The 143,088-nt window shown below is 43.9% G+C and overlaps 3 protein-coding genes and 2 non-coding genes across 23 annotated transcripts; 3 read left to right on the forward strand and 2 right to left on the reverse strand.

Moving 5' to 3' along the window:
• Positions 1 to 519: 519 nt before the first annotated feature.
• Mdm4 (MDM4 regulator of p53) lies at positions 520 to 38,761 on the reverse strand. Of its 18 annotated transcripts, XM_047520209.1 has the most exons (12): positions 38,646 to 38,719; positions 36,731 to 36,791; positions 25,110 to 25,222; positions 24,798 to 24,872; positions 22,479 to 22,612; positions 21,021 to 21,076; positions 16,301 to 16,368; positions 15,433 to 15,532; positions 13,514 to 13,671; positions 11,515 to 11,664; positions 9,573 to 9,653; positions 520 to 6,996 (listed from the first exon to the last, which is right to left on the reverse strand). In XM_047520209.1, exons 3-12 carry the CDS (start codon positions 25,185 to 25,187, stop codon positions 6,424 to 6,426), a joined length of 1,473 nt encoding a protein of 490 aa, XP_047376165.1. In that variant the 5' UTR covers positions 25,188 to 25,222; positions 36,731 to 36,791; positions 38,646 to 38,719; the 3' UTR covers positions 520 to 6,423. The 18 variants fall into 18 exon arrangements, 10 of the variants coding, with proteins under 10 accessions (XP_047376165.1, XP_047376162.1, XP_047376166.1 ...); XM_047520206.1 differs by lacking the exon at positions 36,731 to 36,791 and having other exon boundaries at positions 38,646 to 38,761; XM_047520210.1 differs by lacking the exon at positions 36,731 to 36,791 and having other exon boundaries at positions 38,651 to 38,707.
• Positions 38,762 to 44,234: 5,473 nt separating this feature from the next.
• Trnak-uuu (transfer RNA lysine (anticodon UUU)) lies at positions 44,235 to 44,307 on the forward strand. The gene has a single exon. It is a non-coding gene; the product is annotated as a tRNA-Lys (tRNA).
• A 337-nt stretch (positions 44,308 to 44,644) lies between these two features.
• Trnak-uuu (transfer RNA lysine (anticodon UUU)) lies at positions 44,645 to 44,717 on the reverse strand. The gene has a single exon. It is a non-coding gene; the product is annotated as a tRNA-Lys (tRNA).
• A 9,634-nt stretch (positions 44,718 to 54,351) lies between these two features.
• Positions 54,352 to 119,139, forward strand: Pik3c2b (phosphatidylinositol-4-phosphate 3-kinase catalytic subunit type 2 beta). 2 transcript variants are annotated; one of them, XM_047521115.1, is made up of 33 exons: positions 54,352 to 54,744; positions 76,112 to 77,131; positions 80,473 to 80,573; positions 81,148 to 81,302; positions 81,621 to 81,741; positions 84,939 to 85,050; positions 85,200 to 85,279; positions 85,663 to 85,726; positions 87,355 to 87,501; positions 88,143 to 88,176; positions 89,277 to 89,472; positions 90,579 to 90,701; positions 94,541 to 94,708; positions 95,280 to 95,391; positions 96,461 to 96,603; positions 97,789 to 97,977; positions 99,192 to 99,285; positions 99,425 to 99,519; positions 99,919 to 100,099; positions 100,865 to 100,972; positions 101,605 to 101,697; positions 102,940 to 103,069; positions 103,889 to 104,025; positions 107,764 to 107,933; positions 108,426 to 108,582; positions 108,920 to 109,029; positions 109,718 to 109,919; positions 110,315 to 110,439; positions 111,402 to 111,519; positions 113,638 to 113,719; positions 114,104 to 114,210; positions 116,459 to 116,587; positions 117,082 to 119,139. In XM_047521115.1, the coding sequence occupies exons 2-33, from the start codon at positions 76,199 to 76,201 to the stop codon at positions 117,268 to 117,270; spliced, it is 4,905 nt and encodes a 1,634-aa protein (XP_047377071.1). In that variant the 5' UTR covers positions 54,352 to 54,744; positions 76,112 to 76,198; the 3' UTR covers positions 117,271 to 119,139. The 2 variants fall into 2 exon arrangements, with proteins under 2 accessions (XP_047377071.1, XP_047377072.1); XM_047521116.1 differs by lacking the exon at positions 54,352 to 54,744 and adding an exon at positions 66,247 to 66,330.
• A 10,658-nt stretch (positions 119,140 to 129,797) lies between these two features.
• On the forward strand, positions 129,798 to 138,888 carry Ppp1r15b (protein phosphatase 1 regulatory subunit 15B). The gene is made up of 2 exons (XM_047521296.1): positions 129,798 to 132,259; positions 136,311 to 138,888. Exons 1-2 carry the CDS (start codon positions 130,346 to 130,348, stop codon positions 136,503 to 136,505), a joined length of 2,109 nt encoding a protein of 702 aa, XP_047377252.1. The 5' UTR covers positions 129,798 to 130,345; the 3' UTR covers positions 136,506 to 138,888.
• The last annotated feature ends 4,200 nt before the right edge of the window (positions 138,889 to 143,088 follow it).

Genomic DNA, 143,088 nt, shown 5'->3' on the forward strand with positions numbered 1-143,088 from the left:
AATTACTCTGCAAAATTTGAGTTTCCTTCAGTACTAGGAACCTGAAAATGAAATACACCAATTACTCTAACAGGTAACATTATGAAAAGTTACTACTGATTTTAAGTCCAATAATTTCCCCAAATCATACCTCTTATACAAAATTATTTATTTCTCCAATAATGACAACATAGGATGAAAATGAAAAATATTTTAATATACACACATACCAAAAAAAAAAAAAGTCAAAAACAATAAAATCAAAAAGCATTGAAAGCATTACATAGTGCAAACACCAAAAAGAGAGAGCTATTAACTTAGTGGTGCTTATAAAAACTAGGCAAGAACACATGAAAATGGCTCCCTCAGTCCTTTTTTAGCAAGCTGGTCACCACTCTGGGTTCCTTTAAATTGCCTTTTTCTCCTACTTTATGAAACCTCATTTGCTATTCCTACTATGACTACCTGATTAGAAGTATTTGGAAAGCTGCATGTTTCCTGTATACTGGCAGTGCACTTTATGCCACCTACTCAAGTTTATGTAGAAAGAATTTTTGCACATCAAGACCAAAGCAAGGCAGTTCTATCAGGATAGCATCTTCCATCCAAATTTACACGATTCTCTTAGGACACTAGGTGACAGAATTCTTCTAATCAAGTCTCATATCAAGGACAGGACAGAAGCCAGAAGTGTGGGTTTTTTGTAAGCAACACAGGCTGTGCTCGGCAGGCACGAAGGAGAACTCGTGCTCAGCTTCCAGGACATGAGGTGTTCTGAATATATACCCCAGAGCTTGGTCTAACAAGAATATAATGACTTCTCATACCTTCTTCAAGGCAATAGTAAGTTTTGAAGGTGCTCCCCCACACTTAATTCCCAGAACAAACCATGAGGTAGAAAGGGCGGGTGTGTGTGTGCTCATCTTACAAATAATAAAACTGAAGCTTAAAGAGGTTCAAAACTGAGACTCAAATCAGAGGGATAATCTCTCTAACCAAGAGGCAATGAGTAGTGCATAGCTATGAACTACAGAAAAGTCCTACTCAGAGGCTGATTATGACTCCTGTGCCAAGTGTTGAAGAAACCAAGAGACAATTCATTTCTTATTGGTCTTAAAAAAGGTGAAAGTGGGGGGAGGAACCAAAGGAAAAATTTTTGAAAAATAAGGCAAACTACAGGGGAAAGGAATAATCTTCCTGCATGAAGCAGGGACAATGCCCTAAGAATATGGGAGCCGACTGTCATTACATCACACTTTTTACAAAAGGAAACCTCAACTACCACTGTTACTTAATATTAGTTAAGAGCTCCAGCGTCATGGCTTCCCTCCCTCACTGCTAGAACTCATCATCTCCCTGTAATACAAGTATTGCTCAGCAATCTCATCTAAAGACACTGTAGTTATAACCATCCAAGAGCAATGTGAAGGCCCCTGGTATAAATGCAACATCCCCAAAATAGATAACTTTAAACTAAGAGGACAGAAGAGCAACAGAAAGGGTGGGAGGAAGTGGAATTGTCTATTAACAAAGTAGTTACTGTTTAAAAAACAAAAATGCCTTTGGATAAAAAATTAAATGTGTTGATAACTCTTAGGTGTTATAATGATAATGCCAATTTTCAATAAAGCACTTGCCAAATTACAGAACTGCTCTGAGAAAGGAATTGCCTTGATAACACTATTGGGCCCTCTTAAGGTACCCTTGACCTTCCTACCTGGAGAAATGGGGAGTTCTACCACCTGGGAGTTCTGAATCCAGAGGGCACTTAATGAGGGCATTTACATGAGTGACAACAACCTGCAAGTAAGGCAGCTTCATGGATTTCAGATAGGCTACCAAGAAATATAAACCACCTCTTCTTTCTGCAGATACACCTATTTCTGACGTTTTCAGTCACTCAAAAGGCTATTAGAGATTCAGCAAATCTAAAAGGTAGGGTTACTGTGATAACTTTAACAAAGCCACATTCACCAATAATAGCATTACATGGAATTGCACATTCATTACATCAAAAGAAGTCAAAATAAGCTATGTCATGTTCTCCCACAGGAGGGGAGAATTGGTGTTGTCTATAAAGGAATATAGCAATGACAATAAGGAGAGCTCTGCCATCACAAAGGACATCTCAAAGCAAGGAAAAACTGTCCCCAAATTGGGTCTAGGAAGCCACTTTCACAACTGTCTCAGATACTTGTTTCCAATTTAGCCTTAGAATTCTCCATATTTCCCCTCCTACACTAAACTGCAGCTCATCTACTCAAAAATCAGAAAATCCAGCAAAATAACCTCACCATTCCCTATGGCAGTGCAAAATTCCAAGCATTTGTAAACACTGTACATTGACTTTTGGCACAGGGAGAGTTTGCAGGTTCCTTTATATTTGAAGTGCAGATTTTAAATGCAGTTAGTTCTTTATCTACAGTCAAAGGCAGCATCAGTCTTGACAGGGTGTGTGTGTGTGTACATGTACCTATATACTCATGAATGGGAAGAACCATCAAAATGATTCTTTAGGATGTAAGTCAGAACAATTCAGGCACATAGCGGGCTAAATGGAAAACAAAAAATTCACAGTATCTAAAGCCACATACTTTCAGAAATTCACATAACTGTGGGAAGAAAATCCAAACAGGTGGTTAGCAAGTTTCCTCCTTTCTACAGTGAACCAAGAGGTATCAATACAATAGCTTTATAGAACCCAAGAATATTCACCCATTTCTCATTAATGACTTTTCAAAGGAGCCAACATTGCATTGACACACTCAAAAAACTGTTACAAATAATCTTGACCTTTAAAGATGAATTCATCCAAACCAAGTAACATTCTACAAAGCACTACATACATCTAAATATATACAAATTATAAACCCCAATATCATCACAAAAACATGGCAGTGACTCTAATTCTTAAACTATACAAGTCTGTAGTAGTTTAGAGGCTGGTCTGGCTGAACTCGGATCTACCGTTTCAGCCTATGACGTGATGTGATATCCCTAGATGGACTGTGGGGAAACGGAAATACCAGTTTAAAGGTTTGGCCTAAATTTTCAGTCTCATTAAGCACTAAAAAAAAACCATACCAACTACTGTTAAGAACAATGTAAGGGGAGTAAGTCAATAGTGAGAGATAGGAGACTTTCTACAATCTAGAAATTGTTTTTCTAATGATTATCATCTCTGTATTGAACCTTTTGTCCATGATAACATGATCATAAATATTAACTTAAATGACCACTAAAATAAAAAATCTGATGCTGGGCTAGGGTTGTGGCTCAGTGGTAGAGCACTCATTTCACATCTGTGAGGCACTGGGTTTGATCCTCAGGACCACATAAAAATAAAATAAAGGCATTGTGTCCATCTACAACTAAGAAAATTAAAAATAGAAAAAAAAAATCCGATGCTGTGATTTCATTACTATCTTATGGCATTATGCAGAAAATACAGAACTCCAATGACTTCTATCTTAAAAAATCCTTCCTAACATTTGAGATTAGTGACTATGTAATTTAATGTCCAAATGAAGACATATGAAAGTGAAAAGGGAGAGATGGAGACAAACCAGAAGTAGAATGCTGATAAAATAAGGGAAAACTGGTACTGTCTCCAGAAAAGCAGAGCCTATGTCCCCATAATCACAACTAAAAGACAAAGGGTCTATCTTAGAATTGGTTAACTCTGAAGATTTCACAAACTATGCCTTGCTTCAGAGGCAAAAAAAAAAAAAAAAAAAAAAAAAAAAGAACAAAATCATAAATAGATTAAGAAAATGGTTTAAAGTTTTCTGCAGGTAAATAGCAAGTTTGACTCAAACACAGACCCCTAGCACCACAAAACAAAAACATATCTTGGATCCTCTAAGCAATGTACTTAGTGTTGGGGGCGGGGGAAACAGTGAAGAAAAAGAAAGAAAATTGAGTAGCCACAAGGTTTGCCTTTGGTATGGATGTACCAAAATTAGCATCACAAATACATAAACAAAATGTTCAAGTCTTCCAAGTCTTATTAAAAAATGCAAGTTTGTGTAAGGGAAATACAGGGCACAACTGCAGATCTCAAATTCTGATTTATAACTTACAAAAAAGCATTTGACTGGCAAAAATCCAAGAGAACTGAGAGCTATGAAACTATTACAAAGTGAATATGGGGGGAGGAACAGAGAAGAAATTTTCTAAAATTTTAGAACACTATGTTCTAACAAAACATTTAATTCAAAGGAATAGCTTCGTTTCCTAGAGGGAAAATTCTCATACCCAAATGCCTAGAGAGAGCCAGACTTGGGCTTCATTTTCCAGGAAAAAGCAATACTGGAGAAAATGGTTCAGAGTCCCTGTTACCTTTACTCATTAGTGGGAGCAGTTTTCTGATTTGCTAAACCTGACATTTACCAGGTCTTTCTTTTGGGACAAAGTGTTAAAAGTCATTGTTCTCTCTAAAGTCTCATTTTGGCTGCAAATCAAAGTCTCTAAAACCATTTATTAGAAGATATATATTTTAAGATTACTGGTCCCAAATTTGACAAGAATCACCCTTTAAAATATTTAAGGAAAGTTAGTATTTTTAAAAGATCTACTATCATGAAACTTGGATTCTAAGTAACCCTCTACCACTAGCTTTATCATTTGGCTTCATGTGCAAAGTAAGAGAGACTGAATACACGAATGTATTATAGTCTTAAAATCAAATCATTTTAAGAAAACTTCCATTCCAGAAACTAATAATAATAAAGGTATCTTGTTCTGCCTACTTTCTGTTTGGTACCTACAAAAACAGGAAGGAAAAACCCTCCTCCTGGGGCAAGGCTTCTACAAGAGTACTCTGTGGAAAAACTGAATCAGCACCTCCAGGAATGTTTGTTCAAATAGCCCAGACCTCAGATATCAGTCTCCAGGGATTTGGGCAATTTTAATAGCAACCCAGGCGATTTTTTTGGCCAAGTTCATTTTCAAAATGATGTATTCATATCCCTATGGATATGTCAAGATTTTACCATGTATGATGATAAGGAAATTAATTTGAAGATCTTTAATTTCTGCATGTATTATCCTAAAATTGATGTGACCTAAGATGACTCAAGAGAATTATTCATTTTTCTTTAATTTCTTCCCTTTTAAAACTGCCATACTCCCTAATCCTTTCACTCATGCCAACCTTACTTTAGGTCTTTGCACTCAGGTATGAACAACTACAAAGGTACAAAGAGACCCAAAAAAAGAAGGGGAAGGAAAAAAAAGAACCAAACCTGGAGGGCTCCTAAGAGACAATGAATACTAGAAAGCAAAGCAAGGGGAGCTTTGGTTAAAAACTTCTGTGCCTTCTCTTTTTAAAATCTAATCACTGAGAAGGTTGTGCCAGAGATGTGTGTGTGTGTGTGTGTGTGTGTGTGTGTGTGTAACATTTTCTGACTAAAAGTTTCATCTGATTTGGCTAATCAATTTTAAAATGACAACAGGCTTTGCCAGTTTAAGTGATGGTACTTTTCTATAAATTTAATCAGCTAATCTACACTGCCCCAAAACTTTGATAAAAATATTTTTAAAGCATACATATAATATACAATATACTAGCTGGTATATCCTTTTTAAGCACTTAAATTTTAAAAATTGAGATGTCATATTAAAATTGTGCAAAAGGAAATCTTATCTAGGGTGAAAACAATGAAATGGTTGAAGGACTGTCTCAAAAGGAAATATTTTGCAGTTAGAGGAGTATCCTATAACATGCTTAGAGTGATTACTCAAAGGGTACATTTCATTATGTTAACTATATCTAGATTTTTTTTAAATGTGCAAAAATGTATATACTCTCTCAAAATTGTTTTAGGGCTATTAGCAAAACATTTGATAACCATTACACCTAGTTTAAGTCATGTGCAGTGGCACATGCCTGTAAACCCAACTACTTAGGAGACTGAGGCAGGAGGATCGTGAGTTGGAGCACAGCCTGGGCAACACAATGAGATCCTATCTCTTTTAGAACTAAAAGGGGGTCACTCAACACAGTGAGACCCTGTCTTTTATAAGATAATGTTTTCTCAGGGTTAGTCCTACTACTTTTCTAATAACTACCTTGGATTCTGACACCAGAATAACATTACATAACAGAAGGGCAGGGAATAAAATTAAAGAAAGGGTTAATCTTCAAATAATTTGCTAAGTGAATGAATGAATTAATGTTTATGTTTATGCTGGTGATTGTTCCCTCCCAGATCTTCATCTTTGGGGGGAGAATCATTTTCATGTTAATGAAGTTCCAAACTGATCATCTAGATCTAAAATACTCAGTCTTAAGTTCAGTACAAGTTTCAAAGCAAAACCAATCCAGAACACAGAAGTTTAGGCACATAAATGAACACATGGGCTATACTCAGTAGAGATGGTCAATACTGACATTTTGATGTGTGACCTGGTACCCCTAATATTTCTCTGCTATTGATTCAGCTATGCTATAAAAACCTTAATAACCAACTGAATCTCTTTCTTGCAAATAGGACATGAAGCCCCAGCCTTCTTCAATCTTCTGGCGCAGTGAAAACAAGTTGTAAGATGGCTTGTCCTTCCATGAATAATGTTTCCATCTCGTGGTCTTTTCTCACACAAGCTACATGGCTTCAAGATATTCTGGCAATCTTCCATATTTTCTACATCTGTTCTCTGCTCAGAAAGGTTATCTGATTGTTCTCCCATGCTTGAGATGGTCTCTTGGCTTTCAGAACTGTGAGCCAAATCCAAGAATTCCACTGAATTGCAGGGATTAAAAAGTTTAGAATTTCCTTCCTTTACAGACATATCTTTAGGTCTAACAACTGGAGCTGAAACAGTTCTTCGACAATCAGGTACATCAATTCCTTCATTTTCCTTCTTTTCAGGCACGGCAGTGATATCAGATGTAGAGAGAGAATGTGTTAATTTAGAACAATCTGAATACCAATCCTTCCTCAAGGCCCAGCAACGAAAACAGTACCTCTTGCTTGGAGAATTAAATTTCTTGCACTCAGTACACTGCCATTCATCCTACAAAGACAAATGCAGCCAATTAATACTCAATCAGTGGCAAGTATGACACCAAGAAAAAGGGAAGGCAGGCTGAATTCTCAACATCTCACTAATTTAGTGACAGAAAGTCAAAACACACCAGTGGTCCAGTCTAGAATTTGAATAAATTCTACAGCCATATGGATCAAAGTCTTTGGAAGTTTTTATACTGATGATACCCAAAACTGCCATTTTCAAGTTGAAATTTGATATAGCTACTTTAAGAAAGTTAAATTAGGGCTGGAATTGTGGTTCAGTGGTTGAGCACTTGCCTAGCACACGTGAGGCACTGGGTTCAATCCTTAGCACCATATAAAAAACAAATGAATAAAATATGGGTATTGAAAAAAACAAAGTTAAATTATCTGGGTGCCGTGGTCCACACCTGAAATCCCTGTGACTCAGGAGGCTGAGACAGAAGGATCATAAGTTCAAAGCCAGCCTGAGCAATTTAGCAAGACCCTGTTTCAAAATAAAAAATAAAAAGGGCTACTCAGAAGTACCGCACTCCTGGGTTCAATTCTTAGTACCACCAAAAAAAGGGAAGGGGGATAAATTAATTATTTTGGCTTTCCATCCAGTCTGGATAAAATTTACATTATTTGCTTTTCCTTGTCTTTTTTTAGGTCACTTTCCTGTGCACAACTCACTTCTTTATCCAATAAGAAGCTTAAAAAAAAAAAAAAAAAATCAGACAACAGTCTTTCTTTCCTACTAATTAACAAATATAGAACTTGACAAAGAGAAAGCTACAAGTAAAATGAGATTTGAAAACTTCTCAATTTTACTCATGTTCTCTCACTGCTCTCAGAATCACAGGTAGCTAATTGTATGCCTAAATCATACCCTCTGAAAAATGAAGGTTCTTGTCCTTGAATGTCAAGTAATTTTCCTCCTATACACACTAGGAGACACGAGAGCCCAATGAATTTTAAACGCCTTGCTTAATTCAAAGGTAGCTACCTGGAACAAGTCATGAGTAGTTAATGTAGATAATTGCCTGGCTTTGACAGGATCAATGATTTGACACTGGCAGACTTGATTTCTTTCAGGACAAAGGCCAAGCACTTCAAGTTGAGAAGTCATAACTCAATTGTCCAGAATGAGCAGCAGGAACACATCCATCTGTTAAACTGGGTTATTCTCCAGAGAGCCACAAAACACCCTCACCAGTTTAAGATCTTCCAATATCACCTGAAATGCTATCTAAATACTCAAAGGAATTTCATAAAGATTTGGAATTCATAATTGATGATATGCCACAGTTTAACTGGCATTACTTATTCTTCTTTAATAGTACATAAAATAATAGGGCTTAATAAATTCAATGGCATCCTTGATTTGATGAAATACAGTCTATTTGTTTAATAGGTTTTCTGAGCCCAGCAGTCAATGAAGTCTGATTAAGATGAAAACATTTATCTCTGCTATTTATATTATGGTCAAGAACACTTCCTAGGGCTGGGTAGGATATAGTTCAGTTGGTAGAATGCTTGCCTTGTAAGCACAAGGCCCTGGGTTCAATCCCCAGCATCGCAAAAAAAAAAAAAAAAAAAAAGAGCACTTACTAGACCAATATGTTATACTTTATCATTTAGTTATTCAGATAACTTCAAAGAACTACCATAATGATCAACAGCAGTGAAAAGGGAGTAGTGGGAGGATCGACACCAGGGACAACCTAAAGAAGTTTCTGTCTCCAAGCTGTAAAATGTAAAATCCTATACTTAATCATCCCTTATTTCCTTTCTCCCAAAGTGAGTTAGCTACAGGAGGCATTACAAGGAAAATGGGGAAATAACATAAAAAAGAGAAAAGAAATGTGTACATAAGGGGTTAGATTTGTAAATTGGTAACAAACCCATACCTATTATCTAAGAGATTAATACCAACCTTCTTTAATAACCCTCAATATTAATCTATGTGGAAACTAAACTCTTCCATTTATTTCTTTTAAGAAAACAATGACAAAAATTATTTTGTACTCTTCAAAGAAATTTAAATAGCCTACAGGTCTGTAAGTGAAATTACAGAAAGATGATAATTAGTGGGAAAAAGTAACACAGGAGTACTTTAATTAACTATATCTCCACCATGCCATGTCCAAAGAGTTTTGAAGGCAGAAACACAGAGGAATTTAGGTCATCCTTTCCGGACTAGGGAGAGATTTGATCCTTTTCCCTTCTCGAATTCAAATAAACCTCGAACAAGACATAAAGAGCCAGGTGCAGTGGCACACACCTCTAATTCCAAGGACTTAGGAAGCAAAGGCAGCAGAATTCCAAATTCAAGACTAGCCAGGGCAAGTGAGAGAGACCTGCCTCAAAATAAAAAGTTGGGGATGTAGCTCAGCAGTAAAGCACCCCTGGATTCAATCCCTGGTACCACAGAGGGGGGATAAAAAAGACGGTGAAAAATCCAGTATCTCTTAGCAACAAGGAAATGTGGCTAGAAAAAGGGCGGAAAAAAGGTGTTCTTCAACACATGTGTACTACTGGGATTACATCATCTAAAGATGTGGCCAGTGCAAAACAGCTTTTACTGGACATTCATACCTCAGAGGTAACTTCTATATCAGTATCATCACTTAAGGACTTAGAGTCCTCAAGGTCATCATTTTTCCCCACTTCAATCATCTGTGAAGGCAAAGACATCTCATTAATAAGGTTTACCTGTTATAGATGAGGCTATTACCTGAAAGCAAAAGACAAAATTGCTTCAATTTAAAACTCACACTCTGCCTCCATCACTAGCACTTAAAAAGGAGATAGCGTAAATATAAGATCAAAAACATGGTTCAGCACACACCCGCTGACATTTAGTAGCACAAATGATTGAAAAGGCCCCCAGAAGGGTTGCCAAATGTCTTCTACATTCAGAAGGGAGGTGTCCAAATTTACAACTACAGAAAATAAATAACACCAGAGTAGAAAAGTTGCAATTACCAAACATAGAAATTGATCTTGGGAATCTAGGTATATATAAAGAATGAAAAATGAAGCCATTAAAAATTTATTTTTCACATTTAAGAATAAAATTAAGCTGAGCATGGTGGCACATGCCTGTAATCCCAACAACAAGGGAGGCCGAGGCAGGAAGATCACAATTTCAAGCCAGCCTCAGCAACTTAGGAAGACCCCATCTCTCAGTAAATAGACAGACAGACAGATAGGAAGGAAGGACTGGGAATGTAGCTCAGTGATAAAGCAGCCCCAGTTCAATTCCCAGTACCAAAAGCAAACAAAACAAATGGTAAAAAAAGAGTAAAACCAGTTATGCGATATTCTGGTTGCCTTACCAAAAAACCTGCCCATAGACCAGGAGACAAAAGAAATGTGTGGGGAATATCTTCTAAATTTTAAAATGTGGAATTTAAAATTCTACACTTAAAACCCTAGCTTTGTGGTCCAATAAATAAAATAAAAATAATAAGGAAAACAACTATGAACCTCTATATAACAACTTTCTCACAAAAGTTCAAGTATTTTAAGCCCAATTCTCTATGTAAAAGTTTCCAAATGTCATTGTGTTTTCATGCTAGCCATGGAATTCCTTTTAATATTGTCTAGAACTAGTCTAGGAGAAACCCAAGCACTTATCTATAGCTAACAACCAAAGTCTGATGAAAATCCCGTAAATGAATGAGACAGAATTTAGGCCTGGGTTCTGCCCCACCTCCCCCATATTTAATGGATGTTTACTGAAAATCTTCCATGGGCTGGACACTAGATCTGCTGTCCAATTTCTTGTGAGACTTAATAAGCATGCTGCCAGTGTCACCTCATTTTGGTGTGTTCACACCACCTATATGCCCCTCTTTTCTCCTATGAAAATTTCTCTATCTCACCATTTAGTTATAAAATGTTCATGAAAGTTATGAATATTTCCAAGCTATTTCCAGTATTATTCTCCTATAGGAGAAAATGCTGAGATAATTTAGAAGTTTGTTTTGTTAGCAAAGCAGCATTTCTTTTTCTTTGTGCATTATAGTTATATAATATATAGTTATATAGTTATGTATTAGTTTGGCTCATTTTGATAAAACCATACATGGAATTTAATTTACTTCATTTTTGTTCCCAGTGGTGCCCCCTCTCCCCCCACAACTTTCCCTCTCTTCTCCCTCTCCCTATTCTTCCTCTACCCTACTGGTCTTCCTTTCATTCATTTATTTTTTTTATTGGTACTTTATAGATACACATAAAGGTAGGCAAAGCAGGATTTCTAGAAGAAAAAACTTCACAGTGATAAACTAGATTAGCAGTAGAGAAAAGGGTAGCTTATTGCTTCTAATGGAGTAGGAGCTTCACCATGAAACCTTATCTCAGACTTCAGGATTAACTTATTAGGAATCTTAGAATTGGATATGGGGACACATCAAAAACTAAAAAGGGGGGAACTGTGTGAGGAATTTGTTGTACAAAGAGATAAGAGACCTGAAGAGCTCATGCGATGAACACATAAAAACAATCAACATTAAATTTTTCCAGAACGTACCTTTTTGTCACTCACTTTCCCTACTTCTTCACTTGCTTGTTCAGTATCAGCAGCTTCAACTTTTATTCCAACACCTAACTGCTCTGATACTGACTCATTTAAAAACCACAAATCATCTGTAGTATCTGAAACAATGGCAGTACCTATATCCTAATAGAGAAAAACAAACATGAACTTCTATAATCAATACTTATCAGAAATGATGAACAGAAATGAACCAAAAACTTAATATCTTCACATTACATCTCCAGAGAACATCTTGCCTTTCCTCAACAGAAGTGTATGTCTTCAACACATATTTACTTGGCACCTACTGTGAATAAACAAATTGATGTGGCAAGGAATTCTCTATTTTAATAGGACATCAAGTATAATATTCAATGAATAGTACCGAAGAGCATAAGAGGTAAGGACCCAAAGTTACTTAACTAAATAGAATTCATTCTTGACATCTGTTTCCACAAGTGGCCCTCTGAGATTTGAGAAATCATTCCATTATTTCTGACATATTCTTTCCTTTAATGGACAATGACTGCTTCCTGAAGAAATACTAATGGTAACCCTAACCTATTATTTTGCCCCTGCTATATGTCCATTCATTTATTCAAAAACTACTCAATAAATGCCTATTACATGCCAGACACTATTCTGTGTACTAAGTGAAGGAACAGAATGTAAGCCCTGGCCTTACATTTCAGTGAGAACAAACAGACAATAAATAAATAAATATATACCAGAGTATAATATATTTTTACAAAGTAAAAAGTGCAATAGAGAATATAAACTAAGGTAAAGAATCAGAGAGGCTGAGGAGATTATTTTAATTAGGGGTGGATTTTACAGGGTCACTACTTAAAACTTCACAAATACAAAACAGAAAGTACATGTATCCTATTGGAAGTGTGCAACATGACAGCCTTGGTGGCCAGGGATAACTATAAGGAAATTCCATTTGTGGCAAGTCCTAAATCATGAGAAGGAAATGAAAGGATTTGGGGGAAGGCTGTCTCAGAAAGAGGAAAAAACAAATTTATGTTTGTTTTGTTTTCTCCTGAGGGAGAAAGGAATTTTGGGCTACAGGGTCAGAAAGAAGCCTGGTATATCTGGAATATACACAGTGAACAAGGAAGAATGACAGATGAGGCAGGCCGGACAGTTTAGTTACGGCTATGGAAAGGATCGTAGATTTTATTCTACTTGGTTCCTGAAGCCACTGAAGAATTATAAATGCAATAGTGATGTAACCTATCCTTTTAAAACATTTACTCTGAGTTAGGTGCAATGGTTCACACCTGTAATCCCAGTGACCTCGGAGGCTGAAACAGGGGGATCAGAAGTTCAAGGCCAGCCTCTGCAGCTTAGCAAGATCCTGTCTCAACATAAAATAAAAAGGACTGGGGATGTAGTTCAGTGGTAAAGTACTCCCTGGGTTTAATCACTGATACAGTCAATGACAAAAATTTATTCTTCAAAAAATTTTAACTCTCAAATGAACAAGAATAAAAACATTTGTGGTATGAGGTGGCTATAATATCTGCATGAAGAAGAAAGAGGGTTTGAACTAGGTTATGACAATGGGGTAGTAAAAAGTGGTTAGTGAGATTTTGGATATGTTTTGGGTAAAGAGCTAATACCATGAATGTGGTCTATGACAGAAAGAAATCAATATGTCCTGGGTATGGCAGGAATAATTGTGTAGATAGTTGAATTATGAAAAAGGGAAGGCTCAGGAAAGTTTGGTAAAACTAAGAAATCAAGAGTTCATGCTAAGTATCAGATCTAAAAGTAGAGATGTTAAGTAGGGAGTGCAATATGAAATTTGGGCATTTAGTGGAGAGGTCAGGGCTAGAGATATAAATGTGGGTATCATATACATACAGATGGTATTTAAAGTCAAAGGAATGAAAAAGAATTCTTAGAGAATGCAAAGTGTGGTAAAGAGTAACCAAAAATATTACTCTTTCAAAAAAAAAAGTTCCCTTTCAAACATGAAATTTACCTGATTTGTCTGTAAATCAGTTGAGCCATTACTTCTAGGTGTATAGTTGTTTCTCAAGTTTCCTAAAAACCACCAAGGCAGGCCAGCTACATCCCACTCCTCAAACCCAAGGTCCAACCTAGATGTCTCATCTTGGCTTAAATTTATTAAGTCTTCATCTATAGAAATTAAATAAAAAGAATAATAACTATGTAGACAACACTTAAGAACCCATAGTCTCCTCAGAATACTAACAAAATATCTTTATAAGATTGGTAAAGAGAATTTCCTATTCTTAATAAGAACCAGAAATTAATTATTTGTCTTAGTGGCAGAACCCAAATTGCTTTGTTTAAAGTTTTATTGGTAAGTAATGATAATAGAGGATCATTTATCAAGGAATCTAAATCTCAAAAACTATTTGAACAATGGTATCATTCTAAAAGGATTTCTAACTGATCACTTATTGGCATTTTAAAACATTCATACCACTGTAATAACTAAACAATGACTTGTTCTAGTCCATGGTGCCTGGTAATGGCCCAACCTACAGGACTGCAAATGGTTGACAGCACAGCAGCCTATCCCATGAGATCAAAGCAAAGTATACAGAACAAAATGGGCAATCACAGGGTAGTGAAAGCAGTCATACCAGAATCACATACTCCGAGACAATTCTCAATAATTCATATGGCTTGGTAGATAATAACAATTATAAATACTGAACTCTAGTCCAAATATACACATACATATGTCCTTTTTGGATTGGTGGGCTTTTATTAGAATTAAGCAATTAGAAATATCACAAATATTAAGGCCTATTTATTTCACATAAAAGATCTTGTGTTGTACCTGTGAACTACACTCAAGGTTAATTACTAATGTTAACTTTGCTGTTATGACATGAAATCCTTTCTTTCCCATCCTCCAGAATTTTGTTGTATTTCACTCTATGTCTGCTTTCTCACTCTTTTCTACCTCTACCCAATGCACTAGGCCTGCCGATGGCAATCATAGGTTCTTAAATGTGCTGAGCTCTGTAGTTGAAAGAATTTCTGCAAAAAATGGTCTCTGCCAGAACATAAGGTTACCTTTATATATTTACAAATTAAATCAACCCTGCTTACTATAGGCAAATCTGTGACCAAGGACACTTCAACTATCTTTCTATTTATTCACTGATTAAATGATTAGAAGTCAAATTCCTGAGATGAAGTCATATAAATTATCCTCATCTACTCAAGCTCTTTTATGTTAAGGAAATGGAAATCTTTCCATAAATAAAAAATTCTGTCCTTGGGTTTGGGTTTAGCTCCAGTGTAACAGGTAACAGCACTTGCCTTGCATGTGTGAAGCCCAGGGCTTGATTACTAATACCATTAAAAAAAAAAAAAAAAAAAACTTTAAAAATTTGCCCTATCTATAGGTCTCTCTGAAAATTCTAAACTATTGATTCCCAAACTTCCAAAACAAACTACATATGGTATCTTGAACTAATTGTTTTTATTTTATTGTTCTCTTATTTTACTCACTGTTATATATAGGGGGTACTAAGGTAGATGAATTCACGTATGCAGAAAATTCATCAGTAGCAAACCAATCAATATGCAACTATTTTCTAATCTTCTCCAAGGCATTCTAGCTAACAGACGGTATTACACTATCCCAGTAATCCTGGGTTGCTGCAAGAGCACTAGACCACCTTCAAAGTTAACAATGGTTGAAAAAAGATTTTCAGAAAAGAATTAGTAATACAACATATGCCCTCCTATTTCGTATGCATTGCTTTTTGAATTCTCTATATTAAAGCTTCTATAATGGTCCTACTTACAGCTAGTGCTTAATATATCCAGATGTCTTTTCTAAAAGAATAATTAACCCTCTGCCAAAGAAAAAGGGGGGGGGGGGGCAGGAGAAGTAAGTCCTAATCCAAAACTTACCTCCTCTAGAATTTCTGCGTTTATGCTCTGAGGTAGGCAGTGTGGGAATATTACCCTCTTCAGTTTTTTTTCTGGAACCAAAACTTTCCTCTGTACTTTGCTGAAAGAAGGGAAAGATGTCTATCAGTGTAGTAGAAATGACTAAAACCAGGGGATGTAGCAGTTCCATTCTGGCTCACCAGTGTGTGCAACACAATGGGTTATGCACAAGAACTCTAGAGTTCACAACAGTCATCAAGTAAAGCAACACAACTCTCTTCAACCCAGTATGAGCAGAGCTAGGAGAATCCCAAACCTGGAGTTAGGGGGCAATGACCTCTGCATAAAGATCAAAACTGTTTTTTTAAGAGTATTTATCTGTATACTATCTAAGAGTATATATGATCTGTATAAAGCCTCTAGCCTACCACAAAATTAGGCAATATTTCAGAAAGTATGTGAAACTCTCACCATTTACCAGTATGATTTTAAAACTTCCCCAGGTTTGAGGAAACTTTAGGAAATGGCCTAACATGAACTTAAATGCAACAAGCCTGTTAAAATTTTAATAAAGCAGCTTTCTCAAACACCTATATACATTATATACAATCTCTCTCGCAAACACACAGGCACACACAAACCCAAAGACAATGCAACTGGAAGAACTGAAGATCAGAAGTGCTACATCCCAAAGAAAAATTCAGAGACTGGAACTCTGTTATAGGCAGAACAGAGAAGGTTCACTCTGTCCCTGGTCTATGAACTCCCAAGGACCTTTCTTATTAAATTCTCACCACATTTGGGTAAAGGCCTTGGGAGTCCAAGATCCACAGGTACAGAGAAGGGGCCACTCTGTACAACAAAATAAGTCACCGTGTGGTGATTTTACCTTCAGTTGGTCTTGACTTGGAATATCCATACTGTGATCCTGTGCGAGAGCGAGAGTCTGAGCAGCATCTGGATAGCAAGTAAAACAAAAGGAAAACCTTCCCTGGTAATAACCATTCTTTCCACACAAAAAGGACCTCAGCAAACAACCCTACAGCAGGACAAGGCTCTCATTTTGAAAGAAAAAAAGGAAAAATCAGCACTGATAAAAATGACAAAGACCAGCCTGGCATGGTGCTACAGGCCTATAATCCCAGCTACTCACAAGGCTAAGGTCAGGCTGAGGCCAGAGAATTCCAAGTTTGAGGTCAGCCTGGGCAACTTACTAAGACCTCACTTCTAAAGAAAATGTATAAAATCACTAGACTATAGTTCAGTGGTAGAGTGCTGGCCTAGCATGCACAAGGCCCTGGATACTTGAAACTCACACCATTTACCAATAAGAAAAATAAAAATAACAAAGACCAAGATAGGCCACGTTCAAAATAATACCAAAATATAATCTGGGGAGAAGTGAATAATTACTAAAATGGCAAGTTTTCAATTTTTTATATGAAAAGTGGCCCTAATCAAGAAATAAGAGTATTTTTATCATTGCTTCCTTTACCACCAAATTTGCCTAACTTCAAACAGCATCAAAGAGTGGTTTTTAAAATTTAATTTGGCCTGGGGTTGTGGCTCAGTGGTAGAGCGCTTGCCTAGCATGCGTGAGGCACTGGATTCGATTCTCAGCACCACATATAAATAAAATAAAATGTTTATCAACATCTAAAAGAAATCTTTTTAAATTTAATTTGTTTTTTAAGAGTCAGAATATACAATCTGAAAATCTGAACTTCCTCCTACTTGCTTTTAAGGCAACAGCATCTCCAAGCAAACCTATAATTTTAAGTGTCAATGATGATTTTTTATTTAAATTTCTATCATCTGAATATAGATCTGATTTTTTCACAAATACTTATTTTCCCCAGTTACTACAAACATTTCCTAAGAAAGAAGAGAAAGCAGACAGAAGGTGTTCTCAAGGCTACTTAAAAAAAAAAAAGAAAAGAAAAAAAGAAAAAATTATCCTAGATGAGAGAAATTCTTAGATATCGCATTAGCCTAAGACAGAAATGTATTCCAAGAACTTACAATTTTTTCAAGCCGAATACAAGATAAAAAAACTTGGCTACAGAAAAGAGAATGTAGACCTGAATCATTCATTATATGAAGCTGTATCTAATGGAAATGCACCCAAATAAGTCAATAAAGTTCATCAGTCACTACCAGGTCCAGAGATAAGATATTTACAGAAAATATCATCCTCATCTAACAGACTGCCAGAGGAAAAAAGAAATCCAGATTCTACAACTGGTCTGATAATTCAGCTGTTTTGCACAAAGCAAACATCTTCAAAACTAATTTAAAGAACATTATTTCTTGAAGTATTTTTATATAAGCTAAGTGGCGAAAAGTTCAGAGACAGCATTTTACTGACTACAAGTGGTCCTCAAAGCAATTTGTATGATTAACATACAATGCAAGTGAAACAGGTCTTATAAAGCAATTCTATTACTGTCACTTATACTAATAGCCTTTCAACCTTGCTTAGGCTAAAACAATTATAAGCAAAAACACAAAGGAACAAAAAAAATCTAGGAAAGTCACAATGTAAAAAGAAATTTTTTAAATAAATAAAAAGTTTTCGATCTCCAGTACTACAAAAATAAACAGTTTTGTCATATCTATTTCATTGTACTAGAATACTTGGGAAAACTTAAAGAAATGGTTTAAAAACAACCACCTTCAGGTTGGGGATATAGCTCAGTTGGTAGAGTAGCCCTGGGTTCAGGTCCCCAGCACCCCCCCACCCCCCGCCAAAAAAAAAAAAAAAAAAAAAAAACACTTTCATTTTATATATAATGGCATTTCCTTCACCATCAAAATAAAGGTCCAACCTAACCCATCAGCAAAGGTGTAGATAGTTATATGGAAAGCACTTATTTGTCCTTTCAAATAAAACACATGCAATCAAGTTTATGAAAATCAACAGAGATGGCCAACGACAAGCACTAATTCAAGGGCAAATCCGAGCAGATAATCAATCAAAATGATGTGCGGGGCAATTTCCTGGTTTTGATTATTGCACTACAGTTACAGAAGATGTTGCCATTTGGAGAATCTGGGTAGAGTATATGATAACCCTGTATCATGCTTTCACAATTAATAAAGTCTGGAATTTTTTCAAAATGACAAGTTAAATAAGGAATAAAAAATGTTTTAAATTAATGTTCAGGGGAAAGAAAATGTGTCCAAAAAAATAAAAAATAAAAAAGGATGGAGGTGGGGGGGTTCAAATTCTGTTATAGGCAAAGGTTAAAGAGACATCAATGTGTGGCATAATGGGTAGAGAAAGAATCAGTGTGTTAGAAATCATTTACCAGTGAAGTCTAATACTAGGCAAATCACTCATTCTTAAAAAAATAAAATAAAAAATTAAAAAATTTTAAAAAACATTGTTTCTTTAACTCTAGACCCTCCTCACATGGCTGATACATAAATTGAAGTGTTAGTTGAAGGAATAATTTTTGTGATATATGACATATTAAATTCTGCAGAGAAAGTACAAGAAAAAAACTGAGGGAAAAAGTGAGAATTATACTCACTCCACATTTCAGAAACTAGATCAATGAGAAAAAAAACTTACTGAAAAAGTAGGTTAAAAATTTTAAATCCTCTGTATATTTCAAGCATTAATGACTATAACAGGAAAGGAACATTATTTCACAAATTGCTGATTTTCAATAAAATTGCCCTATCACTTGCAAGGCTTCTCAGACAGAAATTTAGACCTACATCTCTAAATGGGTGAAGTGGACAAATGGCTCAATGAAACAAACAGGCTTCAAAAGTCCATGTAAGGCTGGGGATACAGCTCAGTTGGTAGCGCGCTTGCCTGTCAAGCACAAGGCCCTAGGTTCAATACCCAGCACCGCCAAAAAAAAAAGTTCAAAATCACATTTCAATGACAGCAAACCCTCTTTCCCTGAACTTTAGGCATAAATCTTTATTAGGAATTGATTCTTTCCAATCTATTTACTTCAGCAAACACAGCCAATCTAAAGAGATTACATAATTTGAGCTTTCTTCAAAGAGCAATGTTACCTACAATCTAAATCACAAAATGGCTTCATGTAGGAGTGGAGAGGGGAAGTTTTCATTATTTGGAAATGACAGGGTTACATTTCAAGCTGACAAAATGGTTTCATGTAGGAGTGGAGGGTGGAAGTTTTCATTATTTGGAAATGATAGGGTTACATTCAAGCTGTATCCTATTTATTTACCTATCTCTAACACATCACTACTTTGGAGTCTTCAGACTCCAAAGCAGCCAGTTTCCTGAACACATCTAATAAATTAAAAGGGCAGTATTTAAAAGGTCTAGAATCAAGCAAAGGGTTAAACAAATTGACATTCAGAAAACAGATTACTAAAATCATTAGGTGAATGGTTCTGGGGACCTTTACAATAGATAGATCAGACTGACAACACCTAAGGTGCACAGAATCTTAACATGACTGTTAAGAGTCACGCAGACCTTACATGAATGATATAATCAAATGACAGTACAAAGCAACACCTATGAAGATCTCATGCCAAAGAAATTTAAACTTGAATCTATTCAAGCACTACTAGCATAGGAAAAACAGGGTGGCTAAAGAAACAAGTTAAACATTCATAAGGATACAATCTCCAACTCCTGAATGTGGGAAATTCTACAGGACAAATGATCCATTTCTTCAACAAATAAATGACATGGTGACAAAAGAAGTGTTCTATACCACAGTAGGGTGACTACAATTAATAATTTATTATATATTTCAAAAACAGAAGAGAGAATTTTTAATACTTTCAACACAAAGAAATGATAAATGTTTGATATGTACTGATTTGATCATTGCATACTGTATACATGTGACAAAATACACTGTACCCCAAATACATGTACCTCATGAACACACATGTAAAATTTTTTAGAAAGTTGGTATTGAATAAAGTTATTAATTAAAATCAAGCCAAACACACACAAAAAAAGGAGGTTTAAGTTTTATGAATTAAACAAATATAGTTATGATATATATCAACCAAATGTAATGTGTGAACTTTGTTTGAATCCTGATTTGAACAAGCCAAAAATAAAAGGTATTTTGAGTGTTGGGTATATAGCTCAATGGTAGAATGTTTGCCTACCAGGGTTGGGAGACTCTGGTTTCATTCCTAGCAGAAATAAAAATTAAATTTTTAAAAATGTAAAATTTTCAGATAATGGTAGAAATAAAACAATAACTAACTTATTAAATGGGATTATGGAATAATTATTAATTCTGTTGGGTATAATAATGATGTATCCATGTTTGAAAGAAATGTCCTTATCTGTTAGAGATTTTTAAAAGTTATGTCTAAATAAAGTAAACATGACAAAATGTTCACAACTGTTAAATCTATGTAGGCATCTGCCTATTTTCAGTATGTTTGAAATTTTTCAGTAAAAAGTTTAAAAACATAGAAATAACATTCTGTATGACAGTATATATATCCCTCCCAGTCATACCAAATACTGCATTCCATTTCTATTTCCATTCTCTTGCATTCCATTTCTATTTCCATTCTCTTGCTTTCCATTATTTGCCCCCTTAAACTCAAAGCTATAATATAGACTTAAGAAATATGTGACATACCTGTAGTGGCAGTGGTTAAAGTGATAAGATTCTTTCTTAGCATATCATATAGAGGGCTGTAAAAGAGATATAATAAAAAATTAATAACCCTAAATGCCACTGTGAAGATGCTGGTCATATCAGTGGTTTTCCATTATATATTAAATGCATCTCTGATATGTTATCTCCCAGCTTCCACTATTAAGTACAGAGAGATGGAATCCTTTTCCCAGAACTGCTTTTTAAAAAATCAATCTTAGGGGCTGGGATTGTAGCTGTGGTAAAACACTTGCCTAGCACATGTGAGGCACTGGGCTCAATCCTTAGCACCACAAAAATAAAGGTACTGTTCCATCTATAATTAAAAATATTTTTTAAAATACACAAATAAATAATCAATCTTAAATATTATGATGTAAATGCCTAGGCTCTTGTGACTATACTCCCATTAAAAAACTGATTAGTTTCTAGATGCAGTAGCATACACCTGTATTCCCAGTGACTTAAGAGGCTGAGGCAGGATGATTCCAGGTCCGAGGCCAGACTCAGCTACTTAGCAAGGCCCTAAGCAAGACCCTGTCTCAAAATAAAAAATTAAAAAGACTGGGGATGTAGCTCAGTGGTCAAGTGACTCTGGGTTCAAGCCAAAAACAAAGCACAAACAAAAAACACCTGGCTCAATTTATATTATGTCATTAGCTACCAGTTACCCAAGTGGGGATATTTCCTTTAGAAATTATTCTTTTCTTTAAGGAATTAAGTTTTACACTTTAATTGAGGGGTGAGGGTGGAGGAAAGTCTTACCAATATAAAAAAATGAAGCTAAAAGAAAGTAGTCATTACTAAGCTACAAAGAAAAGAGAACACTGGTTTCTCAATGGCTGACCAACCAGCTTGACCTAATGCAATACACCCCATGCAAATGAGAAAGTCACACACAGGTCATCTTAGTTCTATGACTCTAACTAGGCTCACTATCAACCTCAAATTGTCCTGCAATTCTACATTTCTTTGATCTGCTCATCTCTCCTCCTATCTCTAATAATTACTTCACAAAATCCTAACCTAGTTACATCAAACTCCCTCCTACCTGCACGATACCCAATCTGAAGCTCTCCTTCAACTAAAGCCCTCTAAAGGACTGTGCCCACTGGCTCTCAGCTCAAATGTTACCTCCTCCGGAAAACCCTAATATTCTAAATTCCACACTTCTAGCTTCATGTACCTCTTTTCTGTAGCATATTTGTAGCACAGTTTTACCATGTATTGGTGTGATTATTTGATTAAGAGGGAAAAGAACATCTATTCTTTTTAAGTTCTAAAAAATCAGACTTTGTTGCTCACTACTATATTCCAGTGCCTAGCAAACATATGCCAATGCTTATATATCTGTTGAGTAAAGGAATAACCATTAATAACCTAAGGAGATTAATTAGATAGAAATACTCAAAAAGATACACAATCCCTAACTCTTTCTACCTTGGATCTTTCACAGAGAAGCTTTGACGTCCCAGTAGTTCTCCCAAAAGATCTCCATCACAATATACCATATGCTGCTCCTGTTGATCATAAAGCTGCTTCACCATTATATACTGGCCTAGATAGTGCATTACCTGTGTGGGAATAAAATATCATGAAATGATCTGTCCAACTGCTAGTTTGCTAGAGAAAGAGAGAACACATTTACAAGACTGTCAGTGCACTGGCAGTATAAAAAGGGGGACAGTTCCCAACTACAAAGTTCGTCCACTCATTATCCTGGGCATCAATAGATCCAGACTTTTTAGCACAGAAATGTGCTGATCTGACAGTGAAAAAAGTGATGAATCTATTTAATATCCCCTCAAAAATGTTCTCACTAGTCCAAATGAAGGGGTTTGTTCTATTATTAAAAGTAGTAAGCTTTAAATCTGCCAGAGCCATAAAAATATTTTCTAAGCCCATAGGCATATAAATAACTAGGTTTCGGATATATGTTCACTTTTTTCTTTTTGGCAAATGCACAATGTTTAATAAGCTTTCAAGCATATAGCATATATCTACACAAAAGAGAATCTAGGTATTTAACAAATAAATACGTATTTATTTTACGTTATTTATTTTTCCCCACAGAGTTCACAAAATGGAAAAGAGTAAGTTCATGATTCAAAACTTAAAAATTACCCTTTAAAATGCAGATGGAGCATTTCGTATAACTTTTATTATGTCATCCAGGTTAGAATATTTTGTCAATTGACCTGTCTGCATTTTATGATAAACTAATGAAACCTACTGAAAAGAAATATTTTTAAGGTAGATTTGAAAACAAAAATTTTTTTACATAATAATTGCTTGTCACAGATCACAAACAGACTAAAGCAGCTATCTTTATCTTTACACCCCAACTTCTTAAGAATTATTAAATATCTGCATAGAATTTTTCTAAAACTATTCTTACCATATTGGAGCAATGATGCTCTTAATAATACTTCCAAATATATATTAGTGGATTAGCTGAGATCTCATATCTAACCTATTAGGGGACAATAAGATGCAGAAAAGCACCTATAGGAGAAGTTCTTTATGTTCATCCAATTTTCAGGAAAAAAATAAACTAAGTATATAAAATAGGATCTCCTAAAACACTACTCTAAATTTACATATAACGCTCTCATTATATCATCTACCTCAATGCATTCACTGAGAACCATGACTTAACAGTAAAAAACCAGAAAACTCCCCTTTAGGGACAAGGTAGGGTCATGGTTCATAAAAGCTTATCATGTGGGCTGGGGTTGTAGCTCAGTGGTAGAGGGCTTGCCTAGCATGCGTGAGGCACTGGGTTCGATTCTCAGTACCACATACAAATAAATGTCAAAATAAAGGTCCATCAACAACTAAAGAAAATTTTTAAATTCTAAAAAAGCTTATGTAAACATAGGCAACCCTGCTTTACAAATGAAGAAGAAGGCATAATTTGTCATAACAACTTTAATGATATAAAAATTCAGACATTAATAACAGTTGGTAGTTATGTCTTACATATAAGGATTCTAAGGATTCTGAAGATACAATGCAAAACAACACATTTAATTTAAACTAATGAAGGGGTTGGGAATAGAGCTCAGTGGTACAGCACTTTTCTAGCATCAACAAGGCTTTGGGTTCAATCCCCAGAACTGCAAAAAATAAAATGAAGGAAATATGGATATTATATAAAGATCTGAAATGCCTCCAGATTCATTTCTTTGAGAGGCATAAAATATTTCAGGAGTACAGCATGGGGAGTTTTCAAGGAAAAAAAAGTTCATGATTTTATTTCCTCTCTTTAGGAAAAGTTAGATATCTATCCTTTAAATGCAAACAGTTTAACGTTTTAATATCAAGTCTCTTCCACTTAAGAAATTCAATTTGTCTTTGTTTCTAAAAAAACTTCAGAAGTTAAATAAGTTATTTAAATGTGTAAATATTTAAAATAACTCAGTTCTCAGAAAAGTATCTGACACACTGATAATGGAAACACAATTGTAACAAATTCCTAAATAGCATATCTTGTAAATCATAGTGTCATTTTTTAAAATTTGTACATGTTTTGCATTTTAACTGAGATCAATGAATTCATGGTTAAGCTTATAAGATACTTCAATGTGAATTCTAAAGAAAATACAAAGTTCACCTTAACAGTCATTAAAACAACTAAAGTCACCTCCCTCTAGTACCTCAGAGTACAACTCTTTCTCATCTCTGATTTCAGAACTATTTGCTGGTTTATACTATTCAACTGTTCTTAAAAACTGAGAATTTTCAATGATGGCTTACCTCTTTAACAGTGAACATTTCACCTTGTGCACCTGCCGCCTGCAGAATCTTCAAAAGTGGCAATTTTGGTCGTACCTGTGTAAACATGAAATAAATCTGCTATTTACATTTCCATTAGATTGGTCTGAAATCCTATGGAACAAGAAAATTTCCTTAAATACTTTTTCTTTTTAAACAAATTCTGGGAGACACTTACCACCTAATAATGTACAATCTATTCTGTATAAATCCTAGTCAGTGAATACAGCTATGTTCCTCAATTCAATTTCCTACAAATTTAAATAAAAACAGGAATGACCAATAATGATTTACCTTACTGATTCGTTCTGGAGAGATTCTGCAAGCACTGTCAGATGCTGAACACTGGGCAGAGGTGGAATATGATGTCATTTTGACTCTGAAGACACTGCAGTTTGTTGATAAAACTAAAAAGAAATGTATATAAAGAAAACTGTGTCTTTAGCATTAAAAAAAAAAAAAAGTCAAAAGAAGTAAAAATAAAGACATATATAACACCAATATCAGAGCATTCTACATGAACGCAAAATACTCATGCTGATGTTCTCCATACCTTCTAATCACTTTCTAGTTCAGATCCTACAAAAACTTAAAGAGTTTAACAGAGACTAAGAACCATCTATGTCTTCCTCAGGTGAAGCCTGAAACAGACACAGGTTTGGGTATGCTCCAACCTCCACACTGATGTTAATGAGCAAATTGTTTCAGCTGAAAAATCATTCACAATCATCACTTCCCCTTCCCCAGAGGATATCAGCTCCTCTTCTTGGGGAGGTGCTCAAGACCCTCTCTAGAAAACAGAAGTAAAACTGGAGAATTACCAAGGTAAGATTTCAAGTGCATTTCAAGGAAAACCTCAGGAACATGTTGGAACATGTCTCTACAAGGAACCAAACAAAAGTGAGAAGCAACATTTTTACTATCAGTTAAAACAGCTTTTCAATGTACCAAACATAAAAAGAGTATAGCTGGGGCTGCAACTGTGGGTCAGCGGCAGACCCTTGCTTGCCTAGCATGCATGGGACACTGGGTTCGATCCTCAGCATCACATTAAAATAATATAATAAAGGAATTGTGTCTGTCTATATATTTAAAAAAAAAAAAAAAAAGCAAAGCCACTAAACACTTAAAAATGGGTTAAACCAAGATGGACATATATCATCAGAAAAAATGCAACAGGAATTGAAATAAAATTTTAAATTATTCATACTCTACTTCTTAAAAAAAAAAACTATAAAGAAAATAAAGTTTTAAATAAACTGCATAAACTGCTTGAGTTTACCTTCAGGTTTTTCATAAATAGATGACACTCAATTAGTGAAATATGTGACTTAAAAGTTATATCAAGGAAAGGGTGAAAGGAACCTAGAAAAATAAACAAATGCACTGGCTGAAGCTAACAAAATTATCTATTCTTTGGAGAAAGCTAAACTATAACAAAGTATAAATTCCTCCTTGCCCCATTAGCTTCCCTTGTTACAAAACAGGAAGTCAAATAGGATATAAGCACAACTTAAATCTTTAAAGTTGGCTTTTAATTTGTATTTCAAATCTTACAAATATAAAACCAATTGTGATCCCCTCAAACCAGCCAGTCCTATAGTCTTCCCTGTGTCAGTAAATGGCAACTCTAACCTTCTAGTTGTTTAGGTCAATAACTCTCAAAGCCATTCTTGACTCCTCTTATACTCCACACCCAGCCCATAAGTAAATTAAGCTGTATCTTCAGAATATATCCAAAATCTAATCACCTCTCACTATTTCCATTACTACATTCATCTAATCCAACTCTCTCTTAATTGCATCAGGAGATATATGAATAACAAACTCAGTCTCTCCTATATTCTCCCTCAACAGTCAATACAGACTTCCATGACTTCCAGTCACCAATTATGGGGATTTGGACCCATCAGTAACCAACCAATTTTGCAGCAGACCCAACTGGGTATCTCCTAATTTTACCTGGAGAGTGTCAGATTCCACAGACTGAAGGCTCAATCCCACCAGACTGCCCCTCACTGCCAATGCTAATCAAAAGCTGCAGCTTGTTTTACCTGTGCTTCCAACTGACTAGCTATAAATCAGGATTCCCACAACCCACTACTCAGGATCAATTAATTTGTTAAGAGTACTAGGGAAACCACACCTACTGATTTATTACAAAGGATACCGATTAGCACCAGATGGAGAAGCAAAGGGCAAGGTATATGGGAAAAGGTAAGAAGTACACAATCCTTCAGAAACCTCGGCTATCAAAATTATCCTTTTGGGCTTTTATATAGGCTTCATTACATAGACGTGATTGGCATATCATAGGCATCAATGGCTGTTGGTGATCAATTTAACCTTCAGCCCTCCTCTCCTCCCCCAAAGACTGCAGGGTGGGGCTGAAAGTCCCAACACTGATCCTGCCTTAGTTTTTCAGTGACCAGCCCCCATCCCTTAGCTACCTAGGGGCTGCCAGTCATAGGTCAACTTGTTAGAATACAAAATGACATTTATCACTTTGGAAATTCCAAGTATCACTGAAACTGTATGCCAGGAAACTCAGATTAAATTTTTTAAAAATTTACATACATATATATACACATGTACATGTGCATATCATGCCTCCTGAAAGCTTTCTGACTTTCCCTGTCCTCTAGTTCCTATCCTCCTTTTGTCTTTGCTTAAGTGTCAATCTGTCCATGAGGTCTCCCAGTGACCAACCATTTTTAATAAGTGCAACTCCCAACCCCTAAATTCCCTTGTCTCCTCTCCTGCTTTGTTTTTCTCCATCCTTATTACAAACCAATATACTATACATTTTAATTTACCATGCAGAACATAAGCTCTAAGTGGGCAGAGATTTATATCTGTTTGTTCATTAACATATACCCAGTGTTAGTATGTGCCACGTCCTGAGTCAATTCCCAGCACTGGGGGAAAAGTGTGTGTGTGTATTCACAGAACTTAAAGCTGACAACTATATAAACTGTAGAGCAACATTGTGGATGGAAACATTAATAAGAGTGCAGGCATTTTTCAAAAATGGCCTCTCCAAAGAACCCACCTAATGGATCTTTTAACTTACTTAAATCAATAAAATACAGTGGATGAAAATGAAGCAATTCCAGGCCCGGCTGCTTCATTCTGTGGCGCTCATAGAGGTCCCTAAAATCTATTACTTTATTACAAACACACACACACACAAAAACACATGGAGAGGTAAAAGCCCAGTTGTCCAGCTAAACTCAAACTTGTAGCCATACCTCCCAAAACACCACATCTTCCAGCCCACTGCCACCTGACAAAACCTGCGCGACAGACCCCAAGTAAGACCACCAGTCTTTTCAACTCGGCCTATCATCCAACAAAAACGTGAAAAATAAATAAAATCATTGTTTTAACTATGTTTTGGATGATTTATGACATAGCATTAGGTAATTCAAACAAATGGCAGACTCAGGCACATAGATGAACTCCTTTAATAGCTAAACAGTCCTAAGATGTAGGTACTATTATTTTCATTTTGCAGATGAGACAAGAGAAGCATAGAGATGTTATCTGCCCAAAATCACACAATTAGTAAGTTCCTGGAATCAAGATTTCAAACTAACAGAGCAAGCCCTGCTTAGCAGTAATTTTATACAGAATTAATCACAACCCTTTCACTCAAAACCTAACTCCATCTATGGCCCATTTCGTATATGTTCATCCATATATGGTCCATTTTTGCTTTATTATTTTTAATAATGCAATAAGTATCCAATGAACTAGGACTGTGACAACAACCTATATTTAACCATAATATATATCCGCATTCCATTCCCCAACCTCAGGGCAACAATCACCCTGAATCCTCTTTTCATTCTCATGCTTTAGCAATTTACTGAATCAAAATGGATTCCTAAAAAGTGTGTATTTTTAGTTTAGTTGCTCTTTTAAAAAAGCAGGATGCTATATGTAATTAAGAAATTGCTGTTTCACTAGAATAGATTAATCCCTGCCCAGTACGATGGCACATACCTGTAATCCCAACTACACGGGAGGTTGAGACAAGAAGATCACAAATACAAAACCAGCCTAAGAAACTTATAAGACCCTGTCCCAAAATAAAAAATAAAAAGGGCTGTGGATGGAACTCAGTGGTAAATTACATCAATCCCCAGTTTCATAAAGGGGGGAAAATTTAATTCCTACTGACATGTCACCCTAGTTCATTTATATTTTATTTTTTATTATGGTAAAGTGTACATAATTTATCAAATACCACTGGGTCAGTGCATAATTTACCAAGTGCCCCTGGTTTCATTCCCCAGTACTGGGAAAAAAAAAAAAAATACAAAAGGATTTTAAATGTTTTCACCATAGAGAAGTGACAAAAGAATAAATGTTTAATCTCATTTAAACATTATATAATGTATACATATATCAAAACATTACATGGTATCCATAACTTTTGGTTTCATGTCAGTTTTAAAACTTCGTAAAATGTTTTTTTTAAATGTTCTGATACTTTTTCTTTTAATCCATCAATGTGAAATTGTTTCATTTATGGATTTCTTATAATAAACCCTTGTATATCTGAAAAAAAAAAAACTTGATCTTTTATGTATACTATTAGTATGAATTTGCTAATATTTTGTTGAGGTTTTAAAGTCTTTTACTTCACCAATGAGCTACATCCCGTCCTTTTTTGAGGTAGAACCCAAGTTGCTAAGGATCTTGCTAAGTGGCCTCAAACTTGCAATCCTCCTGCCTCAGCCTCAGTCTCCTGAGTTGCTGGAATTACACACTTGTGCCACTCTGGCTCTTCTTCCACTTTTGTCTTTGTGGCCTTTCATGACCTAGTTAATTGTACCTCTCTTCTCTGGACCAATCTTGTTAAAGATAGTCCGCTTTAAGTAAAAAAAAGATTGGCTTTGATCTTCTCTACCTTCTTCTTTCCTCAAATTTCTTCTGATCATTTCTTGATTTCTGAAGTTACCTACTTAGCTTATTCCTTCTTTTATAACCTGAATACTTAAGACTAAAATTATCCACCCCCCAGAATTTTATTTATTTGAGACATGGTCTTACTATGTCACCCAGGCTGGTCTCCAACTTGTGGACTCAAGTGATCCTCTCTACTCAAAATTCCAGGTAGCTAGGACTACAGATGTGTACCACTGTGCCCATCTTGGAATTATTTTTACTTCAGTCCACAGGTTTCTCATTTCTAAATTTCTTATCACAATTTTCTAAACCCACAAGTTACAGTGATAAGCCTCTGCATATTGTATTTTTCCTATTTATGTTTTTGAGGTACACTTCTGATTTAGCTGCAGTGTGATGAGAGATCATCTAGAGCATGAAACCTATCTCTGAAATTATAAAGACTTTCATCCCAGCCTAGGAGACGATGTATTCCGTAACAAATGCCTGCAAAATTCTATGCTCATTAGGTTAAGCTTATTGGTAAAAATCTAACATACCCTTGCTACAAATAACAGAAAAGCAATAAAAACTCCCAACTATGATGATATTCCATTTGTCCACTTAAAGACTTTTAATCAGAGGTATACATGCTTAAATTTTTATTCTTGGTGAGCTGTCATTAATGTACTAATTATCATTACATACTGATTCTTTCCATCTCTGTTAAGATGTTCTGTCTTGAGGTATTTTTTTAATCTTATAAGATTATATCAGCTTCTTTGATCACATCAACTTCTTTGGTTAGTGTTTCCAGGTATGTCTTTTCCCAAATTTTTACTTCAAATGATCACATCAACTTCTTTGGTTAGTGTTTCCAGGTATGTCTTTTCCCAAATTTTTACTTCAAATGTTTACATGTCCTTATGAACTTTCGGTATGCCTCTTGCAAAAAGCATATATCTAGAATGTGGGATTTTATAAACTTTTCTTGTAAACTTTTATTCTTTAATTGGTGAGTTTAGTAAATTTGTTGTAACTAATATATGTGGATCTATTTGTATCATAATTCTGCATTCCAGTTTGTCCTATCTTTGCTTTTAAATATGTACTTACCTTTTTAAAAAATGTTTTCTGTCTCTCTGCTAATAAGTACTTTAGCACTGTATAATCTGGACTTCAGATTCTGGGATATATTATTTTCCTCCCCACCACCCCCAGACTTTAAGACAATAAACAATACAAAGTGATCTAATCACCTTTGCTTCATGTATCTCTTGTAATGATTCCTGCGTTCGAATTTCTCAATGCTTCTTCTAGTACTGTCTTTAATACAGCCAGCAGAACTTTCAAAACCTCATATGCGTGAGATTTTTTTTTTTTTTTTTTGGGTACAGGATATTGAACCAAGGGCACTTAACAACTGAGCCACATTTCCAGTCCTCTTTTATTCTGAGGCAGGGCCTCAGTGAATTATTGAGGCTGGTTCTTAACCCAGGATCTTCCTGCCTCAGCCTCCAAAGTCACTGGGATTTACTGGCCCTGAGAGCCCTGAGAATACTTCATTTCCTACTTAAATGAACATGGTTGGCTATAGAACTCTAGGTTGCTTCAGTACTGTGAAAACTCTTTTTAAGTCTTCTTGCATTTAGTCATACTGCTAAAAATTTTGATATTTTGCTCCCTTGTAAGTGATCATCTGTTCTGAAATTCCAGTACTTCTCTTTTGCTTTGATCTTAATTTGACTATTTAGCTAGGACTTAATTTGACTCACCTAGAAGTAGGTTTTCCTGATTTCTCATCTTCAGCATTTTAAAGAATCAAGTTTTCACAATTTTTTTTAATTCTGAAGGAATTATTCCATTATTTCTTCAAGCATTTCCATTTTATTTCTCTAGGACTTCTATTAAATCATCTACTCCATCTCTGCTTTTTCTATTCTTTTTCCTTACTGTGACTTTGATTTCTCAGTTGTATCCATTCTGTTATGCATCCGGTGTATAATAGAACCACTGTATTCTTCATGCCTATTACTTTGTTTCTCAGTCCCTGCTTACTATTATTTCAAGTTGTGAGCATCTCCCCTCATTTCTTCTAGGATGACTATCAGTTGCTAACTTTAAATTTTTCATCCATCTGACCTAATGTTTCTGTTCCAAATAAGTCTACAAATTTGCTCTTAAAATATCTGTATCCTTCAACTGTATTTTTCTTGGAGGAGATCAGGTACTCAAACAAGCAAAGCACATAGAGGAAATCCAGACTCCAGCTCCCCATCAGCCCCAATAAACTGGGGAAGAGAAATGAGCCTGAAATAGAAAGCCCCAAACCAGAATCCATGCAATCACTCTTCAGATCAGAGTTTCACTCTTTGTTCCCCAAGGACAGAAGCATGACCACAGGGATTTATCAAGACCTAAGGACAAGGGACAAAGAAGAGACTGACTGAAGTTAAACACCACCTGACTTCCAGTTTTGTTTTTTTTTCTCAACTCCTCACAAGCATGGGTTCCTGTAACTCTGATTTATACCTGAGGGGAACTGAACGAGGAATCTCTGACATGGGTGTGGAAAAAGGTAACTCCAAGGTAATGAAGCAGGAAAGATACAGGAGCAGTATTCCCACAGTTCCCTTTCCCCATAATTTTAGTCTCACAGTCTTGACTGTCTGACACTTATTTCAGGCCAGTCCTCCCTTCCCATCAGTTCAAAACGGCCCCCATCACCCATTACTTCTCACAATATTTTCCCTTTATAGTTCTTCGAGGGATGACTTTGGGGAAGGGAGCCAGCAGTCATGCTAGTTCAGCACTGAGGTGGGAACAGGAAAATATTTCTAGGCAGTTTTGAAGAATTTAAACCACAGTGAGGGTTTCTTACATAACACCTGGTAGAAAGTGTTGGGACATTAAAAAGATAACTAATTCAAGAACTATGGAACTTCAGAGCATAAGAAATTAATTTTGGGGCTGGGGAGATAGCTCGGCTGGTAGAGTGCTTGCCTCGCAAGCACAAGGCCCTGAGTTCGATCCCCAGTACCGCAAAAAAAAAAAAAAAAGAAATTAATTTTGACTGCCATGCAGAGGCCAAATGGGACAAAAGAGATAAGAGAGAAAGGATTTTAAAATGGGAGAATACTGGAAAGAATGAGCAAAGAACATACCAAGGACATACATAAGAAATGAAGACAGTGGTGAGCTGGTGAGCTTTAGAACTAAAAGCAAGATTGTCCCTTTTCCACTTGAAATCCCTTTTGAATACAACAGGGTTAAGTACCTTTACCCACTTTTTAAAGAGAAAACAGAGACAAAAATCTCAGTAGTCAGACGGGCATGGTGGATCAGCCCATAATCCCAGCAGTGCAGGAGGCCAAGGCAGGAGGATTTTGAGTTCAAAGCTGGCCTAAGCAACTTAGTGGGACTCTCCCTCTAAATAAAATACAAAAAAGGGCTGGGGGGCTGGGGCTATAGATCAGTAGTGGAGTGCTTGCCTTGCAAATATAAGGCACTGGGTTCAATCCTCAGCACCACATAAAAACAAGTAAAATAAAGCTATTGTGTCCATCTACAACTAAAAAAAAATTTAAAAAGTGTCCCTCCCCTCCACGTGCTGGGGATGTGGCTCAATGCTTAAGTGCTCCTGGGTTCAATCCCCAGCATTAAAAAAAAAAAAAAAAAATTCAGGTAGCTAGTCATGCATATGCCTATAATCCCAGTGACTGGGGAGGCTAGGGCAGGATGATTGCAAGTTCAAGGCCAGTGTCAGAAATTTAGTGAGATCTCTGACAACCCAGTGAGACCCTGTCTCAAAATTTAAAAAGAAAAAGGACTGGGTAAAGTGCCCCTGGTGTTCAATCCCCAGCACCCACCCCTCGGGGCGGGAGGCAGAATCTATATAGCAGCATCTGGGCCCTGCTTACTAGCTTGCTACTGCTGGAAAGATAAACATGGTCTAGCCCCTCAGCCCCTAGTCTTACCTTGTACTGTTCTTCCCTTTCGTTCATTGTACCTTAGCCAAAATGATTTCTTAGTTTCTCAGTCTTTGCTTCCTGTTTCTGGGGTTTGAACACACAGTTCCTTTATCTGGAACACTGTGAGTTCTGTACAACACTGACTCATCCTAAACCTTCAAGTTTCAGGTTAAATGCCACGTCAACAGTCATCAATACAAGGTTGAAGCAAACAGATCACCTGACCCACCCCAATCTTATCACTAAAAAGGTCATTTCTCACATCATGTTCTTCCTGATGTCAAGCAATCAACACCACCTAGTAAGTATATATTCTTTTTTGTTTGTCTGTTTTGGTACCGGGGATTGAACCCAGGGGCACTGAACCACTGAGCCACATCCCCAGTCCCTTTTATATTTTATTTAGAGATAGGGTCTCGATGAGTTGCTGACACTGGCTTCAAATTTGCAATCTTCCTGCCTCAGTCTCCAGAGACACTGAGAGTATAGGCATGCACCATCACACCTGGCTGGTAAGTATTCTTGACCAAAAAAACACAAAGAATCCAAATCTAGATCGAGCTACTAACTACAAGTTTGTAAGGAAATAGAGGGTGGGAAAATAAGTAAACGGTACTAAACGGAGACCATCAGTCAAATCCAGCATGTAGAAAATACTGTAGAACCTGAGCTCTGTAGAGGGAAGGTTGAAGTAGATTCTGAGGAATTGTTCAGAGACTGAAAAAACAAAAACCTATCCAGGTGTGGTGGCACATGCCTTTAAATTCTAGCAGCTCAGGAGTATGAGGCAGGAGGAACTCAAGTTCGAGGCCAGCCTGAGAAACTTGGACATTGTCTACAGGGGCTGAGGTTGTGGCTCAGTGGTAGAACGCTCACCTAGCATGGGTGAGGAACTGGGTTCGATCCTCAGCACTACACAAAAATAAAATAAAGGTATTGTGTCCACCCACAACTAAAAAATATATATATTTAAAAAAAAAGACATTGTCTACAAATAAAAAATTATAAGGGCTGGTGATGTGGTTCAGTGGTAAAAGAGGGAGGAAATGGGAAAGGGGTGTAGCTTAGTAGAGGATCTGCCTAGCACATGCAAGGCCCTGGGTTTGATCCCCAGCATCTCCAAATAACAATGATGGAAGAAACAGAAAACAATATTGCTTTGAATAGGTTATGATTTGTTTTTGTTTTTTTTTGATACCAGGGATTGAACTCAGGGGCACTCAACCCCTGAGCCAGATCCCCAACACTATTTTGTATTTTATTTAGAGACAGGATCTCACTGAGTTGCTTAGTGCCTGGCTCTTGCTGAGGCTGGTTTTTTTTTTTTTTTTTTTTCCTTTTTCTTTTTTTTTTTTTTTTGCGGTGCTGGGGATCAAACCCAGGGCCTTAGTGCTTACAAAGCAAGCACTCTACCAACTGAGCTATCTCCCCAGCCCTGAGACTGGCTTTGAACTCAAGATTCTCCTGTCTCAGCCTCCCAGGCAGCTGGGGATACAAGTTTGCATCACTGCACCTGGCTACAAGCTTTCTTAACTGGTTTTCAACTTACTTTCCATTCCTTCTTGGTATTCTCCAAGTCTTCACTTCTACCACTCAACACCATTATGATGGTAATCTGTTTCCTGAATTTGACTAGCTCCTTTACCACTCACCCCTCAGAGTTTTTAGCATTGACTTTTCAGACTAAGTTGTACCCCAATAGGCCTAACCACTCCCCCAGAATTAATGAACAGAAAATAAAACAATGCTTTAAATTAAAGTAAAATTTTATACTATGGAACCTGTTTCTGTTATTCCAAGCAGCCAACACTTGCTGAACATGCCTAATCCCAGCTACTTGGGAAGCGGAGGGAGAAAAACTGCAGTTCTGACCCAGCCTGGGCAACTTAATGAGAGAGACCCTGTCTCAAAATAAAAATCAAAAAAGAAAAAAGCGTGGACCACAAAAGTGGCTCAGTGGCTAAGTGCCCCTGGGTTCAATACTTAGTAGGGAAAAGAAAAGAAAGAAGCGTGCCGGGCACAGTGGTGCACACCCATGATCCAAGTGACTCCCGAGGCTGAGGTAGGACGATTGCAAATTTGAAACCAACCTCAGCAATTCAGCAAAGTCCTTGCAACTTAGCAAGACCTTCTCAAAATAAAAAATAAAAAGGGCTGGGGATCTGGCTCAGTAGGCAAGCACTCCTGGGTTCAATCTCCAGTACCCAAAAAATAAAAATAAATAAAATAGGTTGGTTTTTTGTTTTGTTTTTGTGGAACTGGGGATTGAACCCAGGGGCACTCTACTGCTGAGCTACATCCTGTCATTTGTCTTGTTTTATTTTTACGGACTGCATTTTGATTCATTGTACACAAATGGGGTACGACTTTTTATTTTTATGGTTGTATATGACGTAGATTCACACCATTCGTGTAACCATGCACGTACACAGGGTAATGATGTCTGTCTCATTCTACCATCTTTCATACCCCCGCCTCCTCCCCCCTCTCATTTCCCTCTATGTAATCCAAAGTTCCTCCATTCTTCTCTTACCCACCCACCCCCCCAGTCATTTGTTTTTGTTTTTGTTTATGAGACATGATCTTGCTAAGTTGTCCAGGCTGGTCTCAAACTTGTGATCCTCCTGCCTCAGTCACCCAAGTAGATGGGAATACAGGCATGAATCACCATGACCGCCTGAAAAATGAATATAAAAAGGGGTGGAAGTGTAGCTCAGTGGTAAAGTACCCTAGGTTCAATTCACAGTACCACCACCCTCTAAAGCCAACATTTAAGCACTTTTGTGTCATGCACTCTTTAAAGCACTTCACATAAAATAACACATTTACTCCTTAAGGAGATGTGAAGAGGTAGACAGTACTGCCCTCAACTGCAGAAAAGGGAACTGAAGCAAAGAGGAAGATAACATGCCCCAAATCATGAAGTACAAGCACTTTGGCTGCAGAAGCCATAACTCTTACCCCATTACCTATTACTGTTTATGTGTAACAGGTAACCATATAAAATTTATTTTTCACTGGGGGTATTAGTTAAAATTTGAAACTCACAGTCTTAGCGCTTGTCCTTTTGCTTTTTCCAAGACTCAAATATTCTTACTCATTCTTCTACCTAGGTCAAAAGTCACTTCCTTAGTCAAAGTTATTCTGAATTCCCAAGGGAAGCTAAAGATGTCAGAGCACCTCTATTAAAACACTTACTTGGGGTGGGCATGTAGCTCAGTGGTAGAGCATATGCAAAACCTTGTGTTCAATACTAGCACCCAAAAAAAAGAACAACCAAAAAACCCCACTTATTATTTTTTCATCTGTGTCCTTACTAGAATGAAATCAGAGAGAGCTATAAGTTTTATTTATCTCAGTGATGATAAAAGAGTGGTTTCCACCCTATATTTTATCCAAGAGATTCCTATATAACTCATTTTAAAATGTCTACCTTAAAAGATAAGTATGATTTTAAGAGTAAAATAAAAATTTATCAGATGGAAGCAGAACTAATCATTCTTATCAATTCTTTAAAGCTGTGGGACCTCTATTAAATACCAGTTTTCAACCCTTTCAACTGGCATATGAGAATGAAAACAATTTTTTCCTTTAAATTTTTTTCTTTTAAAAAAGAAACTACTAGCCAGATGTTTAAAAGATGAAAAGTGCTGCTAAAGTATACTCCAACAAAATTTGCAAAACGAGAAGCCAGGAAATAACTTAAAAATACATCAATGGGAATCTGGTTAAAGAAACTGTTGTACAACACTATAGCACAATACTATGCAAGTACTATGCAAGTTTTTTTTTTTTTTTTTTTTTTTGGGTGCTTACAAGGCAAGCACTATCTCCCCAGCCCCCTATGCAAGTCTTTAAAAGAAAGAATTTTATATATTTATAGAAAGCAGTCCATGATATCTGAAAAACTGGAAGTGCAGAAAACACATACAAAATGGTTACCCTATGGTTTAAAAATGTAAGAGTACAGTCAGAAAGGATAATACATCAAGCAGTTAACATTAGCTAGCCTGGGGGGCTGGGTTAGGAATGTTGGACTGCTAACTAACTTTACACACTTGCGTATTCTGCACTTTTAAGACTTGTGATGCTGGGGCTGGCGTTGTGGCTCAGTGGTAAAGCGCTTCCCTAGCGAGGGTGAAAATGAATAAATAAAATAAAGGTATTGTGTCCATCTACAACTAAGAAAATTTAAAAGAATAAAAAAGGACTTCTGATGCTGACAGTACGGTGAAATAAATACTTGTAAACTAAAACACGGTTTCATATTAGGAAAGTAAGAGGGAGAATACTTCTGAACTGACGTGTTCTAACACTTAATACCTAAAAAATTCCAAGTATCTCTGACACACACAGTTCCGCGTGCCACCGTCCTTAGGCTTCGTGATTCCTAACATCTGTCCTGATGAAGAGCAGCTCGTTTTCAAACTTCAGAAAGTCTAACGGCCACCGGGTTGTACTCTCGGGTCCACACCCCGGAGCCCCACCCCATGATATGGTTTCGGTTAGCCGGGGTGTGGCCCCCTAACGAGCATTTTTCAAACAAGCATTCAAACGAGGTAGAAGATCGGCAGTCTACGATGATTAAATCTTAAGCCACGCCAACCTCATTTTCCCCGTCTCCCTCTCTCCCTCCGCTTTCCTCCAGAGCATCCCGGTATTCCTCAGATCCTGCGTCGGGTTCAGCTCCGCAACTGCGCTACTTGGGTTTTAGGTTTCTGTCGGCCTCCCGCCGCCTCCATTTTCTCTTCGGCGGGCCCTCGTCCCACAACCCTTCCCCCACCAGCCTTCCTTCCGCCCGGCGCGACCGTTCAGCGCCGCCACCCACGCCTCAAGTTCCTCCTGCCCGCTCCCGCGCTCCGAGACCCGCAGACCTGCCCGCCCGCACCGAGACCAGCTCCCGGCTCCCCACCTCCCGCTCCAGACCTCCCGGCACCCCGCAGACAAAACCCGAGAGCCACACCTTACGGTCGCTCCATGAGTCGCTCCCCCTCGGAGCCCGGGGGGAGGGGTGGCAGTCGCAGGTCCTAGGGCCTCGGCAGCATTTTGAAACGGCGAGGAATGAGGGCGCAACTTCCGTCCTCCTAACCCCATCTCCTACGAGAACTTCCGGTGAGGCCTCCGGAAACCATAGATGGGGCAACTGGAGGACTTTAAGAGCTAGAAAGGCTGAACTCTCTACCATAGAGTAGATCCTCGTCCGGGGAGAGAGTCACGCACCTGGGCGACTGAAAGTTGAGGTTGCGAGAGAAAACTTTTGGGGGAACTCGTAGGATCTTGTGGTAGTCACAGAAGGATCATAGGAGATCAAAACACAGGGAAGGGACGGAGTTTAGAACAGAATCAGGAGGCCTCGCCTCGTCCGAAAATTACATACGCTTCCTTGCCAATCACTAGTCCTTACGCCCCAGGGTTGGCGGGAGAGGGAAGACAACATCAGGTGTTGTCGCTAATTGGGGGAGTTTAACTGCAAGTTATGTGGCAAATGCTAAAAGAGAGGTGCCAAGAATAGTGAAAGGGCGCTTGCTTGGATCACACAACCAGATCATCTAGTCTGATCTCTCCCAAAACCAAAGAAGCGCTTTCAGCAAGACCCGCAGGCTGACTGTCTTCGACTTCAGCCGCCTCCTGAAGGAGGGCAATACCCCTCCCTTCCTAATTTCTTTTTTTTTTTTTTTCCCTTCTTCTCCCACTCACTCCCCAGGGGTGCTTTATCGCAGAGCCACATCCCCAGGCCTTTTTATTTTCTGAGACGGGGTCTCGCTAAATTGCCAAGGCTGGCCTGGAATTTGTGATCCTCCCGCCTCAGCCTCCGGAGTGGCTGGGATTATAGGCGTGAGCCCGGCCCTCATTTCATTTATTTCAGGATGATCCTGAGATTCGGAGGGTGTTCTGAACTGAAATATTTTGCCTTGCAATTTCTTTAGTTGTAGCTCAGTCCTTTGGAGAACAGATTAAGGTTTTCTTGTTTCCAGTATGAACACTTCAGTTATTTGAAGACAGCTACTAATTGCTAACTCCTACCCTCTCTCTTTTTTCTCTGCAGGATAAAGCCCTCTGAGTCTTTTAACTATTTTCTTTTTTTACATTACTTAATAGTCTCCGGGCCACACTGATCGCTATCTTCTGGACAAAGCACTTGTTTGTTCTATTTAAACGTGGCTCCCTAGATAGATGCATGCCCATGCAAAAGAAAACAAGGCGATAACCTTCCTTAATTTGCAAATTGCACCTTGCTCTACTTCTAGACAGTAAAAAGAATATAAATGTAAAAGAGAATAAAGACTTGATAAATATGTTGAATATTTATGGTTAAGAACGACTGTTATCCCAGCTGCTCAGGAGGCTGAGACATGAGGATTGCAAGTTCAAAGCCAGCCTCAGCAACATCAAAGCACTACGCAACTCAGTGAGACCTTCTCTCTAAATAAAATATAAAAAAAGACTGGGGATGTGGCTCAGTGGTTGAGTGCCCCTAAATTCAATCCCCGATACCAAAAAAAAAAAAGAAGAAGAAGAAGAAGAAGAAGAAGAAGTTTTTCCGTGATGACTGACAATGATTTTTGATTAATCATTCATCTTCCAGTATTGTTCTCCCCCACCTGCCCCTTTGACACTGGAAATTGATCCCAGAAAAGCTTGACTACTGAGCTATAGTCCCAATTCTTTTTTTTTTTCCTTGTCCTTTTTTTTTTTTTTTTTATTTTTAGGCAGGGTCTCACTATCTTGCTAAATTCCTGAGGCTGGCCTTCAGTTTGCAATCCTCCTGCTTTGTCACCCCAGTCCCTGGGATTTCAGGTGTGCACCATCACACCCAGCTTACAAATTACATTTTTGCTCATTATTGTGAAATTCAGTGATATTAAATTGTGAATGTTGTCCAGGCTGGTCATGAACTTTTAACCTCAAGTGATCCTCCTTCCTCAGCTTCTCTAGTAGCTGGGACTATAGGCATGTGCCATTATAGCCTGACTGCATCACATTTTTTTAATTCATTTCCTCTTTTCATGATATTTAAGGACTGGGATATATTTAGTGGTGGAGTGCTGACCTAGCATGAGGTGTGATCATATGCCCTAGATGTGATCCCCAGCACTGAAGAAGAGGAGGAAGAGGAGGAGGAGGAGAGAGAGGAGGAGGAGGAGGAGGAGGAATATTTAGGTGTTTACAATTTTCTGTGGTTACAAACAATTCTGCTGTTGACACTCCCTAATTTGTCTCCATGTGCACAGTAAAGAGAATAATTGGGTCATAGATTATATGCATATTGTTCACTCTATTATGCCAATGTATTCTCCAAAGTAATTGTAGAAATATACAATCCGGGCACAAGTGTATTAAAATTCTGTTGCTCCACACCTTTGCCAATCATCAGCATTTTCAGATTATTAAAAAAAAAAAAAAAAAAAAAACCTGGTAGATATGAAATGGTTTCTCCCGTGAAATGATTTCCCATAATGGTTTATTTTATATGTCCATGATTACTATAACTGAGCATTTTTTCCATAATTATTGACAAGTTTCCTCATCTAGGAATTGCCTAATTATTTTGTCCACATCTCTATTAGATTGTCTTTTTCTTATTAATCTATATGAGTTTTTTTGTAGCCTGTATACTAATCCTTGGTAATATGTATTACAAATACCATCTTTACATCTGTAGCTTGTTTTTACTATTTAAATGTCTTTTGATGAACAGAAATTTCTAATGAAGTAAAATTTATTAGTAATTTTCTTTGTTTTGTAATTTTTAGATACATTTTAAAGTGATTCTTCCCTGTCTGGGTCATATATTTTATTCTAAAAGTTCCAAAGATCTGCTTTTCCCATTTAGGTCATTAACTTATTTAAAATCGATTTTTGTGCATGTTGTAACATAGTATTCAATTTTATTTTTCAGTTTCAATGATAAATGATATGACTCTATTACTGAATCTATAAACTGAACATAAGTTTATGCCTTTTGAATTAATCATTTCTTCTTATTTAACATTATCATTGAAAATTTTGGAAAAGAACTATAACTGGAGTGGAGGTTTAACAAAATTAGTAGTAGCTGGGCTCAGTGGCACATGCCTGTAATCCCAGCAGTTTGGAGGCTGAGGCAGAAGGATCACAAGTTCAAAGCCAGCCTCAGCAATTTAGGGAGCCCTAAGCAACCTGGGAAGACACTGTCTCTAAATAAAAAATAAAAAGGATCAGTCAAGGATGTGGCTCAGTGGTTAAGCACCCTTGGGTTCGATTTTTGTAAAATTTTAAGTAAACAAATAAGTTAGAATTTCAAGAGGCAGAGATGGGAGAAGGCATTTGAAAAAGAGACGTAGCATAAGTAATGGGGATTGAAAAAAGGAGGGATTAGAAGACAGACTGAGAAGAGTCCACTTTGACTGAAATGTTGGTTGTTGTGTATAAGATTATCATAATATTGAATCACACTAATATAGTAGCTACTGGCCACATGCGAGTTGAAATGTGGTGAGTCCAAACTGAGATGTGCTATAATATAAAATATATACCAGAGTCAAGGACTCCGAAGACAATAATGTAAAATATCTCGTTGGTAATATTTTATATTGATTACATGTTTTAAGGATAAAATTTTAGATAGCATGTTGAATAAAATGTTATTAGAATTAATTTCACCTGTTTCTTTTTACATTTTTAAATGTGGCTACTGGAACGTTGTTAACTACATATGTGACTTGTATTATATTTCTATTAGATGGTGCTAGTATACAATGCTAACAAAATAGGCTGGGGCTAGATTATGGAGGATTTTGAATGCCAGTATATTCAAAAGTTACTATAAGGACTGCCATAAAAATTTAATGTTTCTCAACATGTAATAAGGAAGAATAAAAGGTTCTGAGCAAAGAAAAGCCAGTCTTGTAAGAGTCCTAATTTCATGATTCAGTGTCCCATCTAAACAGTCAGCTTTAGAAACCATTCTACATTAGTTTTGGGTGGAATTTGGATGTAATTTTTATAATAGAGAATATTTAATATGATAGCCATTGTTATTGTTTTTAATATAACATGAATGGAACAAATCTGTTGTGTGCTCATTCGAGTGGGAAACAATGTGATAAACTTTTAATAATGCCCCACTACTTAAAGGATAAAGTTCTTCCTTTTGCCTGGAATTAATTTTATCAAGTTTTATGACTACATCTCCCTCCACTCCAATCTAATTTGCTAAGCCTTTGTTGAAGGTGGACAGTGTCACGAAGTGGTAAAAAAGCAGAATCCATACAGCTTTGTTATTGTTACATCCTTGCCATTTAGTCTTTTTCTTAAAGTGCCATTAAGTCTTGATGTAACTTCATGTATACTTATTAAATGTCAGACCAGTTATAAACAATTTATATATACTATCTTATTTAATTCTCATGATCATCCTAGTGTCCTGAGACTCAGAGAAGCAGCTTATTCAAGATTACACAGTGGCAGTTAGGATTCAAATTAGGCACACCTACCTTCAAAATTCAAACTTCGTAGAAGCATTTATCCTTTCAGTTTTTGAAAGAAAAAAAATAATATATATATATATAGAGAGAGAGAGAGAGAGATTCTCCTGAAAAAAGGAGAAAAAAAAGTCACCAATTTAAACTACATTCTAACAATGATATTTTTCAATTTTCCAAAGTTGTTTTCTTTTATATTTTATATTAATGACTGCATAACAGTCCATATTAAGGCTATACCATAATTTATATAGTTATTTATGTCGTTTCCAATAAAAATGCCATGATCAGCTATCGTTCCTGTAATCAGATCTTTTTTATGTCCCTAATTATTTCTTTGGGACAAATTCCTAGAAGTGGCATTGCTGGACCAAAGCAATCACTCCCCAGTTAAAGATGGAATTGAGGGAAAGCAACGTCAGTTAACAAAGATCCTTTAGTGTCCCATTCTCAACTCTCCTGTGGTTAATTCTCAACCAGCTCCATAGCAGAGAGTTGTGCTCAAATTACCGATGGTTGCAAAAGGTAAGCGTTTCCAACGCCAAGATCAGTGCAAACCCCCGCTACGTGTCCAGCTCCTCTGCTTCTTAGTCGTGCTTCTAACCCCAGTGTGTCTGCTGGTGACCTCCTCTGGGGTTTGCACCCGGAGAAATTACCTGGATGCCTTCAGGCGACCTACAGGACAACCTCGCCATTCCTCCCTTCTCCCACTTTATAATGCACGGTTCAATCCAATAGTTTCAGAACAGCAGGTTTGTATTCTCCGTCAGACTTTTTTCTTCTGTTTTTGGGATGTTAGCACTGATCCACCCTGTTATCAAGGGTAAACGAGGACCCAAGTCCCTGCAGCTCTTTGGAAGTGAGACCTCATTTACATTAGAGATCAGTGTATGTGTATTAGACACATACACATCTTGAAGTTCTGAATTCGCTGGTAATGCTGTGAAAGGTGAAGAATTTGGTTCTTCTGTTTTCTTTCTGCACATAAATCTCGGTTTTGGAGGTTACGGCGGCTTTGTAAAACACAGCGAGACACAAGACTGTGTATTCTTATGTAAGTTAGCCCAGAAGCACTTCCACTCACGAGAGCCCGGATAGCTCAGTCGGTAGAGCATCAGACTTTTAATCTGAGGGTCCAGGGTTCAAGTCCCTGTTCGGGCGCTTTGGCTTTTGGCTTATACTGACAAATAAAAATCGTATTTGAATTAAATTTATTAATGTATCCATTATTCCACATACATATTACTCTTTTGTTGTAAGAATACGGAGGATTTCGTTTTAACCCTTCTCTTACCTCTTTCTAGCAATCCGGAAAAAGTCTCCTTGCTTGGAATCAGCGTATAAAACTTCGATACTCAACATGAGACATTATTTCCCAGTCATCTGTTTCTTTTTCCGCCTTAAGAGTACATTTACCTAGTCTATTCAATTAAAAATGTAAGTAAGATAGCAATATGGTATGCTAACACAATAGGTAATCTGGAACAAAAGCTACAAACGCCCGAACAGGGACTTGAACCCTGGACCCTCAGATTAAAAGTCTGATGCTCTACCGACTGAGCTATCCGGGCGCTCTGTGGTTGGCCTGCTCTTCTGTTTACTTGATATAATAGTTACGGGGTTTTGGGGGTTTTTTGGGTTTTTTTGTTTTTTTTTTTTCCTCTTTAGTAGAATGAAAAAGAAAAAAAAAAAATTTTTTTTGCCCCTTTTACTTAGGCATGTGTTCTTCAAGATTGTTTCATGTCTGATAAATTGCCAATATATAATGAACTCTCTAAAATAAAATTAATGATAGCAAATTACAGGAAATAAGGTAAACATTCAAACTTCACGAAAGGATTACGACCTGTTTTTATTACACTTTTCCTCTCTTCTATTACTCTCCTGTTACAGCCTCATAATTTTAGTTATTGAACCAGGTTACCACATTTTTCCCATTAATGACAAACAACACTTCCATTCACCCCATGATGCAGCTGCTAAATAAGCGTTCCTCAGTACAAAAGAAGGAAAAACACATTTGAGGCAGAGGAGTTAGTATCACAGAAAAATAGAAGTGACTGCAGAAAGATGAGTCTGAATTTAGATTGCAGGAAAGGGAGTTTAGAATTTTATTGTAGATTTTGATTGAGTTTTTATTTTCTTCCCTTTCAGGCAAGTTGCAGGGGGTTTTGTTGGTGTTGTTTTTACATTTACTTCAATTTTTTTTTTAATTTTTAAATTTTATTTGTTCTAATTAGTTGTACATAACAGTGGGATACACTTATACATTTTAATAGATCATACATAAATAGAGTATAATCTCATTTTTCTGATTATACATATTTCAGGGTCATATTAGACATGCAGTCATACATGAACATGAGGTAATAATGTCTGTTTCACTCTACTATCAGTTTTTAAGATAGGTTTACAAGATGAATCCTTCCAAAGTAGTATATATTTGTATGTACCAGAGGGAGCAACGTGAAGTATTAAGAATAAAAATCTCCAGATCTGCCTAGTTTTTCTAAAAATCGGTTCATCAGTACTGACGCACAGGGTGTGGAACACAGAATTGTGGAATTTCAAAGACTGATAAGGGAATTCATTTTTGCTTCTGGGAACTTGAGACTTCTGAACACAATGAACAACAAAATAGCCCAGCCTCAGTGGAAGGAATTTTTCTTTCCTATAATTGTCTGGTTCTTTTAGAACAAAGACCAACAAATTGTGTTATTCTGAATAGGCCTAAGTTTCCATGTGTATAAAATGAGGGAAATTGATTAGATTACCTCTAAGATACCTTCTAAGTCTAAAGTTTTACCAGTCTGTTATTTTTTCTGCTGTGAATAAGATCACAAAGAGCAAGCTCAGGTACCAAGAAGTAGAGATTTAATGCAAGAAACATTTATTGATCATTTATCATGTCTTAAGCCCTGTGCTAGCTCTGGAGTGGGATATGAATAGGTCATGGACCCTGCTAACAGTCTAGGAAGGAAGGCAGACACAGAAGTGAACAATTTTTAACATAAAGTAATAAATGCAAAAAAATTCAAGGTTTGAAATGGCAGGAGATGAGAATGGAAAGAGTTGAGGGCTTATAAAACGTAAGGGACTTGAGTTTCCAATAGGAAACCACATGATTGAGCTGTCAGAGTCTTGTGGAAGAAATTAGAGTGAGGTAAACAATCAACGGCTGTGTTAGACAAGGAAATCTTCTGGCTGTTTCTTCAAATGATTTCTGGAAATGAATTATACCTCCTTTTTTTTTTTTTTTTTTTTTTCCTCTTTTTTTTTCTTTTTGGTGGGGATAATTCTGAGGATGAACCCAGGGCCTTACAGATGCAGGGTAAGCACTCTACCTGAGTTACATCCCCAGTTGTTTTTTTTTTTTTTTTTTTAATTTTGAGACAGAGTATTGTTAATTACCCAGGCTGATTCCTCCTGCCTCAGTCTCCTCAGTAGCTCAGATTACAGGCATGTGCCAGGATGTCATACCTCCACATTCTCAAGGAAATGAAATGGTGTCTGTCCAGGCTGCCTTAGTGGGGCAAGAATAAATAAAGGGGCCTTCAAATTTTTTTCCTACCCAAAGGTTTTTACATCATATTCTTTTTACTTTAGGATAATAAAGCCATCTGTTAAAAATTAAATAGACTAATAATTATAATGCACCAATAAAAAGGAAAAAGAAAAAGTTAAATAGACTAAATGGGCTTGATTAATCAATATGTTACTTATTGGCTACCTACTATTTCTGTAGCTGAGAGTTAGAGCCAGGCTTAGTGGGGAGGAAAACAGTAAATCTGAAGGGAACATGGAGAGTGCAAGGTCCATGTAAGAGATGACAAATGATAATCTGGCCAGAGTGCAGGGAGGTAGAGAGAGGTAGAGCCAAATTAGAGACCGTTGACCAGCTTTTATTAGAGTATGAAAAATCATTTTAACTAAGTAGTGGTGAGCTATTGAGCATTTGGTTTGTTAACATGCTACCTAAGGTAGCATGAAAGAAATGTACTTCGCCTATGAAGTATTAAAAACGCCACCCTAAGTACATCTTGTAGCCTATTTAGCATCAACTCTTCCGGTTGTATTTCAGGCTTCTCACTTTACATAAAGGTTGGTCCTAATTTTCCCCACTAGAGGGCAGGCTAAACCCACAGGTTCTACATTTGAGAGGATTTGTTTGTTTTTTTGTTTTGTGGGATGTTTTTGTTCGTTTGTTTGATTGTTTTGTTTTGGTGGTACTGGGGATTGAACCCAGAGGGCCTCTACCAATGAGCTACATTCCAAGCCCTTTTTAATTTTTTATTTTGAGACTGGGTCTTGCTAAATTTTCCAGGCTAGCCCTTAAGTTGTGGTCCTCCTGCCTCAGCCTCCCAAGGAGCTGAGATTATAGGCATATGTTAGCATGCCTGGCACCATGGAAATCTTAAACTTTCAACTCTGCATCATCTGACTCAGTAGCTGTCTTTCTTCCTGTGACATAGATCTAGGTCTTCAAATACCACATATGTACTCAGAGATAGCTTTGAATCAGGCAATGAATTAGGCCCAGAAATTCCCAGGCAAATACAGTAGAGATTTTCTGGCCCTTAAGGAACTTCTAGTATCGCTGTCCTCTTCTTCTTTTCCTTCCCCAACTGAGAAAAAAAAGTAGATAAGCAATTACAATACCCTGTGATTAGTGATACAATCCAAGCGGCTCTCAGGTATATGTAGACACTCTTCAGAGGCACTGTAGGGAAGTTTCCTGAAGAACCAGTTATAGAATGTATTAGTGTGTTATTGCTGCTGTAACAATTACCACAAATTTAGTGGATTAAAACACACAAATTTATTATCTTACATTCTGTAGGTCAGAAGTCCCATGGATCCCACTGGGTTAAAAGACAGGTAGGAGGGCTGTGTTGCTTCTGTAGACTCTAGGGGAGAACTTGTTCCTCCTGTTCCTTGCCTTTTTCAATCTCTATTCACATCCATCTGCTCATGACCGCCACCCCACAACTCAAAAGCTAAGTGCATTGCATTTTTCTAGCAATTCTGCCATCATTACATCTCCCTTTGACTTCAGCTGGGAGAAATTCTCCACTTTTAAGGACTGAAGCAATTAAATTGTGTTCACCTTGATAATCCAGGATAATCTTTGGATCTCTGGATCCTTAATTTAACCCATCTGCAAAATCCTTTTCACTTTGTGAGATAATACACTCACAGGTTTCAGGGAGGGGGAAGTGGAGATTTCTTCCTTTGTGGGGAGCATTATTCCACCTACCATGTAGAGAGGCAGCCCCCTAAAGAGAAAAGTCTAGAGATGGGGAGTGCAGATAGAAGACCCTTTCCAGACAGGGGGAAAAGCTTGTAGAAGGCCCCTAGGTGAGAATATTGTGTATTCTAGGAACTGCAAGTTTGGTAAGGTCAAAGAATAAGTTTGTACTGGACTGAGAGGTTATTCATTCAACACACGTCTATTGAATACTATGTGGCTGGTCCTGTTCTGGGACCTCAAAGATGAAAAAGACAAAGTCCTTGTCCTCTGAAGCTAGAATGAAAAGCAAGGGCCAATTATGAAAGGTTTCAAAGACTTTTTTTATAAGGAGCAATTCACTTATTCATTTGATAAAATTTTATTGAGCACAGTGAATACAGAAGATTGAACACTAAAGTAAAAAAATCCAATGCCTATATCCTAGCTGATTTTAAGCAAGGGAAGCAGATATTTGTGCTGGAGAAAATATTGGAGAGGGAATAAGACTACCATCAGCTCCCTTTACTTCTCCTTCTTCAAGATTCAGTCGTTCCTTATTTTCCTCCTTGGGCATCTCCTCTTTTGTCAGGATTTTTTTTTTTGTACCAGGGATTGAACCCAGAATACACTGGCTTACCCACTGAGCCACATTCCCAGGCCTTTTTATATTTTGAGACAGGGTCTCGCTAAATTACTGAGGCTGGACTTGAACTTGCCATCCTCGTGCCTAAGCCTCTCAGAGTTGCTGGGATGCCTGCAGGCACCACCATGCCCCACCCCTCTTTCTTTATCCTTCCACTGTAGCTATCTTGCAAACCCTAACACTGACCTGACATCCTACACCAGAGCTCCAGGTGTAGAACACACTGCAGAAGAAAATGAGGGAAAATTCATATCGTAGCACTGTCACGTTAGGATATACAGTGCTGGCTGTATCCTCAGCTCTGCCAATCCCATTCTAAGGAGCAACTGCTCTCGTTACTTTCTGTGACTTTTGCGTGTGTGTTTGTGTGTGCACACGTGTGAACACTGGGGACTGAACCCAGGGTCTTTCATGCTGTGTCACTAAGCTATACCCCCTGCCCTCTTATTCCTTTCTGTAACCATTTTAGCCTTTAACCATTTTTCTTAAGCCCTCAACCCATCTTGAACCTCTCGTCCTCAGCAGATTGCTCAGACTATCAGGGAGCAACCAGTGTTCTAAACATCTAGTTTTTTGTTGACTAATCTACAAATGCAACTGCTTATATTGTACCCTTCTCTCAAAGATACCCCAGGCCTCTTCCATCTGTTCTCTCTGGGACATTTTCATTCATCGCCTCTCTTTCTCTCTCTCCCTCTCCTTGGTCTTCTCTCTCAACATACGGAACATGTTTAATTCCTAGCTTAGAAACAAAAACAAAAACAAAAACAGCAGCTTAGGAGGCTGAGGCAGAAGGATCACAAGTTCAAAGTCAGCCTCAGCAACTTAGAGAGACCTCTAAATAAAATATTAAAAAAAAAAAAGAGCTGGGCATGTGGCTTAGTGGTTAAGTGGCCCTGGGCTCAATCCCTGCTTAAAAAAAAAAAAAAAAAAAAAAAAAAACTCCCCCTAATCCTGCATTTCCCTCTATCCACTGTCTCTCATATTTCTTCACTTTTGTTGCCAAGCTTGTAGAAAGAGTGTGTCTCTCTCAATCTTTAAGCTACTAGAACCTGGTTTAACCCACCACTCCCACTCCATGGGTACCAGTGACTTTCTTGCCATTCTTAAGGGTGTTTTCCAGCCCCGTCCCCCTAGATGTCCCTTCTGCCCTGTGCTATCCTTTCACTCTCTCCTGACAAGTTTTTCCATCCAAGATTTTGACACTCTGGTCTCCAGTTTTTCTCCTACCCCTCCAGTTGTTTCTTTTGGATTTCCTTTATAGGCCTCTCCCTTCTTCCATATGCCAATTCCTATATACCATATAGGTATATGCCATTTCACTGACCTCCTGTAACCTGGAGTCCAACATTGATACCACTTTCTGTACCTCTATTTTTATTTTCTTAAGTCCTTGGTCGACTAGACATCGCTAAGTAGGCATTTCACAAGCACTTCAAACACAGACTGTTCAAAATTAAACTCATGATTGCTTCCCCAACACGTAGGCCCTACCTAACAGCCCCTAACCCAGGGAATGGCACCTCCAGCCATCAATTCCTAGGCATGCAGAGGGGAGTGATTCAAGATTCCTCCCCCTCCCTAATTCCCTACATTCAATACATTGTTAAATATCATTGATTTGACATCCTCTCTCTTTTATCTGTCTGATCCCTTTCATCTCTCTGTCACGGTTCTGAATCACTGATCTCAAAGTCAAAATGTAGCCATGGTCTCTTTGTTGAGCTCCTAGTCTGTATTCCTGACCAATATCGGGTCCTGGTCAGAAGCAAATAGCACACTCCAATTTGAGAGGGAATCTGGGGAGAATTAAAGAAAAATAAAGAGGGTTGGGGGTATAACTCAGTGATAGAGCACTCCTCTGGCATGTGAGAGGTTTGGGTTCACCCCCAGTATTGCAGGAAAGAAAGAAGGAAGGAAGGGAGGGAGGGAGGGAAGGATAATTTACAAAATGTGGGCAATATACAGAAGCCCCGGGGAGTACCACACAGTACACTGGGCCAGTAGCAAAGCAACATTTTCACATCCAATCCTGAAAAGTCAAAGGAAGGGAGTGAAAGAGGGAGCAAGGACCATCTGATGGGAGCTATCATCTTTGGTTGAGGGTAGTAGCCAGCCCACAGTGACCCTAGAGATAAGGATCCCGAAGAATAAATGTCCAGACCTCCCTGACTTTTCCCCACCCCATCTCCTGCAGGGCTTCCCATTGGCCAACCCCTACCAGGAAGTCAGAGGACAAAGAGGATCTGCAGGGACAAAGGGAAGGCAAGCAGTGCCTCTTCCAAATCCTCTCTGCTATGCCAGGAAGTCTTTTTTTCTGGTTACATCACTCCACAGCCTCATTTGTGTACACCCAGGTTCTCTGTCATCTATAAAAATCTAAACCTTAGTTGGGCACAGTGGTGCACACTTGTAAAACCACAGTGACTTGGGAGGCCGAGGCAGGAGGATCACAAGTTCAAAGCCAATCTCAGCAACTTAGTGAGGTTCTGAGCAATTTAGCAAGACCCTGTCTCTAAATAAAATATAAAAAAGGTCTGGGATGTGGTTCAGTGGCTAAGCACCCCTGGATTCAATCCCTGGTACCAAAACAAACAAACAAAATAATCAACCCATTCAGCTTTTTGACACGCGTGAGCTTCTCTATACCAACTTTTTCTCTTTTCCAGAATACATATATAAAGCCTTTGATCTGGTCCCCCCAGCTACTCAGGCCTAGCTCCTGTTTTCCATTTTAGACCTTTCACTCCGGCATGAAGCCACTGACGGCTGCTACATCACTTTCTCTCAGGCTGCTAGCTTAACCTGATCAGAATGACCTGTGTGTTGTGAACAAGTGGCAAATAAGTGAGTGGGTGGATGAACAGATGTGTCTATCCTCCGTGGCTCTTGAGGATCAGGAATAGCATTGTTGCAAAAGTTCAGTCCCTATCCCTGATGCCAATCCAATAACGAGGACGCAGTTTTGAGAAAAAGGAAAAAGAAGGTTTATTACTTAGCTAACAAAGGAGAAACACAAGGGACTCCTGTCCCAAAGGCTGTGATTCTCCCATCAGCAGGAACCAAGGGCTTTTAGAGAGGTGATTCAGAGAAAATGAGACTAGGGAGGAGAGATCAGGGAGAAGAAGATCAGAGAAGAGAAGGTCAGGGAGAAGAAGTTTGGGAAAATGAAAAAAAAAATGTAAGTTTCAAAGCCACAAGGGTAGTAAAAGCATCAAGTGAACCCCTGTTAACATCATAAACATATGTGCCTACCATTATCAGAAGTTTCCCTTGCATTCTCTCCTCTGAGCTCACAATCCTAAGTGGTTGGTGGAGTCAACGTTGTTAATTCGTTGGTGCTGGGAGTTGAACCTAGGGCATAAGCATATGCTAAGCATGTGCTTCGCACCACACCCTTGAAGTTATTGTTGATGTTCAGAAGGTGAAGTGGACTACCCAAGGTCGCACAGTCTTAGATAGAGACACACAATGCTATCTTTTTGGGGTTTCTCTCCCTATTGTCTTATCCTATGCTGCCGGCAATTAAGTCCTTTGCATTCATTCCCCAGATTTAATGAGAACAAAGCAACATCCCCCAAATCCTTCAAAAACACAAACTCACCTTTTATACTGCTTTATTCTACCTTATGTAGGACTTCCTCTAATTATTCAAAGTCCCTTCCCTATAGATAGTGAAGTAAATGGAGACTTACAAAATCCTCAGGGAAAAAGGGAGCTCAGGAATCTGACCTATTGCGTTCTCCTTTACCTGTCCAAATTGCCAAAAATAACTGGTCAGCTCCTCCCATGACCTGGTCCTGCTAAACCCTATAAAATTTAGATCCTTGTTGTGGCCTGTAGCCATTTTCCCCTTGAAAATGTGTCCCTCCATTGCTTAAAAAAGTATCGCTGATCAGTTGAGGTCTGTCTCCCTTTCTTTTTCTTTTCTTTTCTTTTTTTTTTATTTATTATTGTAAACAAATGGGATACATGTTGTTTCTCTATTTGTACATGGAGTCAAGGCATACCATTTGTGTAATCATAAATTTACATAGAGCAATGTTGTTTTATTCATTCTGTTATTTTTCCCTTCCCCCCCACCCCTCCCACCCCTCTTTTCCCTCTATACAGTCCTTCCTTCCTCCATTCTTACCACCCTCCTTATCCCTAACCCTAAACCTAACCCTAACCCTAACGCTAAGCCCTCCCACCCTCTTTTTCTTTTTGTATTCTCTTTCATTTGCTTTCAGATGGTTATCTACTTTTTGGGATCTAGACAGTCTTCCCAGTCTAGAACTCTTATGATTTTAGGATGACCTCCATTGTCTCCTGGAGAACCCTGTTTGGGTTTGCTGCAAAGTTTCATATTAATGAGAAAACTTTTAAATGCTCCATGCCTTTTTAAAAAGATCTTTTAAAAATTTTTTAAACTCTAGTGAGCCCAAAGACAGACTGGAATGGTAGCATCTTGAAAATATTTCCTTGAGGTGAGGCAAGGGGAGGCTTGGCAGCTGTTTCCATGGCAGCCTTGGCTGGGGAGCTCTGGGTATCTAAAGGAGGCTGGTGGTTTGAGACCTGGACACCCGATGGGATGCAGAAGAGGGAGGCTGAGAACCAGCTGTTGATCTTCATAGTGTGAGAAAGAAGAAAGGAAGGAAGGCAGAAGGGGAGAACAAGAAAAGGCACTTGAAGACTACAGAGCAGTTATTATGCAAGCCAAATGCAAGAGGAGCTAACCTGCTATCGGGTGGAGGCTTTAGGAAAATGCTTGAGACCAGTGCTCAAAGAAGGGTATCCAGGATCAAAATTTAGGACCCCTAAAGTGGGAATTTTCTCCCCTAACCTAGTTGAGTTGGAGGGTTCGCTGCCTTCCCTCCGCCCTCAGGTTGGAAAACCCACTTGGGCGAGTGGAAAAAGGAATGAGGCTGTGTAAAGAGGGGAGACAGCTCCCCGCACCTGCACCTCCACCCACAAGGTGCTCTTGGGAATCACTAGCAAATTTATGGGAGAAATTCCTCAAACAGATAACTGAACCTCCACACTGTGTCAATTCCAGCCGGGTGATTGATTTGGCTGCTTTCATCTGACCCAAAGCCAACTGGTTCCAGCAGGGAAAAGTAACGACCATGTGCAAAAACCCTCACCCAAGCGAGAAGTGGAAATCTGCGCTCTTGGGTTTGCAGAGCACAACTTGACGCCAGCGCGTTTCTCTTCCCCCACGCACTGGCACGGAGGGCGGAAGGAGAGGGAGGGGACAGGGGGCGGCCGGGGTTCCCGCCGCGCCCCGCCCTCCGGCTCGCGGCGATTCGGCGCTGCGGCTGGAGCGGGCGGCCGCCGGCTGCCTGTCCAGGCAGGGTCTGGCCGAGCCTCGCGTCGCCGTGCAGTGCGCCGGCTGTCCGGGAGATGGCTTCTCCCCTCTCGCCCGCTGCTCCCGCTTTTGTCTCACCCGGGGTTGCCTGACTGCCAGCTCGCGCACGCTCTCGGCCGAGAGCACTCCCCACTCCAGGCTGGTGCTTGCACCCTTCGCTGCCTGTCCCCTGCGCTGGGGACCCCAGAGCCCGCGCGAGGCGGGAGAGGCGAGCCGACCGGGAGGAGGCGGCGTGCGGCCGGCCACCCCACATCGCGCTGGTGCAAAGGACGCCTGGAGCCGCAGAGCCAGCCGGGGAGGCGCCGAACCCGGGCAGCCCACATCGCCGAGCCCAGGACCCGTCGGGTGTTGCAGCAAAGCCCGAAACGAGAGCAGGTAGGACATGCACCCATCCGGAGCAGCGCCCCGGGGTCTGCAGAGCGCCCCCGAGCCAAGGCAGCTGAGGTCAAGGGGCTCCGCTCCAACATGGCAACAGTCGAGGTGCAACAATGGGAGCGCCGATTCGGCGCCGGGGACGCCCTGCAGCCCCAGCTCCCCCTCGGCGCCCCGCAGGTTGCTACCCCAACCCCACCGCGCGCCTGCAGCTTCGCGACCTCGCGGCCCAGGTCCCCGGCCCATCCCTGCTCTCTGAACACACTTCCTAGCTCCGGACTGCAGGGCGATCCGAACCAGCCAATGGTTTGGGGGTTTGTTTGTTTGTTTGTTTAAGATGGGGAAAGAAAAACCTGTCCCGGAGTGGGGGCGATGCAGGTTGTGCCTTCCCGTGCAGTGGGTGAAAAGTCAGAGTCTAGCCTGGGCAGTATATACATTTTTTAACCAGGCGAAGGGAAGAATTGCCTTCTCCCTTATAAGGATACTGCAGCAAAAGGAGACCGAAAGCTTGGAAAAGGGAAAGGGACCCTCAGGCCTGAGTTCCTGGCCCTCGGGAAAGGCACTGCTCTCCTGGCCTGTTCTTGTTTCTCGTTCCTCAGCTTCCGACAGAGGTGGCTTTGATGTTGGGGCGCAATCGTAGCAGGAAGCCCAGGCAAGGCTGCCAAGCTGGGGTGGGGTGGGGTGGGGTGGGGTGCCTAGGGGCTTGGCAGACTCCTGGGTTGTGGAAAGAGGTTACCAAATGTGTGAGGTTAGTGCACACACCCTAGCTGGCCGAGGTTGCTGGGTTTGTGTGTGTATGTGTGTACATGGGAGGAATCAGCCATGGCACTTGCTTCTTCAAGCCAACCTCTACCTCCAACACCATCTTTTGAGGTCTTTGTGGCTTCCCTGCCCCAGTCCCATCAGGCACGCTTGGGATGAAATCTCCATTGTCTTGATGATTTTTTTTTTTTTTTTTTTTTTTTTTTTTTTTGTCAACCGGGTTGGGGAGTTGTGTACCCTGGGCTGGCTGGTCCTAGCACAACACCCGAGATTCTTTGGCACACATTTATTTCTGCTCCCAGAAGTGGGCCCCCACTGCCCCTCCTTTCTCAAAACTACCTGGCTGTCTGGGACATGGCCAAGCAGATGTAAGCAATTTGCACTGAATTCCAACCCTGAATCAGGCTTGAATGAAAACTTACTTTATTGCTGCACTAGGCCTTAGAAAGATATTAGAAAGAAAAATGACCCAGGAGGGTGGCAACCCTGATCCCAAAATACTCTCCCTCTCCCCAGCTACAGCTATGGATCCCGGGGTGATGAGCCTTTAGAATCTCAGCAACTCCAGAGCCTGGCAGTCCCATCTGGGGTTGTGTCCATGGAAAAATTAAGTCGAGGCACATTTTATAGCTCTTCCTGGCAGCCAGCGCCTGAGGAGACAGTGGCTCTGAGCCGGAGCCCTGGACCCAGGCTGTGGCTGCTTCTCCTTTGGCTTTTGGGTGAGCTTAAGGTTTGATTTCCATGGCTCTGAGCTTACTGCTGAGTGTGCATGGGTGTGTATGTCTGAATCCCATCAAACTGTCAGGCCTAGCAGGAAAGCCACTTGTCCTTTTTCCTCTCCCCTGAAAGGATGGGTGAAGGAGGGATTTGGGCTGGGGTCAGTTTATCTAAGGCCCTGAGCATTTTGGGGGTGCTCCATTGGGCTTTCCTGGTGGTCTGAAATGCTTGTGGTCATTGCCATGACTTAGCTGTGCTCTACCAGACTAAGTTGTGCTCGCCTTTGTGAGACTTTGATCCCCTCTGTGGTATCTCTACCCCACGTAGGCCTGTGTTTATGGATGTCTCTTGTCTGTGGGCTTTTAGCCTTGGAGACCTGTCTTTGTCAGCAGGGAGAGAACTGAGGGAGGGTCTGTGTACCTTTTGGAGGTTTGTCGCTGACCATAAACTTCGAGTTCTTCATGTTCCCAGAATGTGAATTTGGATATCATAGTGTGGATTGGAGTAGTAGAGAAAACAGTGTCAGGAAGCTCAGTTTTGAGTCTTGGTGTGACTTACTTCATAGCTGTATGAGCACAGGCCATCTGTAAACCTTAGATTTAGTTTGCAATATTTATAAAATCGGTGGGGGGGGTTCTTATGGCTTAAGGATAAAATACACTGCTTACCATGAACCAAATGAAAGTGTATGTGCAAACACTTTAGTATATTGTGTGCATGTACGACTATGTACCCATCAGTATATGCGACTATAATGCACCAATAAAAAATGTGGGAAAAAAAGCTCTCTGAAAACTGCAGAGTCCTGTATTATAAATCTGTTACTCATCCTGGGTCTAGCATTCATCATGAGTGCCGATGGGGTGGAATGGGAAGGTTATGGAGTAGGGAATGTTCCAGAGCCTTTCCTTTTTGGTTAAGGGAAGAGTGATATGACAATATGAAGGTAATTATTCCTTCCTTCTCTTAAAATAGAGGTAGGATGGAAACTGGGAGAGAAAACAAAGTTCCTTAATGTTAGTAGGGAACTGGGAAGAGACAGATACTTTCCAAAGGATGGCTACTGCCTATGGACAGGGTAATGCTGAGCTGGCGAATAATATGACAGCTAACACGGATGTCAGCCAACTAGGAAATGACAGAGGTGGGATTTGCAGCAGGCAGTCTCACTGCATACCACTGTGCTCATAGCCACAATGCCACTATCACAGATACTGGGTCTTAGAATTGACAGAGGCCGTAGAGTTGCAGAATTCTTTTGTAGTGCACTCCTTGAATGTCCCTAAGATGTCACCAGCCTGGGACCTACCTTAGATAATACACTTCTCCAGGACAGAGGCTCAGGAGGATGAGTTTTTCCCTACCTAGTCCCTGCCCAGCTGAGCACCTCATCAATTCCTGATTGTTTGGGGTTGAGGCACATGTATGAGACTCCTTTGGGTTCCTGCCTTACCTGCTTTCCCTCCCCCTTTTTTCCCCCCATTATTTCCATCCTCACCGTTCCTGGAAGGAGAAGACTTGGGATAATCAGGCTGGGGGTTGAACCCAGGGCCTTGTGCATGCTCGGCAAACACTCTACCAACTGAGCTATATCCCCAGGCCTCTTGGGATAATCAGATCAAATAATTTTGCTATCTGCTGGGCAACTCTGGTAGAAGGTTTGGGACTTGGCCCTGGGAAAATTAAGGTAGGTTTCTTTTTTTTTTTTTTCTTTCTTGCGGTGCTGGGGATTGAACCCAGGGCTTTGTGCTTGCAAGGCAAGCACTCTACCGACTGAGCTATCTCCCCAGCCCCTAGGTAGGTTTCTTATTTCAGTATTTTCATATCTGCTTTATTTTGCCTCTGTCCTATACCGTGGAGCCTCAGGGATGATTCTTGCAGTTCCTACGACTACATAAAGCATTAGAATTGGAAAAGACCTTGGAGATGACCTCCTTGAGAAGTGGCTCTCCACATTCCCAGGGATACCATTCCAGCTCTGCTGGACCTTGAGCTTGCTCCTCAGTTCACCGTAGGGGAGATTGAGGCATCTCTGGCAATTCCTTCTTCCTCCTCCTGAGAACTCCCTTTTTGGGGCCTCACCTAGGCATCATATTTCAAAGAAGTCAAAGATCTTTTACCTGTTTGGAAGCCATCCTTCCACCTTAATTCTGTCACTCCTGCCCCCATACCTTCCTCAAAACCTTGCTTTACCTCCTTTCTTCCTGGGCCTTCCTTTCCTTTTCCACCCTCAGGGCTGGGGATTGAACCCAGGGCCTCCACCCCAGCCCCAGGCCTTTCTCTGTTACCACTAGCCAACCCTAAGCTAGTGTTAACAGTCTGTAAGACTAAGTATTGTGTCCCTACAGATTTCCCCGGGGCATTGCCTTCTTTTCTTTTTGTCAATTCTTGCTATGCTTTGCACCTTTGTCTGTGGTCTCTGTGCTGGGGGAAGGGGAGAGAGTCTGTCCTGGAGGCTAGACTGTTTCATCTCCTCCTCTCCCTGTAACCTGCCCACTGTGGGCGTGGGTGTCAGAAATGAAAGCTGCTGCACATGTGCGGTTCTTCCCCACACCCCATGCCCTGCTAAGCCAGGCCCACCAGGAACAAGTGCGAGTGGAAGCCTTCTCTCCAGCCAAGTCTGTCTGTCTATCTGTCTGTCTCTCTCTCTCTCTGATTGCATGGTATCCTTTGCAACGCTCCAAAAGACATGAGGGTGAAGGAAAAGAGGGTGAAGTACCATTCTGAAACACTGATTTGCCTTGCCAGGTGGAAGGTGGGAGTTCTCCTTGCCACTATTCACAAACTCCTCTTAGAGTCCAGGGAGCCCTCAACTTTTGACATCTCCCAAGAGCCCGACTTTCTGAAGGCAGAGCATCTGTCACATTCTTGACTTGCTGTGCTGTATGTCTTCCAGAGTGGAAAGGAAGTCAAAGTGAGTTGGAGTGCCAAGAGCGTAGATTTAATCCTGACCAAGAAAGGAGAGATTGCCTGCAAATTGGATGCAGTGGGAACTTGGAAGAAGACAATATGTTCCCAAGAACATTGAAGCCAGGGATGTGAGATTTCCACTCTAGACCTTAAGAAGGCAGACTTTAAATTAAGAGACAATAATAGATGCCCCACAAATGTACATGATTATGATTTATCAATTACAAATTACATATATATATGTACTGGGGATTGGCCTGGGGTGTTTAACCACTGAACTACATCCCCAGTTCTTTTATTTATTTTTTTTTTTGAGAAAGGGTCTTGCTCAATTGCTGAGACTGGCTTTGAACTTGTGATCCTCCTGCCTAAGCCTCCCTAGCCACTGGGATTACAGGCATGTGCCACCATGCCCAACTGGTTGTTTTTCGTTTTTGTTTTTTGTGTTTGCTGTGCTAGAAATCGAATCCAGGGCCTCATGCTTGGTAGGCAAGTGCTCTAGCACAGAGCTACATCCAAGCTCCTGACTTGATATTCCAGTGACCATAGCAGACAACCCAGAACTTACCTTTGAGTGTAGAGTACAGACAAGTAAATAGGCTGTTCTGGGGAAGATGTGGGATGCCTGTGAACTCATGAGTAGGGTATCTGGGGTGGTCAGATTTTGGGGAGGAAATTAAATGTTAACTGAGATCTGAACAATAAGTGGGAACTGGGGCAAGATGGGGAATGAATGAAGTATGTGGTGAAAGAGGTGAGCCTTGAGTAGTTGAATCTGGCCAGAGCCACTGAAGGAGTTTGCAATTTATTTGTATTCATTCACTCAACCATTAGCAATTTGGATGTGAATGCACACTGACATTCTTCTAAGTACACAGCAGCGAAGGAGTTAGATAAAATCCCTGTCTTCCTGGAGTTTACGTTCTGAGAAAATTTAGTCCACTAAGAATGACTTAAACCAATTTTCCTTATTTACTTACAGGAATTCTACCCTGGTAGAATTACTTAGGGAATTACTTAGAGATAAACTTTGACTGAACTCAAGGAAGGTTTGAGAAGGATACTTGCTGTATACCCATAGATAATATAGGATGGAGACAAAAATTAATTATGGCTGGTGGGGGTTTTTGTTGTTGTTATTATTATTATTATATTTAAAGAGTACTAGGGGTTGAACCATTGGTTAGCTACACCACTAGCCTTTGTTATTTTAAGACAGGTTTTGACTGAGGCTGGCCTTGAACTAGTGGTCCTATTGCCTCAGCCTCCCAAGTTACTGGGATTATAGGCGGGCATCACTGTTTCCAGTGGTTTTCATTGAACAAAAACATCTTCAGTGCGTGTGTCCATTCATTCTTACATTCATCCATTCATCAAATGTGTGACAGTGTAATTTCCCTAAGAGTAAGAGGATGACTGTGGAGACAGATCACTTGGGTTCAGAACTGGGCTCCACCACTTACAAGCAAAATGGGCTTGGGAAAGTCACTCGATTTCTCTGTGCTTCAGGGCTGGAAATGTAGTTCAGTCATAGAGCACTTGCCTAGCATGTGAGAGGCCCTGGGTTCAATCCCTAGTGCTGCAAAAGAAAAAATACATATCTATACTCCAGTTTCCTCATAAGTAAGATGGGGGAAATAATAGTCCTGGAAGGCAAAAAAAAATCCTGTAAAAATGAAATGAGTTAATTAAGGCACTAAATGGTGGCTCAGTAGCTGATGATTGTTACTATTTTACCATCCCTCTTTAGTAGGTTCGTGCTAAATTTAGGGGTACCACCTTGAATCCATTGTGGTTCATGACCACATTGTATTCCTGCAAAATGCAGGTGAATGGATGAATCCCTCATGAAGGTGAGCAATGAGTGAACTGGTTCTCTGAGAGTTAGTATAACTTAGGCAGCATTTAATTAAAAAAAAAAAAAAAAAGCATAATGGGAATCCAAGATAAATAAGAGGTAATACCTTTTTTCATTTATTATTATGTGGTGCTGAGGATGGAACCCAGTGCCTCATGTGAATCTTTATTCTTAAGATTAGTGGGCTAATGTCTATGAAAGTGCTTTGTAATTACAAATAAAAGTTATTATTTTTATTCTAATCACTCATAGGAATAAGACAAAATAGCATCCAAATGCAGTAGGACATATTAAACAGTTTGGAGCTGTTCCAAAGAGACAAAGCTGATGAGCCCAAGGCAGTGGTCTCAGAGTGGGTCTTTGTAGATGGCAGAGCGTGGTGCACCTGCATGAGTGGAAGTTTGTAGGAACACTTGGGGCTCTGGAGGATGACTAGTGGTTATTGGCTTTTAGGGGGACATGGTGGGAACTGGGCTGAAACTTCACTGGAGCATCTTGAGTATCTGAAAAGGAAGAAGAGAAACAAGTGTTCTCATCAGAGGGAGGACATGATCAGAGCCTCTTGGGAGACCCTTGGCAACAGAGAGTATATACTTTCTTGGAGTGGGCAGGGGAGACAGACTAGGTAAGGGGCATCTCAATGATTTAGATATGAGAGGAATTATATATGTATATTTTTGGGGGGGGTGCCCAAGAAAATAATTTTTCAGGTAAGAGAGTAATTGGAAATAGAGGAGTAATAATTCTTTTGTACCCTGTATGTGCTGTGTGTGTGTGTGGTGGGGGAGGGTACTGGGGAATCAAAGCCAAGGGTGCTTTACCACTGTGCTACACCCCAGCCCTTTTTAATTTGAGATAGAGTCTCACTAGTTTTTTGGGGCCTCACTAAATTGGTGAAGCTAATCTGGAATTTGTAATCCTCCTGCCTCAAGCTCCTGAACCACTGGGATTACAGGTGTGTGCCACTGTGCCACGCCCCAGCCTTTTTTATTTTTTATTTCGAGGCAAGTTCTCAATAAGTTGCCAACCTGACCTTGAACTTGGAACCTGCTGCTTCAGCTTCCTGAGTCACTGGAATTATAGGTGTGTGCCACCACGCCTGGCCGATATGTGCTTTATATCAATAGTTTCTCCTAATGAAAGTAATCAAAGCTTGGAAAGGAACGGACCAATTTAAGAGAGGTTAGAAGAGGAAGGGTGGGGATTACCTTCTCCACAGTGTTTTAAGAATGGGAGGGAGAGACTTGAGAGTCTCAGGAGAAAGAGCACTAGAATGGGAATCCAAATGCCTGGACCCCACCGGCTCCCACCTCTGCCTCTGACCAGCTGTGTGAACTCAGAAAAGTCATTTTTCTCTTCTGGTCATTGTTTTTCTTATCTGCAAACCATGTTTTGTCTTGTTTGTTTTGGTGCCTGGTTTCTTTTTTTCTTTCTTTTTTGAGTGGCCCAGGGGAGTGAAGTGCTCTGGGATACGGAGGGAGAGGATTGGTCAAATGTGATGTGCCTGGATTTCTGTGTCAGGAGAGGAAAAAGATGATGAATGTTGAGCTCGCACAAGCTTCTGTTTAACTCCTGATTCTATCATTTCCAGGTTGCATGACCTTGGGCAAATTACTCAATCCTTTTCCTGTTTTCTAGTTTCCTCATCCATAAAATAAGGATAATAATATCCACATTTAAGGACTGTTGTGGGGATTAAATAAGACAATACCTGGCACAAAGTACCAGAGGAAATAAAAGGCCTGTTTACTTCCTTCCATTTCTGTGATGGTCATATCCATTTAACCCTGTTCTCCCACCTAAACAGTGTTATATCCTCACTTCAGTCATAGCAGTGAGCATGTCCTTGCAGCTGTTAATTTGCAATGTACAAAATATAGACTTTGGATGGCATTTACATGTGTTGTAGAGGCCCTTCACCCTAGCTCCTATGGGTCACTGGCTCCTGGGTGCCTGCCCATACAGTCACACCCTGCTACACTCATCAGCTGCAAGCGTCAGCTACTCCATGCTGAGAAAGGCCTCTGACTGTTGCTGTCCTGCGGGAGAGTGGAAGATGAGTGTGCTATGCTCTGTCAGGTGGGCACCTCCTCTACTGAGTATTCTCTTTGCCCAGTGTAGACTTGGGCTCTCAGGGAGACTCTGGGACCTTCCTGTGCAAATTGGAGGATAGGAGATCAAAGAAAGGCACCAGGGCCTCTGTGTGATTTCTTGCTCTACTCTGCCCTCCCCACCAAAGTCAGTTTCTTCTTTGAAAATCTTTGTGACTTCTCCATGCATAGCGATGCAAAACAGTTGCTTTAACACTCTCTGAGGCAAGGTGTTGCTCTGGTCCCCCAGACGCCAGCCAGGGCCACTATTTTAAGTCAGCATGGCACAGAGCAGCAGAGCGTTAAGGAGACACTGAAAGTAAGAGAATGAGAGAGACCGGAAAGGCTAGCTGGGGAGGCTTCTGAGGATGCTGGGTTGGGATGGAAAGAGGACCAAGAGCAAGCAGGAGGAAGAGAAGGTGTGTGCAGCTGCCAGGCCCGGAGGCCTGAGGGTCCCTTGTGAATGGGAAATAGGAGGGGACAGACCACACCCTTGTGCATGCAGATGAGGGACTGAGGAGAAATCAAACCTACCACTGCCACCTGTCCAGGGCTGAGCTGGGGATCCCTGACTGGAACCCCATGGCTGGGCCCTGCCTGCTGCCCCCACTCCCCAGTCCCCTTCTGGTCATTCCCTCGCTGTGGTTTGGGAGTTCTAGAACTCTGAGAGGCTGTCAGGAGAGGCTCACTTCCCACTCTCTCTTAGGGCCCTGTGCCCCTTATGGTGTTTCTCCACTGACCTGAGAAAAGTAGCATCCTTGGTCAGCCCTCCCAAGTTCAGTGTCCTTGGCTGACCCTAGAGCAGGATAGCTTTCTGGGCTGCTACCAGGAAGAATGGAGGCTTCCAGCTTGGAACTGCATGGCTCCTAGGGAAGGCTGGTAGCTACTTGGATTGGGCTAGGCTAATAATAACCAAGGCCAGGGGTGAAGGAATCACTGACTCAAAGGGACAGATTGCCAGGTGGGCAGTGTTGGGGGAACCGTTCTAGAGAGGGGCAAGAGATTCCTGGCTCAGGAGCAGAGAATAGAGAGGCTTATACTAGAGATCAGTCCTCCTACCTCTTAATGGAACCTTCCTCCCAGGGTCTGCTGGGGTGGACACTACCCTCCTCAGACTTTGCTTTTTAAAGGTGTTTGGTAGTAGTGAGCAATAAGTAGTGAAATGCATGGTAAGGTCACAAGTGTTCTTTAAATTACTCTAGGGTCCTTTTTTAAGCTATCTTAAGAAATCAAATGGTGACAGTTAATCTGTAGAAAACAAACAAGAGCAAGGGAGCTATTTGTATTAATAGGACTAACTCTTGACGGGGTCCACTGAGGTTGATGTGGAGTTAGGAATTGACTTTAGGTGTCTCCCATTGCCTAGGAAGGAAGATTTCTTTAGTAGCCCAGGCACACTAAGTAACTTCTGACCAGCTGTTGACCCCAGTGCCCACATTAACACAGGATTGACTTGTAGATGAAGCCCCCTAAGTAGGTGGCCACTACTGCAATTCCGGAGAGGAGCAACTAAAGTCAAAAACTCCACCACCTGAAGTGAAGGAGGAGTTGAACACCTGATTGGCAAAGAGTACAGAAGGTGGTCCCCAGCTCTCTGCTGAACATTGAATAGTAATCAACCTGGGGACAGATTTGTCTCCTTTGTCATTCTCTGCTGGCCCTCTCTCTCTCTTGAGGGTGCTCTCTGCTTGAGCTCACTTTGCTTTTTACTCTACTTTCACTTATAATAAAGTTCTCTTGCATGACTTTTGGTGTCTGACTTTAAATTTTCTTTAGTGGGAACAGAAGGCATGGCGTTTGGAGTTTCAGCTCCCTGCTTTCGCATGACAAAGGCAGATGTTCCTGGGAAGGACTCACACCTTGGTCTCTGACACCCCTGTGTGAATTAGTGTCTGGTTGTCTGGTGGCAGTCTATAAAAGACAGTGGCTGCTTGCAAGCTGATTCCCCTTTCCTGTCCCACCCTCTTCCGTGGGGACCCCAGGACTTTTACACACCCATCTGACTTGGGAAATAACTGGCCATCCCTGGGCCTGCCAGAGACCTGGAGGCATTTGGGAAAAGGCCCTTGTGAAGCTGTGTGAATCTCGCTGCCTGGCGGTCTGTCTGTCTCCCAGAGTGCTTTCCTGGCCGTAGGGCCTGCCCTGGGCTGGAGGGCCGGGCCTGCTGGAATGCAAACAAGGAAGAGTCTGCTTGGTGAAGGGCCAGAACTGTCCCCGGAATGGAGAGGTCCTGTTTTTCTTTTTCTTCCGGGTTCAACCTTCCCTCTACTTTCCTGAGACTTCTGGCCACTGACACTAGGAACATGACCTCATGGGGTCTAAGCCAGCTTTTTCTCTTCTCCTCAGGGAGCCCTTGAGGGAGGGAGGAAGTTGGAGGATGTTTGTGTAGGGTGATGGGTGGAGAGTATGTAGCAAGATGGGATGGAGAGCGTGGGGTGTGTGGGAAGGTGTGTGAGGTGTAGGGTTGAGAAGGTGGGAGGCACGGGGATTGTGGGATGGTGTGGGGTACAGGTGTGTATGGGGGAGGGTCTGAAAAGTGTGGGTAAATATGGAGTGGGGGTTATGAGGAGTGTACGTAGGGTGTGTGGGAGAAAGGCGTGGGGGTGTGAGTGGAGAGGTAGTGGTATTGGGGAGCAATCAGCTTGGGTGATTCTCAAGGTTCTGGGTTCCAGAGAATGACTGTAGTCTATCAGAGATTGTGTCAGTTTGGGGAGTTAGCATTAATTGAAGACATTCTGCTCCATTATTAGCCCACATGTCTACACTACTGGTTTAGGAATGCCGTGGTGGCAGAGGCACAGTAGGCAAGGCTTGGGAGGGCATGTGGTTCAGAGCTTCCCTGCCCAGAGGGAGGGGAAGAACTTGCTTCTGGCGTGGTGTGGGGGCTGGTTGGCACCTCAGCCGGTTGCCATGGCTGGCTGGCTCGGCCCTCTCGGCCTTGTTCTGCTTGACTTCCTTTGGCCCTCCTCAGAGCAGAGCAGGTGGTAGTCAGCTGCCGGCAGCCCACCGCCCACACACAGCCTATCCCTGCCCACTGGCTCTCACGCCCAGGCCTCCAGTGGCACCCCAGAGAGTCCCCCGGGGAGCTGCTGGCCACCTTCCCTACTCTGTGTGCTTGATCATTCTGGGTGCCATCTCTTGGGTCCTCTTGATCCCAGGGCTCTGGCAATCTGGCAGTCATGAAGGAAGAGCCCAAGACTGGGGCTGAGGTTGTTTCTGGGTTTCAGCGCCATGGTAGCCTCGCCATACCAGGTCTGTGAGTCCTTCCCAACTCTGCAGTGGCTCCAGTGTGAGACCCAGGGCAAAGGTACTTCCTCCCTTTGGGCCTCAATTTCTCCTCATCTGTCACAGAAAGGAGGATTTATCATCCAGAGGAGAGCTTTCTGAGAGAGTTCCTACCAAAAAGAAAACTCTCAAGGAATTATTATAACCGAATGAATTGGAGACACTCTATAAAAAAACAGAGGGTCAGCTCCCAGCAGAGATGTCTTTCTTCCAAGGTATGGTCTTACTGGCATTATTTGGTGTCCTCTGGTGAGTCCTGTCCTCTGCAGTTACCCTGCCATTCATCCTCATCTGCTTGCCAAGGGGTTTCAGTACTGTTTCTCTGCTCTGTGCAGACCCTCGTGGGTCAGCCCAGCCAGTGCACAAGGACTTGAGATGTCCTGAGCTGGAGCGAGTCTCACGCTTCCTCTCGTCTCTTCCCTCAGGGGAGTCCTCCCGGCAGAACAGGGCCTTGTTAGTCTGTTTTGTCCTCATTTTACTGCCCTGGCTGGAGGGGAACAGCTGTGACCTGCTTTATGGAGTCTTTCATGGGCTGGCCTCTCTGGGGAGTTTTCCCCACCCAGGCAGGAATCCTGGAGAACTGGATTCCATAGAGCAGGAGCCTAAGAAACTGAACCTAGGCTGGAGGTGACAGGTGACAATCTGAGCTTTGCAGGAGGTCTCAGTTTGCAGGAAGCAAATGGTGTGCTGAAGCCAAGCTGAGGAAGAGGATAGCAGATGGGGGAGGGAGGAGCTGAAGTCAGCTCCCACGTCCTGAACCCCAGACTTCTCATTTTCTATGTCCGCCTCCAGAAGAGGGGCCTCAGCCTCTGTACTGCACAGCACCCATGGTACTTTTAGAGAGACCAGGGTTCCAAGGTGTTGCTCTTCCGACGTGTGAAAGTTGCCTGTGATGATACTCAGGAGGCCCGTGCTAGAGGTCACGGTTGGTAAGGGGAGATCATGCTGGGATCGTCCCTTGTCCTCAACAACATCCTGCCCCGTCCCCTTTCTCTGGAGGGCAGAGGAAGTGGCAGAGTCCTTTGTAATACCTGTGCCGCGGAAGGAGAAGGGCAGGTTCTTGAGGCTGTGGTGGGTAAGGGAAGAGAGGCACGTGAGAGAAGGAGGTGTGGACCCGACAGAGGAGAAGAGGCTGTGCCGGCTCCCGGGATGGTTCCTGGGTTAGGAATCCACACGCTGCCAAGGCTTTTCTTCTCCCTTGCCAAACGTTCCATTCAGCCGATTGCCAGCTCCAGGTCCTGGCCTTGTGGTCTGAATCGTCGGCTCTAGAGGAAGGAATATTCTGAGAGGAGCCAGGACCTGCCTCACCTCTTCCATCCCTGTCTGTCTTCATACACAGAGCCCAGAGTCTGCAGCGGTGTGGTGGGAGTTTCTGAGCTGGGATGGGGTCTTTGGGTCCAAATGGAAGCTAGCAGTGCATGCAAACCTGACTACCTCTAACCATGTCCCACAGGCTCCAGCACCTGTTCCTTTGCTCCTCTAGATCCCAGAAAGCCTCGTCTTAAACTTGTTTTTAGTACCAGGGATTGAACCCAGGGCTCTTAACCGCTGAGCCACATCCTCAGCCCTTTGTATATTTTATTTAGAGACAGGATCTTGCTGAGTTGCTTAAGGTCTCACTAAGTTGCTGAGGTTGACTTTGAGCTTGCAATCCTCCTGCCTCAGCCTCCTGAGCTGCTGGGATTATAGGCATGTATCACCACGCCTGGCTTCTTCTTCAACTCTTGTGTCTACTTTAGCTTCAAGCTAGTGGAGAGTCCAGGATACACCCAGGGAATGAGAGATGGAGAGTAAGTCCTAGTAGGAAATGGTGAATTATGCGGGGATGCTTCAGTTTAGCTAAGGGGATGCTAGAGAGGGAATGAATGAGTAGGAAGAAAACACAGCGGCTATTTTCCATGTCCTCATATTTGGAACTAAAGGAGAACTGCTCAGAGGGAACATAGGCTAGAAAATAGCCCTCATTGGTACATGTGCTTCAGTAATGGACTGAGTCAAGACACATATAGAGAGGTGTATGAGACTGTGAGTTTTTGTTTTCTTGTGTTTTTTGGTACCAGGGATTGAGCTCAGGGGCACTTAAAGACTGAACCACTCCCCAGCCCTTTTTATTTTTTAGATAGGGTCTTGCTAAGTTGCTGAGCCTGGCTTTGAACTTGGGATCCTCCTGTTCTAGCCTCCTGAGCCACTGGGGTTACAGGTGTGCACCACTGCGCCTGGCTGAGACCATGGGTTTAAATAAGGAAGCGGGGGTCAGATGCACATCTGTTGGAGGACGGAGCTGGCCTGCTTGACCTTATTGATACACTTCCTGCTGGAGGAGGGCGGTTCCTGGTGCAGGACGTGTTGATATCACTGACAGTGGGGAAGGACAACTGGAGCAGGCAGCCGGTGTGTCATGAGGTGTGGGGCTGGCGAAGTCTTCAGGATTTGGGTGTGGTAATTGTAGGTGTTGGGGGATGGATAGAGACAGAGGTCCTCTCCGAAGAGAAAAATCTAGAAGCCAAAGGGGTTAAGTCCTTGTGCCCTCTAATTCCCTGGACCCTGTCTGTCCTGAGGGGAGGTGCCAAGGGGCCCCTTCTAGGGCAGTCCAAAGACTAAGTTCTCTTCCTTATCTAGAAATTACTAAAGAGTTGGCATGCCCTGTCTAAAAACTACTAAAGACTTGGCATGCCCAAGGCCCCAGGGGCTTGAGACTCTTTATTTTCACTGTCTTGCTTGAGAGCTGTCTATTTCCTCTGCCCATTGGAGATGGGCCAAGACATGCAGTACCTCCCGGTTTTATACCCCAAACAAGGATTGAACTATTTATATTTGTGTCTGTCACCTTTGATAGATTCTTTTTTTTTTTTTTTAAGTTGTAGATGGACACAGTACCTTTATTTTATTTATTTATTTTTATGCAGTTCTGAGAATTGAACCCAGTGCCTCACATGTGCCAGGTAAGCCCTCTGCCATTGAGCTACACCCCCAGCCCCATCTTTGCTAGATTCTGAGCTCCCTGGAATTGTGCCAGTCACCTGAATACTTCTAGGATTTAGATATGCTGATTCTCAACACCCTTTGGGATCTGGTTTTATGGCTCAGGATGTGGGGCGATGATCCAGACCCTATAGGTTCTCCCAGTCCCCAGCCCAACAACTCCGCATGGTGCCCTCTAGCAAGAGAGCAGGAAGCTTCTCTGCCACGGCTTCAGTGGTGCCCTGGGCCCTCCCTCCTTGGCAGCGGTTCCGAACAGAGCCAGCTCGTGGGGAGGGAGGGCCTTCTCCCTTTCTCCCCCACATTGACTCTGAACCATTGTGTGGCTCTGCCCTGACCCCATTTTCTCCCTCCCAGCCCCCAGCCATCTGTGGGCAGCTGTGTAGATCAAGTTTGGTGTCTGGTGCTGCTTAGACCCTGGCACCGACCTGCTTGCCTGTAAGCGTGTCCCCCTTTGTTCAGTTCCTTCTTGTCTTCCTAAGGATTCTGAAACCCTTGTCTGTGGGTTGGAATCTGGCTGCATGTCTGAATCACCTGAGAGGCTTTGGAAGCAAAGGAGTCCAGGGATTCACCCTACTGAATCAGAGCCTCCCAGGGTGGGGCCAGGAATTGATGTATTTGAAAAATTTCCCAGATGACAATTGTAGTCATTCAAGTGTGGACTATACGCTAGATCATGTTGCTGTGTCGATGTGAAGTTTTGCTGGTGTGCTAAGGGCATCGTGTTTATATAGGAGAACGAGTATTTAGAGGCACAGTGTTCCGTGAGGTGAAGCAGAGAGGGCGCACATTAGCACATGCAGGTGGGAAAGGGAAACTGACCTTTCTGATCATTTCCATGTGCTCTCGAAGATGGATCCTAGAGGAGAACACAGGGCTGCCAGTGTGCACAACTCCAGGGGGTGCTGTTCACTTAGTTCCTTTGCTGGGGTGCCACCAATACAAAACACAATGTGTTGCATGCTCTTGGAGTTGTGTGACACCTCTTCCTGGAAATGGGCTATGGAATAAAAAGACACAGGCCCTCACTCACTCTTCCCTCTTTCCTGAGACCTACATGTCCATATATATATATATATATATATATATATATGTATATATACACATACATATACACACACATATTTGTATATATACATACATGTGTATATATATACATATATATATATATATACGTATATATATACATATATATATATATACGTATATATATATATACATACATATATATATATATATATACGTATATATATTTTTTTTCTTGTTTTAAATGGAATCCCTAGTAGCCCTTGAGGACCAAGGGACTAGAGCAGTTTTCAACGTGTCAACCCAGTAGAGGCTGCTGTGAAGAAACTGAATTGGGGAAGGGAGGAGGCAGGAAATAGGAGACCTGATTCCTAAAATATTTGGCTCCCACTCCCCGAAAATGAAATTTGTGGCTTGAGTTCTTAGAGGAAATCAACTCGCTCATCTCAGGGTCATTGGAACGGGTTGCTGCCTCCTTTCCTTTTCCCTCTCTGGATTTCCCCTCTGCCTCGCTGCTGGTCTCTGAACTCTTCACTTCACTTTGGAGGTGGCTCTCGTGGTCCTGCAGGGGATGCTGTTTGTCCTGTCTCCTCACCGCATCCCACTCTCCCAGCATGAGTGTGAGCCCTTTAGGAAGGAGCAGCTGCCAGGTTGGCCCCTGGTGTGACATCTGCCAGCAGCAGACTGGGCTTCCTTCCCTGCATGAGCCAGAGCCAAGGGGATGATGGCTACAGAGGGTAGCTCCCCTTTCCTGTGTCCGGGGAAAGCTTCAGGTGCTTGGATCACCCCTGGGGCTTTTCCTTCCATTTTCTATGACTTTGGAGTCCTCTGAGAAATTTCGCTTCAGGGAATCAGTAGGTCTGAGTCAAAGAATCTCGGAGCTAAAAGGCACTGCTTGGGGTTTTCTTGTCCGCCTGTGCACCTGCTTACGGGTGCCACACCCAGCCCAGTTACATTTGAAACCCAGTCCTCTGTTTGAAGGACTCTCGGGAAAGACACCACCTGTGTCCTGGCCAGCCCTCTCCGTGTTGAAAATTTCTCACTGTCTGAACTGGAATGTGAGGGCAGAGGCTTCTGGCAGTGAAAGTAAGGCAGATTGGGAACTTGAGGAGCTTAGTGGGGGTGACAGATCCCTAAACATGTGATTTTCAATAAAATATTTTAAGACCATGTTTAGAATATGTACAGGTGGCAGTTGGGAGCAGAGAGAGAGAGGTCCAATCTCAGGGTTCAGAGAAGACTTCTTAACATGATATCTGAGCAAAGTCTCAGAGGGGTGCGTTAGAGTCAGACAGGCAAATGGGTCTAGGAAAGGCAGCCAAGCTTAAGGGTTAGCACTTGAACCACATCACAGAGGGATCAAATACACAGTGATGAATGGTTGGAGATGAGCGGGAGATGGGGACATATGATAAAGGCTTTGTGGAGGAGTCAAACAGAGAGCCATTGAAGGGTTGGGAGTGAGATGATCAAATTTACACTTCAGAAAGCCCTCAGGCTGCTCTGTGGAGAAAACCTTGGAGATGGGAAGATTAAGAAGAGGACCTTCAGGAGGCTATTGTACAGCCCAAGGGAGAGATGATAAGGGCTTGAATTAAGATAAGGGCTTGAATTAAGATAAGGGCTTGAATTACGACAGGGAGGTACTGAAGAGGAAGAGTCGTGGCAGTTCTGGTGACTGGGCGTGGGTTGGAAGGAGGGAGGACACTAGTTTCCCAGTTGGGTGATGGAGTGGTGCCATTCAGTGGGAGTCAGCAGGGAGGAGCAGGGTAGGGAGGAAAGAAGGTGACGGTTCAGTTTGGCCCTTTGGATTTTGAGATGCAGGTGAGCAGCTGAACTTGAAGGAGGGATACACATTCAGAGTCAGCAACATGTGGGTGTTGGGAATAGGAAGCAGGAATCAATGAAACTGCCTGAGCAGAGGGTCCAGCCGTAACGAGGGTGGTGAATGGAAACCTGGGCCCACATCAGCATTTCGGGACTGGGCAGAGGCAGAGGAGGGAGAGGGAGAGGACAAAGATGGAGGCAAAGAGCGAGAAAGAAAATGGCATTGTAAAAGCCAGGGGGAAGGGAATGGCCTGCAGAGCCAAGTGCCGCCGTGACGTCTGGGCAGAGGGAAATGCCTGCTGAGCCGGGCAGCCTGGGCATTGTTGCTGGAGAGGTTTTAGTGAATGTTGGGGGCAGACGCCAGATTACAGTCAGTTAAAGAGCGTGTGGGAAGGCAGAGTTTGGGAACATCAGGGGTTGCTGCTCTCTGGTGAAGTATGGTGAGAAGGGAAGAGGGCAGAGAGGGCCAAAGAGCAAGGGAAGGCATGTAGGTTGTAAGTTTCTTTCTGTTTTTATTTATTTATTTATTTTTTGGCGGTGCCGGGGATTGAACCCAGGGCCTCGTGCTTGTAAGGCAAGCACTTTTACCAACTGAGCCATCTCTTCAGCCCTCTTTCTGTTCTTAAAACTGGAAGAGGCCTGTTAATGTGCTGAAGAGCAAAACCATATTAAGGACAAGAGGTGGAAGGACAGGAAAGTGAGGGGAAATCCAGGAACATCATCCTGGAGGAGATCAAGTGGTTGGCACATGAGCACAAGAGGATTGTGTCTCAGTAGGAACCCTGAGGCCAGAGGGAAGAAAGGGAGGCTGGGTGCAAACGTGGGACACACGGGAGTTGGAAGAGAAGCAAGTGCTCTACCACTGAGCCACATTTTATTTTATTATTGTTGTTATTATTATTACTTGTACTGTTTATGTGTGTGGTGCTGGGGAGTGAACCCAGGGCTTCGTGCTCTGCACCACCGAGTCACATCCCAGCCCCCCAGCCCTTTTTATTTTGAGACAGGGTCTCCCTAAATTGCCCAAGCTGGCTTCAAACTTGAGATCACAAGTACAAAGCTAGTCTCAGCAACTTAGCGAGACCCTGTCTCTAAATAAAATTTAAGAAGGTCCGGGGATGTGGCTCAGTGGTAAACGCACCTGAGTTCTATTTCTCAATACCAAAAGAGAAAAGAAAACAAACTCCTTAGAAGATTCTAGTCTATAGCAGACTGAACCACAGACCTGTTTGTTGTTGGGTTGGGGAGTGAGTGCAGAGCAGTTTCTTCTAACTCCTGGCACCAGTAGCAGTGAAGTTCAGGTTTTTTCAAAATGATATTTAAAAAAAAATGTTCATTCCATTGTACGGCTTCACCCACAGGGTGACAACATATGAAACTTTATTCCTCAGGACTAGAACATTAAAAAACATCAACAGGAAAATGGTTCAGACTGCTTCTTGAGTGGCAAGTTCCCTTCAATTCAAGGTAAGTTAGGACAGGAGTCTCCTTTTGCCCAAGGTGCTCTCCAAGGACCCTGGGGCATCTGCTGAGCACAGGCCAGGGTCCTTGGCCATGGCTGGCTCAGTGACTATGACAGCCACTGCACCTGGCATGCAGTCCCCAAAGTTGGACTGGCCTGGACAGGGCACAGTTCTCTGCTCATTTCTCTGCCTGTTGAGTTTCTCCACCATCCACATCTTCTTACAGTTACCTTTTATCCACAGAGGATCTTAAAGAATCTGGCTGTTTGAAATTCAAAAGGAGTTGGATGAGCAGATGGAGATAGTCAGAACTTGGCTTCTAGACCTGAGAAGCTGGTCCCAGGAAAAGGAGTCCTAGTGCTTTTCAGATAGGAGAGAATAGAAAAATACTCAGAGTAGGGCTGAGCATTAAGTCTTTAAACCCAGGGAATGCATATTTTCAGCCCTGAGCTGGAACAAGCAGAGTGTTAAGGATTCCCTTAGACACCACCTTCAGATGGAAAACTGGGACCATTAAAATAATCTTTCAGTAAAGCAGGACATTAGGTTTTTGTTTGTTTGTTTTTGACTCTGGGGATTGAACCCAGAGGCACTGAACCACTGAGCCACATCCCCAGCCCCTTTTTTATATTTTTATTTAGAGGCAGGGTCTCTCCAAGTTGCTTAGGGTCTCGATAAGTTGCTGAGGCTGGCTTTGAACTCTTGATCCTCCTGCCTCGGCCTCCTGAGCCACTGGGATTACAGATATGCAACACTGTGCCCAGTTCCTAGGGAGTTTTAACAGACACCATTACCGTACCACAGACCAGTTAAATCAGGATCTCTTGAGAGTGTGTGGTATTAGTAGTTTGTAGAATTTCCCAGAAGTTCCCGTTCCTCCTGTGTAGTTGAGTGGAGAACAGCTGGGCAGACAACCCTGTCATTACAGTCATTTGCTCAGTCCTTCTCACCCTTTTTCTTGCTGTGGTTTCTTCGGAGGCAGAAGTTGCCAAGTCTGGAGTAAATGGAGAGGGCAGCAAGAGGCAGCTGGTCCTGTCTGGATTCCTGGGGGCCAAAAGGATCAATATTTGGTACACCTGTACTCCATCAGGCTCCTAGGTCTCACCTATTGGCTAGTTTTTGTTTTATTGCACATTTTGGTGTACTTGGGGGAGGATCCTCGTGCAATCTGAGTAATTTTAAGGTCTGTTGAATAGGGCTCTGTTGTATTTTTCATTTATAACTTTATTGAGGTAAAATTGACATAGAATAAACTACACATATCTGAAGTGCAGAATTTGATAAGTTTTGACAGAGGAATGTATTGGTGGAACCATCACCATGATCAAGATAACAAACATCCATCACCCCCAAGTTTCCCCTTCTACCCCTTCCCTAGATCTCCACTGCTCTGCTGTTTGTCACTGTGGATCAGTTTGGGTTTTCCAGCATTGTATGTAAATAGAATCCTACTCTTCCGTCTGATTTCTTTTATTTAGCATAGTTAATTTGTGTTTCATCTCCGTGTTTGCATTTATCAGTAATTGATTCCTTTTCATTGATGAGTAGTAGTCAGTTGTAAATATGTAGACACACCACACTTTTTAAAATATTTTTTTAGTTGTTGATGGACCTTTATTTAATTAACTTATTTATATGTGGTGCCAAGAATCGAACCCAGTGCCTCACACATACTAGGCAAGCACTCTACCACTGAGCTACAACCCCAGCCCAACATCATACCACATTTTTTTAAAAAGTTGTTCTCCTGTTAATGGATATTTGAGTCATGTCCAGTTTGAGAGTATTACAAATAAGGCTTTGGTGAATATCTGTATACAAATCTGTGTGGATATATGCTTATAATTTCTTGGATAAGTAGCAGTAGTTTGTAGTGCTGGGAATTGAACCCAGGGCCTCATGCATCCTAGGCAAGTGCTCTGCCATTGTGCCATCCAACATCTCTAGAGAGTTGTCGTCTTTTTATTTTTTAATTTTGCAATTCTGGAGATCAAACCCAGAGGTAATCTACCTCTGAGCTATATTCCCAGCCCTTTTTTTTTTAAATTTTTGAGACAGGTTCTCTCTGAGTTGCCAGTTTGGCCTCTAACTGGCAATCCTCCTGTTTTAGCCTCCTGAGTCACTGGGATTACAGGCCACCATATCCACCTGAGACTTGTCCCCTTTAAACTTTTCTTCTTGCCCAATGAAAGGCACCTCTCTTTCCCTGGGGCACACAGGAGAGAGATGAAGACAGGAGTTGGTGACCAGAGACGCAGACTTGTCTAGATGGGTGAGTGGGTGGATGGATATAATAGATGAAGTTATCCTGGTATCTCTTTTTTTCCTCCATCTCTGTTTCCCATCTGTTGTAGGCACTGAAGAAATGGGCATGAACCCAGATTATGTCACCTACATCAGACTACTGATAAATCTCTCTGTGACCGAATGATATTTTTACTCCTCATCTGCAGGTATCCGGACACCATGCTCCAGCCCTGCAGTCCTGACTTGGGCAGGAAGTAGAAAACTTCCTTCTGTCCCGTGCCCCCATCCTCACCATGTCTTCGACTCAGGGCAATGGGGAGCACTGGAAGTCCCTGGAGTCGGTGGGGATCAGCCGCAAAGAACTGGCCATGGCTGAAGCCCTGCAGATGGAGTATGACGCTCTGTCCCGGCTCCGGCATGACAAGGAGGAGAGCAGGGCCAAGCAGAACCTGGAACCTTCTCTCATCAGCTGGGACGAGCCTGTCTTAGACCTCTACAACAAGCCCGCAGGACGGCGGAGTGACCTCAAGCTCTTACGCGGTCTCTCTGGCTCTGATCCTACCCTCAATTATAACTCGCTCTCCCCACAGGAAGAGCCGCCCAACTACTCTACCTCCCAGGGCCCCCAGCCTGGCCCCGATCCCTGGCCCAAAGGCTCACTGTCTGGAGACTATCTCTACATTTTTGATGGTTCAGATAGGGGGCTCTCTTTGTCCCCAGGACCAGGGAACATAGAAGGCTCTTGCAAAAAACTGTCCCCACCTCCTCTGCCTCCCCGAGTCTCTATCTGGGATACTCCTCCACTGCCTCCCAGAAAGGGGTCCCCCTCATCCTCCAAAATCTCTCAACCCAATGACATCAACACTTTTTCTTTGGTGGAACAACCCCCAAACAAACTGTTGGGGCATAGGATCCTGGAAGAGGAAGAGTTGCCCGGCGGTGGGGGGCAGGGGCGCCTGCTGGGGTCCGTGGATTATGATGGTATCAATGACGCAATTACAAGGCTCAACTTGAAGTCAACCTATGATGCGGAGATGCTGCGGGATGCCACCCGGGACTGGAAGGAAGGCCGAGGGCCCCTGGATTTCAGCAAAGACACCCCTGGAAAGCCTGTGGCCCGGAGCAAGACCATGCCCCCTCAGGTGCCTCCCCGAACCTATGCCTCCCGCTATGCCAACCGAAAGAATGCGACACCTGGCAAGAACCGCCGGATTTCTGCTGCTCCGGTGAGGACCTTATTGTATATCTTCTCTCCCCTTTTTCCCATGTCATTCAGAAACAAGGACCCGTCTCTCTTTCTTCTTTGCTGTTCCAAATTCAAATCCGCCAAGTACTCACCCTTTTAGTCCTCTCCTCCCCTCTTCTGCCATCCAGAGTCTGGGCCCTGGTGGAGGGAGGTCAGGTTGGCTTGATTGTAGGGGTGCAGGGGCAGGAGAAGGGCGCCAGTAAAGATATAGTTCTTTCTCAGGACCAAGTTTCATGTGTCTTGGCCAAAAGAGCCCTTTTGGGGGCAGGAGTTTTAGAATCTTGGTTCCTGGCACGTGTTGACTTCATGATGTTAGGACTATATTGGGAGTTAGGGGATTCATCCTTGACTCTGGGTGAATGGCCCTGTGGACTTAAGCAAGTTGCTTCCGGTTCCTGAGGCCCTGCTCTGCCAAGCACTGTGCTGCCATGAGGATCATTCACAATATCAGCCGCTTGTTTAGTGTTCACTGAATACCAGACCCCGATCCAGATGTCCACAATGACCCTGCCTGATAGCCAAAAACATACAACAAGACATGGCAGAGCTGGCTGGCATTCAATCCGGGTCTCCCCGTCCCAAAGCCCCCACCTTCTTCTCTTCTTCCTCCCTCTCTCTTTCTCTCTCCTTCTCTCCCTCCGCTGCCCCCCCCCACACACACACCCGCATCCTTTTAGTTGTGGTAAGAACTACAGGGCACAAAATGTATCATCTTAACCAATTGTGTGTGTGTGTGTGTGTGTGTGTGTGTGTGTGTGTGTGGTGCTGGGATTTGAACCCACGGACTTGTGCTTGTGAGGCAAGCATTCCACCAACTGAGCTATATCCCCCGCCCATCATCTTAACCATTCTTAAGTGTACAGTTCGTTGTACCAAGTATAGTCACATATTGTGTGTGGCCTTCACTGCACCCCATCTGTACCCACTCTTTTCCCAATGGAAATACTTAGAAAAAATGGAATCATGACAGTAATTTGACTTGCATCAATATGTAGTATAAAGCAGCAAAGCATCTCCGTTTCGCCCCAGGTGGTTTCCAGGGCAGTTTTGTTCTGTTTCTGGCTGAGAGAAATGTCCACAGCATCTCTGTGGGTGGGACCTAAAACCTGCCTTGTATGTCACCCTTGGCCCTTGCCAACCCTGGCCACAGGCGTCGAGTCTCCCCCACAGCTGACGACTTCTGTAGCAGCTTACCATTCCACCTCATTCCATCCCCGCTTCCTCCTCAGCCATTGTCTAAGGGCACTGGGGCTTTCCCACCTCACGCCCAGCCTTTGGGATCCATCCCAATTCTGAAGAGCTACGTGGTCCTTCCTTCCTCTGCTGAGAGTCCCCCCAAAAGCAGGATCAGCTCCGGGGATAAGCCACTACTCTAGAGCTCAGGGCTTTTTAAAGGCCCTGCTCTGAGAGGTGGGGCTGCTCCCGCTATTTTTAGGGACTAGGAGATTCCTGTTCCTTGCTCAGAGCTGGGCCTGCTGGGTCAGGCCTCCCTGGGAGGTGGTCACCTCTGTCCTCGCTCCTGCCTTCCTCGCTTCTTCCCCCTTCCCCCATCCTGAGTGTCATCAGAGCTCTAAGAGGGGCCCCGGCTGGAGGCTCCTTGAAGAAGCAAGGGCAGAGCAAACGTCTCTTGCCACTTCTGAGGGGAAATGCGGCCTTGGTCCTCCCCGCCTCAGCTTGGGGCAGGGGCTCAGCCGGCCGGGAGGGGGGACCCCTTGGGCCCTCGGCCCGTACCCCCGCCCCGCCTTCGCCGGGCTTCCAGCCGAAGGGACCCTCCCTGCCCCAGGCCTGCTGAGCCATCTCTGGAAATGGCTGACTCCAAATGCCAGCCTGGTACCCCCGCTGCCAGCCTCTGCCTGGCAGACTCCCCCAGCCAGCATCGGGCGATGGCACCAAGGCCTGCCAGCCGGGCAAACGTAAGTGGCTTTTGTTTTCTTACAGTGCCAGTGAGTGGTACGGAAAGGACGTGAAAATGGCCTTTAGTAGCCATTCTGTTCTGTCCCTCTCCCTCTCCTGCCTTCTCCTCCCCCTGACTCTGTCTCTCTCTCTTTTGTGGGTTAATTCCTGACAGTGGTTCTATTGTTTTGACCCGGGACACAGGCATGCACTTGGCAGAGCCAGGGCCTCACATGCCAACTGCCTCTACTGCTGCCCTCTCCTCTGTGTCCCCCACCCCACACACCCACCCACCCAGGGGAGCTAGGAGGCTGAGAGGGTCACCCAGAGGAAACAGTCAGATATTCAAATGAGGAGCTCTGTTGCTGCCATCTGCCCCCAGGGGCAGGGAGGACATGAGAACAGCCACTGGGAGGGCGAGAGATGAGAGGTGGGTAGAGTCGGGGTTCGTAGACCAGAGCATCAGGCCCCGCCCTGGAAGCAGCTGTTAGAACCTGCTGCCTTTCCCTTAGCAGCCTGGGACTCCTTGGAGCCCAAGCCTCATTCTCTGGTATGGCCCCCCTGGGCAAGCCTGTCAGGCAGCAACCTGTCAGCCCCAGCTTTCCCCGTACTTTCTTCTCCCTGAGGCTCATTTGAGGGCTTCTTTAGGCCCCTCCTGGGTGACTGAGAGCAGCTCTGGGGTGGGAGACAGTTTGGGGCCTTGTCTGACAACGCCAGCACGGCACCATGCTCTGGGACAGGAAGTGGGTCAACCAGGGCAGGCTGTCCAAGTTCCAGCCCTTCAGAACCAGCAGGCTCCGGAGCCAGCAGGAGGGAGCCAAGCCTTCTCCTAGGTTCTTTTCTGTCCAGACCTCTGCTTTGACACTTTCTTCCTCAAATAGCTCTCACTGAGAAGTCACATGTGTCTGAGTCATCTTCTCTATCGAAGGGCTCTGGGTCTGTCTCCCTTTGCACCTCTGGGGTGTCAAAGCTTTTTGCCCAGGGGCAAGCCTTCCTGGGACCATCTGGAACACCTGTCTGCCCTGGCCTCAGTGGAGGGACTGGGATAAACGGCCACCTGCTTCAGCTCCCACCCACCTGTGAAAGCCTCCCCCAGAAAACCCTTGCCCTCACGGCCCCACAGGGTCCACCTGGCTGTCCCGAGCTGGTCAGAGACTTTCCTATTACAAAGCTAGTCTGGCCTCTTGTCCACTGCACCCCACTTCATATTCAACCCAAACTTCAACTCCTCTTTTCTAATTTGGCTTTTGGTCTCCTAGGATGACAGACAAATGTATTTCTGGATTTTCTATGTTTTCTTGTGCCCCTTTCAGTGTATTGAATAGCCAGAAAGTCTTTACCCCTAGAGCCTGGTTTAGATGTGGGCGTCCCTTCAGGGAGGGGGCGCTATGGCGGAAGGGCACTGAGCGGGCTGCTCTTTCCTTCAAGGTGGTCTCCCGGCACCATACTGTTGCCAACGGCCACGAGTTGTTTGAAGTCTCAGAGGAGAGAGATGAGGAAGTTGCTGCGTTTTGCCACATGTTGGATATGTAAGAGTTAAAGAATGGGCTGGGATCTGGAGGACTGTGGGGGCTGGGGAGGAGGGTCACCCATTATGGACTTACTCTAGAAGGAAGAAGAGCCTCAATTCATAGCTATGGCATGCCTCCTATATCAGGTGTCTACAGGGTTTTTGAAATCTTAGAAGCCTCATATTTTTATTAAAATTCCTGAAATTCATCCGACAGTCTAATCATCTTCACCACTTTAGGCTCTGGCCCTCAGTTGCCCTTAGGAGCAGATGCACCCCAGGTAAAGATAAGAGTGTTCTTTTGAACTGAAAAAGAAAGGAAATGGATTCTGTAAAAGTTTTCTGTTAAACTTAGTATGGAAAGCTTTGTCATTTGGAACTCTCTCTACTGTTCCACTGTGGGAAACATTTTGCAACTGTAGCAGAGAATGGAGAGCACAGTTTTCCAGAGCTGCCTCCCACTGTCCCAATCTGGCCTCCCAACCAGAGGACGAAGCTGAGGGGGGACAGAGGGACCCTTGGATCTCAGGCTAGGAGGGTTTCCACAAATCTCTTGTGGCACAGCAAGGGTCCTTCTCCCTCTTCCTGCACAGCCTTCGATCTGGCTCTGACATCCAAGACTACTCCCTCACCGGATATGTCTGGAGCGCTGTAACCCCAAGCCCAGAACACCTCGGGGATGAGGTCAACCTGAAGGTGACGGTGTTGTGCGACAGCCTCCGGGAGCCTCTCACTTTTACCTGCAACTGTAAGTCAGTCAGGAAGGGCATGTGAAGTGGGGTGGGGGTAGCTATGGTTTGGACTGTAGGTATGAACCTTTGTTCTCTATCCCACCTCACCTTGTGGCCCATGGGAATGAAGGGCAGTGGGGAAGAGTCTGGCTCAGGGCCATCTTTCTATGTCCACAGCCACTTTCCCAAACCCCAGGCTGTTTGTTTGCCTGCATTATCTGGCTGTCAGTGATGCTAGCGAGGGCTTAGCTGGGGACAGGAGTTCGAGTTAGGGGCTGAGCCCTGCTTGCCCCTTGCCCACCCTTGTTGCTCCGCCCACCCCACCCTTTTTACAGGTTCCTCCACAGTAGACTTGCTCATCTACCAGACCCTGTGTTACACCCATGATGAACTGAGGGAAGTGGACGTGGGGGATTTTGTGCTAAAGCCCTGTGGGCTGGAGGAGTTCCTGCAGAAGTGAGTGAATGGGGGCAGGGGCTTATGGGTGGAGGCAGCACCTGCCTTCTGGAGGATCGCGCTGTAGGGCTCGGGAGGGGGGATGCTGGACTCCGCACTGGCAGCTCCGCCCCCTCCTTGCAGTCAGGACTCCTGCTCTCTGGGCACACTCCCTGCAGGCCACGTTGCACTTTCCCCAGGAGCTCTGGGCTCCAGCAGCGCTGGCTGGATCCTGAGCCAGATCTGCTGTGGAAAGAGCTTGGAGCTGGGATTAGGCAAAGTCGAGTCCTATCTGCTTGCAGACTTCTGCTTGCAGAGATGTGTGTACTGCGGGGAGGGTGGTTTCTCCTCTCTAGAGGATGTGTGGTGTCTTCACAGCAGAGGGTAGCAGGACTGGGCGGAAGTGCCCTCCCAGAACCTAGGGGAGAAATTACAGTTGCTGTCTTCCCCTTCCCCTGCCAATGCCTTGGCCCCGCTGGCCCATGCAGTACGTTGTCCTCCTCCCAAAGGCTGGCTTCCAGCTCCTCTTCAGCCAGTGCCCTCTGCAAAAGGCAGCCTCCCTGGAAAGTGTGATGTGGACCAGCTGAGGCAGCCCCCCTTCCGCTGCCCCAGGGCTCTGGAGGGCTGGGGTGGAGGGAAGGCAGAGGCAAGGTTCCCACCTCTGGTGGGTACAGTTGTGTGGCAGCAGACAGATCAGGTTGGGTACTGCCCAGCATTTCCAGCCACTTAGAAGAAGCAGGCCTTGGGAGTAGAGAAAGATGAGAGCCACACTCCTTCCATTGAAGAGCCTGCAGGGTACTGCCACTCACTCTTTCTCTCTTGCGTGCAAGTCTAGGTGCAGGGATGGAGGGATGGTCACCCATGACTAGACCATAGAACTGGCAGTCAGGACTGAAGATTCTTTTTTTTTTTTTGGTACTGGGGATTGAACTCAGGGGCACTCGACCACTGAGCCACGTAGCCCTATTTTGGATTTTATTTAGAGACAGTGTCCCACTGAGTAGCTTAGCGCCTCACCATTGCTGAGACTGGCTTTGAACTCATGATCCTTCTGCCTCAGCCTCCCGAGCTGCTGGGATTACAGACAGGCATGCACCATTGTGCCCAGCCAAGATTTCAACTTTAGGGATAATGTGGGGGTCCTTACTGGCCTCTGCATCCTCATCTGAGACTGAGGGAAAGGAAAGGGACAGGCCCTACAACTCCAGGGACACATATAAACGTGGTTTGAATCCCATGTAATCCGAATGCCATGTGATCCTTACTTCCATCCTTATTTCCCCTAGGGGTAATAAAAGGGATCCTAAGCTCATGGTGTTGAGAAAGAGGAGCCCTAGGCACCCTGTACTGCTGGAGGGCCCAAGGGCCGTAGTGGGCACAGTGGACTGCTGGGAACATGGTTATACCAGCTTGAATTTTGCTATGAAGTAGGTGTGAAGTCTGATACTTAGTGTCTTTGGTAAAGAATGGTGAGGGTTGGGGTTGGGGGTGTAGCTCAGTGGTAGAGCACTTGCCTAGCATGCATGAGACCTTGGGTTCCATCCACGGCATGACCCAACACCTCCCTGAATAAATGATGAGTTAAATATGAGAAGGAACCAATGAGCAGTCAGTAAATACCAGCAGGAAAGGGTCAGCCCAAAGAGAGAACTTACCGGGGCTCTGGGTGAGACATATCCCACAATTTTCTTTGCAACTCCCCTAGTCCTGGAGCCCCTGAGTCCAGAGGTAGTAGGAGCTATCAGGTTCTGCCTTTCTGCCAAGACCCAGATAGAATGTTACCAACGAGGTAGGACAGGGTCAGTGGTCCTCCGGTCACGTCCCTTCCACTCTGCCTTAAATGCACCCAAAGAAAGGCCTTCCACGGAGAAGGTCAAGCAGGCCCCAGGAGACCCGGGTCCAGGAGCCTTCTCTTTCCCCACCTTAAAGTTCTTGGCCTAGCCCCAGGCTCCTGTCATAAGGCAACTGCCCTGTAATAGGGGTGGAAAGGACCCTCTGGAGTTTCAGAAAATTGCTAGTTCCCAAGCAACAAGGAACCCCTCAAGATTCCTACTCCATGCCTGGCAGGAGGAGCTGATCTTGGGGCATTGAGGAGTGTTCATCCAGGATGCAGGCTGCTCTCAGATAAGAACCTTGAGACAGTCCTAGGGGAGGGTTGGGTTTCCTGCCACCTCCCCCACCCCCAACACACTCTTCCTTCCTCCTAGACACTCCAGCCAGGCCCTGCCCCCAGGCTTTGGCTGCTCTTCAGTCCTAGCAGGTTGGGCCCCAGATTGGAGGCCAGGCCCCTCAGGATGTGGAGAATCCCCCAAGTCCTAGTTGATCTGGACTGGCCTCCAATCCTGCACCTCCACTGGCTTCTGCACATTCCCCTCCCTTTTGCTCCCCTCCCCTCCCTTCCCTCCCCCTCCCCTCCATTTCTGGCCTAGATTCCCAGCTCTGCTGAGGAAGGAAGTCCGTTTCCGGCTTCTGTTACCCAGCTGCTGAGACCTGGCCCAGCCTGCAGTGTTGGCCTGGAGGTGGGACTCCCTCTTTCCTCTGCCCCTTCTTGTGGGTTTCCTTTCTGATTAAGGTGTGATTTGGAAGTAAGGAAGAGGCTGGGTCCCAGAGGGGCTCCCTAGGCCTCCTCCTCTAAACTGGGCGGGGTGGGGGATCTCCCAAGGGGGTGCTTGAGCATTGTGAATAGCACACACTTTTTAGGAAGCCCCTGGTGATTTGCAATCAGGTGGGACCCCCAGAGGAAGGGAGAATCAACTTGGGTGAGAATAACAGGGCTGGAATTGTGGTGGATTTGCTTTGTTTGGCCTCAGCCTCAGTTAACATAGAAAGAGGGTGGGGACACCAGAGCCTGGGCACAGCTTATCTCCCTTGGTTGTCCCCTGCACTGAAGCTAAGAGAATGGGGTGTAAACAGCTGTCCCCTGAGACACCCCTCTGTCCCCTACTCTCTGAAGCAGTTCCCACCCTGGGAATGAACCAGTGATAACAACACAGTACTAAATACCTGAGACCGTCCATATTTGTACAGCTCAAGGGTTGTTTAGATAGATCTCTGTGCCTTCCCCCAGTATCCGCCATGACATTTTCCAGGAACCCAGGGTAGGGCCCGCAACACAGGCCCTAGACCCACTCGACTCCTCCGGTTTCTTTCTGGTTCTCCCCAAGGCTAAGGTATGTATCTCTGTGGGTGCTAATGGTCCTGTCCCCCTGTCCCACCAGCAAACATGCCTTGGGCAGCCATGAGTATATCCAGTACTGCCGCAAATTTGATGTTGACATCCGGCTACAGCTGATGGAACAGAAGGCTGTGCGCAGTGACCTGGCCAGGACGGTTGGTGTGGGAGTGGTTGATGGGTGCACAGCGGGGGAGGTGGAGAGGTGCTGCGGGGAGGTGGAGAGGTGCTGTGAGCAGGTTGGGGGGTGGATTGGGAGTGCTGAGATGAGGGCAGCACCCCTGCTGAGCAGCACGCTGTGACACAGGTGAACGATGACCAGAGCCCCTCCACCTTGAACTACCTCATCCATCTGCAAGAGAGGCCAGTCAAGCAGACCATCAGCAGGTGAGTGCGGGACCCCCCAGGGAAGGAGGCTGCATCTGAGTGTCGCCCAAACAGGGACTGTGAGGGTTCCAACAGACCTACTTGCTTGGCCTTCTGCTGGGGCTAAGGGATATTTATGGATGTCAGGAGTTGTCTGGGAAGGTCCCCACTCCAGGCCGTGTCTCATCTCCTCCTTCTAGTACTTGGCCATCATTCTCTAGGCAAGAGTTGGTGACGCAGAAAGGACTCACTCCTTCCATCTTCATGGGACATGGAAAGAATGGGAACCCTTGACATCAGCACCTGATCCCTGAGCAGAAGAGAGGAAGGGAAGGAATGGGTCTCCCAGAGCACTGGATCTTTTGTGACCTCTCCTGTGATTTTTCTCTACCCCCAACTCCCAGGCAGGCCCTGAGTCTTCTGTTTGACACTTACCACAATGAGGTGGATGCCTTCCTGCTGGCTGATGTGAGTACACGTACTGGGGCTGGCCCAGGAGGAGCTGCTGGAAGCTCCTCTTCCTCTTCCCCAGGCTTCCCGGGACCAGCCAGCACCATCAGGCACCTGGGTAGAACTGAAAACTTACAGGCAGAGTACTTTCCATCCCCCTAGCTCACAGGCCAGCCAAGATCACTACAGGCTGCTGAGCAGCTTGGCAAGCATGTAGAAAGGGGTTCTGCTCCTGAATAGAAGAAGTAGGTCAGGAAGTGTGTGTTGATCCCTATCTCTGGAGTAGGGCATCTCCTATCTCTGGAGTAGCATTGTCTCCCCAGTGCCACACTTGAATGTGCACTGGAGTGGACATCCTACCAGCAGTGCCCAGGAACCTCTGACTTGCAAAGTTTTGTTCAGCTGGTGTCACAGATAGAAAACCCTCAGGAGGTGTAGGGTCCCAGATGTACAGAGGGCCCAGAGCCCTTTCCATCTGAACTGCTGTGGAACCTTACGCCTCAGAATTATGAGAATAAACATTTGCCTAAATGTCAGGAAGCTAAAGGCAAATCTGTTTTGAAGTGACCTTCAAAAACAACCCTTCCCGCTGAGCATGGTGGTGCACACCTGTGATGTCAGCAGAAGGCAGGAGGATCACAGGTTCAAAGCCAGCCTGAGCAATTTAGAGAGGCCCTCAACAACTCAGTGAGACCCTATCTCAAGTCAGAAAGAAAAAAAAAGTGTGAGGGGGTGGGGGGAAGCTGGGGATACCTTAGTGGTAAAGTGCCCTTGGATTCAATCCCCAAAATCAAATAAATACAACTCTTGCCTCATTGATTCGGTTAGCATCGTGGATTCTTCCCTTCTGGGGAGCAGGAGCTTGGGGAGCTTGTATTGAGCTTACCCTGTACCCACTGCCAGCATCCCTTCACTAGTGGCCTCTGGCAACGACAAGAAGAGAGTTCTCTGACCATTCTGCAAATTCTGACCCTGTGCTGGCAACTGCTAGGGGTAGAAAAGTGTAAGAATTTTCTTGGCCTTTGGAGAGCTCGTGTGATTAGAAAAAAGCAAGAGCAAGTAGCTGGAAGAGGACGGCAAGGAGTTGAGGAGGGGCCCCTGGAGCGTGCTGGAGAGGGCCACTGCCAGGGCAGCCCGGTCAAGGAGCTGGTGGGATTTTGTCTGGCCCCTAATTTAAATGGACATAATTAATCAGGGCCAGACAGGAGAGGTTTCCACATGAGGAAACCGCGGGAGTCAGGTGCAGGGGGAGGCACGAGCGTGGGCTGTCTGTGGGAGTGGAGTGGGTTTGCCTGGAGGTTCTGTACTGAGTTGTGAGAAATCAGAAAGTGAGCAAGAGCCCTGCACGGGCTCTCTGGCCTCCTTGCTCTGCCCTACAGATTGATTTTAGGCAGACGGCTGAGGCTGGGAGTGAGAGGAGGTTGGGGGATTGGGTCAGATGCATGGGCCTGGCTCATTTAACACCCGTTCGTTTGCTGATGCTGGATGTTTGAAAAGGAAGCATGGATTCCACTAGTTCTTCCTTAGAGTCATTATCCCCTACACTTCCCGACTCATTCCTTTAAAGATGGAGTGGGGAGGGGGAGAATTGGGGGCCACCAGTGTGAGAGCAGAGCCGGCCAGCCTCACAGTGTGGCCTCCTGCAGGGGGACTTCCCACTGAAGGCTGACAGGGTGGTCCAGTCTGTCAAGGCCATCTGCAATGCCCTGGCTGCTGTGGAAACCCCTGAGATCACCAGCGCTCTCAACCAGCTGCCCCCCTGTGCCTCCCGAATGCAGCCCAAAATCCAGAAGGTAAAGAGGCCTAGGGCATTTGTGGGCAAGGGGAAGTGGGAGAGGAATGTTCCTAGGCTACTGTGTTGCTGGTTGCTGGAAAGGCTCTTCTTGCTACCTCTATCTTTTAAGCAGTTCAAACACAAGAGTTCTTGGAAAATGGACTCTGAGTGCATCCCCTCTTCCCAAGGATGAGGGTGAGCCAGGGCCTGCGCCTGGGACAGATCGTGCAAGCGTTGGCCAGTAAAGCCTATTCACAACCACCCAGGCGTTGCCTCACGGTTTGCTTATCCATCAGGGTACAAAACCAAACCCAAAGGAGAATGTCCCAAGAGCCAGGGGCTCTGTGATGCCACGGTGGGGGCTGTGTGCTAGGCAGATGGGGCCAGCAACATAGGCACCGTGATCCTCAGCCGAGTGGCCTGAGGGTTGGGCTTCTCATTAGGGTGGATGCGATGACCATTTTTATCCCCATCAACTCACTCTGTCCATCATGCAGCTCTGGTAGAAACCATTACTCCATCCTCCCTGGGGAGTCTCTGCTTCTCACATTTCAGCCCAGTCCGGCCCAGATGAGTGTAGCTGTGGAAAGCCCTTTTTCCAGCTGTGATGAAAGAAGGCCACGGTCCTGAAGTTCACTCCCTCTTCTCTTTACCCAACAGGATCCCAGCATCTTGGCTGTGAGGGAAAACCGAGGTAAGGGGACTGCCATCCCTCTTTGTCCAGTAGGAGCAGCTAGAAGCTGCCAGCTCTGTCTCCTTGATTAATGTGGCTGAGCTTGGCCTGCTCTGTGTGTGTGTGTGTGTGTGTGTGTGTGTTTCCCTGTGAGGTGTGGACACAGCTGGAGCCCACATTGCTTTCCACAAATCATTTTCTCATTATTGTTGCTAGTCATTCCTGTGGTGTCCCTGGAAGGGGTGATGAGGTGGTATAAGTGTGGGCGTGGGGGTGGTGAAGCCCAGCCACCCTCCCACCCAGATGGGAAAGCTCTCACATATGTAGGCTCTGATTCTTCTCCAGGCAGCTCACAGCCCCTACATTTCCAATTTAGAACAGGCCTTTGGGAGAGTGAGAAAGGATTTTGCACTAGGATTTCTCTAGGATTTCCCTATTAAGACATGTATGTAGAACTTTGCCCTAAAAGCCATATTGCTGGAATTCATACAGGGATTCCCAGTCTTTTAGGTTTTATGGATGAATAAAATGTCCCAGAAAGTATTTGGGGGACCAAAACAGAATTACCAGCATTTTTCTTCTCCACATGCCAGGAATCAAACCCAGGGTCTTGCACATGCTAGGCAAGTGCTTTACTGCTGAGCTACAGCCCTGAAGAGAAATGACTTTTTTGAAATAACTGACAATTTCTCAGTACTATCATTTGCTAAAAGGAAGACTCTTTTAACACAATAATATAAGTAGTAATATGTAAAAATAAGGACCATGTTTGAAACCAAGTAACATTTCTTAATGAAAAGCTCAGGACACCTTCCTGCTCTTTTCCCCTCCCTCCCTCCCTTCCTTCCTTCCTTTCTTTTTTATAATGTTGTATTTTTTATAACTTATTATTATTTTTTTTAATGTGGTGGTGAGAATCAAACCCAGTGCCTCACACATGCTAGGCATGTGCTCTGCCACTGAGCTACAACCCTGGTCCCCATGCTTTGTCACGGCACTTAGAAAGTGACTGGCATTTGGGGACCACTATTCTAGACTAGTCCATTCTGGGCAGTGTCATAATGACAAGATGGTGCTTGCTGAGACCTCATGAGTTTCTTCCTGACCCCTTCCTTTCATAGAGAAGGTCGTGGAAGCCCTGACAGCGGCCATCTTGGACCTGGTGGAGCTTTACTGCAATACGTTCAACGCCGACTTCCAGACGGCAGTGCCTGGGAGTCGCAAGCACGATCTAGTCCAGGAGGCCTGCCATTTCTCTGGGGCCCTAGCCTTCACTGTCTATGCCACCCACCGCATCCCCATCACCTGGGCTACCAGGTGAGTCGGTATTCAATAGCCTCTAGAGAGTCTACCTGAGCTTAACTTCCTGCTGGCTTCTCCCCTTCTTCCTGTGACCTTGCATTACACCTCATCTTAGCATGTGTGGCATTGTGATGCAACAGGGCTGAGGGGGTGAGCCAAGAGACTGAGGGGAATCCAGGCTGGGACGTCGCTGAGAGAGAAGGTCCTCTAGGAGATGGAGAAGCACCTGCCATTCCTTCCCTCTTGGTGCTGTCTGCCTCGGCATCCCTGCCCCCTCCAGATCCAAGGCCAGCTGAGGGAGACATGCGACAGATGGCCAGTTCCCAGATAGAGTGCCGTGCCCCAGGCCAATGACTGCACTCCCCTGCAGAGGCACAATGGGAGGGGCGGGGAGGTGGGGGATAACCCTTTGTCTGGGGTTCCTTAGGCCTGCAGGGGTGGGTGGGTGGAGGAGACGTTCATTTGGTAATCCTTAGCTCCTCCACTGGGTCCCCAGCATCCAAGGCCTGGGGGAATAGGCATTTGGCCCCACCCCACTCTTACCGGCCCCTTCCCCCTCTCTTCCCTTCCCCTTCTCCCTTTGTTCCTCACTTAATGTATTCCTCTGGGCGATTGGCAGAGAACAAAGGAGGCAGCCTGGGAAACCAGGGCCTTCTCTGACCTCTTCTGTCAGGCACCTGTCAGGAGCCACAGGGACCCCCATGTGTTGGCATTCATGGCGGCATATGTCGTTTTCCTCCCCCACCCGCTTTCTTGTGCATGCTGCATGTGCGCGCGCGCACACACACACACACACACATAAACATACACATGCATGTGTTCCGGCACATGCTGGACTGAAGCTGACCGTGAAGAGGAGGCTGGATGGTCGTTCCCATTAAAGGAAGAAAAAACTCGATACTCAACCTGGATCCTGATATGAGCAGAAGGATTGAGACTGAGTTGCTTCTCTCTGAGCATGCTTCCTTAAATAATGCTTGGTTGTCTTCTCCTGACCCATGTTTTAGTTTCCTGAGACAGAACATTTCTACTAGGAGAAGTGGAGTTTGGCATGAAGGGGATGCAAAGGTTTGGGTGACTGAGTGGGTTTTGGGGCTTGACTTCCTCCCTGTCTTTTGTAGCTATGAAGATTTCTACCTCTCCTGCTCCCTCAGCCATGGCGGCAAGGAACTGTGCAGCCCACTGCAGACCCGAAGAGCTCACTTTTCCAAGTATCTCTTCCACCTCATCATCTGGGACCAGCAGTAAGCCCTCCCCCAGGGCCCCTGTGGATCTGCTCATCCCTAAGAATGCTCCAGAGCCAATGAATAGACTCAGACTGGGGACCAATGCCTGGGTTAAACCAGGCTCCCTTGCTAGCCCTAACCAGACAGGTCATTCAACCTCTGGAGTCTCTACTTCTTTAACTCTTAAATGGGGACCTGTATAATTCCTACCTCTCATGTTTGTTAGGAGGATCCAGTGAAAAGTATCCATAAAATCTCTTGGTAATCTATAAAGGACCATATAAATATTAGTTGTTAATTTATAATGCTTCGTTGTTTTGATCTTGTCTCTCTTAAAGAGTTTAACTAGTCTCGGGGATTCTCATCCTCTCCCTTCTTCCCATAATTCCCTTAGAATAGGCAGGTGGTGGCTGAGTGTGGTGGTGTACACCTGTAATCCCAGTCCTTGGGAGGCTGAGGCAGAAGGGTCATAAGTTTCAGGATAGCCTCAGCAACTTAATGAGACCCTGTCTCAAAATAAAACAATAAAGAGCTGGGGATGTGGCTCAGTGGTAGAGTGCCCTGGGGTTCAATCCCTAGTACTGGGAGGTGGGGATAGGGGCCAAAAAAAGGCCAGAGGTCTTGAACTTTGTCCCTCACAGGGAGAGAAGGGAGGTTGGCTAGAGAAATGACGTGGAGCCATGGAATAAGGTTCTGGTTCTAATTCTGTCTCTAATCCTACTTTATCTCCAGTTCCTCTGTGCCTCAGTTCCTCAAAATGAGAAATGGGGACATTTGCTTAATTTGAAGACAGTTGCAGCACTGAAGTGAGATAAGCAGGTCATAAATATGAAGCCACAAATATAAGATAGTACTAATCACCATTTATTAACTATAAGTTAATGTCAGGAAGGTGGGCGTCAAGCAAGCAAAGCAGGGAGAGAACGGAGGTGAGGGGGCCTTGAACGGTGGGTGGCATTGCAGGTGTGGCCTGCCCGAGCCTTGTCTGTGCTGTCTCTATTCCCCCTCCAGATGGTCAGAAAGCCTCTTGTTTGCAGCCCCCAGCTTTACTTCCCCACACTATGTCTGGGTCCTTATTTGCAGAGCAGCAAATGCAACTTAAGTATTTGGAGTGCAGATTAAAGAGACAGAGGAAGGTCTTTGGGGAGTCTGAAGATGCCCAAATAGGTAGACAGAGTCTGCCCATACTGGGAGGGGTGGGTCATTTTATGGATGGACAACTGGGCAGATAGACCCTCTCTCCTGTCCTGTCCTTCACACTGCAACATTTTTTTTTTCTTTTTTTAGTTGTAGATGGACACACTGTAGTATTTTATATATTTATTTTTATGCAGTGCTGGGGATTGAACCCAGGGCTTCACTTGTGCTAGGCAAGTGCTCTAACACTGAACTACAACCCCAACCCCACACTTAAGTAATTCTTAGAGCAGTAACTGTGCAGTTGCTGGTGACTCAGACAACTGTCAAGGCAGGAGAGACTCCTTGGAGACAGAGGATCACTGTGTTAAATGGCCCCTGGGTTTCACTATCCCCTGGGGATTTCTCTGGCCTTAGTTACTGCTCTTGTCCAGGGGAGGGGTGCTACACAGTGTTCTGACTCAGGACGACCACAAGAAATTGACTTTAGATACTTTTCCCACACAGAATCAGAAATAGAGGAGCAGCCCAGTTTGCCCGGTGGGTCTCTTTGGGTTCCTGATCCGAGATCTCCACCTTGAATCCAAAGGGCCAGTCTCCTGGGCTTCGGGCTTGTGGGGGGCATGATCTCAGCACTGCACGTCCAGATGCTCCAGTTGATACCTGCCAGCCCTTCTTAGTCAAGACCACGGCACTTAGGAGGAGGCACCGCAACTATGGGGTTCAGAGCACAGGCTTGATCCACCGTCCTTTCTTGCCATCCTGGGCAGCCATTCACCCTAGAATGGGGATGACAATAGGGCCTCCCCTACAGGGCTGTGGAAGGAGCAGTTAGAACACTGTAAATAAAATACTTGGCTCAGTGCCCAGTGCAGAGCAAATGCTTTCTTCTTCTTTGCGGTCTTCTCAGCTGGGGGGGCCCTCTCAGTTCCAGTTTCTCTGTTCCAGGTGACTGATAAAGTGATTGACACATGGAGGTATTTGTGCATGGAAACTGTATCTACGTAGCCTAGTTTCAGAGCAGTGACTACAGTGTCACATAGCAAGAAGTACAAAGTATGTGCTCACATCACACCAGTGAAGCTGCTGTCCCTTCTTCCCTGATGAGGACACTGGGGTGGCAGAGGTATAAGTTAAGTGACCCAGGACTAGAACGTTCCAGAACATCCCTGGAGGAGGCAGTTCTGGTGATGGGATGTTGAGGAATGGTGGCAGGCAGAAGAGGGGTTCTCAGGCAGGGAGGAAGTTCAGGTCTACAGTGACAAGGTAGTGTTCCTGAGCTACCCTGGGCTAATGTCCTGGGGCAGGTTTTGGCATACCAGATAATCTCAAGGACTGAGCAATAGGGTGCCTTGGTTGCTTCTAGTGCCCAGGTCTCAGCAAGAAACGCTCTTCATTCCCCTTTTCCTTAAGACACCATGCTGGAAACTTCTTCCTTCTTGGGTGGAAAGAAAGAACCGGGGACCAGCTCCCTCTCCTTGTGCAGTCGGGTCAGCCGGTTCTATCTCCCATTGCGGCAGTACAGGGATCAGCTAACTCTCAAAATAGGCCCGTGCTCTGTCACTTCCAGCCAAACCCTGGCCTGGCATGTTCTCTGGCTGCTGGAGGGGCCCTAATTATAGCTGTGGGGCCCCCAGGGTAGCAGCAGCTGGGACGCAGCGGTGCTGTGCCAGTCTGTGGCGACAGGCAAGAGCAGTACCTCACCTAGGTGGAGATTGCCCTGGAGGAGCGCCGGCAAGGGACTGCGGGTGCAGGGAAGCTGTTTTATCTGAAATTGCTGACCTTGGGGGTGGCCCTCTGCCTCTGTGCTCTCAGGGTGTGAAAGTTGCTGGGCCTGGGCAGCCAGGAGGGTGTGGCAGTGTGGACTTTGGCCCAGGGATAGCTTCCTGGAAAGGTATGGTGGGTCCTCCCTCTTTCCATGGCTCCCCCCAGCTTCAGCTCTTCATCCTGAGCATGCAGGGAGTGGCGGGGTGTGAGCCAGGCAGAGCTGCCCAGGAGGGGACATCTGGGTCCATGGAGGGGTGGGCTTGCGCGTCTCGGTTCTTTCCTTTTGTCCCTGCCAGTTGACTCTGACCATTTGGGGACTTTGAGAAGCCCCTTCTTTTTATTCCTTTGACTTTGAGCTTGTTTGAGGTGAGAAAAAAAAAAAAAAAAAATTGGGTGTCCCTGGAGCTAGGAGAAGGGACACAGACAGGTGGGAAGGCTGTGGGGGAGGGTGAACTGAGTGAACTGAGGGCAAAGAACATGGTGCTTCTTCCTAGTGGCTGTCAGAAGGGGGACGAGGGGGAGGGATGGGGACTGTCACATGGAAAAAGAGGACACAGGAGCAGCTCTGCTGACCCTCCACGCAGTCCTGCATCGAGGGAAGGAGGCTGGACTCTGAGGTGGCTCCAGCTAAGTTCTGTCAGGGTACCAGGCATAAGTCTTAAAGTCAGGAGATGTTTGTCTCGCCCTGCTGACCGTGTCTACTGGCCCAAGAGACACCATACTGTGCTCCTGGGAGCATCTAGTGGAGGTTTTACATAGTTTGGGACCGGTCCTGGTTCTTCAAGAAGGCTCCCCCCTGACATCCGGTCCTGGTTCTTCAAGAAGGCTCCCCCCTGACATCCGGGAACACACCTCTGACACTCTCAGAGGGAGGCAGACTTCTCTGCCTCTATTGGACTTCCCAGGCTACCTGTTCCTTGAAGCCACCTGATTTGGTTTCCTGTCCTTCCTAGGATCTGCTTCCCAGTGCAGGTGAACCGGCTGCCTCGGGAGACCCTACTGTGTGCCACTCTCTATGCTTTGCCCATCCCCCCACCCGGGAGCTCCTCAGAGGCCAATAAGCAGCGGAGGGTACCTGAAGCCCTGGGCTGGGTCACGACCCCGCTGTTCAACTTCAGGCAGTACGTGAACCCCAGGGTAGCAGCTCCTTGGTTTGGGAGGGAGGGGAAAGGGAGGAAGGGGTCTGGCTGCTGCACTCGCCAGGGTCCCTCAAGAGAGTGGGCTATGTGGAGCATACTGCTCCCATCCCGGGTGGAAGGGCCAAAACACAGAAATAGTGACCAAGACTGTTGATGTAACCAAGAGGCATTGGACAGGACTGGTGGCACAGGACCAGCAGGTAGTGGGGAGGGCAGCATGGGAAAGCAATGCTTCAGTAACATGTCACCTGGTCTTATTACTAGAAGGACCTCAGAGGTCATCTGGCCTAGTCCTTCTATCTTACGAAGGCATTCCTGCCACCAGGTCACCCAGGCCAGGGAGTAGTCAGCTCAGGGGGCCTCCTGGAGGGGCGAACTTTTCTGGATTTGGAGGAAGAAAGAGGCCTTAGACTGTGGAGTGGAAGGCGGGAGGGGAGTTAGATGGTGGCTTCCAATAGCGAGGGCAGATTTTTGAATTGGGGAGCAGAAGGGAAGCCATCTATTTAGCCTGTGGGTTTGTTGGCTCATCTTACCCTCCTCCCTTCCCCATTAGAGTCCTGACCTGTGGCCGGAAGCTTCTGGGCTTGTGGCCAGCAACACAGGAAAACCCCAGTGCCCGTTGGAGTGCACCTAATTTCCACCAGCCAGATAGTGTCATCCTGCAGGTGAGACCCCAGCCCTTCCTTTCCCCCGTCAGACAACCCCACAGGCAGCTCCATTTTCCCTTGAGATTTAGGTTGGGACAGTAAAAGGTGCTAGAACTTGGCACAGGGTGATGATGTGACGGACGCCACTGGGCGAAGGTGGTTGGAGGCTGAGCGCTGTGGTTTCTGCCTCCCATCTCCTGGAGGTCAACTTTGATTTCAGGGAGCCTGAAGGTGGGGTCTGAGACCTTCCCCATCCAGGCCTCAGCTCCTCAGTCCCTGTGTTGAACCCTCATGCTTCTAAATGCCATCGAATCAGAGCCATCTCCTCTTGGGGCCTAGGGGAAGCCCAGCCCTGCTGGTCACTCAGTGCTTTTGCGGGTGGACCTGTTCTGGTGAGGGAAGCTGGTTAGATCCTAGGTCCAGTTACTCATTCCCAGCTCCCCTTTCTTGTGATCATGAGGTGCTTTGGTACGGAATTGGGAAAATCACAGTTGACAGAGAATGAAATAGAAAGATAGAGAGTGACAGAGTCAGGGGTTTTTGTCTCTTTGTCATTACTCTGCACTTGGGTCCCAGCACCATATCAGGGCTCGGTAAAATTTGTCAAATAGAGGAAAATAGAACTAACTCCTTTGGAGAACTGGCTCACTCAGCGCTGATAGCCACTTTAGGAGCACACCTGGTGACATAGGACCTAGTGTCACAGGCCCTAGAATTGGTAGAATTCCCACCCAGCATGTGATCTCAGCTGCCAGCAGGCCCAGTGCCTCCAGGACCCCTCTCAGGGCCCCGCAGGCTCTGCTCGGATGCTGCCAGTGGCACCTGCTGGGAGTTCTGGGTTGAGGCTCAACTCCTCACCCAGGAACCTCTCAGCCCAACTTCTTCCTCCCCTGCTCATTTTCCCTCCATTTTCTTTTATGTTTTGTTGAAAGTTACAGCTGGGAGGGACTTTGGTGATCACCAAGTTCAACTGGGTTATTTTACAAAGAAACCCAAGGAAAAGGAAGGATGGGCTGTGAGAGGGAGGGTGGGGACCCAGGGAGGTGGCTGCCTCCCCCTTCTTCACTTTTCTAGTCTTACCTTCCAGATTGACTTCCCCACCTCGGCTTTTGACATCAAATTCACCAGCCCCACTGGAGACAAGTTCAGCCCCCGCTATGAGTTTGGCAGCCTCCGGGAAGAAGACCAACGCAAGCTTAAGGACATCATGCAGAAGGAGTCCCTACACTGGTGAGGCCCAGGACACCCCCACATGTGGCTCAGGCTTCCCGCCAAGTCTTGTCATGTTTCATCTGACCTCTTACCTGGCAGCACCTGTCCTGCTTTGGGAGTGGAGGTAGGACAGGGCAGGATTGCCACCTAGGCAAAAAATGGTGGCAGCCTGCAGACCTTCCCCTGTGAGCTGACGCTGGGAAGCGTGGAGAGGTTAGGAAATGAGGTCTGAGAATGCCCTTGCCCACTCGGGCGTGGCCTGGGCACAGCTGCCAAGGGGACCAGAGCTTTGCACACACACCCCTCCCCCACATAAGCTGCTGCCACATGGTCTAAGGGGCTGCAGGTCTCACCTCCCTGTCTGCCTCCTGCCCTTCTACAACATAGCCTTTGCAATTTTCTGACCCTGTCACTTTCCAAAAAGGATCAGGTGTCAAGGCACGCTGGCAGCTCTTGGGGTAAATGAGTCCAGGCTGATCCCATCCTTGGGGCTGACATGTTCACTAGAATGGAAGAAAGAGGGGTCACACTAGAGCAGCTGGTGGGGTCGAGCTCCCCGCCTACCTGCTCCCCCATCTACCTCTCTTGTTCATGTCCACCCAGGGTGCCAAAGTAGCTGAGTGACACAGACCTCCCCTGCCCCCACCCCTCTGCTGACCCCTCACTTCATTAACCCCTCGGCTGCTTTCTCCCATTAGACACCTGAGCTCAGGCAAGGCCCAATTAGTTGCAAGACCTGTAAATCTGACAGCTGACCCAGGAGGCCCCAGGAGGCCCAGATGCCCAGACCCTGACACATGGGGTCCACTGCCCTCTGGTGGCTCTACTTGGGAGTGGTGCCCTCACCACATCTCCAGGAAGGGAGGCAGGTTTGGTGCCCTAGGCCCATTCATTGGGTCGGCACCTGAGATGACCCTGAGTCAGCATCAAAATGAGATTTGGACCCTGCTTCCCAAACTTTGCTTCACAGTGAAATCACCTGGTGATCTTTTAAAAATATCTGGTGTCTGGCTTGCTCAGACATTTTGACTTCATTGGCTTTAGGTATGACCTGGGCACAGGAAAGTCATCAAGCCCCTTAGGTGACTATAATATGCAGCAAAGTTGGGGAACCCCTGAATGGCGGTGTATGGACGTTCCCCGCCTTTTGGCTGACTCTGCCCCTTTCCCTCCTTTTCCCTCCCCGACCTCCTCCCAACCCAGGCTCACTGATGCTGACAAGAAGCGCCTGTGGGAGAAGCGATATTACTGCCACTCGGAGGTGAGCTCGCTGCCCCTGGTGCTCGCCAGCGCCCCCAGCTGGGAGTGGGCTTGCCTGCCCGACATCTATGCGCTCCTGAAGCAGTGGACCCACATGAACCACCAGGATGCCCTGGGGCTCCTGCATGCCACGTGAGTTGAAGCACCCTCATCCTGACCCCAAGCAGACCCCGCCACCCTGGGAAGATGGTGAAGTTCACGTGGATAGTCAGGGCTTTTCCATTTCTCCTTTTTGACTTTTGCTTTGTCTCATTTCCCCCCCAGTGTTTATTACAAACATTTTCTAAACATATGACAAAATTGAAAATTGTACAGTCAACCCCCATGTGCCTACCACCTGGATTCTTTCATTGGCATTTGCTCTGTGTGCTTTATAGTATATCTGTCCATCCTTCTATTCATCAATCCATCTTACTTTTTATGCATTTTGAAGCAAATTTCAGACATCATTAAATTCCCCTCTAAATACTCTAGCACAACTAGAGCTCAATGTTCTGTTTTTTAATTTGAGTCAATATTTACATGTAAGGCAATGCTCCAACTTTACCTGTACATTGGCAGAGTTTTGACAAATGCATGGACCTTGTAGCTCAACCCTTGTTGCTTATTTCTATGTCAACTTTTCCTTCTTTCCCTTGAAGGGTTCTCTAGGGACAAAAGGATCCAAGTCTCAGAACCCTGGACCGTCTTTCTTAGGTGGTATCTAGGATTCTCAGTTTATTTCTTACTATTCTCAGTGACCAAAATGTACCTGTTCTCTGACCTGTCTTCAGGACTTTTTGAGACAATGGTTTTGTTAATCTCTTTGAAACGAATTCCAGATAACACCAAGTATCAACTCACATAAAATTCTACAGTTCTGTTATTTGCCTGGCAAATATTGCATTAAAGGATGTTACCAAGACAAAATAATGCCTTAACCCACAGGAGGGTTCTTCAGTGATGGGAACTTATGGAAGAGATCTTGGGGAGCAGGGTAAAGGACTTTGTCTCCCATTTTCTTTTTTTTTTTTTTTTTTTTTTTTTTTAGTGCTGGGGAATCGAACCCAGGGCCCTGTGCTTGCAAGGCAAGCACTCTACCAACTGAGCCATCTCCCCAGCCCCCATTTTCTTTAAATCACCCAAAGAACAAGTGTGTCCATTCTCCTGCCCCTCCATGGCCCACGGTAGACTCTGATCATGGGGAGTGCCATTCCCAAGGATTGCTTTCCAGAGAAGGTGCTAATTCTTCCAGTGGCTTTGGCAGATCCTGGGAGACGTTTGCCTTTGGTATGAAGGTTCTTGGCTCACACCTTTGCCACAGAGCCTGCGACTGGGTTGTCAAGGTACTGGGCTCTGTTTTGCAGCTTCCCGGATCAGGAGGTGCGCCGGATGGCCGTCCAGTGGATCGGCTCGCTCTCGGATGCTGAGCTGCTTGACTACCTGCCGCAGCTGGTGCAGGTAGGTGGACTGGCCTTCCCTCTGGTTCTCATAGTCTGGTCCCTAAGACCCCAAGTCAGCCTGCAGTCTGCCCCGTAGAACCCAGGGCCTCCACATTTCAGGCAGTTAATAAAGCCTTGCTTCGCTTTCTTCGGAGCAGGCCCTGAAGTATGAGTGCTACCTGGACAGCCCTCTGGTGCGCTTCCTCCTGAAACGAGCTGTCTCTGACCTGAGAGTGACTCACTACTTCTTCTGGTAAAAGCGAGTGCAGAAACGGGGGAGGTAGACATGCTTTTCTTGCAGGAGTATTTTACCCCTAGGCATGTAGGAGTGGGGAGCTGAGTGATCTGGGTTCCAGAATGTGGCTGAGCTACCCTGTGGCCTTGGACTAGCATCTTTCCTCAGGGCGATCTCAGTTCACCCCTGTGTAACTCCCACCCATGGCAGAGAGACAAATTACAGAGGGGCTTTGATGTCTACTCAGGCAGGGTGGCTTGGAGGAGCACCTCTGGATAGCAGAGCATTCAGAGTGTATTTCCCTCCGGGCTGTAGGGTGGGTTTTCTGGGGAATTGGATCAGGGTCTGATCCCGTTTCCCCTATCTGCTGCCTGTGATCCCTTGAGCAGCCTGACTCCCCACCTTCCTTCCTTGCAGGTTGCTGAAGGACGGTCTCAAGGACTCTCAGTTCAGCATCCGCTACCAGTATCTGCTGGCAGCCCTGTTGTGCTGCTGTGGCAAGGGGCTGAGGGAGGAGTTTAACCGCCAGTGCTGGCTTGTCAACGCCCTGGCCAAGCTGGCCCAGCAGGTCCGGGAGGCCGCCCCATCCGCTAGGCAGGTGAGTGGGCAGGGCTGTCTCTGCCTGTCTCCATTTCTGGTCTGGAGCTTCTGTGGTCAGTAGTTTACTTCTAGACTTTCTGAGCAGCAGGAGGGCACTTGACCAAGTCTGATTTAGGAGCTAGAAGGAGGTGACCCTGTCTATAACCCCCAGGCCACAAACCAATATGTTTTTTTTTTTTTTCCTTGCAAAATATTGAAATTTTTATAATTTTTATTTGACTGTTTGCCTCAGAGACTAAGCACAGTGTGTAAGTTGTTCTCTGCACAAGAGCAGCCACAGGGGCAAGCGAAGGCTGAAATCCACTCAGCCTTTGTTCACTATGCTGTGAGCCGTGCTCAGGGCTGGAAAGGGTGCCTGAGGGTTCGTTCCTCTGTTTACCTGAAGGCACTGTATTAGGCCAGCAGCATTCCTGGTGGCTGACATTTAAAAATTGGGAACTGTTTATATTAAAGTCTACATTGTTAGCCTTTCTTGGTAAGGTCTGGGCAGTACTTCCCGTTTGTGATTTCACCTGCCTTCTCGGTTTTGTGGCCTGTTTCGCACTGTCCCTCTGTCTGCCCTGCCTGGGGAGATATTTGGACTTGCTGCTCATGCACTGAGCCAGGCCAGAACGTAGTGGGGTGGTTTTGCTTCCCGTGGGTCTCCCAGACGTCGTCCATACTTCTCAGGCGTACCACTAGCACCCACCCCGGTAGAGACCTAGCTCTGTGTGGAGCCTGTGGGCCCCTCGCCTCACCCCACCTCTCCGCTGCTCCCTGCCAGGGAATCCTCCGCACCGGCCTGGAGGAGGTGAAGCAGTTCTTTGCCCTCAATGGCTCATGCCGCCTGCCGCTCAGCCCCAGTCTGCTGGTGAAGGGAATCGTGCCCAGGGTGAGTGACTGGTGGGTTTAGGGCTGTCAGAGTGGGGAGGGCTCAGTGGAGAGGAGGTCCTCACTGACCCGGTTCTAGAGAGAGAGGAGGAAGGAAGGTGTATCCGTAGCCTCTTCCTATCTTCCTAACCCTAACGTGGGTGGGCCTGGCAGCTGTGCTGTGTGACAGACTTGGGTGAGCTGGGTCAGTGTCTCTCCCCAGTGGTGTTGGGGATAAAGTTGGGGAAGGTGATGATGGCAGTAGCTGTCAGCTGTCATTTTCTGACACCTGTTGCCTGGTGCTGTTCTGCGTTTTACCCTTTTGACTCTAGTGAAGTCATACTGTGTAAGCCCCATTTTACAGAGGAGTAAACTGAGGTGTTGATGTGATGTGAGACTTCTGAGAAGTCAGGAAACTAGGAGGTTGTGTGCAGAATGAAAGGAAGTGGTGAGATGGGGAGGTCCTAACAAGCTGAGACCAGGGCAGTGAGGAGACGTGGGAAGGGATCGGGGCTCTTGAGAAATCTGGAAGAAACAAGGAGCAAGCAGGTCTTGGGGGTGCTGACAGCAGGAGGGCGGGCAGCATCCAGATCCAGTGGGGAGAGGCCATGTTCCTTCCTGGGCATGGACCACCCTGTCCTCTCTACCATGCAGGACTGTTCCTACTTCAACTCCAACGCAGTCCCCCTCAAGCTTGCCTTCCAAAATGTGGATCCACTGGGTGAGAACATCCGTGTCATCTTCAAGGTGAGGATACTTTCCTCAGGCCTGATGGGGTGAAAGTGGGAGAGAAGGAGGGAGCCCGGTGGTGGCAGGAGTGACCTGAACGGTTTTCTTCCCTCCATTCCTCTGTTCCCTGCTGCCTCTGTGCATGTTGCTGGGGGTGGAACGCAGGGCCTTGAGCATGCCAGGCAAGTGCTCTGCTGCTGAACCACATCCCCAGCCTACCGTGCGTGCTACCTTTTTAATATAGGAAAGGCTACCAGGTCTAAAAGGATTTAGATGAATTCTGCAAAACTCCAGAGGGCTAAGAATAAAATGTTAGGAGGTGTAGCGGTAACTGATAGCTCAGCTCAGTATACAGAAGACTTTCAAAGAGACTGAGCTACCCTGACAATGGAATGGGTCAGGTGATGATCTGCTTGTCTCTGGGGGTATTCAAGCAGAGAATGAATGACCATGTGGCAAGGATATAAAAGAAGAAATTAATAGCTGGGCACAGCCCATAATCCCAGTGACTTGGGAAGCTGAGGCAGGAGGATCACAAGTTTGAGGCTAGCCTTAGCAATTTAGCAGGACCCTGTCTCAAAATAAAAAAATAAAAAGGACTGGGGATGTGGCTCAGTGGTAAAGCACCCCTGGGTTCCCCCCAGGACCAAAAGAAGAAATTAACATATCAGGCGCAGATTGGATGAGACAAACTCTACATTTCCTTCTAAATACTACCTGCAAGACTCTGAGAAGTAAATGATCATCTCAGAGTGGATAGACTAGTGAGGAAGATAAAATATGGGAGCGGGACTGGGGAAGGAGCTCTGTGGTAGAACCTGTTCCTAGCACGGGCAAGGTCCCCCCTGAGTTCAGTCCCTAGCACCACACACGCACACCAAAAAAATGCTCATGTATTTTTGTAGATTATAATATATATTTGTTGTGTGCTTTTTCCAAATCTGGGATAAACTTTCAAGTTTTAAAAAGCCCTGATGATCGGGAGGGCTGCATGTGGAAGAGGAACCTGAATCCAATTCAGATGGGGATGTGGTATGGAGGGAAGAGTGGACATGCCACCTGTGAAAACTGGGATGGTTACTGGCCCTCTCTGCTTCTTGACCTGGTGTGGATTGAGCAGGTCAGAGATGCAGGCTGGGAGAAGTGGACAATTTCTCCCTGTCACTGTAGTTTGGACCCCTGGGAGATCTGGAAGCTGGAGGCCAGGGGTTGGGGGCATATGGAAGAGATGGGTTTGGGTCTTGCTCTTCCTCTCTCCAGTGTGGGGACGACCTTCGCCAGGACATGCTCACCCTGCAGATGATTCGCATCATGAGCAAGATCTGGGTCCAGGAGGGGCTGGACATGCGCATGGTCATTTTCCGTTGCTTCTCCACTGGCCGAGGGAGAGGTGAGCTGGGAGAGGGAGTGGGGGAAGCAGACGGTGTGGAGGGGACTCCTTGGCTTACTGCCCTTCTGCTTGCTCCCATGTACGTCTCCAGGAAAATGAAAAGGTCAAGATTTTCTCAGTAAAAGCTGTGGAGCGGCATGAAAACAGAGGCGGGGGAGAGAGACTGTTACAAAATAAAATAGACTTGGGGACATAACAACTTAACATGTGGCATAGACTTTTTGGATCCTGATTTAAACAAGCCAACTATTAAGAAGTTTTTTGTTGTTTTTTGTTTTGTTTTGTTTTGTTTGAGACCACTGGAGAAAATTTGAGTTCAGACTGTGTTAGATGAGATTTTAAATTAAATCATTCATTTTTTTGGATGAGAACAATAGCATTGGGATGGTGTCCTTGATAATTATACTTGAAATACTTGTGAATGAAATGATATACCTGGGACTTGTTTTAAAATACTCCGGCCCAGGTGGTAGGAAGTGGGGAACCTATTTGCATGGGTGAAATAGGCAAAACAAGATTAGCAAAATGCTGATATGTTTTGAAGCTGGGTGATGATTACTTATGAATTGAGAAAACATTCTTTTTATTCTTATATACATTCAAAGATTCCCATAGTAAAAGGAGCAGCAGCCACGTCATGGTCTGAAGTGGGAGTTTTGGGGCGTGACCTTCCTTTCTTCCGTCATGCTTGCCTCCTAAGCAGACTTTGTCCAAAGACCCTGGTGCATCACCTGGAGGGAAGCACACAACGCAGCCTCTCCCTACTGTGCCTCTCCCTTCACTGTGCTCTGAGCCTGATCCTAATTGCTTCTCTCACAGGCATGGTGGAGATGATTCCTAATGCCGAGACCCTACGCAAGATCCAAGTGGAGCATGGGGTGACCGGCTCCTTTAAGGACCGGCCTTTGGCAGACTGGCTGCAGAAACACAACCCTGGAGAGGATGAGTATGAGAAGGTAGATTTGGGAGCCTTTCGGTCCGAAGCTGGGGTAGGTGTGCCTGGTTGGCATATTGCTCTATTATTGCAAGAGCTGCACATGCGTAGACAAGACAGCTCAGTTTTGTTGCTGAAGGAGGTACTCTCTCTCAGTGAACGGTTGCCTCTGCATATCCTGTGATAGGTCAAAGTGACTGTTGCGGGCAGACTGAGAAAATGGCCTGGTATTGGCCTGGGAAACCTTCCTGAGTTCCCCCTGGCAATGAGTCTCGGATGAGCAGGGCCAGCTTCTGAAGACCTGCCGTGTGCCTCCTAATCATGGGTCCTGGTTGGTTCCTCTTGCGCTCTCAGAGGGCCTCTACGATACTGTACCAGGACAAGAGTTGAGTGGAAGAAACTGTAGAGATCACTTTAATCCAACACGTTCTTTTCATGGATGCGAATTAAGACTCACTTCTTCCAGTTGTGGAGAGCTGTTTGTGCAGGCTGTAACTTGAAACCAGGACGGAGGTTAGGTATGAGATCAGAGGCTAAAAAATAGGCTTGCCTAATTCCTGATTAAATGAAAGATTAGATTAGAATGGGAACTTTGGGCTGGGCATGCCTGTAATTCCATCTACTCAGGAAGCTGAGACAGGAGGATCCCAAGTTTGAGGCCACCCTGGTCTACATATTGAGACCCTATGTGAAAATTTTTAAAAAAGCAGGGGATGTGCCCTGGCTAAGTGGCCCTGGGTACAATCCCTGGTACCCAAAAAAAAAAAAAAAAAAAAAAAAAAAAAGAATGTCTGAATACTAATTTATATAAATTTCACCTCCAGGGAATCTAAATACTAATTTACATTGATCGATGCATTTTAGTCCCGAGGGAAGACTCACGTGGGCAGCCAAATTATAACCAGAATGTTGTTTAGTGGATGTGTAATTAGATGATCTTAAGTGGCCCTGAGTGTTTGCGTCCCCAGGGTTAATCCTTGGCGTGAGGGCTCTCTGTACATCTTCTTGTGCCAGCTCATCCTCTTCCTTCTCCTCCCACCCCGTGCTGATGACTTTCACAGCCCTTCTCTAAACCTCTTTCCTCCTCCGGCTTTATGCTGTGCAGGAACTGGCTGGCTGTACTTTTCCACTTGTATCTCTCACACACCTCAAATCAGGGTGGGCAAAACTGAACTTTCTATCTCTGCTTTGCCTCCCGAAGCCTGCTTTTTGTGTTTCTTATCAGTAAACAGTAGGACTGTGCAGTCGCCCAAGCCAGAGCCCTGGACTTCCTGGGCTTCCCTCCGCCTCGCCTCTGCTGCACCCAGCCCTGCTGACTCTCCCTCCTATTCTCTCACCACGTGTCCTCTTGGTTCCATCTCCCTACCATCACTTTTATCTGGCAGTTTGCTATCTGTCCCTGGATCCCCTAGAATGCCTCTCCTCCTTCTGTCACCATCCTCTGCTTGATTTCTCAGGGGTTTTTAGGTGCAGGCCTGTTCACCCCACTCCTTTGCTCTGAGTTCTTCCAAGGCTCCCGTGTGGCATAGCCCACGAGCACCGCCCTGCCCACAGCCCTTTGTGATCCAGCCCTCCCTACTCCGCAGCCTCATCCACCGGCCTTCCCATCTGACACTCATGCCACCCCATATGCTGTTTATGTTAACATGGATTTTCAGGTGTTGAACACCCACCATGAAAAGGCTCCATGCAAGGTGCTAGAATTGTAATAACTCCGTGCCAGTATATAAAGAGTCGCGATAAATGCGACGGAAGTGTGTGCAGCAGCCAGACACTCACACAGACACTAACCTTGCATGTTAACGTTTCATCTCAGCCTTTCAAAGGTAGCTTCTTGGCTCTCGAAGCCTTTTTGGTAGAACAGCTCTGGTTGTTTCTGATGGTAACTTCCAGTAGAAAAAGAATTAGAGATGCTTTTCTCTTGACTCAGCCAGAGCACCCCGTATCCTACAAGAGAATCTTTTGAATCACGAGTGACATTTTTTGCCAGTGAACCAGCAGTGTCCTGCCCAACTTAGGGAGTAAGAGTTTAGTCATTAACCCAAGAACACACAGCTCTTTTGTAAACCAGCAGTCTTTAAGGTAAAAAGGACTCCTGTGACAGGGAGAGATTAATGGAGATGAAGGTCAAGACTGGGAGTGAAGGGGTTATACTCCTTCTTGAATGCTTTCTTTTCATTCATAGATTTTCCTTTCTTAGAAATGGTCTTTTTCTTCCTGAAGATGAGTTCTGTGATGTCTTTACAAACTTTCTATTCTTAGTCTCCGGTGGATTAGTCATCTGGTTGTAATTGGACGAGTAGCTGGAAAGGGGTGGGTCGAGTAGCTGGCTTAACAGCGGGTCTTGTGGAACAGCCTAGAAGCTGTTGGGAGATCAGATCCCTAAACTTGAGAAGAGGTTAGAAAGCAAAGAGTGGGGGCTGGGGAGATAACTCAGTTGGTAGACTGCTTGCCTTGTAAGCACAAGGCCCTGGGTTCAATCCCCAGCACCCCAAAAAAACAAACAAACAAAGAAGAAAGCAATGAGTGAACGGTGGTGGCAGTGAGTCTGGAGGGGCTCAAAGGGGGAGCATCCAGTGTGAGCTGGGGAGATCTGGAAAGATGTGGGTCTCAAAGAGGGTCCTTAAAGGACAAGCGGGAATTTGCAAAGGGAGGCAGGGAGGGCAGGTCTTCTTTGTCTAACAAGCTGTCTCTCCTTCCTAATTCCATACATTCCTAGTTGGTTATGACAATTTTTTCTCTCGTTCTCAATTTTCTACCTTCCTAGCTGGCTATTATGTTCTGCTATAAGTTTTCCTTGAGGTCTTGGGAATTCTTCAAACCTCATGAAAAGGATTCCTCGTATTTTTACTTTCTCCAAGGATAGATAAGGGTTCCAGCTACCAGGGAGGTTGAGGCAGGAGGATGGCAAGTTCAAGGCTAGTGTCCACAACTTAATGAGACCCTAACTCAAAATTAAAAAAAAAAAAGGGCTGGGGATGTAGCTCAGTGGTAGAGTGCTTGACTAACATGTGTGAGGTCTTGGGTTCAATCCTCAGCACCACACACACAAAAAAAAGATTAGGGGACAAGTATCAACTAGATAAAATAAGACAGACCCAATCCCTCACTACCCTCCTTCTTCTTCTCCCCCCCCCCTCCTTCTTTAAATTCAAAAATATCTCCAACACATTTTACAAACTAGGGAGGTCTGATTTTCAAGTGTAAAACCCTCCTTAGAAGTGTGAAGCTGCCTCAGCTCTTTGGAGTGCAGTGACTTTAATTAGGCGTTTAGCTGTTACCTAGAGCTCTGTGAAGGGGGTTTTATTTGGTGCAGAAAGGATAGAAGAATCCTATGCAGGGTCAGGAAGGCACCCTTAAGTCTGCTGCCTTGGTAGCAGTGCTTGAGTTAGGGTCATGGTGACTCACTGGAAACCTTGTAAATGTCGGTCCTTCTGTCCATTAAGTTCTCCCCAGTCTGGGCTGATCAAGTTAGGGCTTTTGGACCAGTCCTGTCTTTCCAACCTATCTCCCAAAAGAAGATGAAGTTCAGGCATACAGACCTAACATCTCCTCCAGCTTCCATGCAGTTGGTTCTGGGGGTGGGGTGTGCACTCGTTTGTGTTAATGTGCAATAAAGGGCAAACAAACAGTTATGAGGTGCTGTTGGGGTTCATACGAGATGGAGGCCAGGGCTGGCTGAATTCAGTCTGGCTGTGACCCCAGAGTCCCCTGAAGCCAGCTTCATGTCTTCTCTTCTCCCCTGCCTTTGCTGTTCCAGGCTGTGGAGAACTTCATCTATTCCTGTGCTGGCTGCTGTGTGGCCACATATGTCTTGGGCATCTGTGACCGACATAATGACAACATCATGCTGAAGACCACTGGTCACATGTTCCACATAGATTTTGGCCGCTTCCTGGGCCATGCCCAGATGTTCGGCAACATCAAGCGGTAAGTGGTCTCCTGAAGCCACATGTGTATGTCATGTGTGAAGGTCAGGGAGGTCAGCAGGAACGGTTCAGAGCTGGACATCAGCCTGTGATGGAAGGGTTAGGGCTTCAGAGCATTGTCCCTGGGCTGAACAGCGTTGGAGAAGCGAAGACTCATAATGAGGTCAGGTTCTTGCAGAAGAAGGTGGGGACTTGTTGTTCTCCCCCCTCACTGAGGACTGAGCAAAGGAAAATGAGCCCAAACTCAGAAAAAGGGAACATAATTAGATAACCAGGAGAAAAATATTGCTAGCTCACGGATAAGGAGGAGTGGAGGATGTGGGACATCTCTGTCTTTGGGATCTTTTAAGATTAAGGTAGGAGCAAAGAAAGAAAGAAAGAGCCCATCTAACCAGGTTCGTACTTGGGATAAGGGAGACCGTCCCCCTATGCAGCCCACAGTGGGCTTCCTCCTCCACGTTGACCTTCTGCCTGTATGTTCCCCTTGGCCCAGGGACCGTGCCCCTTTTGTCTTCACCTCGGACATGGCGTATGTCATCAACGGGGGTGACAAGCCTTCCAGCCGCTTCCATGATTTTGTTGACCTTTGCTGCCAAGCCTACAACCTCATTCGCAAGCATACCCACCTCTTCCTCAACCTTCTTGGCCTGGTGAGGAGTTCCACCCCTTCCTGAAAACCTTCTTACGACCTGGTGCCAGCTTTAAGACTGCCCTGGCTTGTTTCAGAGAATTCTTGGAGATCCACTTCTCTGAGCCCCAGTTGAGCTCCTGTCTGCCCTAGATAAAGGCAGGGACCTACGCCTGGGACAATGATATCTGACCCATTTTGGTCCCTTATTTCCTGTGGCCCTCAAGCCACTGCCCACAGCATCTGTCTTCTGCCCTCTAGAAGGATCAGAGAGCCTAGCTATAGAAAATCTTGCCATGGGGTTGGGAAGAAGCAAGACTTCTCTGTTGCTACAGACACCCCCTCTCCTCCTCTCTTAGATGCTGTCCTGTGGGATCCCTGAACTCTCAGACCTGGAGGACCTCAAGTATGTGTATGATGCCCTGAGGCCTCAGGACACAGAGGCCAATGCCACCACCTACTTCACTAGGTAATGCCCTGCTCACACCAGTGCTGCCCACCCTGCGTCACCCCCAGGCTGCCTGGTTGGCAGGAGCAGGCTAGAGAAATGAGAAAGGCTTCTTAGCTCAGGTGGCAGAGCCTAGAGTTGGATCTCCCAGGTTGACCTCTGATGTCAGCAAATTCCTTGTCTCCAGCCTCGGTGTCTGTCTGTTTTTTAGTACCAACCTGTATTTTGGGATACTGTCACCACTCTTCCCTGCATTCTCACCAGGTCTCAGCCAAAGACTGCATGGGGCATGTGTGATAGGGGGTTTGTAATAGTTTGTAGTTCTCTGGGTTAGACCCTTCCCCCTTCATGGGACCTCACTTTTAAATTGAAATCTCTGGATTCTCTTGGTGAGGTCCCTTTGTACTAAATCTTGACACTTACAAGGTGACCCTACAGTGTTCTTCCTAATTCCTTCCTGCCTTGGTGTGGCTGTCTTTGGCTCAGGTCACCAGGGAGGGAAAATAAGATCCCAGGGTTCACATGAATATACAGCATGAGATAGTTGTGTGTCAGTCACGTGCTCCATGAGGATACTCCATAGGGAAAGGGGTTTGATATGGCTGTTAATCTCAGGAGTCAGGGAATATTCCTTTGATAGCTCTGTCGTGGCAGAGGGGACTTGGGTCCAAGGTCGTGTCCTTTTCTTCCTATCTTCATGCACCAACAGGTTGATTGAGTCCAGCCTGGGCAGTGTAGCCACAAAGCTCAATTTTTTCATCCATAACCTGGCTCAGATGAAGTTCACGGGCTCAGATGACCGACTGACCCTTTCCTTTGCCCCACGAACACACACTCTTAAGAGCTCCGGTCGCATCAGTGATGTTTTTCTCTGCCGGCATGAGAAGATCTTCCACCCCAACAAGGGCTATGTAAGTGTTTTCTCCTCTGACCCTGTGCTGCTCCCCACTGACCCAGGTTCATTGGGATTCCGAATTTTCACACCCAGGCAGTGGACTTCACTGAGCCTCCTATGCTGGGACCGATCCCTTCCTTTTTCCTTGCTTGAGTGACCTACTAGAATTAGAGAAGTAAACTGGATGGTAATTCCCTTGGAGTCAAGGGTTCTGAGAAACATGTGCAGGAAATCTTTGCTTTCAGGTTCCTGCGTGTGCTCTGTTGTCTTTGTCTCCGTTGGAGGCTGTCTTGCCCTCTTCCTGCTGGAAAGTGCACTCCCCAACATATACACCCTTCCTTTCCCTTACCTACCCTCTTCACTGGATGCAGAGGGTCTGACACACATACTCTAAGATTTGGAACTTTGCAGATATATGTGGTAAAGGTGATGCGAGAAAATGCGCATGAGGCCACTTACATCCAGCGGACATTTGAGGAGTTCCAGGAATTACACAATAAGCTGCGGCTGCTCTTCCCTTCTTCCCTCTTGCCCAGGTACATTCTCCTTTACTCCCTGCACAGAGGGATGCTGGGGAGGAGAAGGGATGGGATTGGCAGGAATACCCATCTCCCTGCTTTACTTGGCCTGGTATTGGGTTTGGTAACAAGTGCTCCCCCTGCTGGCCAAGCTCTCCTGACTCTCCAGCAGTCTTGCTCTAACTTTGAAAGTAAGCTTGGGCCCACCAGCAAAGGCAGGGGGACTTATTTAAATCTAAAGATGTTTCAGAGTTTCCAGCCAATGAAAGAGTTAGACCATTTTTCAAAGGGACAAAGTTTGGTGTATACAGGCAATGAAATATTATTCGGCATTGAAAGGGAAAGACATTGCAGCAGGTAACTCAACGTGAGTGAACCTTGAAGACATTATGCTAAATGAAATAAGCCAGTCACAAATTAAAACTGTGTGATTCTACTTGTCTGAGTTATCTGGACTGGTCAGATTCACAAAGACATAACAGAATGGTAGTTGAGGCAGTATTGTTTAATGGGTGTGTTTCTGGCTTTGCCAGATGAAAAGACTTCTGGAGATGGTGGGGATGGTTGTGCAACATTGTGAATGTGCTTCATACCAGGTATTATAAAGATAGTTAGGTCAATTTTATGCTGTGTATGTTTTCCCATTATTAAAAAAAAAAAAAATTACTTCAGTTCATTTTTCAAATGCATTTTTACACTGAATGGAGGCTCCAAAGCCCCAGGGGAACTTTTGGGGAGCCTTGGGACTCTGCCCAATAATTTGGTACTGTTTAGGGTCCTTGTGAGTGTGCGGTGTGAGCATGCGTCAGACCTGGGCACAGACCTGGGAACCAGGGTGGAGTCAAGTGGAGTGAGGATTCCTGGGACAGGAAGCTGCCGGGAAATAAGGGTCAGCTGACTGGAAATGCAGATAAAATCGAAAACGCCCGCTGCCTCATTTTCTTTCCGCATCTTTGCTGCTGCCCACCCTGCCTCGCCAGCTTCCCGAGTCGCTTCGTGATTGGCCGATCCCGCGGAGAGGCTGTGGCAGAGCGACGGAGGGAGGAGTTAAACGGCTATATCTGGCACTTGATCCATGCAGCCCCTGAGGTGGCCGAGGTGGGTCTGCCTGCCTCCTGCATCCCGGCTGTCACCTGCACGAGGCTGGGTGTGGGAGGGAGCAGGAGGATCTCCATTCTGGGGAGTCAGGCGGGGGACTTGGCTCTCCTAGGTCCGCTGGAGGAATAACCAGTGGCCTGGATCTGCAGAGAACAGCATGGGTCCATGGGGGACAGAGAAGGAGGCTGTCCAGCCTCCCAGTGTCACGCATGCAAACAAGTAAATAAAAACGTCACTGAGGGGGATAAGCACCCCAGGGTTCAATCCCTGGTACCAAAAACCGAAAACAGTTACTGCAACCTGGCGCACAGAGACTACAGCATTTGGGACCCCGGAGTGTCTGCACTGATCAGAACTTGTGAAGGTGGAGAGGGAGGTTCCTCTTAAGGAAAAGGAGAATTTTAAGCAGGTTGATTTTATATAAATCTCCACCCAGATTTTTTAAAATATTTTTTTAGTTGACAATGGACCTTTATTTTACTTATTGATATGTGGTGCTGAGGATCAAACCCAAGACTTCACATATGCCAGGCAAGTGCTGTACCTCTGAACCACAACCAGCCTCCAGATTTTTTTTTTTTAACACATGATATTATAATGTGGTTATTTGTGTAAGGAAGTCCCACAAAACCACGCAGGACACAGGAAATCACATAAGGGAATTTATTAAGCAAACAGAGTGTCTCCCTGCAGGGTAAGAGAGAAAATCAGAGGAAAAGAGAAAGGGCGCACGCTAGAGAGAGTGGAAAGCAAGGAGAAGGAAAAGCAAGTGAGAAAAGATGGCGGTGAAGCTATCTTTAGGAATCCCGCAGGGCTACTGGGACCAATAATGGAGAAGGATACTTGCAAGCTGACTGATGAACCAATAGCTAGCTAGGATGTTCACAGACTGACAGTAGTTGGGAGGCAGGGAAATGGCTGCATCAGAAAGGGTGGGGAGAGCAGCTTTGTACATTACAATATGGGAATCCCATTTCTCCAATAAATCGTCTATCCTGGTTTTCCATGTTTCCTTCCTACGTATCTACATGCAAGCATGAATTTTACAGTTTGATGATGGTCATAGCTTAAATATAAACCTATATTCTTAGACTTTCTTCCCTTAGCATTTGTGGTAAGCATATGCCACACCTTTAAATATCTATACCAAATTAGTACCCTGACTGGCAGTACCATATCTCAACCTTTTGCCTTTTGAAAACTTAGAGTATTTCCATTTTTTTCCACTATTAATGCTCAAGTGGTCGTTTTCATGTCTTTAAGATTTTTTTGTTTTTTTTTTGTTTCCCCTAGTTAGAGAACATTCTCCAGAACAAGATCTGTGCTCTTATCCCAGGCTAACTCAAGCATCTGTGTTTGAGTGGTGTGTGTGTCGACAGAGGAAGCAGTGTAGAAAAGAACACACTGATTTTGACCTCAAGTGACCTCGTTTTCCTTTTTTCTTTCTCTTTCTCCTCCCCCCACCCCTACATTGCTGGGGTTTGAACCCAGGATTGCTCTACCACAAAGCCACATTTCCCAGTCCTTTTTAAGTGTTTTTGTTTTTGTTGTTATTGTTTGTTTTTGTTTTGTTTTTTAATTTTGAGACCAGGTCTCACCAGGTTGCTAAAGCTGACCTTGAACTTGCAGTCCCCCTGCCTCAGCCTCCTGTGTAGCTGGGATTACATTGTGCTTGGCTTCTTTTTTTCCTTTTCAAAACCATTTTAGTATGAAAGCTTTCTAACATACAGAAAAGTAGAGGAACAATATATTTAGTGCCTGTGTACCCATTCCTAAACAGTTAGTATTTTGCCATACTTGCTTCATCTATTTTTATGAAGTATTTAAAACAAATTATAGACATCATGATACTTACTTTGCATCTCTAAAAAGCAAAAATATATTCTTACATAACTATAGTGTCATTACATCATCCAATACATAGTCCTGTTCAAAATTTCCCTGTCACTTCCCAAACTCTTTTTACATTCAGTTTATTTGAACCATCGCCCAAACAAGAACTGTGTAGTGCATTTGGTTGTTAAGTTTCATAAATCTCTTAATTTGGAACAGTCTTTCCTTTTTTTACGGAGCCATTATCTTACTGAAGAATGGCGGTGTTTTCTGATTCTATTCCAGTGTGATCTGGTGTACACCTTCTTCCACCCCCTGCCCCGGGATGAGAAGGCTGCAGGCACCAGCCCAGCCCCTAAGACCTCAGGTACAGTACCTGCTCTGAGACCTTCCTGCCAACCCCTCGGAACCACCAAAGGGTCACTTCTCCTGTCCCACCTCTTCCTTGGCTTGTTTCCTGTTCCTGTTCTTGGTGGTTAGGAAACCTGGTTTCGCACTCGGGCTGTGGGGCCACAGCTCCTTGATCAGGTTCCCCAGAGGTTGGATATTCAGTTAGTAATTACGCTCCTGGGTTTGGTAGACCTATCCCACCCTCTAAATCATGTTCCAGATACCAATAACACAGTGTTAATCCCCTTCCTAGTCATGGAAGGACCAGCACAGGGGATTCAAAAAGAAAGTAGAAACACCTCCCTGGCACCAGTCAGAGACACGGCTGGCCTGTTGACCAAAGTTTCCTTTGTCCCTGCAGATGGCACATGGGTCCGGCCTGTTGGGAAGGTGGGAGGGGAGGTGAAGTTGTCCATCTCCTACAAGAACAATAAACTCTTCATCATGGTGATGCATATTCGGGGCTTGGTAAGTGCACATACAGCCCTCATTTGGTTCTTTATCTTTCTTCTGGTATTTTTTTTAGAAGACTCAGACCTCTTCTGCCGCCGTGTCATGAGAGTAACCACAGAAGTTTACTAAGCTTCCCCCACGGGGCCTGCCCATGCTAGCCCTATAGCATGACCAGGCAAGTCGAGACCCAGGGGCTTGCAAGCTGTGGTCTTTGGCAGTATCCTAAATACTCAGCCTCATTATCAGGAGGACAATGTTAGTACCTACCTCACAGTGCTGCTTTGGGGATTAAATGAGATAACTCATGGAGAGCACTTACCTTTTGGAGTATTATGATTATTAAAAAGGAGAGGTCCGAGGGACTTGTTACCTCATTGTAGCAATAAGGCAGCCACTTGACTGACGTCCTTTGAGCAGACTCAAGACAGTATAGAATTACTAAATTTTTTGTTGTTATGGGGTGCAACTTAAGAACAGACCGATCACCACTGAGAAGTCCAAATTTGAGAGTCTTTATTAAGCCGGCCAGCTGACTGTCTCACACAATGCCCCAAAAAATGGCTATTGGGAGAACAGCCCCAACCATAGGGTTGTAGGGGCTCTTATACCAAAATTCACATTAATCATAAGTGTCTGTTGCTATGATCCGAAATTACACATTAACATCATGAGATCATCGACAGAGGGGGAAGTGGGTCAGAATGACCCTTATCTAGGTACAAACTAAAGAATGGTTGCTAACATCCACACAATCACCGTTCACATGGTACATTGTTTAGGAGCAATAGGAATCAAAAGAGAGCAAGTCTTTACTACACAGGAGTTGCCATTGTATATTATTAAACATGTCACACCATGTAACTGATGATGGGCACAGAGGCGGGGTGTTCCCATGGGAGAAGCTTATTTCCTACATAACATGGAGTCTCAGAGCAAAATGGAGTTTGTTTAGTCATTTCCCTTAGAGTCTGGCCTGTAACATTCTCATTGAGCCAGATCTGTCAGCCCATCACACGGTACAGATTTTAAGAGCATCATGATGGAAGAGAAGGGGAGCCTTTATTGAATTCTTACCGTGTGCTGCCCCCCTCGTTGGGCATTCTGTGTAGGTTGGGGCAGAGGACGAAGAGCGAGCAGCACGAGCTTTGGAGTCAGAGGAACCTCGCTTCCACTTTCATGCCTTTGTTCATTTGTTTGTTCAACAAATGAACGTCTGGTGCCTGCTGTACACCAGGCACTCACACATTAGCTTGGGATCCAGGAGAAAACCGGACAAAATCCTGCTTTCAGGGAACTTACAATCTCATTGGAAAAGGTGGACAGATAAAAAGACAAGTGAAGTATACGGCATGTAAGATGGAGGTAAGAGCTAGGCAAGGAATAGAGCAGCGGAGGAATCCGGCACAGGGCGAGGGGAGAGGCCGTTTATACAGAGTGGTCAGGGAAGGCCTCCTGATGAGGAAGGAGCCTAGCAAAGGTGAAGAGAGGTCCCACCTGAGAGAGGAATGCTCCAGGGAGTGGGAGCCTGCGGAACAGGTCAGGAACTGCAAGGGCCCCGTGGCTGGAACTGGTGCAGCAAAGGGCAGAGGCGCAGACGGTGAGGTTGGAGAGGGCATGTTGGGCTAGTGCTGGGCGCCAGGACTCTGACTTCTGCCTTGAATGAGATGGGAGTTGCTGGAGGGCTTCAGGCAGAGATGTGACATGATCAGACCTAAGCTGTAACGGGACCAAGTTTGGGAGATGGTCTATATCTCATTGGTAGAGTACATTGCTTAGCATGCCATGGGTTCCATCCCTAGCAGGAGCGCGCGCGCGCGCGCACACACACACACACACACACACACACACACACACAAAAGGACTAATATGGGTGAATCACTAGTTGGCTGACCTTGAACAAGGGAACTTAATCTCTCTGACTCATAGCTCCACCTCTTAGGGGTTAAATGGACCAAATGACAAAATAGCATGACAAAAAGATGCCTGGGGGAGGGGAGTGGACCTGATGGCTCATTCAAAACAGACCACATTATGGGATGCCCTCAGCACTCCTTTCTGACTGATGTTTTAGTAGGATACCTAACAGGGTCACGGCAGATATTTTGATCAGAATGGTGTGAACTGGGAAGCAGACAAACAAATTAGGTGTGCATTGCAGGAGCCAGATGTGGAGAGTCTGAACCAGGGTGTTCTCACAGGCATTGTGAGGAACAGACTGTAAGAATCTTCATCTTTTTTAATTATTATTATTATTCAATTATAGCAACAGCTTCAGGATGGGAATGACCCTGATCCCTATGTGAAGATTTACCTCCTTCCTGACCCTCAGAAAACCACCAAAAGGAAAACCAAAGTGGCCAGGAAAACCTGCAACCCTACCTACAATGAGATGGTGTGTAGGGGACGTGGTGGAACTGGGCAGGGTTTGGCAAACTACGCCTGTTCCTAAAAAGAAAGTTGCACTGGACATGCCACCCGTGGTGATTTAGGCATGGTCTGTGATGCTTTCACCTAGCAAGGGCAGGCTTGAGTAGTTTTGCCAGACTATGCTTGTAAAACCTAGAAATATTTGCCATCTGTCCCTTTACCTAAATAGCCTCTGACCCTTAGGGTTGGGATTCCAGAACTGCAGTCTGAGCCCTATCCTGTGGGGGGCAGGAGCCAGCGGGTCCTATGTGGAAAATAAACAGTGACCCTAATAAAAAGTCCTCACCTGCTTGACCTCTGAACAGAGAACAGAGTTCTCAAGTGCTTCCTGTATTCCCCTGGGCTCTGCTGGTTGGGGAGAGATAAAGTGGTCTTAGCCACAGCCAGATCACACCACAGGGACCTGCGCACCTTCCCTCTCTCACCACCCGCCCCTCCCTTCAATGTCTGTGTTTGCAGCTGGTATATGATGGGATCCCCAAGGGAGACCTGCAGCAGCGGGAGCTCCAGCTGAGCGTGCTGAGTGAGCAAGGCTTCTGGGAGAACGTCCTCCTCGGGGAGGTGCACATCCGCCTGCGGGAGCTCGACCTGGCCCAGGAGAAGACCGGCTGGTTCGCTCTGGGGTCTCGAGGTCACGGGACTTTGTGAGCCCATCAGAGCCACAGCCCAGGACCTCCAGCTGGTGACTGGATCTGGGACAGCGGACTCTCCCCTGCTCTGCCATTTAACTCAGGAAGGGGCAGGGTCCTCTGTGGGCCTGGCCTCCGTGAGAGGAGGCAGGGAGAGTCAGGTGCTCTCGGCCGCCCCTTCCTCTACAGACTGAACTTGAGTTGGTTGTGCTGAGCAGCCCCTTGGAAGCTGTGAGGTTGCAGCAAAGTTTTAAGTTTCCCTTGTGTCAAGGGAGCAATGCCTGGTTTGGGGTGTGTGTGGGGTGGGCTGTATGAGGTAGCATTTGAAGGGAGGGTGGGTGGATATCTTTATTTTTATTTTTAAAAAATGAAATAGTAATGTTGTCCTAACTGGGACAGGAAGCTTTTGCGAGAAGGGACGTACATATGCCTCAGAAGGCAAGAGGAGAAGACTGTTGGGACTTTTGTATGACTAAGGTTCTTATTGGACTTTTCCCTAGGACTTTTGGGTTGTTTTTTTTTTCTAGCTATAGGAATTATTTGAGGAGGGGCCCAGTGGGTCTCAGTCAGAGCCCCCCCTGTCTGAGGGCAGGTTGGAGAGGGACAGGGAGGGCAGCCCATGCTGGACTGAGGCCTGCGCCACTGGGCAGTTCTGATTTTGCCTCCAAAGGAGAGCGACGCGATACCTACATGTGTAAGGAAGGGCCTTCCGTATGGGGTCCCACCAAGGACCTGCTTTCAGGGACCCAAGCTCTGTAGGGGGAGGGAGTTTCCTCATCTCCCCTTCTCTGTTAGGACTTGGCCTGAATACTGTCTTCTCCCCCACCCCTCTACTCTCTTGACCCACAGGGCCGTCTGGTCCCTGTGAATACGCTGGGGGCACTTCCCCATAGGTTTCCCCCTCTTTTCTGCTGGGACAGAATGCTGCCCGACCCCTAGATCTCATTTCACCCCAGGGTGTCCTGGCTGCAGGTCGAGGCCTCCAGTGGCAGATGCCAGCGTTGCTGCCTGCTGCTTAGTTTCTGGAAAGCATTCCCCATCTCCCGCCACTTCTCCAGTTGTGCTGCTTCTCTCCCCAAATCCATTTCTGTCCCATTTTCTAAGAATTTCCCTCATTCTGTGGGGCCATAAACCTACATAGTCTTGAGCCAAAGGGATGTCCACTCTGAAGCGAAGGGTCATGGGCTGGGGTCAACACCCTTGTTACTCCCAGTGGATTTCCTTGCTCAGGAGACTCAGTGGGAACAGTGGTTGTTACCCTGGAGCTGAGCTCGGGAGCTGGGAGGGAGGGACCCTGGGGCTCTTATCTCTTCATACTCTTTATTCCCTAACAGATGGATTTCAAATTCACTGTTGTGTTTCTCTCCAAAAGATTGTCTTCCTTCAGAAAGAGAAAAGAGGGAGAGACTTTGAATTGGTTATTAATTTTTTAAACCACGTTTGGCTGGATGTGTCCCATGATTGGGAAAAGGAGTTAAGGAGGACATTCTGTAAACTGTCCCCTACCAGCTTCCTCCCCAACTCCAGAGGTCAGAAAGTCCCCCTTTTTTCTGACTCATTCCCTTGCTGAGAAAGAAGCTCCTCCATTCATTGAGGCCACAGGACAGCAAGGAACTTTCAATCTTTGCTTTACATTTCAAAAGCCAGGGATAAAGCTGGCTGCGGAGATGGGCTGGGGGAGGAGAAGGGGTAGAACTATTCCAGATGTATGGACCATAAATGTTACTGGCTTTTTGCCCGTAGCACGTTTTATTTTGACTCTATGCTCCTGACTTAAAGAGGTCTGTGTACTGTACCCACTTCCCAAACCCCTTATATCTTCTACTTTCTCTGGAATTGTATTTTCTAATAAATGACATTTGAGAAAAACAAAGCTACCATTTTAAACATTGATGTGTAACTGTTTAGATTAAAGTATCTGATGTACAAGATGAAGACTGACGATAGTGGTCTTACACACGGTGACCTGCATGCCCTGGCTCACTGCTATAGGCATTTTTACATTGTCAGCTGAATCTAGCCTCAGAAGTGCTTCATCAGATAGGCATGATTATCCCCATCTTTCAGATGAGGAAACTGAAGGTCAGAGAGATTAAGAAACTTGCTTCCAGGCACACAGCCAGTCTTGGAACTGGAATTTGAACCCAGGTTTGTTTGACTCTGAACCTTGTGCTACCCCTCCAAGGCAATGTGAAATGCAAACCCTCAAGTTGATGTAATTGATGGTTTTCGAAGTGCTTTGATTTACATGATGTCTTTTTTTTTTTTTTTTTTTTTTTTAATACAGCCACTTCGGGAAGTAGCTTAGGCTCAAAAATTCTGTCAGCAAATGTTTACTCTGAACTTACTGGTGCTACCTAGTGGCATGCCGTCACTCACAAAGAACATAGTGTGAGGATGCTTCTGGAACTGTACACTGGTTCTGGTATCAGATCCGCAGCTGGGGTTACAGAAATAAAACAATTCTTTGAATTTTAAGAAGTTTACAGGTGGGCCAGTGGCATGTGCCTATTAGTGCCTATTAATTCCAACAACTCTGGAGGCTGGGACAGGAAGATCCCAAGTTGGAGGCCAACCTAGACAAAGTAGTAAGAACCTATCTCAAAATAAAAAAATAAAACAAGGGCTAGGGATATGGCCCAGTGGTAGAGCACCCCTGGATTCAATCTCCAGTACTCAAAAAAAAAGAAAAGAAAAAAAAAAAAAAACTTATTGTCTAGTGCTGTTTAACCAACTCCATTTTATAAAAGAAACGGGACCTCTTGGGTGGACCTGGTAACTATCAAGCTGTTAGAGCAGAATCCAGCTCAGAAGTGAAGCCCCAGATGGAGGGTGCAGGGGGTGTGACCCTTGTTCAAACATTCTACCCAGAAGTTGTTAAAACTCTCCAGTGAGGAGTCTTATTTCATGCTGGGGAATTTTGTGGAGTTTCCAAGGGATTTTTTAGCAGTAAACAGTAGAAATGTTACCTGTTATATTTCTAAGTGCTTTTGAGGTGTTACCGCTGTTCTGGACAAGTCCCTGTGGATCTTTTAAAAGTTAAAACTTGAGTTTGGCAAGAGTCTTAGTTAAGGATATTTCTCGGCCAAATGGGGTAGAAATCTGAACCTCCAGAGGGAGGAGTGGGAGAAGAGCTGGGAGTGGGGAAAAGGGGTTGCTGGGGAGAGGAGAAACACAAGAAGCCCAGGGGGCCAGGTTTCCTCACTTCAAAGAGGCGGTGAAAATGAAGTCACCCAACTTGTTGGGATTTGGAGGGGAAAACTAGATTGGATTTCAAAGGTTTAAAAAAAAAAAAAAAAAAGTATCATTTTTAAGTGGATAGGTAATTGTGGTAGCTGGGACTTGTCTGAGGTGTCTGATCATGCAGACCACACTGATGCCCTCTGGGGCAGGTGAGGTGTCAGGCACACTGTAGCTACTCAGATGACAAAGGTGTGGTTCCTGTCCTCAAGGAACTCAGTGTAGCAAGGGAGGCAGCCATGGAAACAAATACAGTCGCCCCTCCGCACTGGGTTCTGCATCTGAAGGTTCAATCAACCAAGGATAAAAAATATTTGCAAAAAAAAAAAAAAAGTGCATCTAAACTGAATGAGTACATACTTTTTTTTTTGGTCAGCATTCCCTAAACTATGCAGTGTAACAATTGTTTACTTAACATTTACACTGTTGGGCAATATAAGTAATCTAGAGATGAGTTAAAAGTATGTGTGTAGGTTACGGGCAAATCCTAGGCCATCTTATATAAGGGACTTGTGCATGCAGGGATTTTGGTACCGGCAGGGGGTCCTGGAACAAAAACCCACCCCATGCCCAGGGACAACTGCAATTATAATACTATCAGTGTGGATGGGCAGAGTGGGAAAGGGTGGGGGTGGACAGAGGGGGCTTCACAGAGGAGATATTTGAACTGAGTTTTAAAGTCTCACCTCAGATAGAGCACTAATCTCCAGTATATATAAAGAACTCAAAAAAACAAATAACCCAATCAATAAATAGGCAAAGGAACTGAACAAGCACTTCACAGAAGAAATATGATTGGCCAACAAATATTTGAAAATACATTCAACATCTCCAGCAATTAGAGAAATGCAAACTAAAACTACGCTGGGATTTCATTCCACTCCAGTCAGAATGGCAAGAATACAGGCAACAATAAGCATTGAGAATGTGGGGGGAAAGGTACACTCATACATTACTGGTGGGAATGCAAATTAGTGCAAATACTACGGAAAGCAGTATGGTGATTCCTTAGAAAACTTGGAATGGAACCACCATTTGACCCAGTTATCCCACTTCTCAGTATATACCCAAAGGACTTAATCAGCATACTATAGTGACGCAGCCATATTGATGTTTATAGCAGCTCAAAGCACAATAGCCAAGCTATGGAACCTTTCTAGGTGCCCTTCAACAGATGAATGGATAAAGAAAATGTGGTAGATATACACAATGGAATATTACTCAACCATAAAGATTAAGAAATTATGTCATAGTGCTTGCCTTGCAAGCACAAGGCCCTGGGTTCAATCCCCAGCACCGCAAAAAAAAGAAAGAAATTATGTCATTTGCTGGTAGATGGATGGAACTCAAGACATCATGCTAAGTGAAGTAAACCAGTACCAAAAAACCAAAGGCCAAATGTTTTCTCTGATAGGCGAATGCTAACTCACAATAAGGTCAGGGGGAGGGATGAATAGAATTTCACTGGATTAGCCGAGCGTGATGGTGCACGCCTGTAATCTGAGTGACTCAGGAGGCTGAGGCAAGAGGATCGCAAGTTCAAAGCCAGCCTTGGCAAAAGTGAAGTGGTAAGCAATTCAGTGAGACCCTTTCGCTAAATAAAATACAAAATAGGGCTGGGGATGTGGCTCAGTGGTTGAGTGCCCCTGTCCCCAGTATATACCTCCCCACCAAAAAAAAAAAAGTTCATTTGATTAGACAAAGGGGAATGAAGGGAAGGGAGAAGGAAGGGAATAGGAAACAATAGAAAGAGTTGGACGTAACTGTCCTATGTGAATACACGACCAGTGAAACACCACATTATGTACAACCACAAGAATGGGATTCTAATTAGAAGTTACAAGTTATACTCCATATATGCATGATACTGTCAAAATACACACTACTGTCATGTGTATCTAAAAAAGAACAAATAAAAAAAATAAAGTCAATTACCACTCTGGACTTTACTCTTAGTGCCCTGGGGATGCCATTGCTGGGTTTTGAGAAAGGGTTAACAGTGTTCTAATTTACTTTTCTTTTTGTAGTACTGGAGATTAAATCCAGGAGCATGCTGGGTAAGTACTTCTACTACTGAGTTACATCCCCAACTCTATTTTGTTTTATTTTGAGGCAGGGTCTCCCTAAATTGCCAGGGTTAACCTTGAACTTGCAATCCTGCCTCAGCCTCCTGAGTAGCAGGGATTACAGGTATAGTCACAGCCAGGCCCAGTTTAACACTTTAAGAGATCATTGTGGAACTGAGGGTGTGGCACAGAGGTAGGGTGCTTGCTTAAGTCTGAGAACAGGTTCTGGTGCCCTGGGTTCAATTTCTGAAAGGGAAAGTGGAGTCAGGATGAGCCTGGGGCTGGGAGTCCAGTTCAACAGTACAGCAGGTAGGGGCTTCAAATTAATATGGAAAAGCCCAATCAAGACCTTTGTTTTAATAATGGTAAGTTTGAGATGCCTAATAGATTCCCAGCTGGAGAAGTAGCAGAATGGAATCTGAAGTCCTAGGGAGAGTTGTCTGGAGTTTAGATAAGGAACTCATCAGAATGTAGGTCACATTTAATTCCATGGAACTGGACAATATCACTCAGGTTTGAGAAGCCAGGAAAACAGGATAGACTTAGGCCAACATTCAGAGGAAGAGCAATCACTGAGATTACAGGAAAACCAGGTGAGTGGTATGGTGGGAAAACTAAAGAAATACGGTCAGTTTCCCAGGGCTGCCTTACCAAAGCACCACAAACTGAGTGGATTTCAAACAGAAATTTGTCTCACAGCTCTGGAGGCTGTAAGTCCCAAGGTCAAGGGGTCAGCTGGGTTTGTTTCTCCTGATTCAAAATCGGATCCAGGTCTTTCTCCTAGTTTCTGGTTATTTGCTGGCAATCTTTGATATTCCTTAGCTTAGAGATACATTACCCTGATCTTGGACCTTAGAGGCGTTCTCCTTATGTTCATGCAAGCAATTAATGTCATTTCTCCTTTTAATGAGAATATCATCATATTGGATTAGGACCCACCCTAACTACAGCAACTTAACTTCATTACATGCAAAGAACTTATTTCCAAATAAGGCCACATTCAGAAGTACTGGTTAGGGTTTCAATATCTTTTGGGGGGCACAGTTTATTGTCTAACAATCAAGACATTGGATATAGCAAAATGTTTTTGGTGGCCTTGACAAGAGCTGCTCAGATGAGTAGCAGGGGTGACAGCCACATCAGGGAGGTTGAAGAGAGAACAGGTGAGGAATAAGTGGAGCCTGTGAGCACAGACAATTCTATGAAAGTTAGTGGAAGTGGTGCAGAAACTGGGAGGGGCATATACCTGGGAGGGTGTTTTAAGATAGGTGATATTAAGCTATATTAATATAAATGATCTATTAGGGAAAGAGAAGCTTTCCCAGAAAGAAGGGATGACAGAGTCCAGGATTCCTTGAGTAGAAATGAAGGGCTAAGATTCAGGAAGCTTCTTGGTTTGTGATGAAATTGAAGGCAGTGTATGGGCTGCTGAGCTTGTCGCTCAGTGGTAGAGCACTTGCCTGGCATGTGTGAGGCACTGGGTTTGATTCTCAGCACTGCATATAAGTAAGTAAGTAAATAAATAAATAAATAACAATAGAGGTTCATCAACAACTTAAAAAAATAAAAGAAATTGAAGACAGTGTATTTGAAATTGAACCCAGATGCAGGTGGGTTTGCTGGGGAAAGATGAGATGGTTATATTTGGGTCTATTTTCTCAATCCTGTATGAGGCAGGATTGTAAACTGGGAATGTGTGTTTGTGGAGGATGCTGGAAATCTGAAGAACAAGGCACTGGGAAACAGTCTCAGAGTGTGGGCGAGCATTCATGGGATTAGTGATCATAGTGGGAAGTGCATTGGTCAGCATGCTTGAGTGATTTTCTCCAACAATGATTCACTGTATGAATGTAAGTGAAGAATGACTGGGTAGTTGGGTTGGTGGGTTGGATTTTTTTTTTTTTTTTTTTTTTTTTTTTTTTTTGGTATTGGGGATTGAACTCAAGGGTGCTTATCCTCTGAGTCACATTCCCAGCCCTTTTATGTATTTTATTTAGAGACAGGGTCTCACTAAGTTGCTGAGGCTGGCTTTGAACTTGCAATCCTTCTGTCTCAGCCTCCAGAGTCCCTGGGGTTACAGGTGTGTGCCATGGTGCCCAGCTGGGTTGGAATTTTGCCAGAGAAGAATGTTGGAGTAGGAGAGGGGCAAGAGAGAGAAAGGACTTTGCAGAGAGTTGGTTTTAATACTGGATCAAATATGGATTACAAAAAAAGTGGCAATGGCAATGGTCTGTGGTCTCTGAGGGGTTAAGTAGCTGAACAGGGATCAGAGCAAACGAGTCAGAAAGAGGAGTTGGTAGCCAAAGTGTGGGATACTTGGAAATCAGATTTTGGAGGTGGTGCCAACTCTGAAAAAATACTCAAAAGCTACATACCTTTTACCTCAGGCCGGGCAAAATCTTTTCAAATAAACACAATGAACTGAGGTTTTTAATGATCTTCTGCCAAGTGCCAGTCAGCTTGCCAGTGCAAGGACTTCTTGTCTTCACCAGCTTGCACACAGCCATGGCAACACGTTGTTATCTCTGCACAGAGTCGCCTTCCCTCACCCTGCATCCGACAGCAGGCGAGAGGCTGATTCACTCTTCATCTTCCAAGGAGACAGGGAAGGCAAAGCAACCAGTTCATGGCCCTCAAATGCTTTATGATTGCATTTTTCCCTCTAGAACAACTTCCAAGGTAAGGAAGACAGTGACTAACGAGGAAGAGGAAGCCCATTCAATAAAATTTTAAGAAATTTTTTAAGGCCATGTGGTGTCACTTCAAGAAAAAGTTGAGAGTGGAATTTAAGACTCTTGGTTATAAGGAAGATTACTACTATTTTAAAGTATTTCTCCCCAAGGCATTGCTGCAACCTACATGGCAGTTAATTCAGAAACAGGGTAATGGGGGGATTTGAAAAGACAAGCAGACACACAGAGAAAGCTAGTTTGGCATGTTTATTATACAGGTTTTAACATCAAAAGGGTTTTTTGTGAGAAAGTTTCTTCAAATCAAGCAGGACCAAGGTCAAAGACTAGTGGCCCAATTATAATTATCATCTTGTGCTAATAATTCTCTACCCCTGGCACCTGGTGTCCAAATTCAGGATCAAGACTGAGTCCTATGACAAGGAACCTCCTTTTTTTTTTTTTTTTTTGCGGTACTGGGGATCGAACTCAGGGCCTTGTACTTGCGAGGCAAGCACTCTACCAGCTGAGCTATCTCCCCAGCCCCAAGGAACCTCCTTTGAACAGGGCATCACCATAGCAACTGGACAGTCTCACTGGTGCCTTGGCACCATAGGTTTCTGGCTCAGGGGTTCTCCTGTCACTGGAGAATCAGAGACTGTAATTCAAATCACCACCCCTGACAAGGCATGGTGGCGCACTCCTGTAAGCCCACCCACTCAGGAGGCTGAGGCAGGAGGATTGAAAGTTTAAGGCCAGCCTGGGCAATTTAGTGAGACCTGGGCTTAATATAAAAATTTTAAAAGGGCTGGGAATGTGGCTCAGTAGTAAAGCACCCCAGGGTTGAATCCCTAGTACCACATAAGTAAATTAATAAATAAAGTATTTCTCTTCCATTTTTTAAACAATTACTGGGAACTTATTTTGTGCTAGTTAAAGACCAGTTATTTTTATTTATTCATCACTCATTTTGCTACTAGAGATTGAACCCAGAAGCGCTTAACCACTGAACCACATCCCCAGCCCTTTTCTATTTTATTTAGAGACAGGGTCTTTTTTTGGGGGGGGGGGGGGACCACAGATTGAACCTAGGGCCTTGTACATGCAAAGCAAGCACTCTACCAACTGAGCTATAACCCCAACCCTAGAGACAGGGTCTTGCTGAGTTGCTTAAGACCTTGCCAAATTGCTAAGGCTGGATTGAACTTGCAATACTCCTGGCTTAGCTTCCCTAGCTGCTGGGATTACAGGCATGTACCTCTGCACCCAGCTAATACTTCATTCTTAAAAATTATTGAAGACCCCAAGAAACTTTCTTTATGTGGACTATATCTATCTAGTTTTGCTAATTTGGAACTCAAAACTGAGGAATTTAAAAATATTCATTTAAAAATAATAAACCAGTCAGTCATGGTAGCATGCACCTGTAATCCTAGCTACTTGGGAGGCTGAGGCAGGAGAATCAAAGTTTGAGGCCAGCCTCAGCAATTTAGCAAGGCCCAGTCTCAAAATTTTTAAAAAGTGAAAAAGAACTGGGAGTGTTGCTCAGTGGTAGAACACTCCTGAGTTCAATCCCCAGTACCATAATAAATAAGTAAATAAAAAATGAAAAACCCACTACATGTTACCATAAGTAACATTTAAAAAAATTTTTTTTAGTCATTGATGAACCTTTTATTCATTTATTTATATGCAGTGCTGAGAAATGAACCCAGTGCCTCACACACGTGAGGCAAGTGCTCTACCACTGAGCCACAACCCCAGGCCAAGTAACATTTTTAATGAAAAATTATTTTTCAAACAAAAAAGTTTATTGGGAAGAGTGGCATTGTTGTGCTTTTTTCCAAATGTCTTTACCATCTGGTTTAATATAAAATAGCAGGAATTTCATATCTAGTTGCTTTTACATTTAATCTGTTGCCAGATCACATATTGTGTATCCTGTAGACTTCATTATATGCTTATGAGAAAATGAGAATAAGGAAGGAAAATAAAAGCTTAGAATTATTATGAAAATATTTTTGATCTATTAAGGATCCCCTGAAAGGACTGCCAAACAAAAGCCTCGGGGTGCCTACACCATACTTTGGGAACCACTGTGCGAGGGATTAGGATACAGCCTTCAAGGAGCTCAGGGACCAGCAGGAATGAACATTTACAGGGATGTAATGTGTTAGGTTCTCTTAAAAAGTATAATAATGTAAGAGCTGGGAAGGATCAACTAACTCAATCAGAGAAGATCCGCAAAGGCTGTAAGCAGATATTGACATACGAATTGGACCTTGAACATGAGAAGGTATAAGACAACAAGGTGAGGGCTTTTCTGGCTCAGAGTGAGCTCCAGGAAAGACATGAAATCAGGAGAACTGATGAAGCCAGTGTTCTAGAGCATAACATGCAGGAAGAAAAGAAGGGGAAGAGGAGGCTGGGAGAGGACCCTGGAAGGACAGGCTGAATGGAGTCTTTATTCTGCAGGCAATGGGAAACAATTGAAGATTGTAAAGTAGAACACCAGAATGCAGTGCTCTCACCAACCCACTGAATTACAGTATTAGCCCCACTTTACAACTAAAGGCACTGAGGTTGCCCATAATTAATTTGCATGCTTGGATTGCTTTTCTATTATGTAAACTGACACCTACTGTTGATACATTTTTCTAAAATTCTTAGAATTGAGAAACTAGATATTTTCAGATATAATAATAAGGGGTAAACAATAGAAATTGAGTATCTTTTGGCTTCCTAGAAAGAAGCAGCTGTTCTTTCAAAAGGCCTAACAAAGCAGTGAAGAAGAAAAAATATCAATGGTCAGTCTTATTCAAACACAGGAAACACACCAGGAGGCTAACCTGTAGACATGATCTTGAGCAACATCAAGGCCTAGTTCAAATACAAAAGCCCTTGAGGTTCACCTGTGGGAACACCTCCAGTCAACTCCTTTGTCCCAGAGATAGAAAAGGGAAGGTGGGGGTGAATCTGGATGGAAAGGAAGCAATAGCTTTGATACTTTTTTTTGTACTAGGGATTGAACCCAGAGGCACTTAACCACTGAGCCACATTCCCAGCCCTTTTTAATAATTTATTTAGAGACAGGGTTTTGCTGAGTCACTTAGCGCCTTGCTAAGCTGCTGCCGCTGGCTTTGAACTCACAATCCTCCTGCCTCGGCCTCCTGAGCCACTGGGACTACAGGCCTGCGCCACCACCCCAGGCCTTTATACTTTTTCAATGCCTCTTTTACATACATTTTGCTCCATGCTCTACCCAGAATCATATATAAACTCCTAAACTGGCACACCAAAATGGGTTTTCCTGCTATGGCTCCCTCCTGCAATGGGGGAGAGTTCTATCTTTTCTTGCTTAAATGAATCCTGCTGATCTTGTGAGACAAAAACCCAGAGGAAACTGTTGAAGTGGGGAATCTAGTTTCATCTCAAAACACAGGGTTTCAGCAGGAGGAGCAGCTGAACTTCTCTAGGCCGGCAAAAGATCTTTCTGCAGTACCTAGTTCTCATAACTACTATCCCCCTCTATAATTGCCACCGACTTCAGGGCTATCAAAACATTTTAGCAGCGGGGTACTCCTACAATCTCAGCAGCTGAGGCCAGAGGATTCCAAGTTCAAGCCAGCTTCAGCAATTTAGCCAGACCCTAAGCAACTTAGGGAGACCCTGTCTCAAAATAAAATAAAAAAAGGGTTGGGGATGTAGCTCAGTGGTTAAGTACACTTGGATTCAATCCCCTGTTTAAAAAAAAAAAAAAAAAGTTTTAGCAGAAATAAGGAAATGAACCGAGACCAAACTCACAAAAGAGAATCAAATACAGTATCTAAAATTACCAGCCAGCCAACTTTTTTTCAAAGGATGGTGGTCACCTGTACTCCCTACATTGGGTGTTGTACACTGCACTTCTGGTTGTTCAGGAAGTAAATATAAATTGAAGATGTTACATGTTGGGAAGCAAAAAAGAGAGTAAACAGTTTTGGGGACCAAGTCTCTTCCCACCTCTGAATTCAGTTTGCACTATAATGGTAGTCCAATAGGAAGACACCTGAGTTTTCATTTGTGAGGGGTATAGAGGTCAGCTGGAAGCTGAAAGACCTCAAACCTAGATTCCAGGCAACATTACATAAGACTTAGAAACCCTGAAGCGAAGGGGACAGGAATGCATTGAGTCATTTTTCACTTCTATTATTCACTCTGGATGATTTGCGACTCAGCACCAAACCTGTATTTACACAACATTGCCCAACTCATGCACTGAGATCTGGGGGTGAGGGTAATTAGCACTCAACAATACTGGATTCCCAATATAGCTAAGTCTAAAACGAGTGTGTACACGCCTCCGTGTGCCGGGTGCATGAAAAGGCCCCGGAGCATTCCTGGGTTATCTTGAAACTCTCCGACCTCTGCGAACCCTAGCCTTTAACCCAGAGAGCGGAGGGCGCGGTCTCCTAGGAGACCGCGGCGACTCGCTGCGCATGCGTACAGCCTGCGCCGGGCTGATGCAACCTCCCGCGTGCGAGCTGCTTTACGGAGTAAGGAAGCCGACAGGGAACTCTGGCGAGACCAATCCGCTGCCACGCGGAAGTGTGAGCAAAGGCCCGCCCCCAGGGCTCTGCAAATGACGTCGGGCGGTGTGGGGCTAGTGGCGTAGACGCCGGCAGTCCTTCGTCTCATCCGGTAGCTTCTGGCTGTCCGGCGCCGGCCCTGCGGCCATCTTGGGCTTCGCTTCCACCCGCTCCGGCCAGCCTGCCCAGCCCTTCCGTTGTCGCGCTGCTCCGGGGCTCTACACCGGTCCGTGTCTTCGAGAAAGTCGCCGCCGCGGGAGGGCCCCTATCTATGGTGGAGAGGCCTCGCGCGGACTAGGACGCCTCCTTCCCGCCAGGATGGATGTCGCCTCAGTCGTCGCCTCCTGCGCGGGCCGCTCTGCTCTGTGGTCTGCCGCCCGTTGCCGAAGCCGCTGCCCTCTGTGGCTCTTCTCCTGGCGCTGGGATCGGCCTGGAGCACCAACTCCGCCGCTGGGCGAGGCCAAGTCTGTCTAGGCCTCTTCCCGAATCCCATCCGGCCCGCCGCGGCTGAACCCCGCCGTCCTACCCGAGAGACTGCCACGAAAAAGAAGATGGAGCCGGCGACACACGGATCGCGGAAACGGGCGGCCCCTGGGGCGGGCTCCTGGTTCCGGCTGCCCTTCTTGCTTCGGCGTTCGCAAGCAGGCTTTTCCAGATTCCCGGTACATTCTGCTCCTGCAAACTCCGGGGACCCCACACTGCCTTCCTCTTCCCAGCCCGAGGCTCGGACCGGCTACTGGGCGAAGCTGCTTTCCCAGCTCCTTGCACCGCTCCCCAACTTGCTGCAGAAGTTGCTGATTTGGATCCAGCTTTTCAGTGGCATGATTCCCACCAGATGGCTAGATTTCGCCGGAGGCTACAGCGTCCTGAGAGCCTTGAGGGGACGGGAGGAAACAGCCGCCCCCGCAGTGCAGAAATCTTTGAGTTCGCTAAGGCTTGACCCGCTGGACAGCTCGGTTGCCAGTCCCCTTGATTGGCTAGAGGAGGGGATCCTCTGGCAGTGCTCATCCTCAGACCTAGAATTGGAACTTAAAGCCGAGGGAAAGACTTTGGACCCTGCACCACTCGCATTTCTCCAGGAGCAGCAGCTTTGGGGAGTGGAGCTGTTGCCGAGTAGCCTTCAAGCCCGTCTGTTCTCTGACCGAGAACTTGGCTCTTCGCCCTCCGGGCCTCTAAACATTCAGCGCTTAGGCAGTTTGAACGTCGTCGCCTATGTGCTGAACCCCACCTACTTGGACTGCCTTCCCCGGCTAGAGCTCAACTATCAGAACAGCCCTGGAAATGGCGAGCTGGTTGATTTCCAGGCACTGACCCCGGAGAGCAGCTGCCTTTCTGAGGACCGGTGTCATCCCCAGCCATTGCGTGCAGAGATCTCTGCAGCCTCGTGGCAGGGTTGCTCACCTCTGTCTAGAGAAGGCTTGCCTGAAATCCAGCATCTTCGTATGAAACGGCTGGAGTTCCTTCAGCAAGCTAGCAAAGGCCAAGAGTTACCCACCCCTGACCAAGATAATGGCTACCACAGCCTGGAGGAGGAACACAACCTTCTCCGAATAGATCTGAACCACTGCGCGGATGACCCCACACAGCCTGTTCCCTTTAAGGGAACCATTCCTGGAGCCCAGGAGCCCACTGAGGAAAAAATAGAATTGTTGACTAAAGAGGTTCCACTTGGTTTGGAAAAACAAGGCCCTTCTGAAAGCTGTCCATCTTGTGAGATACCTGAGGGGAGAGAGCCTGAAGAGGACCAGATCAGTGTGGTTGACTCCTCAGATATAGAAGATGACCTTCCCGTTTCTGCCAGACCAGCTTGTAGTAACAGATTGATAGATTACATTTTGGGAGGTGCATCCAGTGACCTGGAAACAAGTTCTGATTCAGAAGGGGAGGACTGGGAGGAGGAAGCTGAGGATGATGGTTTTGATAGTGATGGCTCACTGTCAGAATCAGACTTTGAACAAGATTCTGAAGGGCTTCACCTTTGGAACTCTTTCTACAGTGTAGATCCTTATAATCCCCAAAACTTTACAGCAACACTTCAGACTGCTGCTAGAATTGTTCCTGGAGACCATTCTGATTCAAGGAGGGATTGGTCTGACAAGTGTGATGTAGGGAATTCTCCCCAGTCTGAAATCCTTCCGGAGACCTCTGACCATAATTCTGGGGAGGAAGATGACTGGGAATCTAGTGCAGATGAGGCAGAAAGCCTGCAACTGTGGAATTCTTTCTGTAATTCTGATGATCCCTACAACCTTTTAAATTTTAAGGCTCCTTTTCGAACATCAGGGAAAAAATGGAAAGGCTGTCACGATCCCGAGAGCCCATCCGAGTCTATGGTGGCCATTTCTGAGTGTCACACCTTACTTTCTTGTAAGGTGCAACTGTTGGGGGGCCAAGAAGAATGTCCAGACTTGAGACAGCGTGCGGTTCCTTCTGGAGAAAGACACATGCATATCAAAAGAAAGAAGGTTTGTTTCTTTTATCATCTCATAATTCATTTGGTTTTGATATAGGTAAATGTAGCAGCATGACTTATTTTTTTAGACATATTTATACATGTTTTTGAGGAAGGCCTCTAAGCTCATAGCCTTGGAGTGAGAAATTTTCAAATGACCCCACTTCCGCTCCTGTGTAGAGGACTGTTTTTGTTCAAAACGAAGATGCCAGTATCTACTTGGTATCAGGCAAACACTATTTTCATTTTGATTGGTGGCTCTGGACTCTTCCCCTACGAACTTCCAACTTTTTACTCTTTTAGGGAACAGAAATATTAAACCTTATGTATATGTGATTAAATTTTTCTAGAAATTGAGAAGGTCCTAATACAGCCATAGAGGTTTAAAATGGGTTTATATGTGGTATTTTGTTTGCATGACAACAGTGTTTTCATGCCTGTCCATTAGCGCCCAAAGGGATGATATCAGTAGCAAGTCAGGTAGATGTATCTGGTTGTTTGCAACAAAAGAAAACACTAATTTCAGTATCAAACTTTTTGATGTTACATGGTTTTGATTGACAGTTAAAAACAATACAGGAAATGACCCAGCAGCCCAGGCTGATCTGGAGTTCAAATTCAGCCTCAACAATGGTGAGGCTCTAAGCAACTTAGTGAGACCCTGTCTCTAAATAAAACAAAATAGGGCTGGGGATGTGGCTCAGTGGTTGAGTGCCCTTGAGTTCAATCCCTAGTAACCCTGCCCTCCCCCCCCAAAATACAGGAAATGATACTGCCTTTTTTCTTAAGAATGAAATACTAGTTAGCAATGACTTTCGTCTCACTAAATTGCTTAGGGCCTTGCTAAATTGACGAGGCTGGCCTTGAATTTGCAATCCTTCTGCCTCAGCCTCCGGAGCCACTGGGATTATAGGCATGTGCCACCGTGCTCAGCTGAAAATATCTTTAAATGGTAGTAATCTTATGTCTTCATTTGCAGAAGCAGAGTAAGTCATGTTAAAAGTTAAATTTTATCCAGGTCCAGTGGCACTGTCTGTAACTCCAATAAACTTGGGAGGCTGATGCAGGAGGATTGCAAATAAGTATAAAGGGCTGGGGATGTAGTAGTACAGTGGTAGAGTACCCCTGGGTTCAATCCTTAGTACCTCTAAAATAAAATTTGAGTTCATACTTTGTAAATGACATGATGAAAGGGCCTTTCTTTATTCTTCCAAGGCCCCTCTGACAAAAATGAGTTATTTAGAGCCAATAGACAAGAAATAAAGTGGCAGGTGCGGGTGCTGGGGATGTGGCTCAGTGGTAGAGCAGTTTGCCTGGCATGTGTGAGGCTAAGGTGGATCCCCAACACTGCAAAAGAAAGCAGCAGAGTGGGGCAGTGGAATGAGAACTCTGCATCTGGAGACCTGTGTGTGCTCCACTCCTGAGTGGCTTAGGGCCAGGAGATTTGGGAGACAGCCAGACCTGGGAAGTTACTTGACTTTCAAGGCCTTGATCTACTTAGTTACCTGATGGTGATAATAAATGTTTACAAGTGTTGGAAGATTTATTGTTTTCATGGTGCTGGGAACCCAACCCAAGGTCTCCTGCAGGCTAAGAATGAGTCCAATTTTTTGCAAGATTTCGAGATTATTAAATAAAACTCATAATTCATTGCTTTGCCTTTGAATGGCTCCAATCCATCTCATATCTCATTTTAGCTTGAGTAAAATAAAATGAGTAAATGGATATGAGACTGTCACTATTAACTAGATGCAAAACTTATAAAAGATTATGTCTAGGGGCTGCAGCTATAGCTCAGTGGTAGGTCACTTGCCTTGCACGTGTGAGGCACTGGGTTCGTTCTCAGCACTGCATATAAATAAATGAATAAAATAAAGATCTATCAACATTTAAAAAAAATTTAAAAAGGTTGTCTAAATATGATAAAATTATTTGACAGTTTTTGACTCCTTTAGGTATATGGAGTTATTCCATATACCTAAAGAATTTAGGTACATTCTTTAGGTATATGGGAATAATGGTTAGTGCCTGACTCTAAAGCATTACAATTAGGGTAGTGCCTAAAGATGGCCTTCAGATCTAAGAGTTTAAAATACCTTTTGTACTGGCAAAATTTAGTACAGACTGTGGAACCAGACAGTGTTTGAATCTGATTACACCACTTAACTGCCGTGTGATCGGATTTGGACATGTTATTTCACTTCTCTTTTTATTTGTATAATGGGGATGATAATAGTCCATACAACATAGGGTTGATGTGAAAATTAAATGAGATAATAATTATGAAGTTCTTTGAAAAGAGCTTGGAGTATGCTAGACATTATATAAATGCTTGTTATTATTTACCTTAGTGACACAATGAATGAATAGACTAGAATGCAATAACTAGTAAGGTGTTACATATAACTAATTGTCCTCGCGGGCATTCCTCGGCCTGATGTAAAGGAAATGAAAGTAGCGTCCTCAGTGGGACTAGCTGATGTAACTGTTAAACTATACTTTAAAGCAAGTATTTACCTTTAGAGTTTACTATCTTTCTTTTTTTTTTTTTTTGGTGGTGCTGGGGATCAAACCCAGGGTCCTATGCTTGTAAGGGAAGCACTTTACCAACTGAGCTATCTCCCCAGCCCTAGAGTTTGCTATCTTAAAAAGAAACTTTTTTTTTTTTTTAAATCATGTCATACACATAGGACCAGGCATTACAATGCCATTTGACTTTTTATTTATTTATTTTGTGGTACTGGAGATCAAAGGGAGGGAGGGCCTTGGTGCATGATAGACAGGTACTCTACCACTGAGCTGCACCACAGCCCCAAAAGAAACTTGTTTATTAAAAATTAAGTGGAGGTGGGGGGGAGGGAAAAAATAACAGAATGAATCAAACAACATTACCCTATGTAAATTTATGATTACACAAATGGTATGCCTTTACGCCATGTACAAACAGAGAAACAACATGCATCCCATTTGTTTACAATAAAAAAAAAAAAAATTAAGTGGAGGGTTGGGGAGATAGCTCAGTCAGTAGAGTGCTTGCCTTGCAAGCACCAGGCCCTGGGTTCAAACCCCAGCACCGCAAAAAAAAAAAATTAAAATTAAGTGAAGATTAAATAGAAATTACTAATAATGAGTGGGGACTGTTACTTACTACGTGTCATCATGTGTATTATAATACAATTTCATGTACAGTTGTGCCTCCCTAATCTGAAAATTCAAAATCTAAAACTTTGGAATGCTAACGTCATACTCAGAAACTATGGAGTTTGGAATCTTTTGGATTTCATAAAGTTTTATTTTATGTAAATATTCCAAAATCCCAAAATTCTGAAATCTGAAACATCTCTGGTTCCAAATATTTTGGGTAAGGGATACCCAGCCTGCAAATACAGTGATAACATACTGAATACAAAGAGAATTTTTAAAAATCTTAACTACGAAGTTTCTCATAGTAATTCAGTAATTAGTACTAGTAAAAGTACTAATTTTGTTGTATTTTATTTACTAAATAATTTTCAGTATTCTGATTACAAAAATAATACAAATACTGATAATTCAAAAATTGATAAGCACCAAAAAGTGATTTTTTTTTTAAATAAGGAAAAAGGAAAAGTAGAAATAAACAAAAATATTGTTAAAGCCTTTGCTATGATAAAAACATTGACTTCCAGGGATATACTGGTTATTTTCTAAAATATGTTGTCATTTTGGGGAAAGAATATTACAGTGTATCCCTAAGGATTAAAGAACAGCAGGAATTAATAGCAGAAAAATTTCATTCACCATTTGAATTTATTTTCTTGACACCAAAAGCCAAGGACTGAGGTTGGGGAGACTGTATATGTGTGTGTAGTTATATGAAAGACATTGGAAAATTTCAGGGCGTTTGTTCACTGTTTTGTCCAAACATCATTTACTTAGATCCTTTTTTAACTTCAGGTATAGTTGGAAACAAAGATTCCTTTAAGGTATTTGGCGTTAAGAAAGAAGTAGCATAAAGGGCTGTTGCCCTCAATGCTGATTTTAAGATCCTAAAGAGTTATTAAAATTATTCTTTGTCTTTATAGGTAACCTTCCTTGAAGAAGTTACTGAGTATTATATAAGTGGTGATGAGGATCGCAAAGGACCTTGGGAAGAACTTGCAAGAGATGGATGCAGATTCCAGAAACGAATTCAAGAAACAGAAGATGCTATTGGATATTGCTTGACATTTGAGCACAGAGAAAGAATGTTTAATAGACTCCAGGAAATGTGCTTCTAAGGACTTAATGTTTCTGAGTAAAGTTAAGATGAGCTGACAGCCTGTAGACCTAGTATACACTACCTCTTAGTTGAGAGGTTTCTTTTTAAAACAAATACTGGCAGCTGTCTTTTGACTTAAAAAATTTTTTTTCCCAACATATCCCACTTAGAATGTGCAGGTTTAAGTCAGCCCTGAGAGTGAAGGATGTGTGATTTTTTTTTTTTTTTCAATCTTCCTTTTTTTGATATAGTTGAATGTGTTTTTAACATCCTTTGCTTGAGGTGAAAAGGGGACCTTTAAATTGTAATTTTGCACTTTCAGAACTTAATTTCTTGGGAAACAATATTTATAGGGCTTTAAAGTCCATTTTTAGTTCTAGTTTAAATTTTGTATGCTTATCAAAACACTTCGGGCTCGCTCTTTTTCCCCATCATCTGAAATTAATGGGCTTTTATGTTTTTCTGTACTTTTTTATTTCAGTGATTTGGCCTGTCTGCCTTACAGTAAAAAAATAATCTTGTATATGTAATCAACTTAAAAGTACATTGTCTTTTTTTAAAAAGTACTTTATCTTTTTTCCACTCTTTCCCTCCTCCTTTAAAAATGACTGGTGGAAAATGCGTGGTGGATTTTTTTTTTTTCTCCATAAAGTTCTACTTAATATATTTCCAGGGACTACCACAAAACATGCACATGTGGTACTCTCTGCTACTTTGGGAAAGCTGCATCTTTCTGCCAAATTTTAACCTCTAATATATTTGATTTCTGTGCAAACTGTTCTTTGGAGAGGTTTCTGAATATGTTATTGTAGTTCCCAGTTGAATGTGATTCTTTGTATCATTCAACAGGTAGAAATTGTAAAATGCTCTAGCAAGTAGTAATCCCATTGCAGGAATTTATTTTTTAAGCTTAAAAGCCGAGAATTTTCTTGGGAGGAAGGTAGGAGACATCTCAGAGTAATTTGGTTTTGTTGTATATTGTGCTCTCAACAGAAAACCAGTGTTAATATCATGCCTCAGCACTGTCACTTTAAAATCCTGTCAGGGTGACCTGTAAACTTGGAATTGGGCAGTTGAATTTTCAAGTTTGAAGTATAAAATACAAACTTTAGGTCATATCCAGTTTTATTATTTTCTATTTTAATAATGAGAGAAGCAGTGGTTAGGCCTGTACTTTCATGAAAGCATAAACTATAGATTTAACATCTAGAAAGTCTTAATATCTTTAGCCCAAGTTGACTTTTGAAGTCTTTGCATTGATTGGTTGCATACATGGTGCGTATCTGTTAGGCTGAAGGAATATTAACCAACTCTCAAAGGGTCTATTTTTCTGCCATGTGCCTCCCACCACAGGTAATGGAAAAACCTAAGTGGAACAGAAGATCACTTAATTTTGAACTTACTCCAGTGTGGGGATGAACTTTCAACAGAAGTGCTTACAGGGTTACTACCTCAGTTTATAATCTACTTGGTCATTGATTTATTTCTGTCTGGTTTGCTCCAAGCTGGCTCCAGTGTTGGTACTTACATATTCATTCATACACACACTGAGAGTGCATCACCATAAAAGTTGGTCCCAATTTTGCAGAGCCCTTATTCTGTGTGTTATGTAACAGTCCATTTTAATTGTGACCATGGGGGATGCAAATACAGAGTCCAGTATAATGCCATGAAAACAGGCTAGACTCAGGCACCAGCTGTTAGTTGGGAAGCAGGCACATTTGCCTAGACTTCGTGACAATGCAGATATTCTTTTGACTGAAGCATATTGTTCAGCGACTTGGTTGTGTTTTGTGTTTCTAAAATCTAGCACTCTGCATATTTGAAATAATGGAACATCTTTACATTCATTGGACTTTGGAAAATTGTTTCCTTGGGATTGTGCCCTCACTATCCAATGAGCAAGAGCTTGGTTAAGAATTCTCCCATTTGCTCTCCTCCTTCAGGAGGGATCATTTTAATATTGACCTGGAAGAGAAAAAAATTGAAGTCAGTTTCATCCCAATCCTAGAAGGTAAAGTAAATAAGCCCTTCCCCCACTCTTAAAATCCTGGGAGGTTTTAAGTGAACATTTTATACATTAAAGTCTTGTAATGGTGCTTTCCGTGTAAATGTAGCATGTGAAAGACTTTGTACAGACAGGTGTAATTTCCACTTCTGAGTGATGAAATGTGATAATAACACCACCTCCTCTGTAACTTGAAATCAAAACTCTCAGATTTTATTTTTTTATAATTTAAGGAGGGTGACATTAAGGGACTAGAAGACTTTTAAATTGGCTCTTCAGTGATTTAAATGTAACCAGTTGTTGGGATTTTATATAGCTAAAATTATATTTGTGTATATAACTTAACCTGTAAATTGTAATAAATATATTTGCAATTATTAAATGTTAAATGATATTTTGGTTCAACTTCAAAATGTATGTTTTATATTGATGTTGGAATTACTGAGCAGGATTTTCAGGATTAAATCCTTTTGTTGGTGCACTGTAGACTTAAAGTGCTGGACAGTCTCTGTGACATATAAATTGCACCTTGGCTAATGGAAGGCAAGTGTGGTCTGAAGATAAATATAATTGCAGGCCACATTTTAGTAATGAGAAAGAATTTCATTCTTTGGATATGAATGTCCTTTCTAAGAGAAAAAATATAATTCTAAAATTGGCCCACCAATTTTGAGTTCCACCGCAAAGAAAACAGTCAAATAAATAGAGTATTCACAGAGCAGTGAAAGTCACCTGTTGGCTGTAACATAGCATCTCTCCTAAGTTACAGGGAAGTCATCTGCTTCTTTTGTGCTTTGTTATTTATAACTTGGTAAATCACAGGGATTTCCCATTTATGAAATTAAATAAATGTGATGTAACCTCAGAAAAATCCTAAACTTTTCACCCAAAAATACTACAATATTTGCATTACAGCAAGCCTATTAATGGATTAAGGAATAATAGCATTCTTTTTTTTGTTTTTACAGACTGCATTTTGATTCACTGTACACAAATGGGGTACATCTTTTTGTTTCTGTGGTTGTGCATGATGTAGATTCATACCATTCGTGTAATCATACATGTCCATAGGGTAATGATGTCTGTCTCATTCCACCATTTTTCATACCCTGCCTCCCTCTATGGGATCTAAAGTTCCTCCATTCTTTCACCCCCCCACCCCCATTATATATCATCAATAATAGAATTCTTTGATGCTGGGGATTGAACCCAGGGCCTTGTGCTTGCAAGGCTAGCACTCTACCAACTGAGCTATCTCCCCAGCCCAATAATAGAATTCTTCAAGCATTTGGATCTTCCCAGCTAATGAAGAAAAGTTATCAAAGATATGTTTCTAAATTGGAGGGAAAGAAAACAGTTTCAAAGAATGAGTGATTAGTACAAATTGTTTTGTTTGTTGATACTGGGATTGAACTCAGGGGTACTTTATCACTGAGTTACATCCCCAGTCCTTTTTTTTTTTTTTGAGACACAGTCTTGCTAAATGACTTAAGGTTTTACTAAGTTGCTGAGGCTGGCTTTGAATTTTTGATTCTCCCGTCTTGGCCTCCCGAGTTACTAGGAATACAGGTGTATGCCACTGAGTCCAGCATGGTTAATACAAATTGAATTGACAATCCAAGATTATAATTTTATTTCCATTTTAGAAATAAAATTAATCAAATTTTGCTCTTTTCCTCAGCACAATACAGGAAAATAGCCACATTCACATCAAGCCAGATCAAGCTGTTTCCATCCTGATATCCTAGAGAAATTGTGCTGTTTTTCCCCTTTTCCTTTGTGGACAGTTTAAAGCAAATATTTAATTACTGATCTCAGAAATTTTGATACTTAGACATGGATTTGGGAATTTGGTGGTTTCTGGCATATTCTCCTTTGGAGATACTTCCTTTGGGCTCTTCTATGTATCTTTTCAAAATAAAAATGGAAATACCTTCATTTTTTTTCACAAAAATGCATACTATTTAAGTAATACAGAGATCTACATAGGCAGTCCTACATTTAATAAAAGAAAATACTGCCCAGGTGCTTTTTGAGGTGAGAGACTTAATTTTTTTTATGTATAAAATGATATTTGATATTTTTTCATTTAACTAATGAGGTCATAAATGTTAGCTATGTGGATTCTTTGCTCATGAACTTAGTTGAATGCTTTGTGATCAATACAAAACACTAGTGTTTTCTTTCCTAAATTTGCTCCAGTGTGACTTAGGTTTGTGTGTCAGTTAAGACTTTACAAAAGAAGGGCTGAGGATGTAACTCAGTGGTAGCATGTATGAGGCCCTGAGTTGAATCCCCAGTTCTGAAAAAATACATACACATACAAAAACATCATGGTATTGAGATCTATAACAATAGGCAGAATAAGACATTTCTCTCTCAGCCCTACTCCGAGAATTCATCAAGGAAGTGGCAGGTTTGACATCAGGGAATGTAAAGAGAAGTCATTCTACACATGTGGAACGGGACATGCTAGCTGAGGGTAGAGATTATGTATTACTATGCAAGCAATCTCGGTTATATCAGTGTTTTACCCCTGGCAGATTCACCAGGCAGATGGTTTGTGTCAAGTGGTTTGCTTGACCCACGGGGAGGATACCCTAGAGATCTAATGAGACCAGCAAGCTATTTACTGTAAGATCTAGAAACCCAAACTATACAGGAAGAAGTTTTGAAGCAAATTTTCAGGTTTTGTTCTTTTACCCTCCTTTTCATTACTATCCTTCAAGTTTCTTCCTGACTGCTGAATATTTTATTTTCACTACTGTTTTATTAGTCCTTACCTTGAAGGAGGAAGATGAGGACTTCATAGAGAAGAACAACACAAAAAGAACAGCACAATTGCAGATAAACTCTAATAAGAAGGGACCTTGCAGAGTTCTGACTCTTCTACGCTTTACCCACCAAAACGTTTCCACTTTGAGACCTGATTAGCTTTCAGAAACGTCCCAAAGCTGTTCAGGGTCAAAGAGGTGGTAGTGAAATGATAATGCTGCTTTGAGTTAACCCTGTGTTTTGTGGGGGTGGGTAGTGAGGATTGAACTCAGGGGTGCTTAAACACTGAGCCACATCCCTGGCCCTTTTTATATTTTATTCAGAGACAGGGTCTTGCTAAGTTGCTGAGACTGGCTTCAAACTGGCAATCCGCCTGTGCTGCTGGGATTACAGGCATGCACCACCACACCCAGCCTTTAAGCCTTTTTTTCTTTTTCTTTTCTTTTTTTTTTTTTTTTTTTTTGATACTGGGGATTGAACTCGGGCAACTTGACCACTGAGCCACACCCCCCAACCTTATTTTTATTTTTTTTAGAGATGGGGTCTCACTGAGTTGCTTAGTGCCTTGTCATTGCTGAGGCTGGCTTTGAACTCATGATCTGCCTCAGTCTCCTGCGCCCCTGGGATTACAGGCATGTGCCGCCTAGCCCTGCAATCCTGTTTTCTTAATGGGGTTCATATATTGGCTCTGAAGGCAAAAACCAAAAAGTTTCAAAAGAATTTCAAAAACGATTCGTGGGGATGTATGTACTGAAATGGTTATTTATTTATTTATTTTTTTAGTTGTAGGTAGACACAATACCTTTATTTTCATGTGGTCCTTGGGCTCAAATCCAAGGCCCCACGAGTACTAGGTGAGCACACTTCCACTAATCCACAATCCCAGCCCTGAAATAGTTGTTTTTAAAAACGAATTTCATCATGAACCAACTAGCCCCTCTTTGGATCTCAGATATCACCTCCGAGAGTCATCTGACAATCCTATTCCCCAACTGTTTCTTCCTTCTCATATTACTATTTAAAATTACACTCAGCCAGGTGCCATAGTGCACGCCTGTAATCCCAGGTACTTGGGAGACCGAGGCAAGAGGTTCAAATTCAAGGTCAGCCTCAGCAATTTAGCCAGCCCCTAAGCAACTTAGTGAGACACTTTCTCAAAATAACAAAAAGACCTGGGAATGTAGCTCAGTGGTAAGACACCCCTGGGAGCAATTCCTAATACAAAAAAAAAAAAAAAAAAAAAAAAAAATTGCATTCACTCTGATCCATCTGGTTAACATTTTTAGTTGTTCTTGTCTACTCCAACCCTCAGCAGCCTATAAACTCCACAAGATTAGAGATCTTGTTATGGGTCAGAACCCAGAACTGTGCCTGATATATTATAGTTGATAAATGTTAAAATTGCTTAATAACTTTCTTAAAGTTATTTCTCGTATAGTGGTATAGTTTTTATTGAAGACTCATCAAGACAGCCATGGCTGATCAGAAAGAAATGTGCCACAATCCTAGACGATGTAAATTTGCAGAACCTAAAGGTCCTTAGAGAAAAGCTACAGAAAGCTCTAACTAAATTCATAGAATGTAATTACAAATTACACAGTGGCTGGGGATACCACATCAATTAATTTGAGTGCCACTAATAAGTTACATGTTAATTTATGAATTTAATATGTGAGCAAATCAGCTGAGGCCTTTCTTTTCCAGAATTAATATTAAGTATTGGAGTACCAGCGAATTCTCACCACACCAGGGCCTCACGTTCTGTTTGTCGGATTGGCAGATTGGCAGATTGGCAGATTGGTAGATTGGCGTTGGGTTC

The sequence above is a fragment of the Sciurus carolinensis genome, chromosome 12 (genome assembly GCF_902686445.1).
Source record: "Sciurus carolinensis chromosome 12, mSciCar1.2, whole genome shotgun sequence".
NCBI lineage: Eukaryota > Metazoa > Chordata > Mammalia > Rodentia > Sciuridae > Sciurus > Sciurus carolinensis.

Bases quoted from the DNA above. Each gene is read 5' to 3' on its own strand.
- Mdm4 (XM_047520206.1), bottom strand. From the start codon at position 25,187: ATGACATCATATTCCACCTCTGCCCAGTGTTCAGCATCTGACAGTGCT. The intron at 24,873-25,109 runs GTAAATCATTAT...ATGTTTACACAG, and splicing joins CTCCAGAACGAATCAGTAAG to GTACGACCAAAATTGCCACT. The intron at 9,654-11,514 runs GTACGTTCTGGA...TTGCCTTCACAG, and splicing joins GGAAAGTGAGTGACAAAAAG to ATGATTGAAGTGGGGAAAAA.
- Pik3c2b (XM_047521115.1), top strand. From the start codon at position 76,199: ATGTCTTCGACTCAGGGCAATGGGGAGCACTGGAAGTCCCTGGAGTCG. The intron at 96,604-97,788 runs GTGAGGCCCAGG...CTCCCAACCCAG, and splicing joins CAGAAGGAGTCCCTACACTG to GCTCACTGATGCTGACAAGA. The intron at 99,286-99,424 runs GTAGGTGGACTG...TCTTCGGAGCAG, and splicing joins ACCTGCCGCAGCTGGTGCAG to GCCCTGAAGTATGAGTGCTA.
- Ppp1r15b (XM_047521296.1), top strand. From the start codon at position 130,346: ATGGAGCCGGCGACACACGGATCGCGGAAACGGGCGGCCCCTGGGGCG. The intron at 132,260-136,310 runs GTTTGTTTCTTT...TTGTCTTTATAG, and splicing joins TGCATATCAAAAGAAAGAAG to GTAACCTTCCTTGAAGAAGT.